The following is a 144,078-nucleotide window of genomic DNA, read 5'->3' as shown; positions in this document are numbered from 1 at the left end:
GATGCAGTTGCTTGCAGCTTTGTTGATCTGATAATAATTGATCTTTTTGGTCATTTGTCTTTTTTTCTGCCCCTTATTTACATTCTCACACTAGATATTCCACAAATGATGGAGGACATTGCCTCTCTTGTTGGAAGAGTAAGTTCCTCATATTTGTATCACTTTATTTTGCTTGTGACCTGAGCAGAGCAAGAGATTTTTATGAAGTTAGGGTTAGGGCTGAATTGGACAATTCAGTTGCTGTTTGTATTTTTAATTGTTCTTCCTTCTCTACCAAGAGTGCAGCAACCACTGTGGAGGCCTCCGTGGAGATATCTGCAAAACAGGTTAGTAACATTTTTTGCAGAATTGTATGTGACTCTGTAAGAGGCAAAAGCAGTCTAATGTGTCTGTGTTTGTCCAGGGCTAATCTCATAAACCAATCGGTGCCAATTGTGCAAACAGGCCAAGAACCATCATAATTTTTCTGTCACATGTGTTTTATATCAGTGGTTCTCAACCTTTTCAGGCTGTGACCCCCAAAATAATCATATTTGAACTGGGGACCCTCCCAATCTGATGCACTAAGAGTTGAGGCATTACATTTTGTACATTTTGTACTATTGTGAAAATAGACAATCTACATGCTAGGCGTTGGGAGCATGTAGATCAACTATTTTCACAATTTCTGCCTCTAATATTTGACAATTTGGCCTATGTTTAATCTGTAATTTTAGAGGTATTAAAAAGACCTTGAATTGTCACTTTAGAAATGTGCAGATATCCTCTATACACTCAAACATTATGTTGGTTTTCTTACTGTTGAGTGAGAAAACAAAGTTGCACATTAAGTTAATCATCTGGGGAACCCCGATTTGGGGACCTCCCTGGGTCCCGACCCACAGGTTGAGAACCACTGTTTTTTATCATAATGGAAATTAATGGCAGTGAAATTGCCACTTTTCTTCTCTTGTAAAAGCCTCAAAATACTGTGGCAGCTGCGGAGCCTCAGGAGAAGAAGCCTGATGAGGATGGTGGAAATGGCAAAGTAAGTCACTGATTGACAGCAGTATGTTTCATGAATGTAAAAACACATGATGATGTGAATTCACACGACCAGGATGGTTTACCAGGCTAAACCATAGGAACCCTAGCATCCCTGTTTGGCCATTGTTGAAAACTGACAAATATTTAGCGGGGGAAAAAAAGAAAAAGAAAAGATCTATAAGCTCTCAATGCACCACGTTGTGAGGTGGGAAGATGTGCCATTTTATAACATTTTTGTCCATATGTTGCCCAGTTATTACCACTGTAAAAGTTGACAGTATATGTCATGTCACTGTTTAATGTCCAGATCCATGGAGAGAAATCTGCAGCTCCAGAGAAACCAGAAGCTCCAGAGATGGTAAGTAAGATGCATTTCCTACACAAAAAAAATCTGGACAGCGGTTACTTTTTTGATATAGGACAGTGATTTGTTACTTTAGTACCTAACCATTCTTGTGCAGTCACAAACAATGTTTGTATTACGGTTATGTTAATTTATAATTAATCGTGATATTCCATGAAATAGATTTGTGAAAGTTGTAGACCTACTAATACATTAGATGTGATGTGTTTTTCAGATTGAGATTGTGAAGGGGTCAGGCGTCCTATGCAACAAAGGGGTGTGGAGGACAGCCCTGCAAGCAAGTTCTCCCTCAGCTATGGTGCGAACCCTCCTCATGGGAATCTTTCCGCTTGAAATCCTGCTTCGCAGCAACCTCAATGGTAAAAAGAAATGTTCAATCTAATCATATTCTGTCATTAATAAAACAAATGTGTTTTGATCCACCTAAAAATGTAACAACTGTCAACTATTTAAAAACCTCCTCACCTACAAAGCTCTTCCGTCTCTCCCCCACCTACCTCTCCGACCTTTAAATGGCCTTCTCGACTGGCCTCCTGACAGCTCCCACCTCAGCCCATAGTGGGTGCCAGGGCTTAGCTGCACTAGTCTGCACCGTCTTATACCACAGTCTGACTCCCTAAACCCCTTTCAAATCCCACCTCAAATCTCACCTGTTCAAACTGACCTACTCACTGTTATTTACTCACATCACCATCTTTTGTCTCCATGCTCCTCCTATTTTTAACTATTTCGATTTTTGATATGTTGACGTGTTCTTTGTCTAGTTTTTAATTGGTGTGTTTAGAATTGGCAACCATGGGTGTTCTGAAAGGTGTCTTCAAGTAGTATTATTTTCTTACTGTTTTCGCTGCTGCAATTGTTGCGAATAATGTTTCTTTTATAATTGTCCCACACTCTAGCCCTGTGGTTTACAAACATAATCATTTCAATGACCCCCATAATTGGAATCAAACATGTTAAAATCTATTTGGAAACCCTGGAACAATGACAAAGTAGCCAGCACACAAGGAATATCCTTTTCACATTACCTCTCTGGAGAGAGGTAAATAAACCATATATGGAGGTAAATGAACGTCATTGTTCCATGTTATTGAGCTGTGCACTGTAAATACTTTATTTAATTTGGAGTGTTGCAGTCACTGCTCTCTTCTATTTGTAAACCCCCCAAGGAACCTTGAGTGTTTCTTTTACCTAACCTCTGCTCTGGCTTAAGTCTATGTGAACATTAGCTTCTGCAAGACAGCAGGATCACCTACCTTTCATTTGCAAATTAATAATTGTGAAATATTGCTTAGGTGGCAAGTCAAAGCGAGGTGATGATGAGGAGCAGAAGGAGGCCCTGGACCCAGAAAAGAAAAATGCCATGATTGGTGAGTAAAAATCAATAAATTGAGAAAGGAAAATAAAAGTTTATAGAGATGCCTTAAGTTAACTACTTTACCCACCCCTGTTTCAATATGTATTAGCGATCAATGAAGACTGCATCATGTACAGTAAGTAAGGTCACACATGGTATCACGGCTTCGCACCAACTGTAGGGTGATCACACCAACTTTTCAGTTGCTCACTTCTTACAGCGCCTCTATCGCATTTTCTTGGCTAGTGTGCTTCCACTGTGGTGGTCCTCTGTGTTATAGATATATAGTAGTTAATAACCCCATGGTCATGACACTTATTGTTCTCCTCAGCACTGTTAAATAACCAGCATCGCACCCCGCCTTCACCCTTAATCAATGATCATGCCCTTTGTATTGGTTTGTAACAATATCATGCCTAAATTAATTGGCTTGATTGCAATGGATAGCTTATTGCTCTTCTGGTAAACAACCTGTGCTGAGTGATAATCTGTGAAGTTCATGTGATTTAAAAAAATTTAAAAAAATAAAAAAACATTGGAAAACCAAAATGTATGCCTAAATCTAACTAATAATTGTAAAACCAATCACTAATGTATTTTAATAAAGGCTTTAGGCTTTATCAGCCAATAAACTCACAGGAAAGCTCATGCACACTAAATCTGCTATATGGCAGCAAATATTAATGTCCTATTCTCTTCTCTTCTCTGTAGAGGCAACACAGAAGAAGTGGCCCCAAGCAACCAGAGGCAATATTGGTACAGCCATCAACGCAAAGCTGACAGAGCTGAGGTGTCGCCTTAAGGCAAAGTGAATTTGCCCACAAGGCCACACACACACAGACACACACACACAGACACACAGACACGCACGCACGCACACACACGCACACACACACACACACACACACACACACACAAAATGTGTGGCCATTACCAGGCCAGTCTGTGTCAGTTGAGTTCTGTTAATAAATGCTAAATAATGACTTCAAGATTGTGTGTTTTATTTTTATTCCTGTAGATGGTACGTGTGTATAATTTAACACATATATGCACTTATATGTGTGCATATATTCCATGTGCATATATTCTACATATATATGTGTACACTGTATACCAGTCAAAGGTTGGACACATATGCTTCTCAAACACACATTGAATAGCAGCTGTGTCCAAACCTTTGACTGGTAGGCTATGTGCATATATCTTGCGACCATATATAATCATATATGTGTGCATACATATATGTACATACATGTTTGAGACATATATGTACATATATGAACATATATGACATATATGAAATATAGGCGGCCATTTTTTTATATGCGGCATATATGTTAGACATATATGCATGCATATATAAAAAAATATATGTACATATATTTTTCTTCCGTGTGGGTGCATTCAGATGAGTCCAACCGGTATGAAAAGAATGCACATGGGTGTAACTTGTTATCAACAGGAGAACGCTGGGAAAGAATAGCTCCAACACCCACCTCAGAGGCGTCAACCTCAACTATGAATTGTAGAGCTGGATCAGGCTGAATCAGGATAGGCGCTGAAGTAAAGCGCCTCTTCATCTCCCGGAAGGACTGCTCAGCAGCTGCCGACCAGTCAAACGGCACATTGATGGAGGTGAGTGCAGACAGGGGGGCGGAGAGGGCGCTGTAGTTCCTTATGAACCGACGATAAAAATTAGCAAAACCCAAAAAACGTTGAATATCCTTCCTGGACTTAGGAGTGGGCCACTCTCTCACCGCCTTGACCTTGGTGTCATCCATCTGGATACTTCCATTCTTGATGATGAACCCCAGAAAGGAGACGGTCTGGCGATGAAATTCACATTTCTCAGCCTTCACAAAAAGCTGATTCTCCAACAGGCGCTGCAGGACCTGACGTACATGCTTAGAATGTTCCTCAAGAGAAGGAGAAAAAATCAGAATGTCATCGAGATACACAAAAACGAACTTATTGATCATGTCTCTCAAAACATCATTGACCATGCCCTGAAACACAGCAGGGGCGTTTGTAAGGCCAAAGGGCATCACCAAATACTCATAATGTCCTCGTGGCGTGTTAAACGCGGTCTTCCATTCATCTCCCTCCTTTATACGGACCAAGTGGTACGCATTGCGTAAATCCAATTTAGTGAATACTGTGGCACCATGCAACAATTCAAAAGCAGAGGCTAAAAGAGGAAGAGGGTACCTGTTCTTAACAGTAATGTCATTCAAACCTCTGTAGTCAATGCAAGGGCGTAAAGTCTTGTCTTTCTTCCCCACGAAGAAGAACCCCGCTCCAGCTGGGGATGATGATGGGCGGATAATGCCAGTAGCCAGAGAGTCATTGATATACTGGTCCATGGCAGCCATCTCAGGGCCGGACAGAGAATATAACTTTCCACGAGGGGGTACAGTACCTGATAACAATTCAATGGCACAATCATAAGGTCTGTGAGGGGGCAGTCTAGTGGCTCGAGATTTACTGAAGACTGGTTTCAGATCTAAATACTCAGGTGGCACCGTGGATAGGTCTGGGAATTCCTCCTGCAGTGGAGGCACAGCCGTTACAGAACACTGAGCATCCCTGAGACAGTGAGAGAGACAAAACTGACTCCAGCCTAGTATTACATCCTTGGTCCAGTCAATGTGAGGGTTATGCTTCTTAAGCCAAGGTCGGCCTAAAACAACTGGGACATTAGGTGAGGAAATAAGATGTAAAGCTATCTCCTCTCTGTGATTGCCAGAGATTAACAGACTCACAGGAGCAGAAATATGGTTTACTGTGGCCAGAAGGCGCCCATCGAGGGCATTGGCTGTGAGAGCAGGTTGCACAGGAAAAGTCTGCAGATTAAGCTGTTCTGCCAGCGAAGAATCAATAAAATTCTCATCTGCCCCTGAATCAATCAACACTGAAATTGGCAATTGTTGATCACCATAACTAAGAGTAGCATGCATTGTGGACCTGGTTAAAATAGGAGGGCCTTTGTATGTCTCACTCACCAGTAACCCTCGTTCTACTGATGAGCTCTCCCTTTTAATGGACAGGAAGCGATGAAGTGACCAGGCTCCCCGCAGTATAGACAGGAACCCGAATCCATCCTCCTCTTGCGTTCGTCTGCAGACAGCTTGGCCCGGTCCACCTGCATGGGCTCTGTGGCATCTTTGACGACAGCTGAAGATGTCGAGACTGCTGCAGATTGGGATTGGGGGAGGATGGGGAGGCGCTGCAGACGAGGACGACTACCCCCCTTCTCCCTCCAGCGGAGTCGCAGCCGGTTATCAAGGCGGATGGCCAAATCCACCAGCTCATCAAAGGTGGCGGGTAGCTCCCGAGATGCCAGCTCATCCTTAACAACACCTTGCAAGCCGCGGCAGAACCCTCTGAACAGAGGTAGCGCCGAAGAAATAAGCTATTTATTTACAAACATGTTTTAAAAAAACAAAGCCCACATGATAACAACACGTAATGGAGTGCTCGGTACAGCATGTATATTCATCCTGCAGAGGTCGGCGATCTTACTTTGGCGACGCGGAGGGGAGATCTCTTCCATTCGTTTACGTGCGGCGAAGCAGGGAAAGGAGCGATAGAGAAGCGGCGCCCGAACGTGATTGAGACCGCGATCCACGAACAGAGACAAAGACCAGCCATGTTGTTTGTCCTTCTTGTCGATTTTCAACAACGTGGAGGGTAGGAGTGGCTCTTGAGCCAACCATCCATCCAGAATGTAAGTCAACGGCGCGGCCTGCTGGAGTATCACACCCACTCCCAGAAAATGATTGAGAGAGGATCTTAACCGTTTCAGATGGCTCCAAAAAGACACAGAGAAGAATGGCCGATCGTTTTTTTTTGGATTATTATCATTTATATCAAAAGTACGGGAAAAGACGACCGGCTGATTGGACCAATTAGGAAGTCCGAGCAAGTACGGCCAGGCTGAGAAGGTGTTAAGACACTCAGAAAGGCCGTTCAGAAACGCATCATATAGGGCATCATAGTTCCAGTTACATGTAGCAGCCAGAGTGCGAAAATCAATGGCAAAATCAGAAACAGTCTTATTACCTTGCCGCATGTGGAGCAGCTCCCTTGCTGCCTCCCTGCCTGTGAATGAACGGTCGAATACTTTCCTCATCTCATTGAAAAACCCGTCGACAGTGTTGCACACAGCAGAATTAGCCTCCCATATAGCAGTACCCCACTCTCTAGCTCTTCCAGCCAGCAGGGTGATGACGTAGGCGATCTTGGAGCGGTCATTGGGAAATGAGGATGGTTGCAGTTGAAAAATCAGAGAGCATTGTGAAAGAAAGGACCGGTAAGAACCTGGATCCCCGGAGTAGGTCTCAGGATTCGGGAGCCTAGGCTCCCTAGCTGGTTGAGCAGGAGGGTCTGGCTGTCCAGGAGCTGGTGCTGCAGGCACATCGGCCTTGGAGGCAGGGGGCTGAACAACAATCCCCTGGACCTGCTGTGACAGGGACCCCACAGTATGGGTTATCTTTTCCAAGTGATCCACAACCAGCTTAAGGTCCTTCTGCTGACTAGCCAGTATAGATCCCTGATTAGCAAGAGCAGTCTTCACCTGTTCGTATTCTGCTGGGTCCATTGTCATGGTCAGTTTGTACTGTCAGAATCTTCAGAATGACCCAAATGCAGAAAACAACAGGCAGGAGGCAGGATGAATGTAACTTAGTCTTTTACTCAGGTTAGCCAAAACCAATAACAAAAGTCAATACCAGAGGTATATCAAAACTAGCAAACAAGGCAGGCAGGGGCTAGGCAAAGGGGTAATCCGTAAACAGGCAGGCAAGGTCTCAATCCAGGAATAATCAGGTAAGGCTCGGGCTGGAACAGGAGAAGGCAGAGGTTAGGACGACAAACTGACAAATGGATAAGCCGAACCTGACAGAGAATATATACCCCCCCAACTAGTAGAGTAACAGACTGCAGGTGAGTAAATCAGGTGAGGAGTAGGTGATAGGCTGATACTGATTCCTAGGAATGCAGGGGAGTGAACAGGTGAGGCAGACCTAGAGAGGATTCCTGACACAAGCGGCTACTACTACCAGTAGGCCTACACAAACAGTGCCAGATCTGCCACTGAAAGACGAACCAGAAGATTACAACCTAGAGGCAAGTAACTGTCTTATATCAGATTGACAAAGACCAAAGTAAAAACATCTCACAATCACATGTAAATGAATACAATAACACTACTGTCTTATCAGATTGACAAAGTCCAAGGTAAAATTGTCCACAAAATCACAGTGAAATGAATAGTACAACAATGATGAATTAGTGTACTTGATCATTTGTAATTCACTGTGTACACTAGAGTAGTGTGTGTATGCATTATGTTGGAAAGGGGGTTGTATGTATAATGTGTCTGGAAGATATGTGATAAGACGGACCATTCTGCTCATTCTGTGAATTTGATTGAGCCTTGGAATGTGTTACATTCCTCGCATGATAAGATGGGCCCTGACTTGATTCTTGTCATCTGATTTTTGAACACAAAATAGTCATGCAGTGTGTTAAAGGAAATTTATCCTAAGGTTGTTATTTTCTTTCTATCCTTTTTTTTCCCGCAGGGAGATGAGCAAACTGTTTCTACCAGTACACAAGCAGTGCCACTGCTAGTAGTGGACGCCCAGCTGCGACCACCACTGAATGACAGAAATGACTATCCAGAGAAATGCAAAGAAAACAATTCCAGCATGCAAGCAAGTGAAGTAAGTAACTAACATGCATTACTTTTACGTCATTTATTGACTAGGCTATGTGTTTATGTGTTTCTCTTAAAGATGAATTGATGTTGGAGAGGGGTTATGTATGTGTCTGGGATATAGTGATCAGACCATTCATTTCTAAACCTGTGAAATTTGAAACCCATGGAATGTGCATTATTCTCATGACGAAATTGATACGGTGAAATGGGAATGTGTCCTAATGTTATTTTTCTCTGTCTTTTTAGCCAGGGATTGTTGAGCCTGATTCTACGACAACAGGAGGGTGCAACCCATTCCCTGACCTATGGACAGATAAGATGTGGCAATCAAAACAGTCTGTTTACCCCTGGCTCGATCACAGAGATGGGAAATTGGGGTGCAATGTCTGCTCGTCCTTTCCGGGTTCATCTGTCCTCAGAGGTGTTTGTGTGTCACCAGAATGGAGTAACTTCATAATCACACACAGTGGCACAACAAAGACAGACATGCTGTCGTCTCTGAGGAAGAAGATAAAGAGTCACATAGACTCACACATGCATAAAAAAGCAGAACAAGTCTCAGCCGAGGCCAAAAAAGAAACTGTTCAGAATTCCTTCGACACTCAGGATTCAGTAGAGCTCCTGAAGGCTACACACAATGTTTTTAAGGCTGTGTACTATATGATCGAGAACAACAAGCCGCTTTCAGACAGTGCTGAGTTATTGGATTTGTTAGATGAGACTGGTTCTGACGTTGGCATCGGCTTGCACTCGAGACAAAGCGCAGCAAATATAACTCAGCATATTGGCACACAAATGCGGAAAGAAATCTGCGAACACATCCAAACCACAGAAGGTAGAATTTCAATTCTGATTGATGAGTCTACCACTCTTGGAGAGAACACTACACTGATTGTGTACCTCAAAGTTGAGGCTGACATGAGCTGTGAGCCAGAGTTCCTATTTCTTGATTTGATTGAACTTCCAAACCAAAGAGCGGACACAATTCTGCAACATCTGTTGAAATGCCTCAGTGGACACGGCTTTAATGATGCATATTTGAAGAAGCACTTGGTTGCTTTTGTAAGTGATGGTGCCAACGTCATGATAGGTCGCAAAGCTGGAATAGCTACAAAAATGTCTGAAATGTATCCCAACATAGTGACTAGCTATTGCTTAAATCACCGCCCGGAACTTGTGGGTGACACAGTTGAGGATATCACTGCTATTAACCATTTCCAGAGTTTTAGCACTGCAGAATGTGAAAGGGGATTCAGTGCCATGAATCTAATTATGATACCGACAGGCACAAAGTTAATGGTTGGACGGGTAGCATCCTTGCTGTTCATTAAGATAAATGGTCCACCTCGAAGGGAATGGAATCCCACGTCTTATGTGAGAACTTGGGTGAGGAAACATCGCCCTGCTGAGAGCAAGTGCACTAAAGTTGCCAAAGTAGAGTCAAGCAAGCCCCGTAAGAGTTGGTGGAAGCTGCCTGGAATGTTTTTGTAAAAAAAAGTTTACATTGGAAAAAAATGTAAGTGGTGTTGAAATGTTGTTCAATCTTTGAAGATGTGTATTTTTTTTTCAAAATAAAGTAGTTCAAATTAAAACAAGTTCTCTTATTTGATTTTAGGTCTACTTTTGTGTTTGTGTCAAATTCATACATATTCTCTAATGGAATTAACTGAAACCAGGAAATAAAAAACTCAAGTAACAATGCAAATGTTAAGACTAGAATTACATTTTAAACGTTTTTGTTTTTCCACCATTCAGTGTGTTGACATCATCATCAAGTTTAGCATAGGCTTACTGAACCTGTAATTATCATATGTGTGGGGGCCCTTGGTATTTATAGCAATACACAGTGGTGCACTGACAGACAAAACAAAAGATCTGGTCTTTCAAACAACCCACACTGGACTCAACCCACTCCTCATTCATGGTAAACAGTAGAACAGGTTGACAGCTTCAAATATATTGAACTCACCCTGGACAATAAACTTAGGTTTGATCAACGCATCTATCCATATACATTTCCTGCAAATACTTCATGTAATTAATACGTTAAGAACACTATCTGTTGCCGCATCTTCTGTTACTACGTTACAAAGCATTATTCAACCTGTTATGTTGTATTGCTCAGCATGTTTCTTCACTATACTGTCCATGCCTAACAGAAACAAACTTTCAGTATTACTCGTAATGCTTCCAAAATCATCTGACTTTCCACACCCACACTTGCTGATGTGAACAATGAGGCCATCACACGCTTAGCACTCTCAATAATAAATGACACTGATCATCCCCTGCATCACTACTTTGACCTCTTACCATTGGGGCGAAGATACAGAACCTTGAAGTGGCACAAGGTTCGGTTTTGCTGGATTTGTGTCCCCTAAGCCATTAACAATCTGCTGAAAATTGCCCCTGTCGCTAAGAGGGTTTTCTGTGCATAGTAGTGGTCCTGATGATCTATCTTTGTGATGTGTTTGTGTTGTGTTATATGGTCAGATTGTGAAGACAAATTTCGCTTCAGGGACAATAAAGATTATTATTATAGAAATAGACAATTACTATGTCATACTTTCACAAGTCTTACAACTTTACATGTAATTAAGTCAAATAGGTGCATAAGTATGGTGTTTCATTGTCATTTCAGACAATGACATTGTTGTGTCTGAAAAGAACAGTAGTGTGAAATGATGATGGGCCATTGAAGGATTGTTCTATAGATAAAAAAAAGTAAAAACATTACAGCAAAACCAATGCAAATCACAACAAATTAGTGCAATTCACATCAAAGCCAGTGCAAAATATATATACCGTAGGACATACAACAAAAATCACAATATCTGTTCTGATGTCCTGGGTGGAGCAAATACAGTTTGCTTCAAACGGTTGCTTGAAAAATACGTTGACTTTCTAGATGATGCAAATATAGCATGTTTCACAAACTGTACAAGACAGCCATTGCCACAAAGTGAACAGGTAAAGGCTGTCTCTTCTGTATGGGTTCTCATATGTGCATTTACGTTACTTGAATGTGTCACGAAACCCTTTGCCACAGACTGTGCAAGTAAAGGGTTTTTCTCCTGTATGGGTCCCCATGTGTCTTTTCACATCACCACTTTGACTGCAGCTTTTGCCACAAACTGTAAAAGAAAACAGCTTGTATGAATCATTATGTGTCAATTCAGTTTGCTTTCACCATTAAAGGTTTGGCCACACTCTGTGTGTTTGTTTGTTTGTTAAAACCAACACACAGACTGATTTATAAAGAATATACAAACATTTTAAGAAAAAACAGCGATATGTGGGTTAGACTAGATACAATGATGAAAAATCATTTAAATAAAATCAATTCTGAACAATTACCCCCCAAATGTTGGAGACCCCCAACCCCCATCTCCACATTAAATAGACGTTGAGTACTCTAAGTACTCTAATCAGATGGCTACTACTTTGCATAACAGGTTTCCAGTGATGAATGTGAGCGTCCTCATCCACTGTATAAACGCAGGACAGCATTTTGGCTTCAGTACTGCTTCTGTGGTGTTCTGTTTGCACGCACAAAGAATGCCTCCTCCACCGAAGAAGAAGAGACTGGTTCAAAGCAAACTTTTTAGTTTGGCTACAGCAACTCCTCCTATACCTCCAGCAGTGGATGCCCAGGTGGGCAAGCTGCCACTCTCAAAGACAGACAATTCCAGCACCAAGGCAAGTGAAGTAAGTAAATTAACGAAACAATGCTTTACTTTTACATCATTTGTCATTGACTAGGCTTCATATTGTGTGCAGTTGTTGTGTTTTTCCCCCTGTATTGCACAGCTTGCTCTCCTTGTTAACTTGTTTTCTTTTGTATTGTTCTTATTGAACATTTAATATGTTATTTATAAACTTTTCCATTACGGAAAAGGATTCCAAATGAGCCTGCCGGCTTCCTTTCCTTGCACAGTATATTTTTTCTTTGTTCTATTTTTGAACAATGTGCCACTAAACCGTTTCTATCTATCAGCAATTATGATTTAATACAAAATGTGAATGATTGACTTTTTCTTGACAGAAATGCAGACAGAATACAACTAAACCATGCAGTGTAATGATAACATGTCCTAATGTTGTCTTTGATGTTTCAGCAGGGAGAACAAGCTGCTACTATTACCAGTAGGCCTACACAAACAGTGCCAGAACTGCCACTGAAAGACGAACCAGAATATTACAACATAGAGGCAAGTAACTGTCTTATATCAGATTGACAAAGTACAAATATCCACAAAATCTCATTGAAATGAATAGTACAACAATGATGAATTAGTGTACTTGATCATTTGTAATGCACTGTGTACACTAGAGTAGTGTGTGTATGCATTATGTTGGAAAGGGGGTTGTATGTATAATGTGTCTGGAAGATAGTGATCAGATGGACCATTCTGCTCATTCTGTGAATTTGATTGAGCCTTGGAATGTGTTACATTCCTCGCATGATAAGATGGGCCCTGACTTGATTCTTGCCATCTGAATTTGAACACAAAATAGTCATGCAGTGTGTTAAAGGTAATTTATCCTAAGGTTGTTTTTTTTTCTTTCTATCCTTTTTTTCAGCAGGGAGATGAGCAAACTGCTTCTACCAGTACACAAGCAGTGCCACTGCTAGTAGTGGACACCCAGCTGCGACCACCACTGAATGACAGACATGGCTATCCAGAGAAATGCAAAGAAAACAATTCCAGCATACAAGCAAGTGAAGTAAGTAACTAACATGCATTACTTTTACATTTATTATCTTAAATATGAATTGATGTTGGAGAGGGGGTTATGTACCGGTATGTGTCTGGGATATAGTGATCAGACCATTCATTTCTAAACCTGTGAAATTTGAAACCCATGGAATGTGCATTATTCTCATGACGAAATGCAATTGATACGGTGAAATGGGAATGTGTCCTAATGTTATTTTTCTCTGTCTTTTTAGCCAGGGATTGTTGAGCCTGATTCTACTACAACAGGAGGGTGCAACCCATTCCCTGACCTATGGACAGATAAGATGTGGCAATCAAAACAGTCTGTTTACCCCTGGCTCGATCACAGAGATGGGAAATTGGGGTGCAACGTCTGCTCATCCTTTCCGGGTTCATCTGTCCTCAGAGGTGTTGTATGTGTGTCACCAGAATGGAGTAACTTCAAAATCACACACAGTGGCACAACAAAGACAGACATGCTGTCGTCTCTGAGGAAGAAGATAAAGAGTCACATAGACTCACACATGCATAAAAAAGCAGAACAAGTCTCAGCCGAGGCCAAAAAAGAAACTGTTCAGAATTCCTTCGACACTCAGGATTCAGTAGAGCTCCTGAAGGCTACACACAATGTTTTTAAGGCTGTGTACTATATGATCGAGAACAACAAGCCGCTTTCAGACAGTGCTGAGTTATTGGATTTGTTAGATGAGACTGGTTCTGACGTTGGCATCGGCTTGCACTCGAGACAAAGCGCAGCAAATATAACTCAGCATATTGGCACACAAATGCGGAAAGAAATCTGCGAACACATCCAAACCACAGAAGGTAGAATTTCAATTCTGATTGATGAGTCTACCACTCTTGGAGAGAACACTACACTGATTGTGTACCTCAAAGTTGAGGCTGACATGAGCTGTGAGCCAGAGTTCCTATTTCTTGATTTGATTGAACTTCCAAACCAAAGAGCGGACACAATTCTGCAACATCTGTTGAAATGCCTCAGTGGACACGGCTTTAATGATGCATATTTGAAGAAGCACTTGGTTGCTTTTGTAAGTGATGGTGCCAACGTCATGATAGGTCGCAAAGCTGGAATAGCTACAAAAATGTCTGAAATGTATCCCAACATAGTGACTAGCTATTGCTTAAATCACCGCCCGGAACTTGTGGGTGACACAGTTGAGGATATCACTGCTATTAACCATTTCCAGAGTTTTAGCACTGCAGAATGTGAAAGGGGATTCAGTGCCATGAATCTAATTATGATACCGACAGGCACAAAGTTAATGGTTGGACGGGTAGCATCCTTGCTGTTCATTAAGATAAATGGTCCACCTCGAAGGGAATGGAATCCCACGTCTTATGTGAGAACTTGGGTGAGGAAACATCGCCCTGCTGAGAGCAAGTGCACTAAAGTTGCCAAAGTAGAGTCAAGCAAGCCCCGTAAGAGTTGGTGGAAGCTGCCTGGAATGTTTTTGTAAAAAAAAGTTTACATTGGAAAAAAATGTAAGTGGTGTTGAAATGTTGTTCAATCTTTGAAGATGTGTATTTTTTTTTTCAAAATAAAGTAGTTCAAATTAAAACAAGTTCTCTTATTTGATTTTAGGTCTACTTTTGTGTTTGTGTCAAATTCATACATATTCTCTAATGGAATTAACTGAAACCAGGAAATAAAAAACTCAAGTAACAATGCAAATGTTAAGACTAGAATTACATTTTAAACGTTTTTGTTTTTCCACCATTCAGTGTGTTGACATCATCATCAAGTTTAGCATAGGCTTACTGAACCTGTAATTATCATATGTGTGGGGGCCCTTGGTATTTATAGCAATACACAGTGGTGCACTGACAGACAAAACAAAAGATCTGGTCTTTCAAACAACCCACACTGGACTCAACCCACTCCTCATTCATGGTAAACAGTAGAACAGGTTGACAGCTTCAAATATATTGAACTCACCCTGGACAATAAACTTAGGTTTGATCAACGCATCTATCCATATACATTTCCTGCAAATACTTCATGTAATTAATACGTTAAGAACACTATCTGTTGCCGCATCTTCTGTTACTACGTTACAAAGCATTATTCAACCTGTTATGTTGTATTGCTCAGCATGTTTCTTCACTATACTGTCCATGCCTAACAGAAACAAACTTTCAGTATTACTCGTAATGCTTCCAAAATCATCTGACTTTCCACACCCACACTTGCTGATGTGAACAATGAGGCCATCACACGCTTAGCACTCTCAATAATAAATGACACTGATCATCCCCTGCATCACTACTTTGACCTCTTACCATTGGGGCGAAGATACAGAACCTTGAAGTGGCACAAGGTTCGGTTTTGCTGGATTTGTGTCCCCTAAGCCATTAACAATCTGCTGAAAATTGCCCCTGTCGCTAAGAGGGTTTTCTGTGCATAGTAGTGGTCCTGATGATCTATCTTTGTGATGTGTTTGTGTTGTGTTATATGGTCAGATTGTGAAGACAAATTTCGCTTCAGGGACAATAAAGATTATTATTATAGAAATAGACAATTACTATGTCATACTTTCACAAGTCTTACAACTTTACATGTAATTAAGTCAAATAGGTGCATAAGTATGGTGTTTCATTGTCATTTCAGACAATGACATTGTTGTGTCTGAAAAGAACAGTAGTGTGAAATGATGATGGGCCATTGAAGGATTGTTCTATAGATAAAAAAAGTAAAAACATTACAGCAAAACCAATGCAAATCACAACAAATTAGTGCAATTCACATCAAAGCCAGTGCAAAATATATATACCGTAGGACATACAACAAAAATCACAATATCTGTTCTGATGTCCTGGGTGGAGCAAATACAGTTTGCTTCAAACGGTTGCTTGAAAAATACGTTGACTTTCTAGATGATGCAAATATAGCATGTTTCACAAACTGTACAAGACAGCCATTGCCACAAAGTGAACAGGTAAAGGCTGTCTCTTCTGTATGGGTTCTCATATGTGCATTTACGTTACTTGAATGTGTCACGAAACCCTTTGCCACAGACTGTGCAAGTAAAGGGTTTTTCTCCTGTATGGGTCCCCATGTGTCTTTTCACATCACCACTTTGACTGCAGCTTTTGCCACAAACTGTAAAAGAAAACAGCTTGTATGAATCATTATGTGTCAATTCAGTTTGCTTTCACCATTAAAGGTTTGGCCACACTCTGTGTGTTTGTTTGTTTGTTAAAACCAACACACAGACTGATTTATAAAGAATATACAAACATTTTAAGAAAAAACAGCGATATGTGGGTTAGACTAGATACAATGATGAAAAATCATTTAAATAAAATCAATTCTGAACAATTACCCCCCAAATGTTGGAGACCCCCAACCCCCATCTCCACATTAAATAGACGTTGAGTACTCTAAGTACTCTAATCAGATGGCTACTACTTTGCATAACAGGTTTCCAGTGATGAATGTGAGCGTCCTCATCCACTGTATAAACGCAGGACAGCATTTTGGCTTCAGTACTGCTTCTGTGGTGTTCTGTTTGCACGCACAAAGAATGCCTCCTCCACCGAAGAAGAAGAGACTGGTTCAAAGCAAACTTTTTAGTTTGGCTACAGCAACTCCTCCTATACCTCCAGCAGTGGATGCCCAGGTGGGCAAGCTGCCACTCTCAAAGACAGACAATTCCAGCACCAAGGCAAGTGAAGTAAGTAAATTAACGAAACAATGCTTTACTTTTACATCATTTGTCATTGACTAGGCTTCATATTGTGTGCAGTTGTTGTGTTTTTCCCCCTGTATTGCACAGCTTGCTCTCCTTGTTAACTTGTTTTCTTTTGTATTGTTCTTATTGAACATTTAATATGTTATTTATAAACTTTTCCATTACGGAAAAGGATTCCAAATGAGCCTGCCGGCTTCCTTTCCTTGCACAGTATATTTTTTCTTTGTTCTATTTTTGAACAATGTGCCACTAAACCGTTTCTATCTATCAGCAATTATGATTTAATACAAAATGTGAATGATTGACTTTTTCTTGACAGAAATGCAGACAGAATACAACTAAACCATGCAGTGTAATGATAACATGTCCTAATGTTGTCTTTGATGTTTCAGCAGGGAGAACAAGCTGCTACTATTACCAGTAGGCCTACACAAACAGTGCCAGAACTGCCACTGAAAGACGAACCAGAATATTACAACATAGAGGCAAGTAACTGTCTTATATCAGATTGACAAAGTACAAATATCCACAAAATCTCATTGAAATGAATAGTACAACAATGATGAATTAGTGTACTTGATCATTTGTAATGCACTGTGTACACTAGAGTAGTGTGTGTATGCATTATGTTGGAAAGGGGGTTGTATGTATAATGTGTCTGGAAGATAGTGATCAGATGGACCATTCTGCTTATTCTGTGAATTTGATTGAGCCTTGGAATGTGTTACATTCCTCGCATGATAAGATGGGCCCTGACTTGATTCTTGCCATCTGAATTTGAACACAAAATAGTCATGCAGTGTGTTAAAGGTAATTTATCCTAAGGTTGTTTTTTTTTCTTTCTATCCTTTTTTTTCAGCAGGGAGATGAGCAAACTGCTTCTACCAGTACACAAGCAGTGCCACTGCTAGTAGTGGACGCCCAGCTGCGACCACCACTGAATGACAGACATGACTATCCAGAGAAATGCAAAGAAAACAATTCCATCATGCAAGCAAGTGAAGTAAGTAACTAACATGCATTACTTTTACATTTATTATCTTAAAGATGAATTGATGTTGGAGAGGGGGTTATGTACCGGTATGTGTCTGGGATATAGTGATCAGACCATTCATTTCTAAACCTGTGAAATTTGAAACCCATGGAATGTGCATTATTCTCATGACGAAATGCAATTGATATGGTGAAATGGGAATGTGTCCTAATGTTATTTTTCTCTGTCTTTTTAGCCAGGGATTGTTGAGCCTGATTCTACTACAACAGGAGGGTGCAACCCATTCCCTGACCTATGGACAGATAAGATGTGGCAATCAAAACAGTCTGTTTACCCCTGGCTCGAGCACAGAGATGGGAAATTGGGGTGCAACGTCTGCTCATCCTTTCCGGGTTCATCTGTCCTCAGAGGTGTTTGTGTGTCACCAGAATGGAGTAACTTCAAAATCACACACAGTGGCACAACAAAGACAGACATGCTGTCATCTCTGAGGAAGAAGATAAAGAGTCACATAGACTCACACATGCATAAAAAAGCAGAACAAGTCTCAGCCGAGGCCAAAAAAGAAACTGTTCAGAATTCCTTCGACACTCAGGATTCAGTAGAGCTCCTGAAGGCTACACACAATGTTTTTTAAGGCTGTGTACTATATGATCGAGAACCACAAGCCGCTTTCAGACAGTGCTGAGTTATTGGATTTGTTAGATGAGACTGGTTCTGACGTTGGCACCGGCTTGCACTCGAGACAAAGCGCAGCAAATATAACTCAGCATATTGGCACACAAATGCGGAAAGAAATCTGCGAACACATCCAAACCACAGAAGGTAGAATTTCAATTCTGATTGATGAGTCTACCACTCTTGGAGAGAACACTACACTGATTGTGTACCTCAAAGTTGAGGCTGACATGAGCTGTGAGCCAGAGTTCCTATTTCTTGATTTGATTGAACTTCCAAACCAAAGAGCGGACACAATTCTGCAACATCTGTTGAAATGCCTCAGTGGACACGGCTTTAATGATGCATATTTGAAGAAGCACTTGGTTGCTTTTGTAAGTGATGGTGCCAACGTCATGATAGGTCGCAAAGCTGGAATAGCTACAAAAATGTCTGAAATGTATCCCAACATAGTGACTAGCTATTGCTTAAATCACCGCCCGGAACTTGTGGGTGACACAGTTGAGGATATCACTGCTATTAACCATTTCCAGAGTTTTAGCACTGCAGAATGTGAAAGGGGATTCAGTGCCATGAATCTAATTATGATACCGACAGGCACAAAGTTAATGGTTGGACGGGTAGCATCCTTGCTGTTCATTAAGATAAATGGTCCACCTCGAAGGGAATGGAATCCCACGTCTTATGTGAGAACTTGGGTGAGGAAACATCGCCCTGCTGAGAGCAAGTGCACTAAAGTTGCCAAAGTAGAGTCAAGCAAGCCCCGTAAGAGTTGGTGGAAGCTGCCTGGAATGTTTTTGTAAAAAAAAGTTTACATTGGAAAAAAATGTAAGTGGTGTTGAAATGTTGTTCAATCTTTGAAGATGTGTATTTTTTTTTCAAAATAAAGTAGTTCAAATTAAAACAAGTTCTCTTATTTGATTTTAGGTCTACTTTTGTGTTTGTGTCAAATTCATACATATTCTCTAATGGAATTAACTGAAACCAGGAAATAAAAAACTCAAGTAACAATGCAAATGTTAAGACTAGAATTACATTTTAAACGTTTTTGTTTTTCCACCATTCAGTGTGTTGACATCATCATCAAGTTTAGCATAGGCTTACTGAACCTGTAATTATCATATGTGTGGGGGCCCTTGGTATTTATAGCAATACACAGTGGTGCACTGACAGACAAAACAAAAGATCTGGTCTTTCAAACAACCCACACTGGACTCAACCCACTCCTCATTCATGGTAAACAGTAGAACAGGTTGACAGCTTCAAATATATTGAACTCACCCTGGACAATAAACTTAGGTTTGATCAACGCATCTATCCATATACATTTCCTGCAAATACTTCATGTAATTAATACGTTAAGAACACTATCTGTTGCCGCATCTTCTGTTACTACGTTACAAAGCATTATTCAACCTGTTATGTTGTATTGCTCAGCATGTTTCTTCACTATACTGTCCATGCCTAACAGAAACAAACTTTCAGTATTACTCGTAATGCTTCCAAAATCATCTGACTTTCCACACCCACACTTGCTGATGTGAACAATGAGGCCATCACACGCTTAGCACTCTCAATAATAAATGACACTGATCATCCCCTGCATCACTACTTTGACCTCTTACCATTGGGGCGAAGATACAGAACCTTGAAGTGGCACAAGGTTCGGTTTTGCTGGATTTGTGTCCCCTAAGCCATTAACAATCTGCTGAAAATTGCCCCTGTCGCTAAGAGGGTTTTCTGTGCATAGTAGTGGTCCTGATGATCTATCTTTGTGATGTGTTTGTGTTGTGTTATATGGTCAGATTGTGAAGACAAATTTCGCTTCAGGGACAATAAAGATTATTATTATAGAAATAGACAATTACTATGTCATACTTTCACAAGTCTTACAACTTTACATGTAATTAAGTCAAATAGGTGCATAAGTATGGTGTTTCATTGTCATTTCAGACAATGACATTGTTGTGTCTGAAAAGAACAGTAGTGTGAAATGATGATGGGCCATTGAAGGATTGTTCTATAGATAAAAAAAGTAAAAACATTACAGCAAAACCAATGCAAATCACAACAAATTAGTGCAATTCACATCAAAGCCATTGCAAAATATATATACCGTAGGACATACAACAAAAATCACAATATCTGTTCTGATGTCCTGGGTGGAGCAAATACAGTTTGCTTCAAACGGTTGCTTGAAAAATACGTTGACTTTCTAGATGATGCAAATATAGCATGTTTCACAAACTGTACAAGACAGCCATTGCCACAAAGTGAACAGGTAAAGGCTGTCTCTTCTGTATGGGTTCTCATATGTGCATTTACGTTACTTGAATGTGTCACGAAACCCTTTGCCACAGACTGTGCAAGTAAAGGGTTTTTCTCCTGTATGGGTCCCCATGTGTCTTTTCACATCACCACTTTGACTGCAGCTTTTGCCACAAACTGTAAAAGAAAACAGCTTGTATGAATCATTATGTGTCAATTCAGTTTGCTTTCACCATTAAAGGTTTGGCCACACTCTGTGTGTTTGTTTGTTTGTTAAAACCAACACACAGACTGATTTATAAAGAATATACAAACATTTTAAGAAAAAACAGCGATATGTGGGTTAGACTAGATACAATGATGAAAAATCATTTAAATAAAATCAATTCTGAACAATTACCCCCCAAATGTTGGAGACCCCCAACCCCCATCTCCACATTAAATAGACGTTGAGTACTCTAAGTACTCTAATCAGATGGCTACTACTTTGCATAACAGGTTTCCAGTGATGAATGTGAGCGTCCTCATCCACTGTATAAACGCAGGACAGCATTTTGGCTTCAGTACTGCTTCTGTGGTGTTCTGTTTGCACGCACAAAGAATGCCTCCTCCACCGAAGAAGAAGAGACTGGTTCAAAGCAAACTTTTTAGTTTGGCTACAGCAACTCCTCCTATACCTCCAGCAGTGGATGCCCAGGTGGGCAAGCTGCCACTCTCAAAGACAGACAATTCCAGCACCAAGGCAAGTGAAGTAAGTAAATTAACGAAACAATGCTTTACTTTTACATCATTTGTCATTGACTAGGCTTCATATGGTGTGCAGTTGTTGTGTTTTTCCCCCTGTATTGCACAGCTTGCTCTCCTTGTTAACTTGTTTTCTTTTGTATTGTTCTTATTGAACATTTAATATGTTATTTATAAACTTTTCCATTACGGAAAAGGATTCCAAATGAGCCTGCCGGCTTCCTTTCCTTGCACAGTATATTTTTTCTTTGTTCTATTTTTGAACAATGTGCCACTAAACCGTTTCTATCTATCAGCAATTATGATTTAATACAAAATGTGAATGATTGACTTTTTCTTGACAGAAATGCAGACAGAATACAACTAAACCATGCAGTGTAATGATAACATGTCCTAATGTTGTCTTTGATGTTTCAGCAGGGAGAACAAGCTGCTACTATTACCAGTAGGCCTACACAAACAGTGCCAGAACTGCCACTGAAAGACGAACCAGAATATTACAACATAGAGGCAAGTAACTGTCTTATATCAGATTGACAAAGTACAAATATCCACAAAATCTCATTGAAATGAATAGTACAACAATGATGAATTAGTGTACTTGATCATTTGTAATGCACTGTGTACACTAGAGTAGTGTGTGTATGCATTATGTTGGAAAGGGGGTTGTATGTATAATGTGTCTGGAAGATAGTGATCAGATGGACCATTCTGCTTATTCTGTGAATTTGATTGAGCCTTGGAATGTGTTACATTCCTCGCATGATAAGATGGGCCCTGACTTGATTCTTGCCATCTGAATTTGAACACAAAATAGTCATGCAGTGTGTTAAAGGTAATTTATCCTAAGGTTGTTTTTTTTTCTTTCTATCCTTTTTTTTCAGCAGGGAGATGAGCAAACTGCTTCTACCAGTACACAAGCAGTGCCACTGCTAGTAGTGGACGCCCAGCTGCGACCACCACTGAATGACAGACATGACTATCCAGAGAAATGCAAAGAAAACAATTCCATCATGCAAGCAAGTGAAGTAAGTAACTAACATGCATTACTTTTACATTTATTATCTTAAAGATGAATTGATGTTGGAGAGGGGGTTATGTACCGGTATGTGTCTGGGATATAGTGATCAGACCATTCATTTCTAAACCTGTGAAATTTGAAACCCATGGAATGTGCATTATTCTCATGACGAAATGCAATTGATATGGTGAAATGGGAATGTGTCCTAATGTTATTTTTCTCTGTCTTTTTAGCCAGGGATTGTTGAGCCTGATTCTACTACAACAGGAGGGTGCAACCCATTCCCTGACCTATGGACAGATAAGATGTGGCAATCAAAACAGTCTGTTTACCCCTGGCTCGAGCACAGAGATGGGAAATTGGGGTGCAACGTCTGCTCATCCTTTCCGGGTTCATCTGTCCTCAGAGGTGTTTGTGTGTCACCAGAATGGAGTAACTTCAAAATCACACACAGTGGCACAACAAAGACAGACATGCTGTCATCTCTGAGGAAGAAGATAAAGAGTCACATAGACTCACACATGCATAAAAAAGCAGAACAAGTCTCAGCCGAGGCCAAAAAAGAAACTGTTCAGAATTCCTTCGACACTCAGGATTCAGTAGAGCTCCTGAAGGCTACACACAATGTTTTTTAAGGCTGTGTACTATATGATCGAGAACCACAAGCCGCTTTCAGACAGTGCTGAGTTATTGGATTTGTTAGATGAGACTGGTTCTGACGTTGGCACCGGCTTGCACTCGAGACAAAGCGCAGCAAATATAACTCAGCATATTGGCACACAAATGCGGAAAGAAATCTGCGAACACATCCAAACCACAGAAGGTAGAATTTCAATTCTGATTGATGAGTCTACCACTCTTGGAGAGAACACTACACTGATTGTGTACCTCAAAGTTGAGGCTGACATGAGCTGTGAGCCAGAGTTCCTATTTCTTGATTTGATTGAACTTCCAAACCAAAGAGCGGACACAATTCTGCAACATCTGTTGAAATGCCTCAGTGGACACGGCTTTAATGATGCATATTTGAAGAAGCACTTGGTTGCTTTTGTAAGTGATGGTGCCAACGTCATGATAGGTCGCAAAGCTGGAATAGCTACAAAAATGTCTGAAATGTATCCCAACATAGTGACTAGCTATTGCTTAAATCACCGCCCGGAACTTGTGGGTGACACAGTTGAGGATATCACTGCTATTAACCATTTCCAGAGTTTTAGCACTGCAGAATGTGAAAGGGGATTCAGTGCCATGAATCTAATTATGATACCGACACGCACAAAGTTAATGGTTGGACGGGTAGCATCCTTGCTGTTCATTAAGATAAATGGTCCACCTCGAAGGGAATGGAATCCCACGTCTTATGTGAGAACTTGGGTGAGGAAACATCGCCCTGCTGAGAGCAAGTGCACTAAAGTTGCCAAAGTAGAGTCAAGCAAGCCCCGTAAAAGTTGGTGGAAGCTGCCTGGAATGTTTTTGTAAAAGAAACATTAATTTGAAAATGTTTTAAGTGATGTTGAAATGTTGTTCAATCGTTGAAGATTTATTTTTCCAAAATAAAGTAGTTCAAATTAAAACAAGTTGTCTGATTATTTCATTTTAGGTCTACTTTTGTGTTATGTCTAAATCATACATATTCTCTAATTGAATTAACTGAAACCAGGAAATTAAAACTCAAGGAACAATGCAAATGACTAGAATCACATTTAAAACATTGTTTTTGTTTTTTCACCATTCAGTGTGTTGACATCCTTTCTATTATAGGCTAAGGCTACACCCTTTTCAGCTCCTATAATCCAAGGCATTCCTTGAGAAGATTTTCAAAATGTTTTCTATTTACACGTTTAAAGTAAAGTTAATATCACACATGAGTTCATTAAGGAGATACTGCTCTCGGAGACAGTGGTTCTCAACCTTTTCAGGCTGTTACTCCCCAAAATAATCATATATGAACTGGGTGACCCCCCACCCCCTGACAAGCATTTGGAATTGTAGGAATTACAGATCGGCTATTTCCATCAATTATTTGACAAATAATTTTACTATCTGGCCAATGAACCGTTTTTTTGATGCGGTAATGCTTCTTTCTTTCTTTCTTTCTTTCTTTCTTTCTTTCTTAAAAAAATGTGGGTCCCGACCCACAGGTTCAGAACCACTGACATATTGTACATGACCTGAGCCATTCAGAAACATTACACAGTTCAAAGAATTTCAGGTGTGATCAACTTAGCATAGGCCTATTGAACCTTTAATTATCATACAGTATGTGTGTAGCCCCTAAATATATATAGCAAGTGTCCCTTTGTGCTAATGGACCTCTAATGGGCTGTTACCCCCCATATTTGAACTGGTGGACCCCCCCACTCTGACAAGCACTTGGAATTGTAGGAATTACATATAGTTTGACTATCTGCTCCAAGCTCACAATGCCTTGCAAATCGGCCCTTTTCATCAATGATTTGACAAATTCTTTTACAATCTGGCAAACATTTTACCTGTTTTTATTGTAGTTTGTTGGTTACTTTTGACGCAGTATGTTTGTCTGTCTGTCTGTCTGTCTGTCTGTCTCTTTCTTTCTTTCTTTCTTTCTTTCTTTCTTTCTTTCTTTCTTTCTTTCTTTTTCTTTCTTTCTTTCTCTTTCTTTCTTAAAAAAAAAAAAAAAAATCACATGGGGGTCCCGACCTAAAGGTTGAGAACCATGACCTGAGCCAGAAACATTACAAAGCGCAAAGTGTTTCAGGTGTCATCAAGTTTAGCATAGGCCTATTGAACCTGTAATTATCATATGTACTGTATGTGTGGAGGCCCTTAATATGTATATCAAGGGCCCTTAATGTGAATAGAAAGGGCCCTTAATATGTATAGCAAGGGTCCCTTTGTGCTAATGGACCTCTAATGGGCCTCTCTAATGGGTCCAGCTGATTAAACAGAATTGTATTGAATTAGACAAATCTCATTTTAATTCAATATCGACCATTCATACACATGTTTTACTGTGTAGTTTTGCTCACACCTTGTGGTTTCATAACATGTCTAATATATTTTAAACATTGACTCAACCAAACTCAGACCACTCTTCTGGGAGCAAGTGCACTAAAGTTGCCAAAGTAGAGTCAAGCAAGCCCCGTTAAATCTACTCATTACAGGTAAAGGCTGTCTCTTCTGTATGGGTTCTCATATGTGCGTTTACGTTACTTGAATGTGTCACTAAACCCTTTGCCACAGACTGTGCAAGTAAAGGGTTTTTCTCCTGTATGGGTCCCCATGTGTCTTTTCACATCACCACTTTGACTGCAGCTTTTGCCACAAACCGTACAAGAAAACGGCTTGTATGAATCATTATGTGTCAATTCAGTTTGCTTTAACTATTAAAGGTTTGGCCACACTCTGTGTGTTTGTTTGTTTGTTTGTTTGTTTGTTTGTTAAAACCCACACACAGACTGATTTATAAAGAATAATATACAAACATTTTAAGAAAAAACAGCGATATGGGTTAGACGAGATACAATGATGAAAAATCAATTCTGAACAATTACCCCCCAAATGTTGGAGACCCCCAACCCCCATCTCCACATTAAATAGACGTTGAGTACTCTAAGTACTCTAATCAGATGGCTACTACTTTGCATAACAGGTTTCCAGTGGTGAATGTGAGCGTCCTCATCCACTGTATAAAAGCAGGACAGCATTTTGGCTTCAGTACTGCTTCTGTGGTGTTCTGTTTGCACGCACAAAGAATGCCTCCTCCACCGAAGAAGAAGAGACTGGTTCAAAGCAAACTTTTTAGTTTGGCTACAGCAGCTCCTCCTATACCTCCAGCAGTGGATGCTCAGGTGGGCAAGCTGCCACTCTCAAAGCAAGACAATTCCAGCACCAAGGCAAGTGAAGTAAGTAAATTAACTAAACAATGCTTTACTTTTACATCATTTGTCATTGACTAGGCTATGTGTTTCTCTTTAAGAAATAATTACATTTCATATTTTGTGCAGTTGTTGTGTTTTTCCCCCTGTATTGCACAGCTTGCTCTCCTTGTTAACTTGTTTTCTTTTGTATTGTTCATTGTATTGAACATTTAATATGTTATTTATAAACTTTTCCATTAAGGAAAATGATTCCAAATAAGCCTGCCGGCTTCCTTTCCTTGCACAGTATATTTTTTCTTTGTTCTATTTTTGAACAATGTGCCACTAAACTGTTTCTATCTATCAGCAATCGTGATTTAATACAAAATGTGAATGATTGACTTTTTCTTGACAGAAATGCAGACAGAATACAACTAAACCATGCAGTGTAATGATAACATGTCCTAATGTTGTCTTTGATGTTTCAGCAGGGAGAACAAGCTGCTACTACTACCAGTAGGCCTACACAAACAGTTCCAGAACTGCCACTGCCACTGAAAGACGAACCAGAAGATTACAACATAAAGGCAAGTAACTGTCTTATATCAGATTGACAAAGTACAAATATCCACAAAATCACATTGAAATGAATAGTACAACAGTGATGAATTAGTGTACTTGATCATTTGTAATTCACTGTGTACACTAGAGTAGTGTGTGTATGCATGATGTTGGAAAGGGGTTGTATGTGTATTATGCCCGGAACATAGTGATCAGACGGACTCTTCTGCTCATTCAGTGAATTTGATTGAACCTTGGAATGTGTTACATTCCTTGCAGATGGCAAGAGATTGATTCTTGCCATCTGAATAACAACAACAAAAATAGTCACGCAGTGTGGTTAATAAGGTAATTTATCCTAAGGTTGTTTTTTCTTTCTATCTTTTTTTTTCAGCAGGGAGATGAGCAAACTGTTTCTACCAGTACACAAGCAGTGCCACTGCTAGTAGTGGACGTCCAGCTGCGACCACCACTGAATGACAGACATGACTATCCAGAGAAATGCAAAGAAAACAATTCCAGCATGCAAGCAAGTGAAGTAAGTAACTAACATGTGTTACTTTTACGTCATTTATTGACAAGGCTATGTGTTTCTCTTAAAGATGAATTGATGTTGGAGAGGGGTTATGTATGTGTCTGGGATATAGTGATCAGTCCATTCATTTCTAAACCTGTGAAATTTGAAACCCATGGAATGTGCATTATTCTCATGACGAAATGCAATTGATACGGTGAAATGGGAATGTGTCCTAATGTTATTTTTCTCTGTATTTTTAGCCAGGGATTGTTGAGCCTGATTCTACTACAACAGGAGGGTGCAACCCATTCCCTGACATATGGACAGATAAGATGTGGCAATCAAAACAGTCTGTTTACCCCTGGCTCGAGCACAGAGATGGGAAATTGGGGTGCAACGTCTGCTCATCCTTTCCGGGTTCATCTGTCCTCAGAGGTGTTTGTGTGTCACCAGAATGGAGTAACTTCAAAATCACACACAGTGGCACAACAAAGACAGACATGCTGTCGTCTCTGAGGAAGAAGATAAAGAGTCACATAGACTCACACATGCATAAAAAAGCAGAACAAGTCTCAGCCGAGGCCAAAAAAGAAACTGTTCAGAATTCCTTCGACACTCAGGATTCAGTAGAGCTCCTGAAGGCTACACACAATGTTTTTAAGGCTGTGTACTATATGATCGAGAACCACAAGCCGCTTTCAGACAGTGCTGAGTTATTGGATTTGTTAGATGAGACTGGTTCTGACGTTGGCACCGGCTTGCACTCGAGACACAGCGCAGTAAATATAACTCAGCATATTGGCACACAAATGCGGAATGAAATCTGCGAACACATCCAAACCATTGAAGGTAGAATTTCAATTCTGATTGATGAGTCTACTACTCTTGGAGAGAACACTACACTGATTGTGTACCTCAAAGTTGAGGCTGACAAGAGCTGTGAGCCAGAGTTCCTATTTCTTGATTTGATTGAACTTCCAAACCAAAGAGCGGACACAATTCTGCAACATCTGTTGAAATGCCTCAGTGAACACGGCTTTAATGATGCGTACTTGAAGAAGCACTTGGTTGCTTTTGTAAGTGATGGTGCCAACGTCATGATTGGTTGCAAAGCTGGAATAGCTACAAAAATGTCTGAAATGTATCCCAACATAGTGACTAGCTATTGCTTAAATCACCGCCCGGAACTTGTGGGTGACACAGTTGAGGATATCACTGCTATTAACCATTTCCAGAGTTTTAGCACTGCAGAATGTGAAAGGGGATTCAGTGCCATGAATCTAATTATGATACCGACACGCACAAAGTTAATGGTTGGACGGGTAGCATCCTTGCTGTTCATTAAGATAAATGGTCCACCTCGAAGGGAATGGAATCCCACGTCTTATGTGAGAACTTGGGTGAGGAAACATCGCCCTGCTGAGAGCAAGTGCACTAAAGTTGCCAAAGTAGAGTCAAGCAAGCCCCGTAAAAGTTGGTGGAAGCTGCCTGGAATGTTTTTGTAAAAGAAACATTAATTTGAAAATGTTTTAAGTGATGTTGAAATGTTGTTCAATCGTTGAAGATTTATTTTTCCAAAATAAAGTAGTTCAAATTAAAACAAGTTGTCTGATTATTTCATTTTAGGTCTACTTTTGTGTTATGTCTAAATCATACATATTCTCTAATTGAATTAACTGAAACCAGGAAATTAAAACTCAAGGAACAATGCAAATGACTAGAATCACATTTAAAACATTGTTTTTGTTTTTTCACCATTCAGTGTGTTGACATCCTTTCTATTATAGGCTAAGGCTACACCCTTTTCAGCTCCTATAATCCAAGGCATTCCTTGAGAAGATTTTCAAAATGTTTTCTATTTACACGTTTAAAGTAAAGTTAATATCACACATGAGTTCATTAAGGAGATACTGCTCTCGGAGACAGTGGTTCTCAACCTTTTCAGGCTGTTACTCCCCAAAATAATCATATATGAACTGGGTGACCCCCCACCCCCTGACAAGCATTTGGAATTGTAGGAATTACAGATCGGCTATTTCCATCAATTATTTGACAAATAATTTTACTATCTGGCCAATGAACCGTTTTTTTGATGCGGTAATGCTTCTTTCTTTCTTTCTTTCTTTCTTTCTTTCTTTCTTAAAAAAATGTGGGTCCCGACCCACAGGTTCAGAACCACTGACATATTGTACATGACCTGAGCCATTCAGAAACATTACACAGTTCAAAGAATTTCAGGTGTGATCAACTTAGCATAGGCCTATTGAACCTTTAATTATCATACAGTATGTGTGTAGCCCCTAAATATATATAGCAAGTGTCCCTTTGTGCTAATGGACCTCTAATGGGCTGTTACCCCCCATATTTGAACTGGTGGACCCCCCCACTCTGACAAGCACTTGGAATTGTAGGAATTACATATAGTTTGACTATCTGCTCCAAGCTCACAATGCCTTGCAAATCGGCCCTTTTCATCAATGATTTGACAAATTATTTTACAATCTGGCAAACATTTTACCTGTTTTTATTGTAGTTTGTTGGTTACTTTTGACGCAGTATGTTTGTCTGTCTGTCTGTCTGTCTGTCTGTCTCTTTCTTTCTTTCTTTCTTTCTTTCTTTCTTTCTTTCTTTCTTTCTTTCTTTCTTTTTCTTTCTTTCTTTCTCTTTCTTTCTTAAAAAAAAAAAAAAAAATCACATGGGGGTCCCGACCTAAAGGTTGAGAACCATGACCTGAGCCAGAAACATTACAAAGCGCAAAGTGTTTCAGGTGTCATCAAGTTTAGCATAGGCCTATTGAACCTGTAATTATCATATGTACTGTATGTGTGGAGGCCCTTAATATGTATATCAAGGGCCCTTAATGTGAATAGAAAGGGCCCTTAATATGTATAGCAAGGGTCCCTTTGTGCTAATGGACCTCTAATGGGCCTCTCTAATGGGTCCAGCTGATTAAACAGAATTGTATTGAATTAGACAAATCTCATTTTAATTCAATATCGACCATTCATACACATGTTTTACTGTGTAGTTTTGCTCACACCTTGTGGTTTCATAACATGTCTAATATATTTTAAACATTGACTCAACCAAACTCAGACCACTCTTCTGGGAGCAAGTGCACTAAAGTTGCCAAAGTAGAGTCAAGCAAGCCCCGTTAAATCTACTCATTACAGGTAAAGGCTGTCTCTTCTGTATGGGTTCTCATATGTGCGTTTACGTTACTTGAATGTGTCACTAAACCCTTTGCCACAGACTGTGCAAGTAAAGGGTTTTTCTCCTGTATGGGTCCCCATGTGTCTTTTCACATCACCACTTTGACTGCAGCTTTTGCCACAAACCGTACAAGAAAACGGCTTGTATGAATCATTATGTGTCAATTCAGTTTGCTTTAACTATTAAAGGTTTGGCCACACTCTGTGTGTTTGTTTGTTTGTTTGTTTGTTTGTTTGTTAAAACCCACACACAGACTGATTTATAAAGAATAATATACAAACATTTTAAGAAAAAACAGCGATATGGGTTAGACGAGATACAATGATGAAAAATCAATTCTGAACAATTACCCCCCAAATGTTGGAGACCCCCAACCCCCATCTCCACATTAAATAGACGTTGAGTACTCTAAGTACTCTAATCAGATGGCTACTACTTTGCATAACAGGTTTCCAGTGGTGAATGTGAGCGTCCTCATCCACTGTATAAAAGCAGGACAGCATTTTGGCTTCAGTACTGCTTCTGTGGTGTTCTGTTTGCACGCACAAAGAATGCCTCCTCCACCGAAGAAGAAGAGACTGGTTCAAAGCAAACTTTTTAGTTTGGCTACAGCAGCTCCTCCTATACCTCCAGCAGTGGATGCTCAGGTGGGCAAGCTGCCACTCTCAAAGCAAGACAATTCCAGCACCAAGGCAAGTGAAGTAAGTAAATTAACTAAACAATGCTTTACTTTTACATCATTTGTCATTGACTAGGCTATGTGTTTCTCTTTAAGAAATAATTACATTTCATATTTTGTGCAGTTGTTGTGTTTTTCCCCCTGTATTGCACAGCTTGCTCTCCTTGTTAACTTGTTTTCTTTTGTATTGTTCATTGTATTGAACATTTAATATGTTATTTATAAACTTTTCCATTAAGGAAAATGATTCCAAATAAGCCTGCCGGCTTCCTTTCCTTGCACAGTATATTTTTTCTTTGTTCTATTTTTGAACAATGTGCCACTAAACTGTTTCTATCTATCAGCAATCGTGATTTAATACAAAATGTGAATGATTGACTTTTTCTTGACAGAAATGCAGACAGAATACAACTAAACCATGCAGTGTAATGATAACATGTCCTAATGTTGTCTTTGATGTTTCAGCAGGGAGAACAAGCTGCTACTACTACCAGTAGGCCTACACAAACAGTTCCAGAACTGCCACTGCCACTGAAAGACGAACCAGAAGATTACAACATAAAGGCAAGTAACTGTCTTATATCAGATTGACAAAGTACAAATATCCACAAAATCACATTGAAATGAATAGTACAACAGTGATGAATTAGTGTACTTGATCATTTGTAATTCACTGTGTACACTAGAGTAGTGTGTGTATGCATGATGTTGGAAAGGGGTTGTATGTGTATTATGCCCGGAACATAGTGATCAGACGGACTCTTCTGCTCATTCAGTGAATTTGATTGAACCTTGGAATGTGTTACATTCCTTGCAGATGGCAAGAGATTGATTCTTGCCATCTGAATAACAACAACAAAAATAGTCACGCAGTGTGGTTAATAAGGTAATTTATCCTAAGGTTGTTTTTTCTTTCTATCTTTTTTTTTCAGCAGGGAGATGAGCAAACTGTTTCTACCAGTACACAAGCAGTGCCACTGCTAGTAGTGGACGTCCAGCTGCGACCACCACTGAATGACAGACATGACTATCCAGAGAAATGCAAAGAAAACAATTCCAGCATGCAAGCAAGTGAAGTAAGTAACTAACATGTGTTACTTTTACGTCATTTATTGACAAGGCTATGTGTTTCTCTTAAAGATGAATTGATGTTGGAGAGGGGTTATGTATGTGTCTGGGATATAGTGATCAGTCCATTCATTTCTAAACCTGTGAAATTTGAAACCCATGGAATGTGCATTATTCTCATGACGAAATGCAATTGATACGGTGAAATGGGAATGTGTCCTAATGTTATTTTTCTCTGTATTTTTAGCCAGGGATTGTTGAGCCTGATTCTACTACAACAGGAGGGTGCAACCCATTCCCTGACATATGGACAGATAAGATGTGGCAATCAAAACAGTCTGTTTACCCCTGGCTCGAGCACAGAGATGGGAAATTGGGGTGCAACGTCTGCTCATCCTTTCCGGGTTCATCTGTCCTCAGAGGTGTTTGTGTGTCACCAGAATGGAGTAACTTCAAAATCACACACAGTGGCACAACAAAGACAGACATGCTGTCGTCTCTGAGGAAGAAGATAAAGAGTCACATAGACTCACACATGCATAAAAAAGCAGAACAAGTCTCAGCCGAGGCCAAAAAAGAAACTGTTCAGAATTCCTTCGACACTCAGGATTCAGTAGAGCTCCTGAAGGCTACACACAATGTTTTTAAGGCTGTGTACTATATGATCGAGAACAACAAGCCGTTTTCAGACAGTGCTGAGTTATTGGATTTGTTAGATGAGACTGGTTCTGACGTTGGCACCGGCTTGCACTCGAGACACAGCGCAGTAAATATAACTCAGCATATTGGCACACAAATGCGGAATGAAATCTGCGAACACATCCAAACCATTGAAGGTAGAATTTCAATTCTGATTGATGAGTCTACTACTCTTGGAGAGAACACTACACTGATTGTGTACCTCAAAGTTGAGGCTGACAAGAGCTGTGAGCCAGAGTTCCTATTTCTTGATTTGATTGAACTTCCAAACCAAAGAGCGGACACAATTCTGCAACATCTGTTGAAATGCCTCAGTGAACACGGCTTTAATGATGCGTACTTGAAGAAGCACTTGGTTGCTTTTGTAAGTGATGGTGCCAACGTCATGATTGGTTGCAAAGCTGGAATAGCTACAAAGATGTCTGAAATGTATCCTAACATAGTGACTAGCCATTGCTTAGATCACCATCTGGAACTTGCTGTGGGTGACACAGTTAATGATATCACTGCTATTGACCATTTCCAGAGTTTTAGCACTGCAGAATGTGAAACGGGATTCAGTGCCATGAATCTAATTATGATACCGACCCGCACAAAGTTAATGGTTGGACGGGTAGCATCCTTGCTGTTCATTAAGATAAATGGTCCACCTCGAAGGGAATGGAATCCCACATCTTATGTGAGAACTTGGGTGAGGAAACATCGCCCAGCTGAGAGCAAGTGCACTAAAGTTGCCAAAGTAGAGTCAAGCAAGCCCCGTAAGAGTTGGTGGAAGCTGCCTGGAATGTTTTTGTAAAATAAAGTTTACATTGGAAAAAAATGTAAGTGATGTTGAAATGTTGTTCAATCTTTGAAGATGTGTATTTTTTTCAAAATAAAGTAGTTCAAATTAAAACAAGTTCTCTTATTTGATTGTAGGTCTACTTTTGTGTTTGTGTCTAATTCATACATATTCTCTAATGGAATTAACTGAAACCAGGAAATAAAAAACTCAAGTAACAATGCAAATGTTAAGACTAGAATTACATTTTAAACGTTTTTGTTTTTCCACCATTCAGTGTGTTGACATCATCATCAAGTTTAGCATAGGCTTACTGAACCTGTAATTATCATATGTGTGGGGGGCCCTTGGTATTTATAGCAATACACAGTGGTGCACTGACAGACAAAACAAAAGATCTGGTCTTTCAAACAACCCACACTGGACTCAACCCACTCCTCATTCATGGTAAACCGTAGAACAGGTTGACAGCTTCAAATATCTTGAACTCACCCTGGACAATAAACTTAGGTTTGATCAACGCATCTATCCATATACATTTCCTGCAAATACTTCATGTAATTAATGCGTTATGATCACTATCTGTTGCCCCATCTTCTGTTACTATGTTACAAAGCATTATTCAACCAGTTGTGTTGTAATCTTCATAACCGCCATCATCAACAGTTCTGTAACCTCAGGCTGTGTCCCAGCTGCCTTCAAGGCAGCCAGAGTATCTCCACTCCTCAAAAAACCAACTCTTGACCCCTCGGACGTCAAGAACTACAGACCGGTATCACTCCTCTCATTTCTTTCAAAAACCCTTGAACGTGTGGTCTCTAACCAGCTTTCTCTCCATCTCTCACAGAACAACCTGCTGGATCCCAACCAGTCAGGTTTTAAACCGGCCCATTCTACAGAAACGGCACTCCTAACAGTCACAGAAGCACTCCATGTTGCCCAGGCTGCCTCCCACTCTGCAGTCCTGATTCTTCTGGATCTATCAGCGGCATTCGACACAGTGAACCACCAGCTGCTCCTGGACACCCTTGCTGACCTAGGCATCACCGGGACGGCACTAAAGTGGTTCTCCTCCTACCTGTCGGACCGGACCTACCAGGTCTCATGGAAAGGTTTGCTTTCATCCCCCCGAACCCTCCAAACGGGAGTCCCCCAGGGATCCGTACTTGGCCCTCTGCTTTTCTCCCTGTACACCAAATCCCTTAGTGCTGTAATCTCTGCTCACAATCTATCCTATCACTGCTATGCTGATGACACTCAACTGTTTTTGTCCTTCCCCCCTTCTGCCACCCAGGTGGAAGAACGCATTGCTGCATGTCTGGCCGACATCTCACAGTGGATGTCAGCCCACCACCTTAAGCTGAACCCGGACAAGACGGAGCTACTCTTCTTCCCAGCTAAGTCTTGCCCCATGCAAGATCTCACTATTTCCATAGATAATGCATTGGTGACTTCAGTTCCTAATGCTAGAAACCTTGGTGTGGTCCTGGACAGCCAGCTATCATTCAAGGCACACACTGCATCAGTCACCCGGTCCTGTAGGTTCACACTCTATAACATCCGTAAAATCAGACCCTTCCTCACCCAAGAGGCAGCCCAGCTCCTCATTCAGACATCTGTCATATCAAAGCTTGACTATTGTAACTCTCTCCTCACTGGTCTCCCGGCATGTGCACTTAAACCTCTCCAACTGATCCAAAATGCCGCGGCACAACTGGTCTTCAACCAGCCTAAGTTCTCACATGTCTCTCCCCGCAGCCTCCACTGGCTCCCGGTTGCGGCCCGCACTGAATACAAAACACTGATGCTGACCTTCAAAGCAGCCAAAGGTATGGCTCCTCCGTACCTCCAAAACCTGATCAACCCCTACCACCCGTTCACTTAGATCAGCCAACACAGGGATGCTGACAGAACCCTCGCTAAAAACTCCAGGGCAAAAATCCACTCGTCCGAGACAGTTTGCCCTCCTGGCCCCCAAGTTGTGGAATAAACTCCCTGTCGCACTTAGAACAACGGATTCACTCGCTAGCTTTCGCCGTGGACGGAAGACTCACCTTTTCAGACTCCACCTAAACCCTTAGCACTACAGAAAAAATCAATGACCACAAATGAAGCTAGTTAGCATTTTTTTTGTCTTTTTTTTTTTAGGTTTTTAGAACTTTGATTATATTGTGTTTTTTCTAGATATATAATCCATTTGCATTTGTTATATTGTTGATGATGTACTGACATATTATCTTGTTTATTATTGTGATGTTATCTGCTTATTGTAAGTCGCTTTGGATTAAAAGCATCTGCTAAATGCCTAAACTGTAAACTGTATTGCTCAGCATGTTTCTTCACTATACTGTCCATGCCTAACAGAAACAAACTTTCAGTATTACCCGTAATGCTTCCAAAATCATCTGACTTTCCACACCCACACTTGCTGATGTGAACAATGAGGCCATCACACGCTTAGCACTCTCAATAATAAATGACACTGATCATCCCCTGCATCACTACTTTGACCTCTTACCATTGGGGCGAAGATACAGAACCTTGAAGTGGCACAAGGTTCGGTTTTGCTGGATTTGTGTCCCCTAAGCCATAATTGCTGCACCAAACAATCTGCTGAAAAATTGCCCCTGTCGCTAAGAGGGTTTTCTGTGCATAGTAGTGGTCCTGATGATCTATCTTTGAGATGTGTTTGTGTTGTGTTATATGGTCAGACTTGTGAAGACACATTTCGCTTCAGGGACAAAAAGATTATTATTATAGAAATAGACAATTACTATGCCATACTTTCACAAGTCTTACAACTTTACAAGTTAGCCTGATTCATTGGCGGGTGGGTGTGACACTTTTTCATTGATTGATCTAAAGGTTTTACATTAACATGTAATTAAGTCAAATAGGTGCATAAGTATGGTGTTTCATTGTCATTTCAGACATTGACATTGGTGTGTCTGAAAAGAACAGTAGTGTGAAATGATGATGGGCCATTGGTCAAGGATTGTTCTATAGATGTTACATTCTTTGAGAGAGGATCATTCAATATCACTGTTTTGTCACTATAATGAGTTTTGACCATTGGCATGTAAGTAATATGTATACTAATGTGGCACTAAATCCCTGTCTGCATCTCAATGCACCAGGTGTTGAATTGTAATACTACTTCTCTACACTGGAATCTACTAATTTGTAATTGTACGGTCTTTAAAAATCTCAACAAAAACTGATGCTGGGTTTCTGTGCCATTTTAGCCTCACACCCCACTCAACCATTTGGCTTACAGGGTCCAGCACTCAACCTGTAGTTTCATTTACACAAAAGTACCCTTCTCAAATCCACAGGCATGCAAAGCAGACTACAGATATTGACACTCCTTTGTAATGTAAGTTATGCATGGAGGTCATTGAGTCTTGCCTAACACAGTAGTGACCAACTATGCTCTAGGCTACACAAAAAAGTAAAAACATTACAGCAAAACCAATGCAAATCACAACAAATTAGTGCATTTCACATCAAATCCAGTGCAAAATATATACCGTAGGACATAGAACAAAAATCACAATATCTGTTCTGAAGTCCTGGGTGGAGCAAATACAGTTTGCTTCAAACGGTTGCTTGAAAAATACGTTGACTTTCTAGATGATGCAAATATAGCATGTGTCACAAACTGTACAAGACAGCCATTGCCACAAAGTGTACAGGTAAAGGCTGTCTCTTCTGTATGGGTTCTCATATGTGCATTTACGTTACTTGAATGTGTCACTAAACCCTTTGCCACAGACTGTGCAAGTAAAGGGTTTTTCTCCTGTATGGGTCCCCATGTGTCTTTTCACATCACCACTTTGACTGCAGCTTTTGCCACAAACTGTAAAAGAAAACAGCTTGTATGAATCATTATGTGTCAATTCAGTTTGCTTTCACCATTAAAGGTTTGGCCACACTCTGTATGTTTGTTAAAACCAACACACAGACTGATTTATAAAGAATATACAAACATTTTAAGAAAAAAACGCACCCGTGCGAAGTGAGCGGTGCAAAGGCGATTTTCATTATGCATGTGATCCTTAACCCTCTAAGGCCCACTGTTGTAATATTACAACGTTTGTATTTTATCCAAAAAAAGGTTTAAATCATTTTATTTTAGCTCCCCCTACCACCTAAACATCACCATTGGATTCTATTGTTTAGTATTACAATGCCATTGGCCACAATATTTGCATATAAATACCCCCCACAGGGGCTGACATTCACACCCGCCACACCCGCTGACATTCCAGAGTTTTGACGAACAACATCTCACTTTTTCATGGAAGCTATTCCTCACTAAAACATAAGTAAAATGCCTGTACTATTTTTTTTGGTGATCATTAGAATGTCTAGAACATGTACATATGTTATTATTGTGAAAAATATCCCCCATATGTAAATTAGAGCATGATTTATGATTTATGATTTATGGCTATAAAACCTTACAAAAACATTTTTTTGAAAAAAAAAACATTACATTTTCCTCTTATTAGGACTCCTACAACACCATCTGATTTTTTTCAATTTTTTATTTCAAGTATTTCTATATTTGGGCCTTAGAGGGTTAATAGCGTAACGAAAAAAGAAATATAGATTTTCATAATATGTATGACCATTGTACGTTCTTTAGCTCGTTCTTTTGTACCTTGTTTTGATGTCTGTAAACTGATGAGGGGTCGCGTGGGTGTGTACCGTTAACACATCTCCCGTAAAAGTGCTCTCAAAAACGCACTGGATGTTAGCATCAATGGAGAAACAAAACGCTTCCTTGTTATTTTCTCTGAGTCTATTGCTCTACCAGCTCTACTTGTTGCAATGAAGATTTGCGCATGCTGTTTTACCTCCATATTTATTACTATGACATATATCACTATAACGTCAGAGATCACTCAATGGATTATAGTCAAGGGTTGCTAAAGGCAGTCCATTCCTTTGCCTTAGTTTCCTCTTGTTCACATCTAAAATCATGTTTGAGACAGACTCACAAACAGATGTATCGAATTTGTTGTATTTAATGTCCAAAGCAGTGATGCCAAGGTTAAAATGGTTAAAATAAGGTACGGATTGCAGCTTCAATATAAACACAATCTTGAACCATTGCCCAAGTCTTACATAATTGAGTGCTCTGCTCACTTCACCATATTACTGTAACACAGACCTCCATGTATGGATCCTAAAATGTATTCTATATCATAATATAAACCAATTATACTCAGTCATGAAAGTGTTATCATTATGACATCACATTATGTATTATATAATATAGCTTCTTCTACACAAAATCAGTAAGTATAATAGTATTGTTATTGTCTGAGTAATTGTAAATTTGAATTTATAATTGTAAATTGTAAAGGTGACTTTGAGAAAATCTGAGTATCTCTAGATAGAGATAGAGATAGAGTATCTCTAGGGAAACAGAGGGAAAACAGACAGGAGGGCAACCCAGCACTTCTTGTTATGACCAACCTCAAACTGGCAGATTGAACAGCACACAGGATTCGAAACAGTAATCATAGACTACAGGGTTTAATGTAGCGTGGTTGCTGTTTCGAATCCTGTGTGATGTTCAATCTGTTAGTTTAAGGTTTATGAGACAGAGGGAAAACAGACAGGAGGGCAACCCAGCACTTCTTGGCATGATCAACCTTAAACTGGCAGATTGAACAGCACACAGGATTCGAAACAGTAATCATAGCCTACAAGGGTAATGTAGCGTGGTTGCTGTTTCGAATCCTGTGTGATGTTCAATCTGTTAGTTTAAGGTTTAGGAGAGGTCCAGGATATGAAACAACCTGGCCATTACACTTGCACTTGAGACCGGTTTAAAATTCATGAAAGGTCCAGGTCATGAAAGGTCCAAGACAGATCTAAATTAACATGAACAACACATCATTTGATTGGTCTGTTCTGTTTGGCTAACACATGTCGTCATGAGTATAACAGTTTCTGATTGGTTGATTTTTATGTTTAATTACTCAACTAGCCAATCGATGAAGAATGAAAGAGTCGCCCCGTGCTAATATGTTTTAACTAGATAAACCGAAAGTGAAATATAGGAGCGGTTTGCACCGCTCAAAAACAGCGATATGTGGGTTAGACTAGATACAATGATGAAAAATCATTTAAATAAAATCAATTCTGAACAATTACCCCCCAAATGTTGGAGACCCCCTGTAATGAGCTCCGAGTTACTGAATACCCCTTCACCTCTTGGGATAATCCCCGACGCCGTCCAGAACCCTCCTCAGGTCCTAAGCCCAAGAAGTTACCAGATCTTTTTTAACAAAACACTATCACTAACACTACACTATACCTTTAAGTTAACACAAACAGGTGTTATAACCTTTCTCATTTGTATAAACCTACTATTACTGTATATGCACCTATTACTGTACAAATACACCTTTCTCTGAATAAAGACTGAACTATCAATGAGACCCTCTTTAACTGGTGAATATTATTACTTTCTACAGCAACTTTATTTTATAGACCAAGAATATTGCACCTTTCTTGAGAAATGTAGACCATAGGTCTGGATGGAGAATGCAAAACCACAAAGACAATGAAAAGTATGAGTCTGTTATCCTTGTAGCTATCTCACCAAGGGCTGTTTTATGGAGAGAAGCAGCTTGACTTATTTAATACAAAGAGCCCACTGCGGACAAACTGTCCGTCCGGTTAGGGTTGGGAATTTGTATTTTATTGTCTGCCAAGCATACCCAACTGACACCTGCCCGCGCAGTGTCAGTCTCTGAGAAGGTGAAAAGACTTTTAAATTAAGAAAATATACTTGTTGATTCTTACCAAAAGTCTAACTCAGCTCCACAGCCAGAAGTTACTTTGAGTGCCTGAAGGTGTTCAAAACCTTCCTCCCATGAGTGCAGCCTTCCCCGTAGGGAAGGAGAGAAAGTCAAACCTTTAAAAAGTAAACTCTTGAAAAATGACTTCAGACAGACACCAGATAAAAGTGAATGAAAAAAGGCTTTAGTGGATAAAAACAGTTACAAAATATAAAACCACCAATACAGTAATTGGCAATGAAAATAATAAAGAGAAGTACAAATATAAGTACTTAACTAAAACAGCGTCAAAATCTCTCTAAGTATTAGAACAAGAAGTGGTGCAAAGTCCAAAAATTGCACTAAGTACAAAAGGGTAGGCTTCCTTCCAGCCCCCGAAGGGGCCGGAGATACCTGCAACACTCCTCACACTCTTCAAAACCTCAAGAACAACTCACAACTAACACAGGAGACACGGAGCAGTCTCCTTTATACAGAAGTCCGTCGCGTCACGGTGACGTGATTTACACACACAGAACATATTTTAGCACACACACGTTTGCACGCTCTCACGCACTTCTGCATGCACTAACACGCACATCCTTTCATAATCGAGACGGTGAAGGTCAGGCTAGACTCCCCCATCCATGCCAGGTTGGGGAGTCGTCCGTTCTCACATCAGAAGCTTCTGGGAAACACCTCTCTCCCAGGATGTCATATCTCATGTTGACGTGATAAGAAATAACAGCACGGCCCGAACGTTAGGGAGGGACGGGCACCTGTCTCACTCACGCTCAGTCCAAGGTTGGTTTCCCAGACAGAGAAAAGATAACAGCTCGTTAGCGTGGCCAGCTGCATTTGATGAGTCATCTCCAGTCCAAGGCCATCTTGGAGCTGGATGCCTCTCTCTCTCTCTATTCAGTAGATACAGTGGTTTCAAAGGACAGGGTGCCATATACTTGGGGTCACAGGCGGGACCCCTAACACCCCCTCTGGCAGCCTGGATCCTCTCGTCCGCAGCCACCACGGAGTCAGGTGGGTAGAGTGAAGTGTCTCGGGCGATCTTCCGAATCCCAAGTTGGGGCTCCTCCAACTTCCCTCAGATCATCCGGGGTCCTAAGACAGCCCCCAGACAGCCAAAACGGTTCTGGCCAGCCGCCTGTGTCTCGACGGTGGCCCACACCATGCCGTGCTGGGAACGCACCTGTTCCTCCGTGACTTTAAAGATGGACACACAGGCGGGGTTGATGGAGCGCCAGTTGTCTCCGACCAGGCATGTGAGGATCACAGATGTCTTGATGGAAGCGGCTTTCATCACCCAGTAGTCATCCCAGGGGGGCATCATGAACGGCTCCCTCCGGGGCAGGTGTCCTCTTCTGATGCCCGCGATCTGCTCCCAAACTTGAGGAACCTTCAGGGCATCGTCGTGGATTTTATTGCCTTTGATGCCATATAGCTACATCCTGGGCATCTCGGAGTCTTCATCGTCAGTGAGGTTCCCCAGGAGTGAGGGAAACACCACCTTCCAGACGGCACCCACAATGGGCACAGAAGGCTCCGCTGATCGATCCATTGAAGCCGGGGTGGAGGCACCACTCCGATCTTCCTCTGGGAGATATCCAGAGATCTGGTTCTCCGGGTGTTTGCTATTATGCAAATCAATAATGTGCTCATCTGGACAGGCTGGGCAGCCGCCTGGACAGCCTGGACAGCCTGTATCTCCAGAGTTATTAGCAAGAAGATTGTCATCATCCATGTCGTCCAGGCAAATGGAGATGATCTGCTCTTGTCCTTCGCTGGCCATGTCTAGGTCGTCGTCAGGTTCCAATTCTCCACAAAGAATAGAAAGGTTTGAGAAGTGTCCCATATGATGGTCAGCAGACGTTTGTGACGAGAGCTTGCCTGAGGAGCTCCTTATATACAGAGCCTCAGGCCACAGCTCCTCCCTAGGGAGGGGGTGCCCCTCCCTCCGGGTTCCTCCTCTCTCTTCCCACGGGAAATATATCTCCCGTTGAGAGATAAGAGATAAGAGCTCATTAGTGCCGGCCAGCTGTGTTGAGGTGTCACCCTAGTTCAAGGCCACCTTGTCTAGCTGGATGCACGAACACAGAGCAGCTTTGTCAGCAGTGTGCAAAAGCATGTATTTCTCTCTCTATGCAGTACATACAGTGCATATGGATTAAAAGGACAGGGGGCCATATTCTTGGGGTCACAGTCAGGACCCCTAACACCCCCTCTGGCATTTGCATTCGGCCAGGGCAATGCCCAACCATGAGCAAGAACATCTGACCACAGCTTCAGCGGTCATAACAGGATAGGCTGCCAGGACGATGCACAGTCCATACAGGACGTAGCACCGCGGGCAAACCAATGCTCAACATCCCCTGGGCCCCTCCTTGGGCCCAAAGGTAAAGGCCTCGCCACCAGGGCGAAGGAGAGGCTTGCGTGAAGCCTTCCCTGGCCAACTTCACCACACCATCGGATACGCCTAACCGGCGCTGGCACTCTTTCCAACTCCACTGTCCCCAGGTGGCGGGGACCGTCCTGACGCTACACAGATCAACACTTCATGTCTGGCACACTCCAAGGCAAAGGGCATCTCCTTACGAGAAACAACAGTTACCTGCCCCATGCCTGGCGCAACCTCTCCATTCCTAACTAGGGGTTTACAACCCGAAGCTTCGGCCATTTCTCAGTGCTCACCTGGTCTTGCGAACTTGGTCAATATGTACTATTACCGAGTTCTCCAACCTAAGCTGAGCCGATGTGGGCTCGCCCTGCCGACCGCTCCCGAGGTAGCATTATCTGCGAGGTAGTTATTGAGGTAGTTATTGAGGTAGTTATCTGCGGCGGTGGGATTGGCGGAGTCCATGCCCAAATAACTTAGGTTGGTCGCAAAGTCGTTATAATATTATTAGATGTTCTCAACTGCTATTTTATCAGTTCCTGATGGAGTTGTTTTTACCAACTGGCCGTCTGCAGCGCTTACAGACCTCCACTTCACTCTGTTCAAAATCTCCGACGCTCTGGGGAGTTTTGTGAATAAAAAACACTTAAGCCTTGATAATATTAACTATCCTTTACTTCTGTAGTAAATAACTATATTCCAAGGGTCTCTCGGCTATTCTTTATGTGGCAGTGGACACGAATTTAATTAATCAATTACTAATCAATAATCAATAATCAATCAATATCCACCCAGGGACGCCATGTAATGAGCTCCGAGTTACTGAATACCCCTTCACCTCTTGGGATAATCCCCGACGCCGTCCAGAACCCTCCTCAGGTCCTAAGCCCAAGAAGTTACCAGATCTTTTTTAACAAAACACTATCACTAACACTACACTATACCTTTAAGTTAACACAAACAGGTGTTATAACCTTTCTCATTTGTATAAACCTACTATTACTGTATATGCACCTATTACTGTACAAATACACCTTTCTCTGAATAAAGACTGAACTATCAATGAGACCCTCTTTAACTGGTGAATATTATTACTTTCTACAGCAACTTTATTTTATAGACCAAGAATATTGCACCTTTCTTGAGAAATGTAGACCATAGGTCTGGATGGAGAATGCAAAACCACAAAGACAATGAAAAGTATGAGTCTGTTATCCTTGTAGCTATCTCACCAAGGGCTGTTTTATGGAGAGAAGCAGCTTGACTTATTTAATACAAAGAGCCCACTGCGGACAAACTGTCCGTCCGGTTAGGGTTGGGAATTTGTATTTTATTGTCTGCCAAGCATACCCAACTGACACCTGCCCGCGCAGTGTCAGTCTCTGAGAAGGTGAAAAGACTTTTAAATTAAGAAAATATACTTGTTGATTCTTACCAAAAGTCTAACTCAGCTCCACAGCCAGAAGTTACTTTGAGTGCCTGAAGGTGTTCAAAACCTTCCTCCCATGAGTGCAGCCTTCCCCGTAGGGAAGGAGAGAAAGTCAAACCTTTAAAAAGTAAACTCTTGAAAAATGACTTCAGACAGACACCAGATAAAAGTGAATGAAAAAAGGCTTTAGTGGATAAAAACAGTTACAAAATATAAAACCACCAATACAGTAATTGGCAATGAAAATAATAAAGAGAAGTACAAATATAAGTACTTAACTAAAACAGCGTCAAAATCTCTCTAAGTATTAGAACAAGAAGTGGTGCAAAGTCCAAAAATTGCACTAAGTACAAAAGGGTAGGCTTCCTTCCAGCCCCCGAAGGGGCCGGAGATACCTGCAACACTCCTCACACTCTTCAAAACCTCAAGAACAACTCACAACTAACACAGGAGACACGGAGCAGTCTCCTTTATACAGAAGTCCGTCGCGTCACGGTGACGTGATTTACACACACAGAACATATTTTAGCACACACACGTTTGCACGCTCTCACGCACTTCTGCATGCACTAACACACACATCCTTTCATAATCGAGACGGTGAAGGTCAGGCTAGACTCCCCCATCCATGCCAGGTTGGGGAGTCGTCCGTTCTCACATCAGAAGCTTCTGGGAAACACCTCTCTCCCAGGATGTCATATCTCATGTTGACGTGATAAGAGATAACAGCACGGCCCGAACGTTAGGGAGGGACGGGCACCTGTCTCACTCACGCTCAGTCCAAGGTTGGTTTCCCAGACAGAGAAAAGATAACAGCTCGTTAGCGTGGCCAGCTGCATTTGATGAGTCATCTCCAGTCCAAGGCCATCTTGGAGCTGGATGCCTCTCTCTCTCTCTATTCAGTAGATACAGTGGTTTCAAAGGACAGGGTGCCATATACTTGGGGTCACAGGCGGGACCCCTAACACCCCCAACCCCCATCTCCACATTAAATAGACGTTGAGTACTCTAAGTACTCTAATCAGATGGCTACTACTTTGCATAACAGGTTTCCAGTGATGAATGTGAGCGTCCTCATCCACTGTATAAAAGCAGGACAGCATTTTGGCTTCAGTACTGCTTCTGTGGTGTTCTGTTTGCACGCACAAAGAATGCCTCCTCCACCGAAGAAGAAGAGACTGGTTCAAAGCAAACTTTTTAGTTTGGCTACAGCAACTCCTCCTATACCTCCAGCAGTGGCTGCTCAGGTGGGCAAGCTGCCACTCTCAAAGCAAGACAATTCCAGCACCAAGGCAAGTGAAGTAAGTACATTAACTAAACAATGCTTTACTTTTACATCATTTGTCATTGACTAGGCTTCATATTGTGTGCAGTTGTTGTGTTTTTCCCCCTGTATTGCACAGCTTGCTCTCCTTGTTAACTTGTTTTCTTTTGTATTGTTCTTATTGAACATTTAATATGTTATTTATAAACTTTTCCATTAAGGAAAAGGATTCCAAAAAAGCCTGCCGGCTTCCTTTCCTTGCACAGTATATTTTTTCTTTGTTCTATTTTTGAACAATGTGCCACTAAACTGTTTCTATCTATCAGCAATTATGATTTAATTAATACAAAATGTGAACGATTGACTTTTTCTTGACAGAAATGCAGACAGAATACAACTAAACCATGCAGTGTAATGATAACATGTCCTAATGTTGTCTTTGATGTTTCAGCAGGGAGAACAAGCTGCTACTACTACCAGTAGGCCTACACAAACAGTTCCAGAACTGCCACTGCCACTGAAAGACGAACCAGAAGATTACAACATAGAGGCAAGTAACTGTCTTATATCAAATTGACAAAGTACAAATATCCACAAAATCTCATTGAAATGAATAGTACAACAATGATGAATTAGTGTACTTGATCATTATTTGTAATGCACTGTGTACACTAGAGTAGTGTGTGTATGCATTATGTTGGAAAGGGTTGTATGTATAATGTGTCTGGAAGATAGTGATAAGACGGACCATTCTGCTCATTCTGTGAATTTGATTGAGCCTTGGAATGTGTTACATTCCTCGCATGATAAGATGGGCCCTGACTTGATTCTTGCCATCTGATTTTTGAACACAACATAGTCATGCAGTGTGTTAAAGGCAATTTATCATAAGGTTGTTTTTTTCTTTCTATCTTTGTTTTTTCAGCAGGGAGATGAGCAAACTGTTTCTACCAGTACACAAGCAGTGCCACTGCTAGTAGTGGACGCCCAGCTGCGACCACCACTGAATGACAGAAATGACTATCCAGAGAAATGCAAAGAAAACAATTCCAGCGTGCAAGCAAGTGAAGTAAGTAACTAACATGCGTTACTTTTACGTCATTTATTGACTAGGCTATGTGTTTCTCTTAAAGATGAATTGATGTTGGAGAGGGGTTATGTATGTGTCTGGGATATAGTGATCAGACCATTCAGCTCTAAACCTGTGAAATTTGAAAGCCATGGAATGTGCATTATTCTCATGACAAGAGGCAATTGATAAGGTGAAATGGGAATGTGTCCTAATGTTATTTTTCTCTGTCTTTTTAGCCAGGGATTGTTGAGCCTGATTCCACTACAACAGGAGGATGCAACCCATTCCCTGACCTATGGACAGATAAGATGTGGCAATCAAAACAGTCTGTTTACCCCTGGCTCGATCACAGAGATGGGAAATTGGGGTGCAACGTCTGCTCATCCTTTCTGGGTTCATCTGTCCTCAGAGGTGTTTGTGTGTCACCAGAATGGAGTAACTTCAAGATCACACACAGTGGCACAACAAAGACAGACATGCTGTCGTCTCTGAGGAAGAAGATAAAGAGTCACATAGACGCACACATGCATAAAAAAGCAGAACAAGTCTCAGCCGAGGCCAAAAAAGAAACTGTTCAGAATTCCTTCGACACTCAGTATTCAGTAGAGCTCCTGAAGGCTACACACAATGTTTTTAAGGCTGTGTACTATATGATCGAGAACAACAAGCCGTTTTCAGACAGTGCTGAGTTATTGGATTTTTTAGATGAGACTGGTTCTGACGTTGGCACCGGCTTGCACTCGAGACACAGCGCAGCAAATATAACTCAGCATATTGGCACACAAATGCGGAAAGAAATCTGCAAACACATCCAAACCACAGAAGGTAGAATTTCAATTCTGATTCATGAGTCTACCACTCTTGGAGAGAACACTACACTGATTGTGTACCTCAAAGTTGAGGCTGACAAGAGCTGTGAGCCAGAGTTCCTATTTCTTGATTTGATTGAACTTCCAAACCAAAGAGCGGACACAATTCTGCAGCATCTGTTGAAATGCCTCAGTGAACACGGCTTTAATGATGCGTACTTGAAGAAGCACTTGGTTGCTTTTGTAAGTGATGGTGCCAACGTCATGATTGGTTGCAAAGCTGGAATAGCTACAAAGATGTCTGAAATGTATCCGAACATAGTGACTAGCCATTGCTTAGATCACCATCTGGAACTTGCTGTGGGTGACACAGTTAATGATATCACTGCTATTGACCATTTCCAGAGTTTTAGCACTGCAGAATGTGAAACGGGATTCAGTACCATGAATCTAATTATGATTCCGACCCGCACAAACTTACTGGCTGAATGTGTAGCATCCTTGCTGTTCATTAAGATAAATGGTCCACCTCGAAGGGAATGGAATCCCACATCTTATGTGAGAACTTGGGTGAGGAAACATCGCCCAGCTGAGAGCAAGACACTAAAGTTGCCAAAGTAGAGTCAAGCAAGCCCCGTAAGAGTTGGTGGAAGCTGCCTGGAATGTTTTTGTAAAAGAAACATTAATTTGTGATGTTGAAATGTTGTTCAATCTTTGAAGATGTATTTTTCCAAAATAAAGTAGTTCAAATTAAAACAAGTTGTCTGACTATTTCATTTTAGGTCTACTTTTGTGTTTGTGTCTAAATCATACATATTCTCTAATTGAATTAACTGAAACCAGGAATTAAAAACTCAAGGAACAATGCAAATGACTAGAATCACATTTAAAACATTGTTTTTTCCCCCCACCATTATCTGATGAAAGCTTCTATTTTAGAAGCTTTCATCAGATAATCATTGGAACCATTCTGTAAATCTCTTATATTTTACACATAGATTGATTGATTTATTGATTGAGTGACTATCAGTTGTTAACAATACAGGTAGTACAGTCAAAACTTAACACAAAAAGCCCCCCCCCCCCCACACACACACACTCTGACAAGCACTTGGAATTGTAGGAATTACATATAGTTTGACTCTGCTCCAAGCTACAATGCCTCGCAAATCAGCCTTTTTCATCAATGATTTGACAAATTATTTTACAATCTGGCCAACGTTTGACCCGTTTTTATTGTAGTTTGTTGGTTACTTTTGACACAGTATGTTTGTTTGTTTGTTTGTCTGTTTCTTTCTTTCTTTCTTTCTTTCCTTTTTTCTTTCTTTCTTTCTTTCTTTCTTTCTTTCTTTCTTTCTTTCTTTCTTTCTTTCTTAAAAAAATTAAATAAATCACATGGGGGTCCCAACCCAAAGGTTGAGAACCATGACCTGAGCCAGAAACATTACAAAGCGCAACGTGTTTCAGGCGTCATCAAGTTTATTATAGGCCTATTGAACCTGTAATTATCATATGTACTGTATGTGTGGAGGCCCTTAATATGTATATCAAGGGTCCCTTTGTGCTAATCTCATTCGCACAAATATTAATTCAATATCGACCATTCATACACGTTTTACTGTGTAGTTTTGCTCACACCTTGTGGTTTCATAACATGTCTAATATATTTTAAACATTGACTCAACCAAACTCAGACCACTCTTCTGAGAGCAAGTGCACTAAAGTTGCCAAAGTAGAGTCAATCAAGCAAGCCCCGTTAAGAGTTGGAATCTACTCATTTGTAATTGTATGGTCTTCAAGAATCTCAACAAAAACGGATGCTGGGTTTCGGAAAAGGGCTCGACAGGAAACACACTTTATTTATAAATCGTGTTTGTCTTTTCGTTGTATTTATTTTACATCCTGCACAGATACACAGCTACACATTGCCTTACACAGATGCACAGGTCATACACCTGAAAATAAAGGGAAATACATTCTCACAATATCTGAATGTCTGAAAGAAAATGATGTCGCTCTGCTCTGCACTATACTCTATACTATATACTTCACTATTGAGAGACCTCAACTGAATAAAGATCATTGTTTATTCTTTATTTTAGAAGCTTTCATCAGATAATCATTGGAACCATTCTGTAAATCTCTTATATTTTACACATAGATTGATTGATTTATTGATTGAGTGACTATCAGTTGTTAACAATACAGGTAGTACAGTCAAAACTTAACACAAAAAGCCCCAGTGGCTTCTTTCCATTGTATTAAATTCATCAATAAGACACATACATTGCAAGTATGTTCAATGTCAAATTAGAGGCTGTGAGAGAAATACAAAGATGAATTCAACATATTGTAACTAAGATTTCTGAATTAATGTTGTGAGAGAGAGAATAACTCTTACTTTACAATTAAAATCAGTGAAAATAATACAGCTGTAGTTCTCTTGGTGGGTGTGGTCTGCTGCAGGAAACAGGAAGCTGTCAGAGGGATTGACAGCTGGCTGGGTGTGGCTGGATCCAGTGAAGGTTAGGTGGAAGGACCCTCCTGGATGGAGCTGCTGATGGTGAAGTTGGAACCATCAAACACCTGCAGCCCCTGTTGCTGGCTCTAAGCGCGCGCGCACACACACACACACACACACACACACACACACACACACACACACACACACACACACACACACACACACACACACACACACACACACACACCATTTGTAAAATTGTCAATCTGTCAACAGACAGACGGACAGATAGATAGTGCTACATGGATTGATAACCCCATAGGTTAAGTTTGTGACGCATCACCATCACAGACGCATAGCCTACACAGATCTAAAAGGCACCTCCGCTTCCATTACATACTTGGGCACATGAACATTGAGGATTGTACGAGAGATCTGCGCGGGACTGATTTATTAATCCCATTACCGCCCGCTCCCACTTGATTTCTGACCACTCCTGCCCGCCGCCGCAATTATTTCATTTTTGACCACCTGCACGGCCCCGCAGACAATTCCTGTCCGCCCGCTCCCGCCCGCAATAAACAAATTATGTGTGTCCAACAGCCTCCCTCCCAAGAAGGCACATTGAGGTCCAAAATCATTACCAAACAGAATAAGTGTGTGCCATGAGTGGCGCATTTGTGAGGGGTTGCACACACATTTGGGAAACAGTTTATATTGCGATGGGAGGTATATACAGTATATAAATAGTTATATATTAAATAATGAGTGACAATGCCGCCGCGACAAGCTGCTCACGGTAGAGTGAGAATAAATGAGAGAAAGAGAGGGAGAGGGCAAGGGACGGTGCCACAGAGGGAGAGAGCGAGAGAGAGAGAAAGAGACAGAGAGAAAGAGAGGCACGTTGACGTTTGTATCTTATCCATTGAGATCCAAAACCACTACCAAACAGGATTACTGTGCGCGAGAGAGGAGCATTTGTGAGGGGTTGCTAAAAGAGGGAAAGTGTTTATATTGCGATGGGGCTGTATTATAATAAATAGTTGTTATTTAAATAGTGAGTGACAATGCCACTGCAACCATCTGCGCACCGGGTAGTGCAGACAGCAGCGCACATTGTAAACAACATTTTAGAGGTTAGGTTCATGGGTTCGGGCTGGAGTTATTATGAACACATATTCTTTTAGAGGAGAGAGTTCACTTTGCCAGGTTCCGAGCTGACAATGAAATGCAAATGATCCCATTAACTCCATGGACCATACAAGTTGTCGGTATCAAAAAGGTGGCAAAGGTTACCATGCATTTATGAAAAGCTCTATATCTGTAGATTATATTTTGGTATGATAACCCTTTCTTAGACACAGCTAAATTGTTGTTATCAGCAGCTAGAGTTGGTGTCCCATTAACTTTACATTACAGGAAAAAAGTAGCATAAGAGGGGTCAAACTAGGGGGTTTTCATGATGCTGAATCCATTGCAAGCATCTGTTTTGCACAAAAAACATTCCTGGGGCTAAAACAGCCCCCACAAAAGTGTGAAAGGTCATCACTTTTCATCACTAAACCATAGTCTTGTGGGACAGTTTTTAGCCCAAGGAATGTTTTTTTTTTGTTGTTGTGCAAAACAGATGCTTGCAATGGATTCAGCATCATGAAAACCCCCTAGTTTGATCCCTCATATTATGCTACTTAAAGCAGATTCATTTTTTGCTTTTTTTTCCCTGTAATGTAAAGTTAATGGGACAACAAATCTAGCAGCTGATAACACCAATTTAGCTGTGTCTAAGAAAGGGTTATCATACCAAAATATAATCTACAGATATAGAGCTTTTATAAAATGCATGGTAACCTTTGCCACCTTTTTGATACCGACAACTCGTATGGCCCATGGACTAAACAATGACACGTCTCCAGTTGGTCTGGAGGTGTGAAGACCTTCTGCAGGAGGAGGGGTGAGAGCGGTCAATTTTGCCGAAAAATAGCGTCAGGGATGAGAGCTTTATGAGCAAAGATAATGTACTTACAAAAAAATCGGTCAGGCTTAGGCTACTGCTTAGACATGCAAGTGATATGAAAGATAAAAACATATATACAAATAATAATACTGTCATTGTGTAGCATATAACACTCCACTGTATCCTACTACAGTGTCAAAGTAATTATATAAATGAAAGGGATTATGTTCACAATGATACGATGATTGTATTATTGTGAAAATAATTCCTCTTCACGCTGTATTAGCCAGCGTGGGTTCTTGTAATGACGTAATGTTTCAGTTGTTTCACATATCAATTCACAGTAATAAAGGGAATGTCCAGATATGATTTTAAAATTATCTCATATAAACTTATTTATTGAAAAATCATAAATGGTTTGCACAACATATTTAAGCAAAACTTGCTGTCATGCCGGGAGAAAATAGGGTAACGTCATAGAATCGTTTTAGTCTACCTACAAATATGTAAATGCACTACAACGATTCTCTGGAGTCAAGCTAATTTAAGCGACTATACCGTGGTGTATTGACCACGTGATAGATAATAAGATCGGTCAGTCAGACCTCTCTATAATATGCTTTTAGGTGAAAGTATATTAGATCTCAGACTACAGACGTTGCTCTATATCAAACCGAGTGAGATAAGATCAAAACTTTATTGATTATATCATAGATAGTCACAAGAAAAGATTGGCGAGGATCGCGTGTCCTGGCATGGATATGTTCACAACTATGGCTCAGCGATTAGCCTATAGTGATTTATATCTCAAACATAGATGCGATCATGAGTCGCATGGCTTGTTTGACATATAATTAATATCCATGGGAAAGAGACCCGGTCCTCGTTAAGACAAAAGGATAGGAAAACGTTGTAAAACTGTTAGAGACAGATTAACTAAATGCTTCGCAGGGAAGGCTTCTATTTTAACATGAACGCTCTCGTTCCGTACATTTAGGAGTTAATTAGTGTGTTTCCTCTGCCTAATAAGATTTAAAATGAACAAATAAAAGAGATAATACTGATTGATTACGTTCAGACTTGATGCTCTTAGCATAGAAAAATAAAAGAAAGGAAGGAAAAGAGAAGTAGAGTTACTGTATTACTTTGCTAAGTCAATTCAATAACTGTACATCAGGTTTGTCCCATATAGATGAGTGAATTCCCTGTGGAGGTAAGCTATCAATAAACGCATCGTGCGACTTCATTACAAGGCATTTTATACCAAAGCTTACCTCTGATCAGGGAAATATCAAATAAAAATAAAAATAAAAGGAAAAGTTGCTGAAAATGAATGCTATTACAGTGTGTTTACAAAAAGGTGTAAAATGCTCGTGTGAATAGTCTCGTTATTCAAAAATGAGACGGCTGCATGCTGTTGTCCGTTGGCTTCAAAAACGGACGCATGAGATCAGACAGTTAACAGTAGGCCTACAATACACAGGTCTCATCTGTCCGTACTGCGGGCTGGATGGTGCGTCGCTGTTGTCGTCGAGAAGCCGACGTGTTTTCGAGAACACGGGGCATATAAGGAAAACACATTTCTTTTCAGACAAAGGAAAAAGGCGTCGCTCTTTACTTCTAATTCACGCCATCAGATAATGATGTCTGTGCGTGTTTTCTGCGTGTGACATTTTGTCAATGTTTCACTGAGTTGAATAGTTCACTGGGGGGGGGGGGGGGGGGGGGGGGGGTCCTTCCTCCGCCGTGTTGTGGGTCACGCTACAACGCAAAATCGTTTGAAGTGAAAGTGGTGAACTCAGCCATTTGGCTGCGCTGGTCAAAGGTGAAGGCTATTGTTTATCCGTAGACCGGAGGGAGGGTATTTCAGCAAAACGTCTTCATCCTTCCTCCTCCTCCTCACATACCAAATCTATGTAAGACCTGGTATGGTACCGACACTAATTTCCATCGGAATGTGTGTATGTCGACACCTTTCCAACAGAGAGCTTCCCCCACTTTCGTCAGGGGTTTAGCACAGGCATTCCAGCCTTGTTGTTACAATTGTTAAAGTCATTGTTTGTTACCTGAGCAGATCAGCTCCAGTCTGTCCCACGAATAACCAGACTTAGTTGTACTACACTCTTGCAGGGAAGATTCAGATCCAACGCAGGGAGATGTAATCCACCATACAGGTTGACGTGTAGAACCAGAAGTAAATTCTATTGAAACAAAAGAGCCACAATCCAGCTGTCTACACACTACAGATGATGACCCTTGGTTCCAGTCTGACATCAAATCAGCCACTGGTCTCCATTCTTCCTGGTGTTTCATCTCCAGTATACCAATACAGTGACTGATTCCTCCCACCAACCTGACATTTCCAGAATCTGAACAGAGACAATAGAATAAGCAGTAAACATGTGATATGACTTTGGAATAAAACATCTCTAGCTGTACAGCAGGTTGGTTTAGCTCTTGAAATGCATAGATGATGTCCTTTCATTCTCTTGTTGCTGCTATTCATTTAAGTGCAATGGTTTGATTTAAACAAACAGGTTTGTTGTCATGGTGATTTGGTACACCATACACAGAGTTAATGGCCTCTGTAGGCTATATACATGTTTTCATGTCACTTTTAGCGGGGCAGATAAATGCATTTTTGCACTAAAATACTTCACAAGTGGAAAGAAACCTAAAACTTTTCACAAGTACTCCTTAGGGGTTGTTCCTATGATAAAACACGTTAGACACTGAAAAATCAAAATGGCTGCCATGTTTCCAAGATGGCTGCCTCTGAACAGTACGCCAGCCAGTTAATGTCTGATTTTCATAATATTAGAGTTGTTTTGTAGGTTTTAAAACATCCTGAGTTCATTTATTACACTTTTAAAGCAGCCAGAATAACCTTTCTGACTTTTGGTTGGGGTCTTTCCTCACTTGGGACCCCCCAAACAGACCCCTGAGCCTATCTCAGTAATCGCTTTGCTCCTGCTCCAGAACAATATTAAATTAGATCATAACTGAAGCATCAAAGTTGCTGTAACTGGGCTCTGAAAGCAAAAATGAGTAGTAGCAAATACCCAGGGGTCTTCCACAGGGGGTCCGGGACCCCTAGGGGGTCCTCAGAGCTACTACAGGTGGCCTGCCGAATCTAGATAGGGACGTTTTTCTTCTTTATTTTTTACATTTGAAACTGTTTTTATTAGTATCTCAGTATTATTTATAACATTTTTGTGTTAGACAGACAGGTTCACAGGTGTTACTGCAGGGATTGCAAGAATTAAGGTATTGCAACTTCTCACTTTGGGCGCGCAGACTAAAGGCCCATTCCCACTGGGCCAGATAAAACAAATATTTGCCACAGATAAAAGTATCGGTGGCAAATATCTGTGGTAGATATTATTTTTATCTGTATCTACCATCCACTTTGAATGGAAAAATATCTGGAGAAAGAGATTTTTTTTATCTGTTTATCTGGCCCAGTGGGAATGGGCCTTTACATGTCCATTTATTGCACTGCACTCACACTGACAACACAACACACACACACCTCTTTGTTATTGTCACCCCAAAACCTGCACCCTATCCTCTTAACAGTTTGGCTGCTTTCGGTAGCCAAACACGTTCACAGACGAGATAAGGTTTCCATGGTAACCCGCATCTCAGACAATTGCTACGGGTGCTGGTGAAAGAAAAAACTGCATACGTCATGACGCAACGCAGCCAGAAGCAACCGAGAGCGGCCATTATCCATTGACTCCTATTCTATACTGAAACATAAAAACGGCTTTATCTCGAAATAAGGTGCAAATAACGCCGAGGAGGCCGAGATCAGCTTGTCTTCACGGCGACACTATGCCGTGATGGTCGGCCCCGGTTAGGATTTTAGTTTTCGCGACCGTTTGTAAACAAACAGACGTCCATCTTGGATCGTCAGTGTACACCCACGTGCACACGCACGGAGCTTCCGGGGCTCTTCAAAATAAAGCGTAAGTGAATGGTGGCGTCCTGAGTGTTAAGAGCTCACGGTCAATTGTACCCAAAGAAATTCACTACTATACATGTCCTCCCTAATAATGTTGACAGTTTCCACTATAGCATACATGGGCAACTGGCGGCCCAGGGGCCACATGCGGCCCCCACCGTCACTTAATGCGGCCAACAGGTTAATACCGGAATACTAATATATTATTGATTTCAGCTGTTACAATTCCAAACATGACCTGCTTTAATTCCATCAGTTTATCTTAGTAGCTTAATGACAGTATAGTAGTATTACAATTTTATCAAAATGTTAGATTTCAGGATTCCAATTTAAAAATAAAAAATAAAATATTCAGGATTCTAATTCAAAAGAAGCAAAAATAGCCGATTTACAAGCTCAAAACGCATCGCATCGCGATGCGTTTTGAGCTTGTAGATCTGCTATTTTAGCTTCTTTTGTATAAGATACTAGAATGACAAAGTAGAACGTAGCAATATGCAATGTGGCCCTCTGGAGTAGTGGCCCTCGCCATCATCAAAGTTGCCCACCCCTGCACTATAGCATTTGCAGGGAGGAGTGCAAGGCAGGTTATTGTTTGAGCAGCTGCACCCTCCCTTGTAACCTGCTTTGCAGCCACATTTGATGAGCTCAAGTACTGCCTTTGGAGCAGGGAGGGCAAGAAACCTGACTGGAACATACCCTCCACTCTCTGAATTCCATCTATTTCTTTCAATTGATGGAAGCTCAGGGAAATTTGTCAGGTATGACAAAGTAGGCATCATAATACGATACCTTCATCAAGGGACATGATTTTGAGCAAGTGCAAACACATGAAGAGGCTGATACCCCGATTCCTTATCAAGTCCTTGCCTCCGGTACAAAAAAAAGGAAATGTATATATTCGAGTGAGTTCAAGTTATTGGATGGTACAAATGTCAAGAGTTCCTTTGCGTACATAGTTTTTCAGGTGCTGACTGGGGAAGAACATTTGTTGGAATCACCAAAAAGACATGGGTCAATGCCTTGAGTGGGTCATGACTTGATGATGATGATGATGACCAAGCCATCAAGGACCTTGGCAAGGCCATTCCTCCTGAGCTTATAAATGGTGAGCTTCCATCAACATTGAAGTCGGAACATTTTGCATGCCATGTTTACAGTTCAAAAGGTCCAACAACCCTGGGATTACTCAGATGGGAACAATTTCTGTCAAAGAACTTGGAGGGTGAGATGCTACCTCCAACTCGTGCTGCACTGCTACCACATTACCTCCGTGCCAACTCCGTCACAATGCAGGATAAATCATACCTGACAAATTGCCCTGTAGAGGGTAAATTCCAGTTAGGTTTCTTGCTCTCCCTGCTCCAAAGGCAGTACTTGAGCTCATCAAATGTGTCTGCAAAGCAGGTTGTGGACGGTGCAGCTGCTCAATTAACCTGCCTTTCACTCTATGCTATGGTGGAGACTGTGTCAACACTATTAGGTTGGAGGACAAATATATCCTGCATGTCTGAAATGACTGTATTGTAGTGAATCTCTTTGGGCGTAATTGACCATGGGCTCTATAAGAGGATAAGGTGAGGGTTTTGGGGTGACGATAACAGAGGTGTGTGTGTGTGTGTGTGTGTGTGTGTGTGTGTGTGTGTGTGTGTGTGTGTGTGTGTGTGTGTGTGTGTGTGTGTGTGTCTGTGTCTGTGTCTGTGTCTGTGTCTCTGTCTGTGTCTCTGTCTCTGTCTGTGTGTTGTCAGTGTGAGTGCAGTGCAATAAATGGAAATGTTGTTCTGCCCCCAAAAGTGAAAAGTTGCAATACCTTCATTATTGCAATCCCTGCAGTAACAGCTGTCAACCATGTAAGGGATAAATACTGGCTCCGCGGGGGTTGTTCATATATAACATCCCGACGGACTGATAACTCCCCGAGGCTACTAAATCAAATTAATAATTTGACTCAAAACTAAAAACAAAACAAAGTATTTCCTTGTTTACAGACGGCTGGACGTGTTCCACAAGTGTTGCGCTGGGCGTCCTCCCAGCGCGACACGGTCGCCTTGGAAAACAAGGAAGTGCTGATTAGATAAGGTCCATTTTCTGACACTACGTCGTCTATTTCTCGCTTAAAATATTTTTAAAAACATTCTTCAGAGCAACGTTTAGTTGTAAATGTCGCTGTGTGTTTGTTTTCATGGCTGACATGTTGGATACAGCACAAGATTCACGCAGTGCAGTTTGACTGCAGCAGGTGCTCTGAGTCTTTGATTAGGCAGCGGTCTGTTATTGAGCCGAGCGGTCTGCTATCCAGAAATAACAGACCTCTGATTTCAGCGCTCGACCAATCAGAATCAAGCATTGAAACAGGCCGGGTAATAAAACTGTTTAACACAAAAAAACATATAAATAATACTGAGAATACTAATAAACCATCAAAGTACAATACATAAAACCAGGATACATAAAAACATTCGAAGTTTCAAATGTAAAATTTGGCAGGCCCCCTGTAGTAGCTCTGAGGACCCCACCCAGGGGTCCCGGACCCCCCGTGGAAGACCTCTGTTATTTGCTACTAGTCCTTTTTTGATTTCAGAGCATATTTCAGATCTAATTTAACATTGTTCTGGAGCAGGAGCAGAGCGATTACTGAAATAGGCTCAGGGGTCTGTCTGGGGGGTCCCAGGTGAGGAAAGACCCCAACCAAAAGTCAGAAAGATTATTCTGGCTGCTTTAAAAGTGTAATAAATGAACTCAGGATGTTTTAAAACCTACGAAACAACGCTAATATTATGAAAATTCGATATTAACTGGCTGGCGTACTGTAAAACATATCCGAAAAGGCGGCCATCTTTAAAACTGGTGGCCATTTTGAAAATTAAGTGTCTAATGTGATTTTTCTAAAGAATGACCCAAGAGGTACACTCTGTCAAATTTTGGTGCTTCTTTCCAGAACTGAAGTATTGTTCTCCTTAACTGCCCCGCTATTTCACATTTGACTGTTTGACTGAGTTTATTACTGTGTCATGATGAACATTTTTATTCAGGTTACCTGTGACAGTGAGAGAGATTAACTCACTCCCAGAGGAGAAGTTATGATTGAAAACACTGATGTGAAAAACGCAGCTGTAGTTCCCTTGGTGGGTGTGGTCTGCTGCAGGAAACAGGAAGTTGGCAGAGTGACTGACAGCTGGCTGGGTGTGGTTGTGTGTTGCATTGGATCCAGTGAAGGTGAGGTGGAAGGAGCCTCCTGGGTACTGTGGCTGGATGGAGCAGCTGATGGTGAAGTTTGAACCCTCCACCACAAGCTGCTGCTGCTGCTGCTGCTGCTGCTGCTGCTGCTGGCTCTCAGAAATCCCATTTATGGAGCGGAAGAGGGTGATGTTTGGTTTAAACAGCAGATCTGTAACAAGATGTGATGTGTAATTATAGTAGACAATCGTTTAGAGATCAAATATATAGAAAATAATTAAACAAGAAATAGTGTACATAATTGTTGTACTGTTTGAACCACCAGCTTTGAAATGCACATCAAAGCCAGGTACTACTAAGAAGGGAATATCTTCAGAATTAGTGTCATATCCTGGAATAAATTCCTTACCAAAATATTTATTCACCAACGTGTTTGTATAGGTGTCTAGTAACACATCCCACAAAATTCAGTTTCCCTAGGAGAATCAGTTACAGCTGATGAAAGTTGGAGTCCAATTAAATTAACTATACAGGATAAAACACACCAAAATAAATATGCTTTAAGTAGCATGTGAGGGGTCATTCATGATTTTGAATCCATTGCAAGCATTTGTTTTGCACGGAAAACATTCCTTGGGGTCAAGGCGGCTCCCACAAAACTTTGAAAAGTGATGACTCATCACTAAACAATAATTGTATGGGGGCTGTTTCTACCCCAAGGAATGTTTTTTGTGCAAAACAAATGCTTGCAATGGATTCAGAATCATTAAAAAACCCTAGTTTGACCACTCACATGCTACTTAAAGCATATTAGTCCGGAAGCCGCGGGGGTGAACGTGGATTCGCCTGTAAAAGTTTTTTTCTCAACTGATTCTTGTAGCTTGGGGTCACCTCTTAAGGATTCAAGATGATGACCAGTGATATCCATTGAGCATTTTGTATTATTAACCCCTTAATGCCTGAAACAAAAGAAATCCACCCAGGAGGAAAATACCCAGAAAAATATGTTTTTTCTGGGTATTTAAGGAGGATCTGAGGGGTCTAACTAGGGGTTATGATAGAAATTAATTAATGTTCCACAAGGATGAAGGATTTGAAGAGTTGACAAAGATTTATTCCAAAGAGGCAAATAGTTGAACATAGTGTCAGCATTCACAGGATCAGGGGAGAAGGCCTCCTGGCCTCTCCTGTCAGCCCCTCTGGGCACAAGCCTCTCTTAGTACCATTACCATACAGCTCTTATAGTCCAAGATGCTATTCTAACATGTTAACATGGTCTTATAAGGTTATGTTCTAAAGATAAAGCAACATAGACATAGTTACACACAGTACAGATTATGCTGACGGAGTGAAGTAGCCTAAGCATAGATGAGGGAGAGAACTCAGCTGTTAGATTGACAGCTGCAGGTACATCTAAATGTAAATGAGTAGCCTTGTGAGAGATTTAGACTACATACACATATTTAGTACACTATAAATATTTCTACCACAGGGTTTGTCATGATGCTGAATCCATTGCAGGCATTTGTTTTGCACAAAAAACATTCTGTGGGCTAGAAATGGCCTCAGAAAACAATACACATATGGGTGAGTATTCATGTTAGTCGGAGGCCTTAGGGTTTTTTTTCTCGTGCTAATCAGTCTAAAAGTGCAAAATTTTGCACAGATGTAGCTCAGGGCATGCTCTAATGATTTAGCTAGGGCGCCCGAGTCTGCGACATTCGGGGTCGCCACAGCGGCCAAATCAAGTTGGGCTCCCATCGACTTTAGTGATGAAAAGTGATGAGTCAGAGTTTTGAGGGTGCTGTGGTGACCCCGAAGGTCGCCGACTCGGGCGCCCTAGCTAAATCATTAGAGCATGCCCTGAGCTACATCTGTGCAAACTTTGCACTTTTAGACTGATTAGCACGAGAACAAAAACCCTAAGTCCTCCGACTAACATGAATACTCACCCATACGTGTATTGTTTTCTGAGGCCATTTCTAGCCCACGGAATGTTTTTTGTGCAAAACAAATGCCTGCAATGGATTCAGCATCATGACAAACCCCTAGTTAGACCCCTCAGATCCTCCTTAAATACCCAGAAAAAAAATCTTTTTCTGGGTATTTTCCTCCTGGGTGGATTTCTTTTGTTTCAGGCATTAAGGGGTTAATAATGAATAATGCTCAATGGATATCACTGGTCATCATCTTGAATCCTTAACCCTTAAGTTCTGTTCAGATTCACTACACCTTCGTTCTGTTCGGGTCATTTTGACCCGGGGGATATTTGGTTTAAAAAAAAAACACTAATATAAATTTTTACTTAACAAATCATCATGATACATTGACTTTGACTCAATACCAATCAATTCATATGATATATATGGTAAATATTTGCATTTCTGCTTTGCTATATCACATTAAACACTGAAAGAGCTAGGCATTTTTAATGATTTCGCTGAAATTCATGTAAAAAACTACTTTATTTAATACTGGGCAATATTGCTCATGCTTATAGGACAAAATGAAAATCAGACAATATTTTTATGAACTTTTTTTTTCCCAACATGCCCATTAATTGAATACTTGTGGTTCAAGAACAGGACATCATTCTCACATAGAGCTGAACACACATGTGAACACACATGAACGTCACATATGAATATACACTTGAACGTATACACTAGGACAGGTTTTCAAACACTTTGGTCTCAGGGCACCCCTGTAAACAACATTTTCATCCACAGCAACCCTGAATTACAGTGTTACTTTACAGCACCTTATGTTTATGTAAAATAATGTAAAATTTCCCCTAGATACAGTACCGTCACAAGGAAAACTTCAGATACGTGAGGGGTGAGGGTGAGGGGTGAGGAGGTGAGGGGTGAGGAGGAGAGGGGGTGAAGGGTGTGGGGGGGGTGAGGGCGATAGGAGGGGGGAGGGGGGGAAGGAGGTGACTGTGTCTGTGTTATAATACAGTATACATGCTTTCTTTTATTTATGTGCATCTGGGGTGGCGGGGGAGGGGGGGTGGGACAGTATACATGCTTTCTTTTATTTCTGTGCATCTGGGGTGGCGGGGGAGGGGGGGTGGGAGGGAGGTGGGGGGGGTTCGGTTGGGGGGTTTGGAGGGGAGGGGGTAAGGTGAGGTGAGGGGGGTTGGAGGGGGGAGGGGTGGAAGGGGTTAGGGGGTGATTGTGTATCTGTGTTTGTACATGGTAAATGGTAAATGGTAAATGGTGCATTCATATAGCGCTTTTATCCAAAGCGCTTTACAATGTGCATTACATTCACCCATTCACACACACATTCATACACCAGTGGCGGTAGAAACCATGCAAGGCACCAACCAGCTCACCGGAGGCAACTTGGGGTTCAGTGTCTTGCCGAAGGACACTTCGACATGTAGACAGGAGAAGCTGGGATTTGAACCACTGACCCATGGAGCATTGGCCAACCCACTCTACCTCCTGAGCTACAGCCGCCCCAACATGATTCCTTGCATTTCTGTGCATCGGGGGGGGGGGTGCAGAAGGGGGGGGAGGGTGCGGAATGGGGCTTCGGAAGGGGGGTGTTAGAAGTGGGGGTGACTGAGTGTCTGTGTTTTGGCATAATACTGTGTATTTCTGTGCATCTGTGCTCCCGGGTCAAAATGACCCGAACAGCACTTAAGGTTCAAAAAATATGAGGGGGGTGTAGCATGGGTGTAGTGCAAAAATATTTTTTTTACATGTTCATCTCAGAAGAATCTTTAAGGCCAGTGAGTTTCAGGTGGAAACAATTTAAACTTCTACCTTTTTTTTCCAAATGAAAATGTAAAACGGGTCAAAATGACCCGAACAGCACTTAAGGGTTAAGAGGTCCCCCCAAGAATCAGTTGAGAAAAAAACTTTTACAGGCGAATCCACGTTCAGCCAAAAATCACCATTTGGCTCCCGGACTATATTTATTTTGGTGTGTTTTATCCTCTATAGTTAATTTAATGGATCTCCAACTTTCATCAGCTGTAACTGATTCTCCTAGGGAAACTGAATTTCAGGCTTTGTGGGATGTGTTACTAGACATCTTTACAAACACATTGATGAAAAAATGTTTTGGTAAGGAATTTATTCCAGGACTTTTTAAGATATTCCCTTCTTATACATTTCTGAAATGCCTTCTGTCTCCTCAGTCTATATCGGGCTCTATTGTATTTGAGTTGTGCTTCATTACAAGCTGCTACTTAACATCCTAATTCCTATGTTTATAAGGGGCAGATCTACGTATCTTCTCTGTCAGTTTAACTCAATTTAGTAGAGATGCGACGTTCGCGAACAAATCGAATCTTTTGAACGTTTCTTTGAAGTGAACGATGGGATCCGGTTCACGGAGTAGGGAGACGTTCATTTGGCTGAATTGGCTCGCGACGCGGTGCGGCGCCACCGGCGCCGCAATGCGCGGTGCGGCGCGGCAATGTGCAGCTATCTAGGAAGCAAATTAAGACACTACAGTTTGATTTGATCATAGCTTAGACAATTCTATAATTAAAACGTCTCCATATTGCTTGGGAAGTCCACTTCCATGACAAATGACTGTATTATGTCCCTGTGGCTGTAAATATTTAAATGTTTGCTATTTCAAAATAGCCGATGTACAAGCTCACATTGTGCCAGGCCTAGCCAGTTGGTAAATCCTGGCTATACGCCACTAGGGAGGGAAGAGCGAGTTCATTGTTGCCTGCTTGTTTTTTTTTTAAGGTGTTGCATGAATAACATTAGTCAAGGTAGCTTAATTTACACACAGATGTTTTATAAAAAGGGTAAATACAAAATTGTGATCTCAACTGTCAGCAGAGGAATGTGGTGCCAGACCGTGCCACCTTGTGGATTCATGTTTCAACAAAAATATATAAATATGCAATGTGCCAAAAGAGCCAAATGAGCCAGTCTTTTGAACGGCTCTTTCAAGTCTGGCTCACTTCAAAGAGCCATAAATTGCATCTCTACAATTTAGTCTTGAAAAGAAAATATGGATCGCTACGCTAGAAAAACATTTTTTTTATACTTCCAGGGTGAGAGACCCCATGAGCAACACATTGTCAGGTGCTAGTGTGCATCTGCCATCCAGCCCAGAAGATGGTGTGCCTTAAAATCCACCAGGGTGAGGCACGTGTTGAATCTGAAGGAGCAGCGAGTGGAGTTATGCAGCCTACAGGAGAACAGACAGGTGCAAGGATGACCTCTACAAGGGATCAATATGGCAGAATGCACCCAAGGCAGTGAAAGGCAGAGTGGGGAGGCATAGAAGCTACTGATTGGCATCATCACAGTGTCATTCCAGGGAAACCCTGGCCTCAACAGTCATTGTTGCGTAATCCCCAAACAAAGATGCTGGCTCTGATGACAGAACAAAAACTTCTGATGGAAGGCAGCCCGCAGTCACTGATCAGACAGAGAGGTCATGTTGGAGAAGTATTGTGTTGAAAAAGAGGAACTATACTAATTGTACGTGCAGCCTTTTTAGAGTGCAGACTTGGCAACACCTACTAATCGCTGACCTCTACACAGTCCTATCTAGCATTAGGGTATTGAGCCCTGCAGTACTGTTAGCTCCAGAACCACGCCGCAGTAAGTCATTGGGTAAATATTATAAGTAACGTTTATTTATCATGTACTCAATGAATATGCAACACCAATTCTAGCACAGTTGGCGTTATTTTTTTTATTTTTAGAAATACTACTACTACTACTACTACTACTATATTGATTCACTGCTTGGATAGTCTAAGCTAACGCGGACATTCTATGCTGCCCGGCAGATCTCGCCGGGTCCTCTGCAGTGGCGTAGACAGAATTGAACCACCGGCTAGGCCTGCGCCCATCTGGGTGGGCACTATCGCGCGGTGCACGAAAAATAATCCATGTTTTTCGGGTTGGATCGGGCATCCTGGTGCGATTTGGGTTGGGTTTCTTTGCATGATTAAATAATCAATTAATGTGTGGCGTCCACTAGTGATGCGCAGGTCAGGGTTTTTTATGGACCGCCTGCCCCCGCAAATTTCATTTTCTGACCCAGCCCAGCCTGCCCCGCAAGACGAGTATCAATTTTCACAGCCCAGCTCAGCCCAGCGTCATTAAATACATGTCAAATAAGTCTTTGAATGTGGATTTATTCCATCCATCACAGAAAGCTAATTCCAACCGTGCAAAAACAGAATGGCATATTAGAGAAGAAGCCGTTAACATGACGGCATGAGATGCTTATTTTAATTGACAACACTGACACACAGGACTATACACAGTACACACGGAGCACAACGCTAATGTATCAACAGAGAGATATTGCAGACCCAGTAGCCTAGTCACTGGTGCAAGACAAAATAAACAACTATGAAGAGAAAAGACCGAAATGTTTAAGTGCACGTCAACTTTTTATCAGAGCTCTGTAGCTACTGACGCTTCTCCCACAACAACAACAGCCAAACCAGCAGAAGGTAATTAACCAGTCCACTCACCCATTGCTGCTTTCAAACGCTGTGCATTGTTTTAAGTCCCAGGAGCATGGTTTTCATATCATAAATATGAACTTTAGTTTAGATTAGTCAAACGCTTGTGTCAGTATAATCCACGTGATTCCTGTATACATCTTGTAGGCTGCAACAACTCTAACAAGTAGCCAATAACAACACGCTGAAGCATTTCCTGTAACGGTGGATTTCAAAATAAGACCCTGCCGTAATATGATTATATAGGCAATTGGTTTTATTGTTAAAGGGATATTCCACTTTCAAAAAAACCTTTGGTCATTTTATAGTCTAATCAGGCTTTTATGAACACCCTGGATAGTTTTTAATTTACTTAATTCAATATTTAGATATTTGATGTAAATGTTACTAGGCCCTCCAGGCCAACTTCCTCTCCACATACACATCCATTGTAACTTCAAACTCCATTTTAACCGGGCGGCCCAGCGTCTAGTCGGCGACCTGGCCAACTCGGAACAATGTAAATAGGGAATGAATGCCCCGCCCTTTAATGCAAACCCCATTATACCTGTTTTCATAGGACCCGTTTTGACCATCTGTCTGCCTGTGTCCATTTATGCCCATATATGGAGATATCTGTATCTGTCTGTCTGTCTGTCGGCGTCCATTTTATGTCCATATATGGAGATCACTGCAGTTATAGTTCTGGGTCCATTTTATGCCCATATATGGAGATATCTGTCTATCTGCGTCCATTTTATGCCCATATATGGAGTATCTGTCTGTGCCTCCAACTGTGTTGCAGACACAGTGCCGGTTCCCCCTTTAATGCAAACCTCATTATACCTGTTGTCATAGGACCCGTTTTGAACATCTGTTTGCCTGTGTCCATTTATGCCCATATATGGAGATATATGTATCTGTCTGTCTGCGGCCATTTTATGCTCATATATGGAGATCTTTGACCATCTGTTTGCCTCTGTCCATTTATGTCCATATATGGAGATATCTGTATCTGTCTGTCTGCAATCCATTTTATGCCCATATATGGGGGCATTCATTTTATGCCCATATATGGAGAACGCGCGTGCCCGTGGGACGAACGGTTCTCGAGATACGCGGATTACATACATACATACACAATCACAGAGATTTTTTGTTGACTCATGTGGCGTACGTGATGTCAGAGCCTTTTATGAAGTGATGTCACAATGAGTCAGAGCTTTCGCCGATTTCCTCCGGAACAGCCTGATGTCAACAATCAACCCCGCATAAGGAGATTCCGAACGTTTCGCGCCGGTTCGGGAAAACCGGGGAACGCGCGTGCCGAATCTGAAGCCGGTGGGACGAACGGTTCTCGAGATACGCGGGTTACATACACGCAGACAGACAGACACGCAGAGATTTGTCGCATTTATAGATAGATGATAGATTCATTAAAAACACCCATTATTTTTTCTGGTGACTCATACTACCCTCCTAATGCATGAGCAGGCCGTTTTTTTGATAACTTTTTCTATTTATTTTTAATAATTAATTTTTGTATTAAATATTTTTCATTTTCCCAAAGAATTATTACAAATAAATGAAAAAAGTTCACGTATTAGCTCACGTATTAGGGTGGTACTATGAGTCACCAGAAAAAAATAATGGGTGTTTTTAATGAATCTATCATGGTTGAAATGGAGTTTGAAGTTACAATGCGTGTGTGTGGGGAGCAGCTCTGGATCAAGCCTCCTGATAACATTTACATCAAATATCTAAATATTGAACGAAGCAAATTAAAAACTGTTCAGGGTGTTCATAAAAGCCTGATTAGATGATAAAATGACAAAACGATTTTTTTAAAGTGAAATATCCCTTTAAGTCTACTTACAGGAAGTAAATGGACTAAATTAGAATTACATGACACTCCCCACTGAGACATGCTTAGCTGCGAGCAGGGAAGGACGCTTGGTGCACATTATATATTATATATCACTATAGCGTCCACATGATGATGTTATGTTATTTTAGTTGTTGTAAGGATGCGACTATTATCAAAATGACTTAATATATTAAAATAAAAAGAATATAAAATATATATATATATATCCCACATAGCAGAGGGGTCTGGGCCAAATGTGGCTGCAATCCGGCATGTCTGGCCTACCTCTGGCTTCGGCAAGTGGTATGTGAACCGGATGTGGGCCAGGTCTGGCAATGACGGCACTGTTTATGTTATGGCACGCCACATGTGGGCCAATTGTGGTTTGGTTTATTTGGCCCAGATTCGCCATATAGTTAACTGGCCCATATATGTTTTGGATCATTTGGCCCAGATTAGACATATAGTTAACTGGCCCATGTGTGTTTTGGTTCATTTGGCCCAGATTAGCCATATAGTTAACTGGCCCATGTGTGTTTTGGTTCATTTGGCCCAGATTAGCCATATAGTTAACTGGCCCATGTGTGTTTTGGGTTTATTTGGCCCAGATTAGCTTTATATTAACTGGCACATACATGTTTTTGTTTAATTTGGCCCATATTAGCCTTATGTTTAACTGGTCCACGTATGCTTTGGGTTTACTTGGCACATATTATCCATATATTAACTGACCCACATATCTTTTGGTTAATCAAAAGACAAGTTGACTTGCAAAAAGTCATTAATGCCCTATATTATTAGTTTTTCCTGTCATTCTCAGTGTACAGCCTTGCTTTTTCCTCATGTGCTTTAAATTATGCCAATAATATGTGTGTCATAATTCCTAGTTTGGGTAGTTTTAGTTAATCATGTTTTGGTAGGGGGCCTAATCAACCCTAAATACAGGCCTGTCTACACACCATTACATCACTATATCACCACAAGATTGTAGATTGGCTATTTTGGAAGCTATTAAAAGGTCTGTTCTGGCCTGGGTCAAGTACGTTTGATACTATGTGTACTTTTACAAGGCGGCAGTGGCTTAGGGGTAGAGAAACCGGCATTAGAACACAGAGGATTTCCAGAGGGTTCAAACTCAGGCTCCCCAGAGTTAGTGTTGAAGAGTCATTGAGACTCTGAACCCCTGTTACTCCTGGTGAGCAGATTGGTGCCTTGCATGGTTTTCCATTGTGTCTCTGCTGTGTGTGTGTGTGTGTTGTGTGTGTGTGTGTGTGTGTGTGTGTGTGTGTGTGTGTGTGTGTGTGTGTGTGTGTGTGTGTGTGTGTGTGTGTGTGTGTGTGTGTGTGTGTGTGAAACTGTCTCTGTCTCCCTTTGTTTATTCAGATGAACTTTTAAAAATCTTATCTGTATACACTAGCCACACCTAGTGTAACACACACACACACACACACACACACACACACACACACACACACACACACACACACACACACACACACACACACACACACACACACTCACAGTAGACCAATGAGGTGTTAGAATGTCATTACCATGTGAATACAGGCAGCCCCTACTGTCCTGTCTAACCAGTGGCGGTTGGTATGTATATTGCGCCCTAGGCGAGGTAGTATAGCGCCGCCCTATGGCCGCGCGAAGCGCGGCCGGTTATTTGCAGGCAAATTATGCATTTTTTCAAGTTATTAGCTGGCAAATTATGCATTTTTTCAAGTTAAAAGCGGTTCGGTTCTACACGGCGGCAGAACCATTTTGGGCTTAATATAATAGGGTTTATAAAAGCATGATCTGACTGTCTTAGTCTTACCTTGGGCTGGTCAGGAGAAATGGTTCTTTCACAGTCACGCACATTGAGACAAAGTCCTGGCTGATAGAGCCTGAGGTGACGTCTGTGTTTTGTAGAGGAAGTCAGGTACAAAATGATCCTCTCCATGTGATGTTTCAGGGCAAGCAGCTATATTATAATATCTACCGGTAGTCACGTCCATAGTAGTGAAGAGCTCGAACTCCATGCTTTATTTTTAACAGATGTTGTTTTCAATTTCAATACTGGCGCGTGGATATGACATCACATCAGGAGGGGAGGGGGGGGGGGGCTGCCTGGAGCTGCCAGCCTCTATCACTACCACCAGGGGGTGTTGTTGTATTCGGTCTGAGTGGACTGTTGATCTTATGTCTGCTCTGCAGGGCCGTCACTTTACTTTTTTTTTCCTTTTTCTTCTTCTGGCGCCCCCGCAAAGTGGCGCCCTGTGCAATGGCCCCGCTAGCCCCCCCTGCCGGCCGCCCCTGTGTCTAACCAATCACTGTGCTTCCCACCATTTTTTTTAAATCTAAACTGGTCTTTAACCGTTTCATTTGGAGCAGGGAGTTGGAGTAGACACATCTACTATTGTGGCTCTTCCTATTTAGTTTACCACACGGATGGAACTTAAATTCAATATGGTAAGTGGCCTCTTTAGCTACTCTATATTCTAAAATCTTCTCAAACTAGCCTAGGAGCAATTTTAACTTTTGGTTTGTTGTTTCTGTGAACTTAACTGAGGACATTATACTGTACATGTTTGGTACCTATAATCTAGAGCCTATTGTATTTTCTGATATCACATATTAACTAATTATTTCAAACCATGGATTTAGGCAGGCCAAGACTGTTATATATTACATGTTTTAGATCAGAGGTCTTCAGGGGGTCCGGGACCCCTATAGGGTCAGAGTTACTCCAAGTCTTTGTGTGATAGAAACATTTTTCTCATTTGTTTTATATCAACCATCTGAACCCTAGCATCCATATTCCAAGATCTTTAGCCAAATAGCCGATCTACAAGCTCACAATGCCTCGCACTGCAAGGCATTGTGAGCTTGTAGATCGGCTATTTTCGGCAAAGAGGTTTGTTTTGTGTAGAGGGGAAAAAGAGCAGACCAAGTACAAATAATGTGTACTCATTGCTCAACATAAGTAATATTTGTGATTTTGTTGGGATATTGAGCTTGGCTAACTAGTGGAAGGTACAGATTGATTAAGATACCACTGTTTGCAGTTATATGTTTATTCTACATCTCAACATTCAAAACAAGTTTGCCAACAGTAGTTGAAACCTTTGAGTGCTGTAACTTAAGGCTCAGAGAACAAAGACCACCACATTTTCTAAGAAAATGGGCTTGTATTTGTTAATGAGAGGGGGAGGGGGAGCCAGTGTAAGTGTGTTTAAAGATAGAATGCCTACTTTACATTTATATCTTGTGGCTTTTCTTTTCTTTTACTTTTACCATAAATTCAGGAATTGCCATGTTGGAGATAGCGCTTCACTGGATGACTACCAGACAACCTTTTTGGACATCAGGGTTCATTGAGGACGAGGACCTGCGCCTTTATGATGTTGTCTAGGTAAATTTGAATTGCTCAGTGTAACTTTTCCAATCTTTCTTATTTTAAATGTTGTAATATAGTAAAACATTTAATGGATAACAGTAGAAGGCCAAACACAGCATATATGTATAGCTATGGACACAGGACACAATAAATCTTCAAAATATTTTAACTGATGTATGTCACTCAGGTTTCATAATGCTATCATCATAACAGTTTGCTTCTTGTCATTTATTTCAGGGCGACTAAAGAACAATGCTGCCCCACATGGATGCAGAAAGACGTGGAGTTAGAGGTCAGACAGCTTCCTCAACTGGATGATCTGGAGAAGCGCTAGCATGGTCGCTGGAAGTGGCGTCTCAAGTCCCAGCGCCCCTTTGCCACACAGGCCCAGGCACTGTTCCCTACAACACCAGCCGGCACCACCATGGCTTCCTGGGTGAAGGCAAGATGGACAGACCAGTGGAAGGCAGCAGAACCACCCAGGATTCCACAGATCTTCCTGGCCAGCACCTCCCCCGTAAGGAGTGGACAACCTCAATTGACGTTTCAGTGCAGCAATGCACAGGTGGGTCTCAAAGACAGTGCCCAATGCGAATGTGAGGATCCATCTCAGACTGTGATGACCAGCTGGCCTATATATCGGCCACCGAATGGTGATCTTTGTTTAATTTACCTATAGAAATGACACACTGGATTGGCTTGCTGCAACAGAGCTGAATGTCTAAGGACATACAACAGAATGCACCATCCCAGTAGACAAACTGACTCTTTCTCTGGTGGACGTCTGCGTCTATCAAACCCTCTTTTGTGCTTTTTTTTTTTTTTTTTTTTTTTTTGCTGTTTGTATTTATTGGGGTGCCTTTGCCCCCTCTTTGGTTGGTAATTGGTTTGTTTTTTGTAATTTGCTGTGTTTTTTTTATAATTTGCTGTGTTTTGTTTTATAATTTGCTGCGTTTTAAAATTTGCTGTGTTAATTTATTTATTTTTGCAATTTGTGTTTTTAATGGAGTGCCGCTATACTATACTCCCAGCACTGGTATCGCGTAGCCCATCAACTCTGTTCTATTTTTATTGAAATGTCACTGCAAATGTATTCAGTTTTATTGATCATGTAAGTGAGATTTGTAAATAAACCTTTTGTACTTTTGCTAAATAACTGTTTCTGCCTTTTATTAATTACTACCTTAACAAAAGTGTGTGGAGTTATGATGTGTATTCAGGTGGTTCATCAATGGTATGGGGCTGTTAAGTATGACATCATTTTGTAGGCAGAGGAGAATTTCTGCCCCCAGTTTCCGTGAATCTTTTTACTATTTCTACTATTTACACATTTTTCTTCTCTTTGTTGTTGAAAGGAAAGTGTTAGAATTATACTTTAGTCGTTATTTTTGTCTCGGATCTGTTGAAATAGCGAGGGACAGAAAATACTCTGGGGGCAGAGTTCTCCTCTGCCTACAAAATGATGTCACGTCTTAAAAGCCCCATTAGATTATCCAAACTATTTTGGAGGTGCAATGGTGTGGCTGGATATGGCATAATTAAGGTATAAAGCCCATATCTGGCTTGCCAGAGCTGGCCCAGAACTGGGTCAGAACAGTGTCCACAGCTCTGGCAAGCCATACCGGGGCCATTTCTGGGCCGTCATTCCTTGCGGTATGTGAGCCGACTGTAAGTAGATTATGTGGGCCATAACTGGTCCAGACCAGTTTTGCCGGAACTGGGCCTCTTCTGGGCCAGGCCTGGGTCAAATGGTGCGTCCACTCCACAGCTGACCCGGAGCCGGCAAGCCATGATGGGGCCATCTCTGGGCCGTCATTCCTTGCGGTATGTGAGCCGACTGTAAGTAGATTATGTGGGCCATAACTGGCCCAGAACATTTCTTCCGGAACTGGGCCACCTCTGAGCCAGAACTGGGCCAGATCTATTTTTCCGGAACTGGGCCACTTCTGGGCCGGGCCTGGGTCAGAATGGTGCGTCCACAGCTGGCCCAGAGCCGGCCCATGAGTTGGCCAGCTCCGGCAAGCCACGATGGGGCCATCTCTGGGCCGTCATTCCTTGCGGTATGTGGGCCAACTGTAAGTGGTTTATGTGGGCCATAACTGGCCCAGACCTATTTTGCTATGTGGGATATATGTATATATTTTTTTAGATTATTTTTTGGGTGGGCACAAAAACAAAATGGGTGGGCCTAGGCCTAGTCAGGCCCACCCATGGCTACGCCCCTGGTCCTCCGACATCTCAAAATGACACGAAGGTGGACATGACTCCTGCTGCTATCCACTTTGATTAAATGAGGAAGTGATCCACGGTGGAAAACGAGTGATACATCATAGCGATTTTATAATTATAATGGGTACACCTAAACAAAACAGTTCACATGCACAATACTGATGTAAAATAAGATATCTGAATGGCTACATTTATTTTATATAATTACAATGTCATGAACCAGCACAGGAGGGCTTGCCCAGGCTCTATTTGTCTTCTGATTATTTCTTTACTACTTGGATGACCATTGCAATTCTTTACTTGTTGATTTCAGTGCTGACATTTGGGTGAATATTTGACAGACAGACAGACTGACAGACAGACAGACAGACAGACAGACAGACAGACAGACAGACAGACAGACAGACAGACAGACAGACAGATAGACAGATAGATAGATAGATAGATAGATAGATAGATACTTCAATGTAGAACTAGTGTTTGTTACCTGAACAGATCACCTCCAGTCTGTCCCATGAACTACGAGATTTAATTGTTCCACACTCCTTCAGGGAAGATTCTGATCCAACACAGGTAGATGTAATCCACCATACAGGTTGACGTCCTGAACCAGAACTCCATGTTGTTGAAACCGCAGAGCCACAATCCAGCTGTCTACACACTACAGATGATAGCTTCAGGTTCCAGACTGATGTGAAATCTGCCACTGGTCTCCATTCTCTCTGATGTTTCATCTCCAGCATACCAGTACAGCGACTGGTTCCTCCCACCAACCTGACATGAGACTCTGTTAAGAGCAGTAAATAGTCAAATGACTTTGATTAGAAGAAAACAGTGTATTTGTTCAACTTTGTTGATCTGTTTTGTGGTGTGTTGGATTCAATTTGGGGAGCTGAGTAGAAACATGGATCCTCTCTATTAGTACAGCAGGTTGGTTTATGTGTTGAAATACAAGATATTATGTTTCTCCTGTTTGTTGCTATTTATTTTACATTCACAGGGTGGTCATTTAAAATAGTAAGTGCATGATATCTATGAGAGCACACATTCTAATGGAAAGCTATGGTTTGGTGACATTGTGACCTTCATCACCAAGGGTGAAGAACACAGAGGTCATTGTTGGAGTAATTATTTGTTACCTGAACAGATCACTTCCAGTCTGTAGGAGGAACTGGCAGACTTAATTGTTCCACACTCCTTCAGTGAAGATTCGGATCCAACACAGGAAGCTCCAATCTCCCATATACGTTGACGTGTGGAACCAGAACTCCATTCTATTGAAAAAGCAGAGCCACAGTCCAGCTGTCTACACACTACAGATGATGACCCCTGGTTCCAGTCATAAGGATGCACTAATCTCCACTCTCCCTGGTGTTTCATCTCCAGTCTACCAGTGCAGTGGCTGGTTCCTCCCACCAACCTGACATCACCAGGTTCTGTACAGAGACAACAGAATGAACAGTGAAAATAATAAAATAAAATAAAATAAAATAAAATAAAACACATGGGTAACACTAATACTTTATTTAAATGTGTGGGATGTGCGATTTAAAGTGATTAACATATTTGTTTTGACATTATCAAACATGAATATCAAACATGTCACACATTTTGCATTTTCTAAAGGTAAATGCATGTACAGTGGATACGATACTGTATAGTTTCTGTCATTGTGGGAATCCTTGTTTGTTACCTGAACAGATCACCTCCAGTCTGTCCCCAGAACTATGAGATATAATTTCTCCACACTCCATCAATGAGGACTCAAATCCAACACAGGAAGACCTAATCCACCATGCAAGCTGATGTATGGAACCAGAGCTCCATGTTGTTGAGACAGCTGGGCCACAGTCCAGCAATCTACACACTACAGATGATGACTTCAGGTTCCAGTTAGACCAGCCATCAAATAATCTCCACTCTTCCTGGTGTTTCATCTCCAGTATACCAGCACAGTGACTGGTTCCTCCTACCAACCTGACAGCATCAGCCTCTGTACAGACGCAATAGAGGAAGCAGTGAAAACTGATTTCAGTAAGTTTCAGTGCAAGGATCTTCTCTAGAAGTACAGCAGGTTTGTTTATCTGTTGATATATAGGAGATTATGCCCATAAGGGTGTAGCTACCATTTAGGAGAACGAGGTCATGACCTCTATATATACACATGTCTTCATGTCACTTTCATGTGTCAAAATAGTCAAAACAGGTTTGCCTGTTTGACTGAGTTTCATGATGTGACTTGAAAGGTTTCATTCAGGTTACCTGTGACAGTGAGAGAGAGGAACTCGCTCTTAGAGGAGAAGTTATGATTGAAAACATTGATGTGATAAACACAGCTGTAGTTCCCTTGGTGGGTGTGGTCTGATGCAGGAAACAGGAAGTCGACAGAGTGATTGACAGCTAGCTGGGCGTGGTTGTGTGTTGTGTTGGATCCAGTGAAGGTGAGGTGGAAGGAGCCTCCTGGGTACTGTGGTGGGATGGAGCAGCTGATGGTGAAGTTGGCACCCCAAGAAACCCACATCCCCTGCAGCTGGTCATCAAAAACCCCATTCATTGATGGGAGGGTGATGAGGTTGATGCTTGGCTTAAACAGCATTTCTGTAACAAGAAAGATGTGATTCGCTGAAACAGCAGATATGTAAATATAGTAGACAATGTTAACAAGATCAAACTGACTTGGGAATGCCTCTCTATACTCCTGGAGAGAGTGGAGGAAGTTGCTCAGGATAGGGAACTCTGGAAATCTCAGTTGGAACTGTTACCCCCACGACTCGATTCCGGATAAGCGGTCAAAGATGGATGGATGGATGGAAGTCAGCGAGATTAAACATATTGTAATCTAGAAAGTGGTGATCCTCTGAGTACAGATCTTCACCAGGCTGGGCGGCCTAGCCAGGGGTTTGTCAGTCCCGTCCACAAATAATTGAAGCCAATTAAAGGCAAACTGTAAAAAAACTAGTTTGAGGGTAATTGTCACATAACTCACAAGACCATTTGTACTTAATGTAGTGCAGAAAACAGTGACAGTTGTAACGATTGTTCTGCCCCCATATGTGCTAGCTTTTGGCACACCATTAACTTTGGGGCAGATTGTATGCTGCTGCCTTCCTGATTTGTTGCGAATTTTGTAAGCCAATCGGAATCTTTTTTTCTTTTCCTTTCAGCTTTTCCCCTTCAGTGTTCACCACAGCGATTTATCTGCCTCCATCTCACCCTGTTTCCCTGATCACATTAGCTGTAGTTTTCCAGTCATCTGGGAGTGCCTCTTGACCACCCAGAGCCTGCCTCAACTCCTCCCTGAAAACAATACAACACTCCTCCTTTTTCAGCTTCCACCACTTGGTCCTCTGCTCTGCTTTTGTCCTCTTCATCTTCCTCATCGCCATGGTCATCCTACACAACACCATTCTAGTCCATTTGATGTTTCTATCTGTTCAATATTTAACGTAGAAATCTTCTTTCCAAATACTTTGTTGTTATTGATTTACATTCATATGGGGACCTTGAACAATTTTAGCTCCTTGGTTGCTCAAGTGGCAACTTAAGGCAACTCTTGATTTGCATAATCCAAGACGGCCACTCAACACCATAGTGGGGCGGTTAACCAAACCAATTGGGCATTTTATGATAGAAGCATGAAACTTTCTACAGTGTTTCTATATACTATGAAGTTTGTTTTCAGACGTGGAACCACTTCTGAATTGACCTCTGCGGGCCCCGAAATCCAAGATGTCTGTCCAAAAAAGTGTTTTTACCTTTATAACTCCAAATGCATTGATTTTAAGACCCATAAATATATTAAAGTTGAATATAAAATCAGGCATTGCGGACATTTTGGTACCAGGTACGTGTCTGTATCCATTTCAGTTCTTGAGATACAGCATATAGGTACACCTGAGTCTGTAAAAGTACCTCTATGTTGTATCTCAAAAATAATAATAGATACAGACACATACTTGGTACCAAAATATCCGCAATGCCCAACTTTATATTCAACTATAATATGTTTATGGTCTTAAAACCAATGCTTTTGGAGTTATAAAGGAAAAAACACTTTTTTGGACAGACATCTTGGATTTTGGGGGCCGCCATCTTTGTTTTTCACGTGGCTCGGCTTCTTAAATCAAAGAGTGGCCTCCAAAGATGATGTGTACCAATTTTCACGCTTGTATCACCGAGTGAACGATTGCTCTTATTATTTCCTGTACTATGAGGCAAGACTCCTGATCAAGATCTAATTCTTCATTGTCAGTTTCTTCATTGTCAAATTAGTTTTTGTAACAAGCTGCACAGGAACATCCATATGCTCCACTTCAGTAAAGCCCTCTTTTATGACAGAGACAATGCCCTATACTGCACTGGTTTACACTTGCCTGTAAGTGGAAACCACAAACCAGTGCACAAACTGTTCCAATCATCTGGCCTGAAGGGTTCTTAAAGCTGGGGGACCAACCTGCCTTCTACCATGTGCCAGCCACAATTCATTGGTGAGGGCTTTGGATACCTTTGTTGATAGTGGGTCCTCATGATGTGCATCACTTGTTGGCGGCATTGTATCAATATTGGCTTTCAGTTTTCAAAACAGGCCACAGAAACTGCATGAATTGATTTGGGGTCATAGAGTGTGCATACAAACTGCCAATGAGATAGTAATAATCTATCTATAAATGCGAGAAGTCTCTGCGTGTGTGTCTGTCTGTCTGTCTGTGTGTGTGTCTGTAATCCGCGTATCTCGAGAACCGTTCGTCCCACCGGCTTCAGATTCGGCACGCGCGTTCCCCGCCGCGGCACGGAGTGCAGTGCCGGGTCTCGACCCGACGCGCGGTTTTCCCGAACCGGCGCAAAACGTTCGGAATCTCCTTATGCGGGGTTGATTGTTGACATCAGGCTGTTCCGGAGGAAATCGGCGAAAGCTCTGACTCATTGTGACATCACTTCATAAAAGGCTCTGACATCACATACGCCACATGAGTCAACAAAAAATCTCTGTGATTGTGTATGTATGTATGTAATCCGCGTATCTCGAGAACCGTTCGTCCCACGGGCACGCGCGTTCTCCATATATGGGCATAAAATGAATGCCCCCATATATGGGCATAAAATGGATTGCAGACAGACAGATACAGATATCTCCATATATGGACATAAATGGACAGAGGCAAACAGATGGTCAAAGATCTCCATATATGGGCATAAAATGGACGCAGACAGACAGATACAGATATCTCCATATATGGGCATAAATGGACACAGGCAAACAGATGTTCAAAACGGGTCCTATGACAACAGGTATAATGAGGTTTGCATTAAAGGGGGAACCGGCACTGTGTCTGCAACACAGTTGGAGGCACAGACAGATACTCCATATATGGGCATAAAATGGACGCAGATAGACAGATATCTCCATATATGGGCATAAAATGGACCCAGAACTATAACTGCAGTGATCTCCATATATGGACATAAAATGGACGCCGACAGACAGACAGACAGATACAGATATCTCCATATATGGGCATAAATGGACACAGGCAGACAGATGGTCAAAACGGGTCCTATGAAAACAGGTATAATGGGGTTTGCATTAAAGGGCGGGGCATTCATTCCCTATTTACATTGTTCCGAGTTGGCCAGGTCGCCAACTAGACGCTGGGCCGCCCGAAAGCTTCTAGTAATAATAATAATAAGATTAAGATAGTAGCTGTACTTGGTACTTCATCCTCACCAAAGTTATGGAGAAGTTGAGGGCTGGAACAATTTCCAGGCTCTCTTTTTTCCTATAGTGAACTGGCAGTGAGCACTCTGCACTGTAGAGGCTTGAGGATGTTTTTGAAGAGGCTGTCGTGGAAGTCTTTTGTGGAAGTCTTTATTCTTTGTGACCAGTTGGTTCCCAACAAATTAAGTGATAACTTTCTTGCCAGACTGCAGCATTTCCAAGGTCCTTCAGTGTATCTTCTGAATCAACATCCCCAGTTGTCAGAGACACTAGATCATAAACATTCTCCTATTGGAAGATGTGATATCTTTTGATTCTTGGTGTCTTCATCATCATGTGTCAGTCCAAAACATGATCTGGTATCCTCTGCCAAGGTTGCACAAACACCTTCATTGTAGGTGATGGACCAACGGTTTATAACTGTCTCATGTCTGTGATCATAAGCAGCAAACCAGGGCATCATGCTCTTGAAATAATATTCACCATTACTCTTGCCAGCATCAACTAATATTAGCTTTGCTACCTGCATTTTCATTACATTACCACATTAGCAGTACATTTACATATTATGCAACTTTGCTCAACATTATTGCAGCAAATTTAAAATAAATGGTCAGTACTGATTTGTGAGAATACAACCAGGAGGTGTTATCTTAGGTCAAGTCAATATCAGCTTTGGCCCCCTGACAACCAGGTATGACTGCACACACAGAATCAGCCATATCCTCCATCACACCCAAAGACAATTATATTCATTATGACTTTTGCCAGCATCAACTAATATTTGCTTTGCTACTTGCAATTTCATTTCACTACCACATTAGCAGTAATACGTTTGGAAATTCACTCAACATTATAGCAGCAAAATCTGATTTGACCACTTTTAAGTATACAGTGAGGATCCACTATCAACAAGGGTATCCAAAGCCCTCACCAATGAATTGTGGCTGGCACATGGTAGAAGGCAGGTTGGTCCCCCAGCTTTAAACTTAAGAACCTCTTCAGGCCAGATGCTTGGAACAGTTTGTGCACTGGTTTGTGGTTTCCACTTACAGGCAAGTGTAAACCAGTGCAGTATAGGGCATTGTCTCTGTCATAAAAGAGGGCTTTACTGAAGTGGAGCATAATATGGATGTGCCTGTGCAGCTTGGTACAAAAACGAATTTGACAATGAAGAAACTGGCAATGAAGAATTAGATCTTGATCAGGAGTCTTGCCTCATAGTACAGGAAATACTAAGAGCAATCGTTCACTCGGTGATACAAGCGTGAAAATTGGTACACATCATCTTTGGAGGCCACGTTTTGATTTAAGAAGCCGAGCCACATGAAAATCAAAGATGACGGCCCCCGAAATCCAAGATGTCCGTCCAAAAAAGTGTTTTTTCCTTTATAACTCCAAAAGCATTGGTTTTAAGACCCATAAACATATTATAGTTGAATATAAAGTTGGGCATTGCGGATATTTTGGTAACAAGTATGTGTATCTATTACAGTTTTTGAGATACAACATATAGGTACTTTTACAGACTCAGGTGTACCTATATACTGTATCTCAAGAACTGAAATGGATACAGACACGTACCTGGTACCAAACTGTCCGCAATGCCTGATTTTATATTCAACTTTAATGTATTTATGGGTCTTAAAATCAATGCATTTGAAGTTATAAAGGTAAAAACACTTTTTTGGACGGACATCTTGGATTTTGGGGGCCGCAGAGGTCAATTCAGAAGTGGTTCCACGTCTGAAAACAAACTTCATAGTATATAGAAACACTGTAGAAAGTTTCATGCTTCTATCATAAAATGCACAATACCTTCCATAATGAGCTTAACAGCCCCACTACCATGGCTAACATTTGACATACGGTATGTCTCCTGTCCAAAGTATGTGTCATCAGCTGACTTGTTAAGTGGAGCTTGGTCTCTGCCCGCACAACATCACTTGATGAACCTTTAACACGTATATATCAAGCATACTGCAAATGGCCAGCAAGGAAGAAGTACTTCATGTATATCCATGAGAGGGAATGTGACAAGTTAATGTCACCTCCGTGTCTCTGCATATTCAAACCCGTGTATGAGAAGTGTATGGAGAATGAAGGAGTCTGCCCACTGTCAGCCAGTAGGATGGAGATGACTAGGTTCTGGTGTGTGTCTTCATCCCAATTGGCAGAAACCACTTCAAGAGTGCTGCTGATACACCCTGAAAGGGCCCTCATGACTTTAACTCAGGGCACCATTTGAGTTTTCCAGTCAGCGTCACCATATGCTGCAACCACATAACCAGTGCTGATCCCTGCATCAGTTTTGCAATTCAGCTGAGGAACGACCGGGATGCACAATTAGATTAAAGATCTGCACCGATTAGTTCCAGAATACCTGCTTGATTACATGTCGATGGTGAAGTGAATCCAAATTATTCTCAAGTCAACAAGTGCCCATGCATGTCTGCTTGGATGAGCAAGTGCAAGATAGACCTTGACCTGACCTTTAACACGTGAAATTGACCTGCAATTAAAAATAGAATTGTACACAGATGAAACCCCCAAAAGAGAGGTATTACGACTCATTCCAGGACAAACAGTTTCGAAAATAACATTTAGAACACGTTAAGTATTGAACAGAAACGTCATGTACTAATTCGCCTGCTTGCCAGATTGAGAGTTGAGATTCACCTGCAATTTAAAATAGAACATCAGAAATGAATGGCACACGAAACCCCTAAAAAAGAGAGATAATACACATACTACTAGGACGTGTGGTTCAAGTCTTAAATTTTCGCCATTGGCGCTCAGTGGCCATCTTTGATTATGCAAATTGCCCGAATGGCATCTTTCAAATCGACTAGTAGGTTGAGAAATTATTGTTTACCTGAACAAATCACCTCCAGTCTGATGGTGGAATTATAAGCATATGCCGAGGTCGTGCCTCTACACTCCTTCAGTGTGGATTCAGATCCAACACAGAAAGAGGTTATCGACCATACAGGTTGATCTTTATAACCGTCAATCCTTTCTGTTGAAACAGCATAGCCACAGTCCAGCTGTCTACACACTAAAGATGATGACATCAGGTTCCAGCCGTCATTGGCTTCTTCCATGTCATATACAAACAATGGTCTCCACTCTCCCTGGCGTTTCAACTCCAATACACCAGTACAGTGGCTGGCTTGTCCCACCAATCTGACATCATCAAACGCTGCACAGAGTCAATAGAATAAGCATTAAAAGCTTGATTATGAAACAATAACTGAACTTAAGTCTGTATTTTACCTGAACAGGTAAGTCTAACAGTCTTTTCAGGTGAGCAGGTTTTTCTAGTTGAGTCTGAGCTTCTACAGTCCAGGAGAACAGACTCATTGCCTTCACACTGGAACTCTTTGGTCCACATTGGAGCTTTCACTTCTCCATAGAGCGGCAGCTGGAGGACTGAAGGAGCCCCACAGCCAAGCTGCCTACAGACCACCTCTGCATCCTGCTGGTCAAAGTCTCCTTCACACACTGAGACCCATGACTGATTAGACTTCACCTCCACTCTGCCTGAACACCAACTAGGACCATTCACCAACCTCACAGATTCTGGAGGGAGAGTGTGGGGGGGGGGGGGGGGGACAATCAACAGACAATCAACATAGCTCAGAAGGAAATGCATCTATGTAATTACGTTTAACAACAAGCATGGATGAACATAGATAGATAGATGTCATTGTTGAAGTCATTGTTTGTTACCTGAACAGATCACCTCCAGTCTGTCCCAGTTAGACTCATTCTCTACTGGTCCACACTCTCTCAGTGAAGATTCAGATCCAACACAGGAAGATGTCATCCATACAGGTTGATCTGTAGAATTCGAACTCCTTTCTGTGTTAACAGCAGAACCACAGTCCAGCTGTTTACACACTATAGATGCTGACATCAAGTTCCAGTAAAAACTGCCCACTGGTCTCCACTCTCCTTGGTGTAGCAACTCCAGTACACCAGTACATTGACTGGTTCCTCCCACCAACCTGACAAAATCTAACTCTGTACAGAGACAATAGAACAAACGTTAAAAGGTTTATTATGAAATAATAACTGAACTTAAATTGTAAGTTGTCTTTCTTTCTTTTTTACCTGAGCAGGTGAGTCCAACAGTCTTGTCAGGTGAGCAGGTGTTTCTAGTTGAGTCTGAGGTTCTGCAGTCCATGAGAAAAGACTCACTACCTTCACATTGGAACTCTTTGGTCCACATTGCAGCCTTCATTTCTCCGTAGAGCGCCCCCTGGAGAACTGAAGGAGGCCCACAGCCAAGCTGCCTACAGACCACCTCTGCATCCTGCTGGTCAAAGTCACCTTCACACACTGAGACCCACGACTGATCAGACTTCACCTCCACTCTGCCTGAACACCGACTTGGCCCATTCACCAACCTCACAGACTCTGGAGAGAAAGTGTTTAACAATAGCGAAACAAAATGAAAAATCTGTCCTTTAATGCAGTCCGGTGTCTAATCCACCTCTTCACGTCCTATGTGTTCTTTGCCTATTGTAGAAAATACACTTTTGAAACACACAGAAGTCAAACAGGCTCATGGATAAATAAAACAGCACATCAGAGGGTCAACATTTCTCAAAGGGAAATTGAATTGAGTTTGACCACAAGACAGACAGACAGACAGACAGACAGACAGACAGACAGACAGACAGACAGACAGACTATACGAGTCTGTATAGTTTAGTACTGGCATTGTTTGTTACCTGAACAGATCAATTTCAGTATGCCCGGCGAGCCAACATCCTCCATTGTTCCACACTCCCTCAGTGAAGATTCGGATCCAACACAGGAAGATGTAATCTTCCATACACGTGGATCATTATCTGTAGTAGAACTCATTTCTATGTGAGCAGCAGATCCACAGTCCAGCTGTTTACACACTAATTCTGATGCTGACCTCATGTTCCAATCAGAATTATAACCAGTCACTGGTCTCCATTCTCCATGGTGTAACAACTCCAGTACACCAGTACATGTACTGGTTCCTCCCACCAACCTTACTTCATCGTATTCTGTACAGAGACAATTTGAATAAACATGAAGAACCCTAGCATCCATATTCAAGGGCTAACATCCAACCAAAAAATGCTTATCTATAAGCTCACAATGCTAGCCTGTACTGTAGATCTAAGAATGGCTGTAGAGTAGAGATGGGGTAGCCTGGTATCCCGTCTGCTTGCTACGTACAGTTTGTTCTGTGGAGGGTGGGGACCAGTGTTGTCCAATTTAAAACTCAAGTCACTTCCTGACTTGTCTACGTAATGGAAATACGAGTCAAATGGACACTGGCCAGACTGAGAAGTGAAGTGAGAAAAAAGATGTAGCAAATCAGTCTGGATTCCAGGCTAAAAATAAGGTGTGCCTAGTATAGAGCCCTTGGGAATACAGTCAACTAAGAATAGGGTTCACAGCATGTGGCAAAACATAATCACACCTAGTGTGCAGTGAGCGGTGCTATTTATGACTTAATTTCATCAACCGTCCCGCTAGCCAATTACAGAGCATCCTGCGAAGCTTGGCCCTGGCACCCTGGGCGTACCACAAACTTTGAGACGTTTTTGCAAAGATGTAGGCAATATCTAGGCCAGATGTAAGGCGACTCTTCAGAATACTTAAGCCCTGGACATTTTTGAACATGTTCCTCTTATCAATTTTGACCAGACAAAGCGAGATGTTGGAGCTTAGCCCCTGTTCCAGGAGCACCACTCAAAAAGTAATATACCTATACCTGTAACCTATCCACATAAGGACTTTAATAATCAATGATATTTAGATTATAAAATAATAACCAAACCTAAAGTGTAGTTTGTCCTTTACCTGAGCAGTTTAGTCCAACAGTCTTGTCAGGTGAGCAGGTGTTTCTAGTTGAGTCTGAGGTTCTACAGTCCATGAGAACAGACTCGTTGCCTTTACACTGGAACTCTTTGGTCCACATCGGAGGCTTCCCTTCTCCATAGAGCGCCCCCTGGAGGACTGAAGGAGCCCCACAACCAAGCTCCCTACAAACCACATCTGCATCCTGCTGGTCAAAGTCACCTTCACACACTGAGACCCAGGACTGGTGAGACTTCACCTCCACTCTGCCTGAACACCGACTAGGCCCATTCACCAACCTCACAGACTCTGGAGAGAGAGAAAGAGAAAACACTAACCTATAGTGTGAAGTGAGCGGTCCTATTTATGAGTTAATTTCAACAAGTGTCCCACTAGCCAATCACAGTGCATCCTGCAAAGCTTGGCCAATGGGACCATGGGCGTACAACACACTTTGAGCCATTTATGCCAAGATGTAGGCCATATCTAGGTCATATGTAGAGTAAATAAAATTAGTCTGCTGACCAGTCTGATAACACTGCATGAACTGGAATAAGAAGTGTTATGACTTATTTATTAAGCATTTTAGACAAATTAATTGTATCATGCAAATTAGTCACATAAGCAATGATGATGCGCCTGCACCAGAATTTCACTCACCTTACTTGTAACGTGACAAGTGACAATAAAGACACACACACACACACACACACACACACACACACACACACACACACACACACACACACACACCGATAAAATACTGTAGTTGTTTGAAATAAGTGTTTGTTATAATTGTTAGTTACCTGAACAGAACACCTCCAGTCTTTCGCGGGAAAAATGATTTGACACTATTGATCCACAGTCCCTCAGTGACGATTCAGATCCAACGCAGGTAGATTCCATCCACCATATACTTTCTGTTGTTGTATAGGTCCTTTCTGTGTGAACAGCAGAGCCACAGTCCAGCTGTCTACACACTGCGGAAGATGACTTAATTTCTTTCCCATAATCCACTGCTTTCCACTCTCCCTGGTCTTTAACCTCTAGCTTACCAGTACAGCGACTGGTTCCTCCCACCAACCTGATAATATTAGGCTCTGTAAAGAGACGAGAATAAAAATTAAGAACCATCTAAGGCAAACATTCTGCATGCTTGCAGATCTGCTATTTACAGGAGTGGGCCTAGCATAGAGCCCTTGGGAATACGGTCCAGTTACTTTTACCTGAGCAGGTAAGTTTAACAGTCTTATCAGTTGAGCAGGTGTTTTTCGTTGAGGCTGAGGTTCTACAGTCCAGGAGAACAGACTCAGTGCCTTCACATTGGAACTCTTTGATCCACATTGGAGCTGATACTTGTCCATAGAGCACCCCCTGGAGGAATGAAGGTGCACCACAGCCAAGCTCCCTACAGACTACCTCTGCATCCTGCTGGTCAAAGCAACCTTCATACACTGGGACCCACGACTGATCAGACTTCACCTCCACTCTGCCTGAACACAAACTTCTCCCACTCACCAACCTCACAGACTCTGGGGAGAGAGAGAGAGAGAGAGAGAGAGAGAGAGAGAGAGAGAGAGAGAGAGAGAGAGAGAGAGAGAGAGAGAGACGCATTCTTATCCACTATTTAAAAAATCACACCCATCACCCTAGAGAATACCATTTCTGAAGAATTGTGTCTTACCTATATCTATATTGTATATTGTGATGTCACGTGAAGCGTGTGTGCTGGTAGCCAGACACTACTACTCTATTTGATGTGTGTGTGCGCCAGTGTTCAGACGGTACTACTCTATTTGATGAGTGTGTGCTAGTATTCAGACGGTACTACTTTATTTCATGAGTGTGTGCTAGTATTCACACAGTATTACTTTATTTTATGAGTGTGTGCTATAGTATTCAGACGGTATTACTTTATTTTATGAGTGTGTGCTGGTATTCATACTTTATGGCTGCTGTTATTCCAGACAGTACTATGTGTGAGTGTGTGCATGTGTGCATGTGTGTGTGTGTGTGTGTGTGTGTGTGTGTGTGTGTGTGTGTGTGTGTGTGTGTGTGCGTGCGTGCGTGCGTGCGTGCGTGCGTGCGTGTGTGTGTGTGTGTGTGTGCGTGTGTGTGTGTGTGTGTGTGTGTGTTGTGTTTGTGGCGGCCTAGACCATTGTGAATATCTTGTCAAACACGCGCAAAGCAGTCAATTAGTTAAATTGAACATTGGAGGAAAAACATACATACTCCATGCGCACGCACACACACACACACACACACACACACACACACACACACACACACACACACACACACACACACACACACACACACACACACACACACACACACACACACACAGAGAGAGACAGAGAGACATACAAGATAAGAGACTGTATAGGTTACTGTCATTGTTGAAGTCATTGTTTGTTACCTGAGCAGAACACTTCCAGTGTGGAGGAGGAAGTATCAGACTCCATTTCTACACAATGTATTGATGATCCAGCATGACAGGAAGATACAAACGACCATACAGGTTGAGCTGTGGAACCATAGCTATTTTCTGATGAAACAGGAGAGCCACAGTCGAGCTTTCTGCACACAGTAGATAATAACCTCTGGTTCCAGAAAGCCCTATATCCATTCACTGGTTTCCATTCTCCCTGGTGTTTAACCTCCAGCCTACCAACGCAGCGGCTGGTTCCTCCCACCAACCTGATATTATGTTCTGTACAGAGCCAATAGAATAAACATACGCTATAAATACAAATATATTATTGTTATTATATATAACTTGATTAGAAGAAAACATTTTAGGCTACATTACCTGTTATGTCATGTGTTAGTCGAACCTGGAGAACTAAAGAGAAACATAATGAATTGGGGGTAAAAATGGCAGAGCAGATGTGATGAGTTGAGGTGCAAAGTGATGAACTATCATTGGATAGAGCAGCCCTGGGTTCTCAAACGTTTTTATTTCACAACCTCATGCTACATTTGTGTACTCTTTTGCGACCCCACTAGAATGTTGAAGTTCTAGGGCTAATGACTGAGCTGCAAAATGTGACGCACTAAGAGTGAGACTTGGGGTGTTCCTGTGTTAACTCTTTTAGTGCTAAAACAGAACAATTTTGGTTCTTTTTTTCAATCCAATACAATATTTTCTTTTGCTATTTTACTTACCCTGAGCTGCTAGTAGCGACGTGGGTGGTCCTGGCTCGTCCATCGCTTTCCAACGAGCCATGCTACATGTTGCGACGATTTTTTTCCATTGAAAATGGTTTAGAATAAAGTTTAGAGCCCCCCCCCAAAAAAAAACTATTTTTGCGCGACGTATCTGAGGTACCAAAACCGAACAATTTCGGTTTCTTTAATAAAATGAATTAAATAATTGGAGGCCTCGACGAAGCCTGACTAAATTTTTTCATCCAAGCCGCCTACCAAGCTCTCTTTCCACGGGCCCGTAATCGGGTAACGCTGCTGCACCGCGCCGCCGAATCCAATACATTGTCACATCTTTAGAGCTCATTTTCACTGAACTGTGTTCCTAGGGCAGCGGAAAATTTTTTTTTGCAGCTGAATAGCTTCAGATCGGTCTTCTAAAAAATAAAACAGTCGATAGCTAACTGTTAGCTCACTCCCTCCGGTTCACTCTCATAACACTCATTGCAGTGAAAAGCAAAGCCAGTTCTGGCTGGATACCCGGATGTGATAGTGAAGGCTTATGGGAGAATGTCTGGCACTCTAGTGGCACCTTGTGGCCTCTGGCAGTTATCCAGTTAACTTTGATTTTTCCATGGGAGCTGAACAAAATCAATAAAATGGCCTCAACACTGCAATGTTTACAATGTCTATGAACTCAAAAACACAACGGAACAAATATGAACTACTCTTATACTCTAGGCTTAGTAAGCTATGACACTAACATGTCACTAGAGGACATAACCTGTTATAAACTAATATACTCTACAATACCAGAGGTTAACAGTTCACTTGAGGACACATAGATAAACTCTGATCACATGTCACACACCAGTGGTAGAAAAAGTAGGCCACTCACATGTTTTATTTAAGTAAATTATCAATACTCCAAGGTAGTTATGTTCTGTTACACGTACAATTCCAGTGTTCAAAATGCACTTGAGTAAAAGTAAAAAAAGTATTGGCAAAACATACTTAAAAGTACCAAAAGTAAAAGTACTCACTGTCCAGAATGTCCCATTTCTAAAGTTCAGAATGTATAAAAAGCATTATGTAAAGTAAAAGTAAAAAGGTGCAAACATTCCATTGCAATGATAGTGCTTTTACCTTTTGTTACTTTTAACCACAACATATCCCTTACCAGGGGTCTTCAACTAAGGGGTCCTCAGAGTTACTACAGGGGGTCCTCCAAATCTTTGTGTGACTTTGTTATGTTAACCACTTGAACTCTAGCGTCCATATTCTGAGAACTGTAGCCAGAAATAGCAGATCTACAAGCTCACAACGCCTCGCGCTGCAAGGCATTGTGAGCTTGAAAGGTCAAGTTTATTAAGTATTGACGGTTCAAGTGGTTAAATATCTGAAAACACAAATTGACATTAATCCAAAATACACTGACGATTGTGCTGTCAAACAATGAAACTATATGGAATCTATGATAAGGAAGTGGGGTTCCCTGCTTCATCCCTCTCTCAACTAAGGGGTCCTTCCTTGGCCTGAAAACGTTGAAGACCCCTGCCCTATACCATTAAGTAATATATGACAACTTCCCAACAAACTGTGCACAGGAACACTGCGCACACCAGGTTCTTGTAGTGGTGCTGGCTCACGGCAGAATAATCTCAAAAGTAGTCTTAAAAAAATATGGGAAAAAATTGAAAAAAAGAAAATGCAGTGCACACGCAGTAGCCAAAGTGCCAATATTTATTTTTAGTCCATGGGCCATACGAGATGTCGGTATCGGAAAGGTGGCAACGGTTATCATGCATTTTTGAAAAGCTCTATATCTGTAGATTATAATTTGGTATGATAACCCTTTCTGAGACTCAGCTAAATTGGTGTTATCAGCCGCTAGAGTTGGTGTCCCATTAACTTTACATTACAGGGAAAAAAAGCAAAAAATGTATCTGCTTTAAGTAACATAATATATGAGGGTTCAAACTAGGGGTTTTTCATAAAAAAACACATTCATTGGGCTAAAACGGACCCCACAAAAGCACATCATCACTAAACCATAGTCTTGTGGGGCCGTTGTTTAGCCCAAGGAATGTTTTTTGTGCAAAACAGATGCTTGCAATGGATTCAGAATCATGAAAAACCCCTAGTTTGCCCCTCATATGTTACTTACAGCAGATTCATATTTTGCTTTTTTCCCTGTAAAGTTAAAGGTGTATTTAGTGATAATGAAGTGGCCGGGGGTCATCTTGTCCCTTACTGGCCTTACAGCGTGGAAATGTTTAGTTTTTATAGATTTTTTCACCATTGTAATGTTCTTGTTTTGATCATTAGACCCAATCACTGAATATCGGTAGGCCTACGTCTCCAGCTTCAGGATATGTATGATACTGATTTACTACGAGACTGTGGCATTTTATGAGTTCAGTAGTTTATAATCTAGGCATTTAGCAGACGTTCTTAATTCAGAGTGACTGTGGTTCTCAAAACATTTATTTTGACCATCATAACTAAACATCATAACATAACTACGGCCATACTCTACACTGATTGGTCGAGGACTGGCTGGCCACCTCTGAAAAACAAATCTAGCTATGCACGCAACACAGGCCATGGTGGAAGTCCTTATATGGTCAGCACACATTCTAGTGAGGAGAATGAATGGAAAAGGTACCAATTATATTTGTATTTGAATGAAAACAATCACTGAATATACCTTTAATGGGACACCAACTCTAGCGGCTGATAACACCAATTTAGCTGTGTCTCAGAAAGGGTTATCATACCAAATTATAATCTACAGATATAGAGCTTTTCAAAAATGCATGATAACCTTTGCCACCTTTCCGATACCGACATCTCCTATGGCCCATGGACTATTTAGGACGCAGAGCACATAATAAACAATGTTTCGGCAGCCGACTGCCTTCTTCAGGGTATGCTGAACACATTACAAGTCACACATAAATATGGATACAACACAATCACATGGGTCTAAAAGAACACAGGTTCCAATGAGACCTGTCCCTGATGAGAGCTATCAGGTGTTGTCTCACATTCCTAGGTGATTATGAGGGGTTATACCTCATGAATAACCATAATGAGAGATAATCTGGAAAGTTAATTCCTTGTCATCACTAAAATATATCTGAAGTTTTGCAAATGCATTTATGAAATATGATTCAGAAATATAACCACACAGTGAGATTTGTATACAACACACATAATTCAATAGAAGTTAAATATGATCAATAATATAATATAATATATGAAATAAACGTAATGTCCTGAATTTTAATCCTAGAATAATCATCTAACTTCCCAACGCAGCCAGAGCCAGCCATAACAGCCAAACAGCCAACGGCATCCAGTCTATTTTATTTTTTATTTATTTTTTGTATTTGTTTGAATACAAACCAGGTTTGAGGCAGGTTGTTGTGGACCCCTATAGCAAATGCTCTAGGGGGAAATCTCGCTTTTGCGAATGCCCATCATTTCGACCGGAGGGTTAGTGACTCACTCCACGGAGGTTAAGGTTAGGGCGAGGGTTAGAGTTGGGTGTCGAAAAGATGAACGTAGTAACAGCGACACGCGCCCATGCTCTAGGTTGGGGTCCACTGAAGGGACCTAGGTATTGCATAGGGGAGCGCTGGTCCCCAAAGAAGAAGAAGATAAACCATGACTCTCCCAAACTGTGTGCGCAGATCATTCCTGGTCACAGGGCTTGAGTCACTAGACTATGTCATCATGGTGAGATCACTCGTTCTCACATCAGCAGCTAGTGGATCAGATCTACTTACATGGATCTGGCTCCATGGAGTCCATGGTTAGAGAGGGAAGCAGCAGAGAGGCCACACTCAGCCACAGAACCGTCTTCATCCTGCTGTCTGCTCCTGTGTCTGCTGAATACCTCCACAAATATACCTTCACTCTCCCACTGCATTTATACTGTTCTCTGACACTGTGTACTGAGACACTCCCTCCATAGCATGGCCAAACGCACTCACCCACACACGCACTCAGTGTTACACAGAACCTGTTTACTTTTGATAAGAACTCAATATAAAAGAGTCCTTTGAGGTCAGTGGATGTTCTCTGTAACCCCTTTCTGTAAGTTCCAGGGCTGCAAACCGTCCTGAATCCAGCAGGAGTGTCCTGAATTTCGACCCCATATCCTGCGGTGCTCCTGAATTGATTTCTTCTCAATTTATCCTGGTTCATTTAGTACATATAGCGTTTATTTTCTTACTTTAGACCAGGGGTCTTCAACGTTTTCAGGCCAAGGACCCCTTAGTTGAGAGAGATGAAGCAGGGACCCCCCCCTTCATTTAACCACTTGAACCGTCAATACTTTATAAGCCTGATCTTTCACTCTGTACTTAGTCTGTTCTTTTTCCCCTATACACCAAACCTCTTTGCCGAAATAGCAGCTCTACAAGCTCACAACGCCTTGCGTCGTTGTCAGCTTGTAGATCTGCTATTTTTGGCTAAAGTTCCCAGAATATGGACGCTAGGGTTCAAGTGGTTAATATAGAAAAGGAGAAAAACTTTTCTATCACACAAAGATTTGGAGGACCCCCTGTAGTAACTCTGAGGACCCCCTGGGGGTCCCAGACCCCCTGTTGAAGACCCTTGCTTTAGACACATTTTCACATTAGAGCAATAACCCACCTATCCCAGACTCCCTCCCCAGCCAGAGTTAGGAGTTAATTGTGTGCAGGATGAATCATGGCACTTTAAGGCAGTGTTGTATAAAGTACTGGAAACCCATACTTAAGTAAAAGTACAGATATTCCACTTGAAAGTTAATCAAGTAAAAGTAAAAGTCACCGATAATATTATTACTTAAGTAAAAGTATGAAAGTAGCTCTCAAAAAATGTACTTAAGTATCAAAAGTACATAGTGTTAAAATGTACTTAAGTATAAAAGTAAAAGTAAAAAGTACAAGTACAAGTACAAGTAAAAGTACACAAAATATTTTCACAGACATGCAAACAGCCCCGCGAATTTTTGACCATTGTTTTACTAAATTTGCACGTTTCTAACTCGGTTAAACAGTGACTTACTCATACATATCATACATATGCAGCAAAATTGGACTTGTTGCCTAGTACCACCAATTGTTCTAGATATAATAAAGAAAATTAAATCTACAATAATATAGCCTACAGATATACCGGTAGTTATAGGAATATCCTAATATTTAGGGACTTGTCTTTAATAAACAGGCATAGACAGTGACAATGTGCACTGTGAGCTTGTAGATCGGCTATTTTAACTACTTCTTAAATAGGCTTATTTGTTTTCTAAGATCATTTCTTATATCATTTTGTATTTTATTTATTCATGAAATTAGAAAAGTAATTTACTTATTTTAATCATGAAATGTTTAGCTTTTTTGGGGAGGGAATGTTTTTTGTAAATGTTTTGAAATAATTAAAAACGAAATGTAGGAAACCAAAAATGAAGGGACCCATATAAATGTGTCCACGACCCACACATGGGTCCCGACCCAGTGTTTGGGAACCAGTTGTAAATCACAGATGATTCATTTAGTGGATTCTCCTGGCTGACTTTTTGCAATCTAGCTAGTAAAGCCATCATCGTCAAAGAAAAGCTTGATCCTTTTCACTTGTAACTCGAGCTCAGTTAGTCCGTTCTTAAGTTGAGAGACCAGACTTTTTGTAACTTGTCTCAGCATCCTCCTTCCTTCTGTAGGAAGAAGTCACGGTGACTAGCGTTAGCATGTGGCTAAGCTAGCGAATCATCGTAATATCAACAAGGCCATAACCAATAATATCACATCACGCATCGATGCAGAATAGCGCACGACCGCGATGCAAGCGAATCAAACAGCCAACAGTCCACAGTAACACCAAAACTACAGCAACTTTGCGAGCTTTGAGACTGTGACCGCTCTGCTCTGTACAGTGGTGGCTCGCAGTGCATCGCGCCCGGCTCCGTCCAGAGGCTCCGTCTACTCCCGTGGGCCGTGTTACACACAAGATGGTGACCTTACATTTATTTGTGACAGTATTTGCGTCAAAAACAAACAATGATCACCGTGTTCGGAGAGTGACCCCTGGAGTCACCGCACACGATGGGTCACCAGTTTCCATGTAGTGCCGCACCGCAGCGCCGAGAGATGATACAGTATGAGACAGACTGTTATGATATTAAGATTTTCGATTTGTAGCGAGTAACGAGGTGTCAATTTTAATGTAGTGGAGTAAAAGTACGATTTTTTCCTTTTAAATGTAACAGATTAAAAGTAAAAGTTCAGGGTTGAAAAAATAGTAAAGTAAAGTACAAATTCTCAAATGTTGTACTTAAGTACAGTAACGAAGTACTTGTACTTCGTTACTTTACAACACTGCTTTAAGGGAATAACCCGCAAGTTATTCCTAGGGTTTCCACCCGTCCTGTAAATTACGGATTCGTCCCATATTTGAGAATGAAATGCTGCGTTCGGTATTTCCCAAATTCCCCATAAAAGGTCACACAAACACTGAATTTAATAATTATTTTTAAATGATGATTTCCTATGTAAAGTACTGTGTTATATCCGTCTGTCTTTCAATGTTATATGAGATACATAAAGTGGTCCTGTGTACTTTTCCCAATGCAACCTTCTAATAAATTCTTCAATCAATCAACAATAACAAACTAATAAAACACAGGAAATATTAAAGACAGCTAAAATGGTCTGGCAGGACTCGCGGGAGGCAAGCAGGATCTCCTTCGAGCGTACACATCCCGGCTGCGTCTGGTCACGGTCTGCCATGCAGTCTGTGTCCAGTCCACTCACACGCAGCTAGCCCGGCCCCTGCGCTGCCTGTCATATACGCTGCATGTGCTGCGCTGAGCACAGCACATTTACCCCACAGCCGCTCTACAAGCTTGAGTGTTTCATTATTTAATAACAAGTCAACACTCTAATAGTTCACAGAAGAAATGTGTAAATGCAATAGGAAACGTTTAAAAAACACAAAAAGCGCGACACACCAAACATTCTCAGGTTGGTGGGAGGAACCAGCAACCACCAGCAACCCCTCAACCAGGTCAAGATAAGATACAATAAGGTGACATGAGATGAGATAAACCTCTATTGATCCCGGGAGAGAAATTCAGCTGTCATTCAGGTAAGCTCATGTCGCAATGTGACACATTGTGAACTTGAAGATCTACCATTTAAAAAATGTCTTGAAAAAGATTCCTCTTAGCCACAGATCACAGCTGAGGCCTGGTCTGTTTGGAGGCAGTCCAGACTTTTAAACATGCTGCAGAAATGCATAACTTGCAAGTATTGGGAGATATTTATGAAACATTTTAACAACACAATATCCTGGCACAAACTATTTTCAGAGGTCTTTGTGACTTTATAAACATTATAAACATTTGATATTTACTATTTGAGTACATACAGTTGCCTGCATTTCTCAATACATTGAGTACAAAGGTCCCCAATGCAAACAAGCCATAGTGCTTTCTTGGGTTTAAATCCTATTAGTAGACCTTGTATTTGGTGTGTGTCTGGTGCTTTTCCTGTGCAAACTGCTAATAAAGTATTCAATCAAAAATCAATAATCGGTGGAACACGGTTATGGACTCAAATTGTACATTTTGGAATGAAGTAAAATTAAATTAGCTCGAAATATGCCGCCTTTTATCATTTAAGATTTTTGGGGAGTGCTTTTGTTTTCCTTTGAGGAATGTGTGGGCTGGATTAAGATGGTCCAGGGGGCCGGGTCTGGCCCCCAGGCCTTATGTTGCCTATGTGTGTTCTAGACTGTGTGTGTTTCATCCAGATGTGAAGGATTTAACCGCCACAAGGTGGGGCTAGAGTACTGCTACAATTCACATATTGTTAACAACTAGAATTTCGCCCGCCTTCGGCAGGCTCATCCTAGTGCTCACATGCACACACGCACAGCTGCTCCAAGCCATGTTGCCCACAAAAAGCACAGTAATGCTTCTCTCTCTGTGTGCGTGCTTCTGCACTGACTGTGCCTGTGAGGGGCACGTGCCTCTCTCTCTCTCTCTCTCTCTCTCTCTCTCTCTCTCTCTCTCTCTCCACGCGCGCTTCTGCACTGATAGTCTCTCGGAGGGGCTGCGCTCTCTAGGGGCTGTGTGTGTGTGTGTGTGAGTGTGTGTGTGTGTGTGTGTGTGTGTGTGTGTGTGTGTGTGTGTGTGTGTGTGTGTGTGTGTGTGTGGCTACGCCCCCCTCGGTTGAAATAGGATCCGCCGGTCCCATAGCTGGGAATGAGCCAATGGAGGGCGGTCACCATGGCGACGGGGGGCGAATCAGCGGACGGCATAGAGTTAGGGGCAGTATTCCTTACGTCCTAGACGACTACCTATGAGTTGAAGTCGATGTAAAGGGGGCGTGAATGGGCTTGGAAGTGGGATGCGGCAATAGGAGGAATGTATATATAAGATGGTCAGACAGTAATGCTCAACATAATATAGAATATATTCTATTCTGTGGACTTTTAAACATTATAAAGTTCTTATTTTGATCATAAGACCAAATTATTGGATGTCGAGTCTCCAGGTTTTCTTCAGAATATGTATGACACTGATTTACTATGACACTATGGCACATTATAGTATAGTATAGTCCACCTATAGTACTAGTGGTTCATAAATGCTTTATTTGCTTAACTCTGAGAGAGTACAAATGGAACCAAATGGACTTGTAATGTGTACACTCTCAGAGTTACAGACCTGTAAGGGTCCATTTGGTTCCATTTGTACACTCTCAGAGTTACAGACCTGTAAAGCCTCGATCAGAGTCGGCTCCGCGGTGGAGTGCGGTGTAGTCTTTTTGAGTCATAAAACTACAACGTTAACGCTCAAAAAGACTACACCGCACTACACCGCGGTGGATAGCTTACCACCGCGGTACCGACTCTGATAAAGGCTTTAGGGTCCATTTGGTTCCATTTGTACACTCTCAGAGGTACAGACCTGTAAGGGTCCATTTGGTTCCATTTGTACACTCTCAGAGTTACAGACCTGTAAGGGTCCATTTGGTTCCATTTGTACAATCTCAGAGTTACAGACCTGTAAGGGTCCATTTGGTTCCATTTGTACACTCTCAGAGTTACAGACCTGTAACTTAAGGGTCCATTTGGAACCGTCTCAAGGAACCCTGAGACAGTGGTTCTCAAAACTTTCATGTCAAGAACCCCAAATTAATGTATTTACAGTACCGGTATATAAAATGCATATTTATAAAAATGTCTTTGGCCACAAACCACCTGTGAAAATGTTTCCAGACCCTGGAGATTTTTTTTCTTCTTTTATTTTTCCAAAAATAGCAGATGTACAAGCTCAAGTGACATGCTGTGAGATTGTACCTCTGACGTTTTTTAAATAGTGAACATCCAACATAAGTGGTGAAAATGATTGATGCTGTATTAACCAATTTTTCTAGGGACCCCCTCCAAGGACCCCTGGGGTCCTTTGAACCACTGATGTACATAAAAATAATGGTAATAATAATGTTACATGATGTTAATGATTGATTGAACACTTGGAAACGGTAAAACCTTTATTTGACCTCAGTGTTGATTTAACAATAATCCATGTTTCAGTGTTGATTTAACAATGATATTAATCCATGTTTGAGTGTTGATTTAACAATGATATTAATCCATGTTTGAGTGTTGATTTAACAATGATATTAATCCATGTTTCAGTGTTGATTTAACAATGACATTAATCCATGTTTCAGTGTTGATTTAACTGATATTAATCCATGTTTGAGTGTTGATTTAACAATGACATTAATCCATGTTTCAGTGTTGATTTAACAATGACATTAATCCATGTTTCAGTGTTGATTTAACAATGATATTAATCCATGTTTGAGTGTTGATTTAACAATGACATTAATCCATGTTTCAGTGTTGATTTAACAATGACATTAACCCTGCAAGGCCCAGCGTTGCTTTTTGGCAACGTTTTTTAAATCATTTTTTAAAAAATGTTATAATTAGTTTTCCTGTTCTTTTTTTTCACATTAACATCACCATTAAATCCTATTGTATAGTATTACAATGTAATTGGCCACGATATTTGCATATAAATACCCCCCACAGAGACTGACATTCACACTTCCCAGAGAAGTTGAAATTCCAGCGTCTGGACGAACATCTCACTTTTTAACTGAAGCTATTCCTCACTAAAAAATAAGTAAAATGCCTGTAATATTTTGTTTCGTGATCATTAGAATGTCTAAAACACGTGCAGTTAATATTGTGAAAAATATCCCCAAAATGCAAATTAGAGCATGATTTATGATTTATGGCTATAAAACCTTACAAAAACATTATACATTTTTTAACATTACATTTTCCTGTGATTAGGACTCCTACAACACCATCTGATTTTTTTTTTATTATTTTTTTTGTCCATTAGAAATTAATTCGGGCCTTGCAGGGTTAATCCATGTTTCAGTGTTGATTTAACAATGATATTAATCCATGTTTTCAGTACAGATCAGTACAGATCGTTCACACATCCAACGGTAAGAGGCAGAGCATGAATTGTCACCCCATCCTCTATCAGACCCTCCAGTATAATAGTAAACACAGTCCTGGCCTCCAATGTCATTAGGCTGACCAGGATACCAGAACCTGTAGAAATAAAGAGTATGTCATTTATTACAATACATTTACAATGATTTATATTATCTAAATGTTTAGTTTAACCCCTTAAACCTGGAGTCTCTATTTGGGTCATGTTACTATACAACTTACTGCATTAACCGTCTGTCTGTCTGTCTGTCTGTCTGTCTGTCTGTCTGTCTGTCTGTCTGTCTGTCTGTCTGTCTGTCTGTCTGTCTGCACTAACCATGTCTGTCATCTAGTTGTCTGTGTACATGAACTGTTTCTGTAACTTACTGTCTGTACACCAGCTGTCTGTCTGCACGCACCAACTGTGTGTGTGTGTGTGTGTGTGTGTGTGTGTGTGTGTGTGTGTGTGTGTGTGTGTGTGTGTGTGTGTGTGTGTGTGTGTGTGCCTTACTGTCTGTGTAACACTATTATGATTATTATTAATGAAGGTAAACTTACGTTGGTGAGGTCAGAGGTGTTCCATCAACCCATGTAAAGGACCCTTCTATGTCTCTGTCAGTCAAACCAATCCACACATGGGTTCTGCTGAGAGCAACTCTGACAAGAAGGTCCTGAAAGAAAAACTTCTGGTTACTTAAAGCTACAATCAATACGTTCCATGTCTTCTCCAGACAGAGGTATCCACTAGAACACAGGATTTGAACCCAGGTCTGCTGTGTGGGTAACCAAACCTTAGCAGATCAACCAAGAGGGAATCTTCCCTTTAGGAGGAGAGATACTGAACTGAAGAGCTTCAGACGGTACTACATGTCAACCAGTAGGTTGAGTAGGTACTAGTGTAGTGAGACCTCCAACCACTGTACATGTACTGTAACATACTGTACCATACATATTACTGTACATGTACTGTAACATACTGTATATACCGATTACTGTACATGTACTGTAACATAATGTACCATACCGATTACTGTACATGTTGTGGGGTCTCGCTCCAGTCCCACCGGTCAGGTGAGTCTGTCAGTGAGAGCCAGGGTGAGAGGCCCAGAGTGCAGCACCTCAAACAGTCCCGTTGCCTAGGGCAACTAGTGGAGGGGCGGTACATGCCACTCTTCCTCCTCAATCAGTGGGAAGTGAGGGCACCTTGGTGATTAGCAAACCAGAGACACCTGGGCAGAGGTGATATAAGGTGCTCACTCTTTGCCACTCTGTCTGACTCTCCCTGGGGAAACACCGTCCGGTGGTAAGCGATACACTCCACTCATTTCAAGCTTCTCCTGTTTTAGACTTGAATCAGACCCTCATGTTGTGTTTCTTTTGTATTTTAGGCAACTTACGACGACGAATGAAGGCTGCTTCCCTTTACCTCTGAGCTACAAACCCCCGACTAGGGGAAGAATTTGAGTTATAGTTTTATGCATGATATGCAGCCAAGCCCCCCATGAACTTTTGTTGCCTTAATCCCTAATAAATGGCGTTTGAGCATTGAACTGTCTCTGTAATCTCTGCTGGGTTTGGCTCAGACGCCACATCTTGGTGGAGAATACGGGTAGTCTGGACCCCAAACTCAAAAAAAAAAAAAAAAAAAAAAAAAAAGAATAGTCTGGCCCCCAAACTCGGAAAAATAGTCTGGACCCCAAACTCAGGAAAATAGTCTGGACCCCAAACTCCAAAAAATAGTCTGGACTCCAAACTCAGAAAATAGTCTGGCCCCCAAATTCCGAAAATGGGTGAACACGCACAGGCAATTGAAGCTTTGCTAAGAAGCCAAACAGACTTACAGAATGCTATGCAAGAATTGCTTAAGAAGATGGATAAAGATGCTTCAACTCCTCGCGCCCCCAGTAACGTGCTGACCAAATTAGGACCCGAGGATGACATTGAGGCCTACCTCGAGCTGTTTGAACGTACTGCTACTCGCGAGCAGTGGCAAGTGGTAGACTGGGCTAGCATTCTTGCCCCGTTCCTAACAGGGGAAGCCCAGCATGCCTGCCGCGACTTGTCAATTGCAGATGCCCGTGATTACAACAAACTAAAAGCAGCAATACTTTCCAGCCACGGCTACAGCCTGCCTGCCAGGGCTCAGCGTTTCCATAACTGGAACTACCAGTCCGCCCAACCCCCACGTCCACAGATCGCGGCGCTTGTGCGACTCACTCACAGCTGGCTCACCAGTGGTACTGGGCCCCCGTTGATTGACAGACTTGTAATTGACCGTTGTGTTCGTTCGTTGCCACTGGATGCTCGTAAGTACGCGTCCCAAGTTAGTCCTGCCTCAGTCAATGACCTCATGGCGCTGCTTGAGAATTATCAAGTTAGCCTAGAAATGCTCAGGTCTACAAGGATGGAGACGCAGAGACCTTCCCCAGAGGAGAGACCCAACCGAGACCGTCGGAGAGGAACTCCGACTGCACAACCACCGCCGCTGCAGAGGTCGGCCATGCCGCCTGAGAGAGCGCCTCGGGCGCCCCAGACACAGCGGAGGTGCTATGTATGTGGACAGCAGGACCATATATCCTGGGCCTGCCCAGAGCGAGACAGAGATGTGTCTATGCCGTCAGCAGCGAGCTCGGAAGCTCCACGTCCCTGTCTCCATTCCGGAAGCGTTGGCCGACAACACGCCACCCTGCCGGTGAAGGTGGATGGCGTCGACACCCACGCTCTCCTCGATTCGGGGAGTGTTGTCACCCTGCTCCGAGCTGACCTGGCGGGGCCCGTCAGTGACACCACCGTACCTGTCACCTGCGTGCATGGAGACATGCGACACTATCCAGTGAGCAGCGTCCGTGTCCAGACTCCCAGAGGTGATGCTGTCGTTCCAGTCGGTGTCGTCCCGAACCTCCCGGTACCTCTACTTATCGGGACTGACTGCGTCATCTTCGAGCGGTACTGGTCGCCTGGCCTGCGTACAGCTCCACCTCGACGAGGACGTCGCCGAAGTCGCCGCCCAACGCCCAGGACCGTACTGCCCGCTTGCCCTACCTTCCGCCCCACGCCTGCCGTGCCAGCGAGCGGGAGCTCTGAGGATGATCGCGGTGCCAGTGGGGGAGACGAGGAGAGGTACACCACACCAGACGAGGGTGATCCGTTTGCAGGCTTACCAGTAGACGAGGCCGCGGGCCCCGGCCGAAAGGGTGAATTCGCCACGGCGCAGTGGTCCGACCCCAACTTGGAGGCTGCACGTCAGACGGTGTCGGCCATAGACGGCCAGCTATGCGAGGGGGTGAGTGATCTCAACACACCTTATTTTTGTGTTAAAAATGGCTTACTGTATAGGGGGATGGAAGCTAAGGGGGGGGACCCAGTAGAACAGTTGCTAGTGCCAAGGGCTTACGTTTCTAGAGTCCTCTATCTAGCACACACTCATCAGTTGGGTGCACACCTGGGGGTCCAAAAGACCTATGACCGTGTCTTGGCTCGCTTCTATTGGCCAGGGGTCAAACGAGCCGTTGAAGACTTCTGCAAAGCGTGCCCCGAGTGCCAGAAGTCGGCACCACGGCCTAACCAACGTAACCCGCTAGTTCCCCTACCCATCATTGGCACCCCCTTTGCTCGCCTGGCCATGGACATTGTCGGCCCCTTACCAAAATCTGGTCGTGGACACCGGTTTATTCTGGTCATCCTTGATTACGCCACCCGTTACCCAGAGGCCATACCTTTACGCTCCGCCACAGCTAAAGCGGTTGCGAGGGAACTGTTTTTACTGTTTAGCCGGGTTGGAATAGCTGAGGAGGTGTTAACTGACCAGGGGACGTGTTTTATGTCAAGAGTAATGACAACGTTGTACAAGTGGTTGAACGTTAAACGTATATGCACCTCTGTGTACCACCCCCAGACTGACGGCTTAGTTGAGAGGTTTAACAAGACCCTCAAACAAATGTTGCGGAAATTGGTAGACGCTGATGGCAAGAATTGGGACCAACTGCTGCCCTACATTCTGTTCGCCATCCGGGAGGTGCCCCAGGCCTCCACTGGCTTCTCCCCCTTTGAATTACTGTACGGCCGCAACCCCCGGGGCCTACTCGATCTGGCCAAAGAGGCATGGGAGAACCAGCCCTCGCCCCACCGTAGCGGCATAGAACAGATTGACGTCCTACAGGAGAGAGCAAGGCGAGTTTGGCCCATCGTCCGAGAACACATGAAGAAGGCACAGGAGGCCCAGTGCCGCCTCTACAACCGGGGGGCCAGCCTCCGAGAATTCCAGGTGGGGGAGAAGGTCCTTGTTTTAGTGCCCAGCAGTGAGTGTAAGTTCCTCGCCAAGTGGCAGGGACCCTATGACATCATCGAGAAGGTGGGGCCTGTCAACTACAGGGTAAGCCAGCCGGGCCGGCGAAAAGGCCAGCAGTTGTACCATGTGAACATTCTCAAAAAATGGACCCCGGCTGGTCCTCTGCCCTCCTCGGCCCTGTTAACGTCCCTCTCTCCCCAGGCCCCACCCCCAGTCGTCATAGGGGAAGACCTCGCCCCGGCACAGCTCCAGGACATCAAGGAGGTCGTGAGTCGGAGCCATGATGTTTTCTCCGACCTCCCTGGCCGGACCAGTGTCATAGAGCATGATATCCAAACCCCGTCGGGGAAAGTGGTAAGACAACGCCCCTACCGCATCCCGGAGGCTCGTAGAGAATCCACCAGGGAGGAGGTCAAGAAGATGCTCCAGCTAGGGGTCATCGAGGAGTCTTACAGCCCATGGTCAAGCCCTATAGTCATTGTGCCGAAACCAGACGGCTCACTAAGGTTCTGTAATGACTTTCGCAAACTCAATGAGATATCCCTCTTCGACGCCTACCCCATGCCCCGGGTTGACGAGTTAATCGAGCGGCTGGGTCCCGCCCGGTTCGTCAGCACCTTGGACCTGACCAAAGGTTACTGGCAGGTGCCCCTGACCGAAAGGTCTAAAGCCAAAACAGCCTTCGCCACCCCAGATGGCCTGTTCCAATACACAGTCCTTCCCTTTGGTGTCCACGGAGCCCCTGCGACTTTCCAGCGCCTGATGGACAGAGTGCTCCGTCCCCACCGGGCCTACGCCGCGGCTTATCTTGATGACATTGTCATACACAGCCTACCTGGACGGATCATCTGCTACACTTGGAAGCCGTCTTGGGTGCCTTAAGACGGGCGGGGCTGACGGCCAATGCAAAAAAGTGCCGGTTGGGCTTGTCGGAAACGGACTACCTGGGGTATACCATAGGGCGAGGCTGTGTGAAACCACAAGTGAGGAAGATTGAAAGGATCCGGAGCTGGCCTCGCCCTGTCACCAAAAAACAGGTGAAATCGTTCATTGGCTTAATGTCCTACTATCAGAAATTTATTAACCACTTTGCTACTGTTGCAGCCCCACTTCATGACTTAACCCGGAAAAGCTTGCCACACCATGTGAAGTGGACGGAGGAAAGCGAGCAGGCTTTCCAGACCCTAAAGAGGGCTCTTTGTGAGGAGCCGGTGCTCGTGGCACCTGACTTCAAGAAGCCATTCGTTCTCCATACGGATGCGTCAGGGACAGGTCTGGGGGCCATCCTGTCCCAAGTTATCGATGGGGACGAACACCCCATCACATACATCAGCAGGAAGCTACTAAAGCATGAAAAGAATTACTCAACGGTCGAGAAAGAGGGCCTTGCTGTGAAATGGGCCATCCACCATCTGCGCTACTACCTCTGGGGCAGAGAATTCACCCTTGTCACTGACCACGCCCCGCTCAAGTGGATGGCCATTAACAAAGACCGCAACGATCGTGTCACCCGCTGGTTCCTGGAACTACAGAACTACCGGTTTAAAGTGGAGCATCGGCCCGGGAAAGACATACCACACGCCGACGCCATGTCGCGCCTCTATGAGGAAGAAGGACCTGAAGCCCCCGGCACGAGCCGTGAGCTTAGGGGGGGGATGTGTGGGGTCTCGCTCCAGTCCCACCGGTCAGGTGAGTCTGTCAGTGAGAGCCAGGGTGAGAGGCCCAGAGTGCAGCACCTCAAACAGTCCCGTTGCCTAGGGCAACTAGTGGAGGGGCGGTACATGCCACTCTTCCTCCTCAATCAGTGGGAAGTGAGGGCACCTTGGTGATTAGCAAACCAGAGACACCTGGGCAGAGGTGATATAAGGTGCTCACTCTTTGCCACTCTGTCTGACTCTCCCTGGGGAAACACCGTCCGGTGGTAAGCGATACACTCCACTCATTTCAAGCTTCTCCTGTTTTAGACTTGAATCAGACCCTCATGTTGTGTTTCTTTTGTATTTTAGGCAACTTACGACGACGAATGAAGGCTGCTTCCCTTTACCTCTGAGCTACAAACCCCCGACTAGGGGAAGAATTTGAGTTATAGTTTTATGCATGATATGCAGCCAAGCCCCCCATGAACTTTTGTTGCCTTAATCCCTAATAAATGGCGTTTGAGCATTGAACTGTCTCTGTAATCTCTGCTGGGTTTGGCTCAGACGCCACAATGTTCTGTAACATACCGGTACTGTACCATACCGATTACTGTACATGTACTGTAACATACTGTACCATACAGATTTGATAGTTGGATTGATTCTTCCATACAGATATGGAACAAGATTTTACCCATAACATTTTTCCTATGACATTTTGCCAAATGTCCAACTGCCTTTTTTCATTGACAAAAACTAAATTACTAGCTCACTGCATGTTGTGAGCTTGTAGATCGGCCATTTTCAGCTCTTAACCAAGGGTAGAATCTGCCATTATATAACACCAAGGCCCTAAAACTAAATGGAATTTTACTTAGGTTGCTGTAAAAAATCAACACCACACCACACGCACACACACACACCCACACCCACGCGCGCGCACACACACACACACACACACACACACACACACACACACACACACACACACACACACACACACACACACACACACACACACACACACACACACACCTGTTTCTCTTGGCTGTTGATGATGATCAGGTCAGCTTGTCTGGCTGTACAGAATCGTCCACTTTCAGCCCAGGTTTTCCTCTCAGCAGAGATGTAGTAACACACTCCACCATCCCACGTGAAACCATCAGACTCTAAGAACAAAAAGAATAAAGTTAAAGTTAGTGATGTCAGCGTTTTCTTCTCTCCGTTTGCTCAGATTAATGATAAATGATTAACATGATGTAACAGAGAATAAAACACTGATGTCTCACTGACCACAACACTTCCTCTTTCGCTCTTCTGGGTTGATAACCAGCTGTTGATAACTGGACTGGCACTGGTCAAACTGGGTCTGAAGCTGATGGTAACTGGACTCCAAGGAACCATAGCGTGCAGTCAGGTTGGCCAGGTCGTCTTTCACCAATTCACAATCTGTAAGAAGGAGAACCAAACCATCCAGCAATACACTGGGTTTTGACCATATTATATTCACATTATAAACTCTATAACTACAACCAGTTGGCCATGGTCAGTACACCAGTTACCCCTTAAGTTCTGTTCAGATTCACTACACCTTCGTTCTGTTCGGGTCATTTTGACCCGGGGGACATTTGGTTTAAAAAAAACAACACTAATATAAATTTTAACTTAACAAATCATCATGATACATTGACTTTGACTCAATACCAAACAATTCATATGATATATATGGTAAATTTTTGCATTTCTGCTTTGCTATATCACATTAAACACTGAACGAGCTAGGCGTTTTTACTGATTTAGCTGGAATTCATGTAAAAAAACGACTTTATTTAATACTGGGCCATATTGCTCATGCTTATAGGAAAAAATGTAAATCAGACAGGGGGGCTTCGGAAGGGGGGTGTTAGAAGGGGGGGGGGGCTGTGTGTCTGTGTTTTGGCACAATACTGTGTATTTCTGTGCATAATTATGTGCTTCCGGGTCAAAATGACCCGAACAGCACTTAAGGTTCAAAAAATATGAGGGGGGTGTAGCATGGGTGTAGTGCAAAAATATTTTTTTTACACGTTCATCTCAGAAGAATCTTTAAGGCCAGTGAGTTTCAGCTGGAAAGAATTTAAACTTCTACCTTTTTTTTTCAAATGAAAATGTAAAACGGGTCAGAATGACCCGAACAGAACTTAAGGGTTAATAGTAATTTTGGCTCTGTGGGCAGGTGCCAAGTGCTTCTGGCTTAAAGGAAATCATCATCTCCATAGAGCTTGTCAACCTATGGAAGCACAAAGTGCTCTAAAACCACATAGATGGATGTGTTGACTCTGAATTTGTTAAAACAGTGTGCATTGCGACCGAAGGTCGCATATACTCTGAAGAACCGTGTCGCTTGAGTGACCTTCCTTCCGTAACCTCTGTGATGTCAGTGTGATGTCAGCGAGTTGTGACATCACTTCCTGTACAGGGCGGCTACACGAAATGTGGATAACACTATATATGGAGATAGTCCAGTCCATCATGTCATATGGGACTACCGTCATAGAAAGTAGCCAATGGCTGTCTGTCTGACTGTCTGTACAGGAAGTGATGTCACATGACATACTTTTTATATGTAAATATGGGGGCATCTGTGTTAAGAACGTTTCGTTGTCAAGCTCAACGTTGGGCATTTGGACCTATACATGGAGAAATGGAGCGAATCTGTTTGGCCTAAACATGGAGATGTGGATAACATCTGATGGAGATAGTCTAGTCCAATATGTCATATGGGACTACCGTCAATGACAGTAGCCATTGTTAATCCGGAGTCAATGGCTGACTGTCTGTACAGGAAGTGATGTCACATGACCAGTGTTGGGAAGAACGCCGTTACTTGTAACGGCGTTACGTAACAAAACTACTTTCCTCGGTAACTAATAACGTAACTCGTTACCTTTCCCATTTCAATAACGCCGTTCTAGTTACTGTGGTATCAAGTGGCTAGTTACTTTCAGTGGTCCAATCTCCGCAGCGGAGAGACTGAGAACGGCAGCGGAACGACGTAACGAAGACGAGACGAACATCTGGTCTATCTGACGTTAAACATGCATGAAAAGCTGCAATATATTATAGTAGTTGTTTCAATGGAGGAGTAATGGCCAATCATATGGAACGTTCTAGGACGGATATAACAACAGGCTCTGTGATTGGCCGGAATGTCGGCATGATTACACACGTGTTGTTTGTTGTTGTCAACTTTTCAGAAGTTAGTTGCACACATTACTGCTGGAAATGCTATTACATTTCTATTGGGATATGAAAGCTAATAATCTGATTGAGGAAAGACCTACTGTAGGTCTGCCTCATGCAGCAGCGCCGTCAACATTAATTAATAGATTCGATCGTCAGAAAAGAAGACACGATATGGATCTATTTTACAATCCAGGAAATAATGCAGGCTTACTTACGATGGAGCGTGGCTGCTATTCCAATCCGGTAAGCTGACAGTCCTTTTAACAAAATGATAGTCCTTATCCTTTGCCTTGCTGAGAAGTCGATTTGCTTATTGACAAGTTGACAACTGGACCCATCCGTGGTCGCTTTCCTACTAATACTATCGCAATGTTTTCCATAACATCTGGTGCTAAGCTTCAGGCTAATGTTGGCTTTTAAGCAAACGTAAATTAATTGGATTGTTTGTTGCAAACTGTTGATGCGACTTTGTTTTCGCTGGATCATGATGGATGCGGAGGTGGTCGCTGACTGTATGCGGAGCTATTATTCCCAAAGGCTACGTTAGGGACGTAGTGGTTGTTTGTTTCCGGTTAGCGGCCGCCGACGATGCTTATGATCGTGGCGTCACTTGTAAATCCTTGGAACTCGGGGGCTACTCTGTAGTGTGAAAGTGCAAGTGGCCAGTTCAGTGATGAACCATACCAAAAAAGATGCATACTGTATTCTTATATTATATTATTATTATATTAACTCCTGTGTGAACTGTGAATATTTAAAATAGGATGGGGCAGGTGTAATAGTGTGCACAGCACAAAGTTCACAACTTGGTTTGAAAAAGGCTACAATGATTATATTCCTGTCAACATTTCTAAACATATCTTTAGCTTTATTGTTCCACTGCATTTCTATGCATAATAATTGCTACAATGACAGGGAGTTGTCTTTTTTCTTTATAAGGTCATTATTGAAGCCCCCTTGCTTTTTGGCAACGTTTTTTAAATAATTTTTTTAAAATGTTATAATTAGTTTTCCTGTTCTTTTTTCACATTAACATCACCATTAAATCCTATTGTTTAGTATTACAATGCCATTGGCCACGATATTTGCATATAAATACCCCCCACAGAGAATGACATTCACACCTCCCAGAGAAGTTGAAATTCCAGCTTCTTTTAATTCCTCGCTAAAACATAAGTAAAATGCCTGTAATATTTTTTTTCGCGATCCTTAGAATGTCTAGAACATGTACATATTTTTATTATTGTGAAAAATATCCCCAAAATGCAAATTAGAACATGATTTATGATTTATGGCTATAAAACCTTACAAAAACATTTTTATTTTTTTTTAAATTTCCTGTGATTAGGACTCCTACAACACCATCTGATTTTTTTATCAGCCTTGCAGGGCTAAAAAAAGAAAAAGAAAAAAAAAAGTGTAACTGACTTTTTTCAAAATGCTTTGTTTTGATTATATATATATTTTTTAAAGTAAAGTCAGGTAACTAGTAACTTGTTACTTTTATAATTTAGTAACTAGTAATGTAACAAGTTACTTTTTCAAAGCAGTAACTAGTAAAGTAATAAGTTACTTTTTTAAAGTAACTTTCCCAACACTGCACATGACATACTTTTTATGCCCATATATGAGTACTAACATGGAGATGTGGATAACACTATATATGGAGATAGTCTAGTCCAATATGTCATATGGGACTACCGTCATAGACAGTAGCCATTGTTAGGTCGGAGTCAATGGCTGTCTGTTTGACTGTCTGTACAGGAAGTGATGTCACATGACATACTTTTTATGCCCATATATGAGTCCTTCTGTACCACATCTCCATGTTTAGGCAAACTCCACACAGAAAGGCCCTATCGCCAACCCAACCTAGGGTGTGAGCGATAGGGCCTTTCTGTGTGGAGTTTGCATGTTCTCCCCGTGTCTCCTAGGGTTGATACCCTCACAAAAACATGAACAAACTCCCCCCAGAATGACAACAACTAGAATCGTCAGAGAAACGCTGTGGTTGGCCAGATGGTCAAGAATTGGCGCGAGTTGCATGTCACCCTGAGGTCGCATTCCACCCTCAGGTGTCTTACTATTTGTATTGGTGGTTTTGGTCCACTGGCCTGACCTGGACCCCACAGAGAATCTGTGTTGTATTGTCAAGAGGAAGATGAGAGACACCAGGCTCAACCACACAGATGAGCTTAAAGGTGTTATGACATCCAAAAATCTTTGTTTTTAAACTGTTACTTGTTTCCTGACCTCAATTACACAAAAAAAAACTGAACTCTCAACATACAGTGTTTTTTCTGTTGTCTGTGGTTTTGTGCATAATGAGGCTCTGAAGAGTGAGTTCATTGGCTCCCCGACCATATTGTCACTGCACAGCCCGCCCCTCTCCTCCACTGCTCCCTGCCTCTGTTTCTCCTAGGGGCTTATAATGATCACAAGGATATATATATACGTGTATATATATATATATATGTGTGTGTATATATTCTTTTTGTTGCACGTGTGTGTGTGTGCATGCGTGCGTGCGTGTGTGTGTGCGCGTGTGTGTGTGTGTAAATACTAACCCTCATTTTGTCTGGCCAGTCCACTTGCGACACCACTCTCCAAGCGCGTCAGCCTCTGTTTGATTGATTGAAGAGTAGCAGTTTGCAATGGAAAAAAAAACACTTCATGTATCTCATATAACATTGAAAGTCAGAAGGATAGAACATAGTACTTAGGCAGTGTTCCATTGACTTCCACCATCTGTTCCCTCCCCACCAAGTAAGAGTGCATCCATCTACTGCTGTGCTGTCAAGACTGATAGCTTTAAGTTTATCAATCAGAATAGAGTGATCTGTGTCAAATGCCTTCTGGAGGTCCAGCATGACCATGCCGCAATGTTTGCCATCGTGAATCGTACATTTGATGTAATCATTCAAATAGATGAGGCATGTGTCTGTGGAATGGGACTCTCTGAAGCCAGATTGGTACTCGTAAATCAAAATGTTCTCTTCAAGATATCTAGCCACCTGTTCGTACCTTACCTGTTCCATGATGGGGACCCTCTCTCTCTCTCCATGAGCCCCACATTCACACAAACACAACAGGAAGAGCAGCAACTCTCCACACTTCTTCATGATCACTGGAGACAGCTGAGACCAAAGACAACTCTGAGCAGTTTTCCTGATATGCTCTCCTGTTTTCATTGCATGGTGGGAGGTGCATGTGTGTGTGTGTGTGTGTGTGTGTGTGTGTGTGTGTGTGTGTGTGTGTGTGTGTGTGTGTGTGTGTGTGTGTGTGTGTGTGCATGCGTGTATGTGTATGTGTGTGTGTGTGTGTGTGTGTGTGTGTGTGTGTGTGTGTGTGTGTGTGTGTGTGTGTGTGTGTGTGTGTGTGGTGGCAGCATGTTTTAATTGGCCTCAGATTCTGGTATGCTCCAGTACACTCTGGTTGAGAGAGAGAGAGAGAGAGAGAGAGAGAGAGAGAGAGAGAGAGAGAGAGAGCCAAGCTTGTTCTTACACTTTACTTATTTTCTCTCAATATTCACAGTAATAATAAAGAAGGCATTTTACCCAAAAATTAAACCAAAACATAAAATGTCATCCTCGACTGAACAGATAACATAACACCACTGTTGCACAAACATTTCCAGATGCTTCATCACTTTGTAAAATCTAAAGTCTATCCATACTCTTGCCAAAGAGATAAACACACTGATTTAAACCTGGGTCACTTCCATTTCTATTGTGTTCCTTCGTGTCAAAAATATAGCCATTTTTGCTTCACCTAAATGGAAATGTAGCAGTTGCCACTTATTTGCATTGTTTCTCCTGTAGCATGCAGCTCCAAATATGAAAACACTTTAGACCATTTTTCTTCAAAATAAGGCATCAATCCTATCACATTCTACAAAACAATGAGCAATGCTCTCCATCCTTCCACAAAACGGACACTCATTTGAAACAGTTGAATTAATTTTTGACACAATGACATTAACAGCCACCGCCCCGCGAAGAATCCTCCACTGCAAGTCTCCAGTCTGTCTCTTTGAGCGCAGTTTGTACAAGACTCTCCACCCTGGTTTGTTTTCATCAAATACTTTCTCCACACTGTGTCATCTTTCCCATTTAGTTTCTCTCTATTAAGAGCTTTAACACAGCACACCCTTACCATTTGCAGTAAACAAATCAACACTTTGACCCTCTTTTTTTGTCTAGCAAAGGTCCTGAGTAGCTCTTCAGATCAGGATAAAGTTATATCTCCTCATCAGGGGTTTCCTCCCCCTCACTGCAGATCTTTAAGAGATCAAAATTATCCTCAGCCCATCTCCCCAGGATGTGTTCCACATAGCGGAATGATCTCAACCCCAGCCGGTCAGCTACAGCGTGTGCATTCTCCAACCTTGGCCCAGCTACGTCCACTCATTTCCTCAGGGCCAAACACAGCCCTACAAAAAGGCAGACCGTTCTGTCACTTTAGAAACATTAGCATTCATTACAAACAAGTGAGCATCCAACCCCAGTCCATCCACTCTCCTCAGGATAGTGCTCACCACGTCTTTCCAGATGAGGTATTCATGTCCTGTTGTGAGATATTTCTCTATGAACTGCAAACAAAACGTTGCAACTCTACTTTCAATATGTATCAGTCCCCCCCCCCCCCCCTCTTCCTTAGGCAAGAATAAAACAGCTTGAGGTATCCAATGCATTCTGTCCCAAAAGAAGTCAACTGTTAAAGCTTGATTATTGATTATTGATCAATTATTGATAATTAGTGTTCTGCTCCTAAAGGAAATTTTTGGCAACAACCACTTCCATTTGTTCAATTTTCCTTTCAGTTTTTCTTCTACATTTTCCCTTTTTTTCTGGCATGTTAATTGTTGTTGTAGATCCAAATAAAAGTATTCAAATATGGTGGGTGCATGTTTGTGATCAAACCATATAAGGAGAGAGAGATTCAACTAGATTGTCATAATGAGACTGTTTATGTGCTTAAACTAATTGGTTAGCATGAGTTACATGGTCATGGTAGCATAGTGGTGGGTCTACTATAAAGTCTGCTATAAGAGCCTGAATTGTAAATTGTGAGGCGGAGGAGCTCGCCTTTAAGAGAACAGGGGTTTCTTTGGAATGCTTTCATGCTGATAAAACTGACTGACAAACAAGCAAAAGCAAATACTTGATTGAACACACGTGCACGCACGCACACATACAAGCACACACAGTACTGTGGTGTAATTTTACTTTGATGCTAATTGAGGGAATAATATAACCCATATATTCACCGCAACATCACTAATCTAATTTCAGATTTCTGTGTCTGAATGTGCATGCATGTGTGCGTGCGTGTGTGCGTGCGTGTGTGTGTGTGTGTGTGTGTTGGGGGGTGGCTAGCTGGACAGAGACAAGCACACAGCCTGCCTTGCAAGTACAAAGCCATTCAACAATCACATTATTAATCATCATCATAAACAGAATGATATTTTAATCTTAAACTTTAATCTGATACCATGTGACCCCATTATTGTGCACCTTACATGTTTTTAATGTTGAGCAATGAAATGCATCCAACACAGAACAACTAGCTAGCAGTGACTAGAAGGTCAACAAAACAGCACCATATAAATCAATAGAGTTCAGCAATTTATCAGTTAGAAGCTTTCATCTGATAATCATTGGAAACATTCTGTAAATCTCTTGTATTTGATTTGTTTTATTACAGTAAACAAAACAAAGAAGAAGAACAAGAAGAACAAGAAGAAGAAGAAGAAGAAGAAGAAGAAGAAGAAAAAGAAAACGATGTACACAATGATGTACAGTACTCCATTTGAAAAACGAAATCATTTATCAAGTGTTGACATTTTTAATAAGACTCTTTCTTTTCCACATAATATATTCTTTAATGTTCATTCATTGATTGCTTGCTTGCTTGGTTTGTTAACATTACAGGTAGTACAGACATTATTATGCCAATATGTTTATAACGATAAACATAAAAAAGCGCCAGTGGCTTCCTTCCATTGTACTCAATTCATCAATACATACATTGCATGCTATGTAGCCTATGCTTATGTTAAATGACAAATGAGAGGTGAAATATAAGCAGAAGAATAATAAAAACAAAGAAAGTGATAAACACAGCTGTAGTTCTATTGGTGGCTGTGATCTGCTGCAGAGAACAGGAAGCTGGTAAAGTGATTGACAGCTGGCTGGATGTGTTTGGATCCATTGAAGGTTGGGTGGACGGACCCTCCTGGATTCTGTGGCTGGATGGAGCAGCTGCTTCTGGATAGAGAGGCTGAAGTTGGAACCATCAAACACCTGCAGCCCCTGTTGCTGGTCCTAAGCGCACACACACACACACACACACACACACACACACACACACACACACACACACACACACACACACACACACACACACACACACACACACACACACACACTTGTTTAAATTGTCAACCAGTCAACAGATAGACAGACAAGCACGCACACATGCACGCACACACGTGCACGTACAAGTGTGTGAAGACCTTCTGCCCATGGGAGAAAGGGTGAGAATGGTCCATTTTGCTGAAAAATAACATCAAGGTATACTGGTGCCTAATTTCATCTTCAGGAGACTTTTTAGATTAAAAAAAGGAATCAAAAATAATCTAGCTTCAATATTTGGGAAAGGTTATGAAAGGAGAGACTTCTGAGAGCTTCATAAGCAAAGCTGACTGCTTAGACAAGTCATTGTTTGTTACCTGAGCAGATCAGCTCCAGTCTGTCCCAGGAATTACCAGACTTAATTGTTCTACATTCTGTCAGTGAAGATTCAGATCCAACACAGGGAGATGTAATCCACCATACAGGTTGACGTGTAGAACCAGATCTATATTCTTTTGAAACAAAATAGCCACACTCTAGCTGTCTACACACTACAGATGACGACCCTTGGTTCCAGTCTGAATTCAAATCAGCCACTGGTCTCCATTCTCCCTGGTGTTTCATCACCAGTTTACCAGAACAGCGACTGGTTCCTCCCACCAACCTGACAGCACCAGCATCTGAACAGAGACAATAGAATAAGTAGAAAAATGTGATGTTACTTTGGAATAAAACATCTCTAGCAGTACAGCAGGTTTACCTGTTGAAATACATAAATGAAGTCCTTTGATTCTCCTGTTTGCTGCAATTCATTTGACATTCACAGGTGTGAATTAATGCCTTTAGTATCAGAACACACAAAAGCCAAGCAATGGTTTGATTTAAACAAACGGGTTGGTTGTCATGGTGATTTGGTGACGCTCACTGTCACCACTAAGGATTTAGCTATCATTTCAGACAGACAGGTAAGGACATCTGTAAGCTATAGGCTATACATGTTTTCATGCCACTTTAAAATGTTTATTAATTTGACATGTTCATTCAGGTTACCTGTGACAGTGAGAGAGATTAATTCACTCCCAGAGGAAAAGTTATGATTGAAAACATTGATGTGATAAACACAGCTGTAGTTCCCTTGGTGGGTGTGGTCTGCTGCAGGAAACAGGAAGTTGGCAGAGTGACTGACAGCTGGCTGGGTGTGGTTGTGTGTTGTGTTGGATCCAGTGAAGGTGAGGTGGAAGGAGCCTCCTGGGTACTGTGGCTGGATGGAGCAGCTGATGGTGAAGTGTGAACCCTTCACCACCAGCAGCTGCTGATGCTGGCCCTCAGAGATCCCATTTATGGAGGGGAAGAGGTTGATGTTTGGCTTAAACAGCAGATCTGTAACAAGACAGAAGTGATTATGGTGGACACATCTTTGAGAGATCAAATATATTGAAAATAATTACTTCAAATACTGTACATTTGATCAAATGTGAGCAATGGGGGATTATTGAACTGTTACAGCTTTGGAATGGAGAGTATTCTGTGACACAATTTTGTCCCCAGGTAACCTTTCACATCAAAGCCAGGTACAACATTTCTGACATGCTTTCTTGAGTCTACGGTATATCTGTTTCTATTGTATTTGAGTTGATGCAATGCTAATATGCAGGCAGCCTCTTAGACTCGTCACATTCATCTGGACTCTAGCTGGTCCCATGAGCAGCAAACCGTTAGGAGAATCATTTATATGAATTTATAGTATGTATAGTGTAGTATGCATGATGTATCTGTATTATTACCCGGCTTGTTTGGATGCTTGATTCTGATTGGTCGAGCGCTGAAATCAGAGGTCTGATATCCCACGATAACAGACCACTCTGCTCTATAACAGACCGCTGCCTAATCAACGGCTCAGAGCAGCTGCTGCATTCAGGCTGCACTGCGTGGATTTAGTGCTGTATCCAACATGTCTACCATGTAAACAAACACACAGCGACATTTACAACTAAACATTGCTGTGAAGAATGTCTTTAAAAACATTTGAGGCGAGAAATAGACGACGCAGTAACAGAAAATGGATTCTATTTGACCAGCACTTCTTTGTTTTCCAAGGCGACCGTGTCACGGTGGGGGGGACGCACTTTAAGCCGTCTGTAAAAAAGGAAATACTTTGTTTTGTTTTTAGTTTTGAGTCAAATTATTATTTTTATTTAGTAGCCGGGTAATAAGCGGGATAACATCTCGCTCAGCAGTCATTATCGAGTGATAGGAGCCCTTCAGGTTTCACGTCGGTGGCATATCAACCTGTCGGGCTCCTATCACTTGATAATGACTGCTGAGCGAGAAGTTATCCCTTACGTATACGTATGTATGTGTGTACGGCCAGCCAGCCATGTGCTGTGTGGCGCCCTCTCTTTGATAAAGAGGGCAGGGGAAGGAAGTCACTGAGGTAGTTAAACAACTCCACAGTGACAAAGCCCCGGGGGTTGATGAGATTCGTCCAGAAATGCTGAAGGCTCTGGGTGTTGAGGGGCTGTCGTGGCTGATACGTCTGTTCAACATCGCATGGAAGTCTGGACAGTGCCGAGGGAGTGGCAGACCGGGGTGGTGGTTCCACTTTTCAAAAAGGGGGACCAGAGGGTGTGTGCCAATTACAGAGGTATCACATTGCTCAGCCTCCCCGGGAACGTTTACGCCAAGGTACTGGAAAGGAGGGTCCGGCCGATAGTCGAACCTCAGATACAAGAGGAACAATGTGGATTCCGTCCTGGGCGTGGAACAGCTGACCAGCTTTTCACTCTGACAGGGATCCTGGAGAAGGCCTGGGAGTATGACAATCCGGTCTACATGTGTTTTGTAGATTTGGAGAAGGCATATGACCGGGTACCCCGGGAGGTGGTGCGGGAATATGGAGTGAGGGGGTCCTTGTTGAGGGCCATCCAATCTCTGTACGCCCAAAGCGAGAGCTGTGTCCGTGTGTTCGGTAATAAGTAGGATTCCTTTCCGGTGGGGGTTGGCCTCCGCCAGGGCTGCGCCTTGTCACCTATCCTGTTTGTGGTATTCATGGACAGGATCTCGAGGCGAAGTGGTGGTGGAGAAGGTGTAAGGCTCGGTGAGCTAAGGGTTGCTTCACTGCTTTTTGCGGATGACGTGGTCCTGATGGCACCATCGGTCCGAGACCTTCAGCTCTCACTGGACCGGTTTGCAGCCGAGTGTACAGCGGCCGGAATGAGGATCAGCATCTCTAAATCTGAGGCCATGGTTTTCAGCAGGAAACCGATGGATTGTGCAGTCCAAGTAGGGAATGAGGCTTTACTCCAGGTGAAGGAGTTTAAGTATCTCGGGGTCTTGTTCATGAATGAGAGAAAGGGGAAGAGGGAGAAGGAGATCAGCCGGAGAATCGGAGCAGCAGGAGCGGTTTTGCAGTCGCTAAATCGCACTGTGGTGAAGAAAACAATTGTTGAGCCGGAAGGCAAAGCTCTCTGTCTACCGAGCAATCTTCGTTCCTACTCTCACATATGGTCATGAAGTGTGGGTCATGACCGAAAGTATAAGATCGCGGGTGCAAGCGGCCGAAGTGGGTTTCCTCAGACGGGTATCCCTTAGGGATAGGGTAAGAAGGTCAGTCACCCGAGAGAGACTTGGAGTAGAACCGATGCTCCTACACTTGGAAAGGAGTCAGCTTAGGTGGTTCGGGCATCTAGTACGGATGCCCCCCGAGCGCCTTCGTAGGAAGGTCCTCGATGCGCGTCCCACTGGGAGGAGACCCCGTGGCAGACCAAAGACCAGATGGAGGGATCATATCTCCAAACTGGCTTGGGAACGCCTCGGTATACTCTCTGAGGGAGTGGAGGAAGTTGCTCAGGATAAGGAAATCTGGAGGTCTCAGTTGGAACTGTTACCCCTGCAACCCGATTCCGGATAAGCGGTTGAAGATGGATGGATGGATGGATGGATGGGGTAGTACCAATCTCATGCTCGCCCTGCTGCGGCAGAGTGAGTCCCCCAGTGTTCCAAACCAGGCAGCAGACGCAGTCACGCAGTAACAAACAGATTATTTTTTTATAATATACTTTTTATTTTGACCCACATAGTAGGCAACTGGGTGAGATACTACCAATAGAGGGGGTGCCGAAATGGATTTATTTTTGTTTGTTTGTTTTTATTTAAAAAAAGCAAAACCTGTCGACAGACAGACAGACAGACAGACAGACAGACAGACAGACACTAGACAGACAGAAAAACAGATACTGTATATTACTGTTAATGTAGAAATTATTCTTTGTTACCTGAACAGATCACCTCCAGTCTGTCCCATGAACTACTATGAGATGTAATTGTTCCACACTCCGTCAGTGAAGATTCAGAACCAACACAAGTAGATCTAATCCACCATACACGTTGACGTGTAGAACCAGAACTCCATGTTGTTGAAACAGCAGAGCCACAGTCCATCTGTCGACACACTAAAGATGATGACTTCAGGTTCCAGACTGATGTAAAATCTGCTACTGGTCTCCATTCCCTCTGGTGTTTCATCTCCAGTATACCAGTACAGCGACTGGTTCCTCCCACCAACCTGACATCAGACTCTGTAAAGAGACAATGGAATAAGCATTAAAAAGATATATTACTTTGATCAGAAGAAAACCTTTTTAGTCTAATATTATATTTAGCTTGTTTGGTAATCTGTGTTTGTCTGTTTGTGGTGGTTTGGTGGAACTTGCAGAGCTGAATATAAATGTTTTCACGTCACTTTTCAGTTTCGTATTTTTGAAGCGGTGAAAGCCGCTTCCAAGGAGTAGCTTTGTGTGTCCCGTGCGTCCAGGATTGAGGATTGGTCAAGCTTCACATGACAATTTGGCCCTCCAGATAAAATCATTCATTCATTCAGAATTCATAAAACATAGAACTGAAGCACATAGAAAGTATAGATCTCGAACGTAGAATGTATAGATCTAGAACACAGATTGCATAGCTCTAGAACACATAGAATGAAAATTCACCGCTTCACTTCGAACCGAGGTTTGATTTTTTTAAGTTACCTGTGACAGTGAGATAGAGGAACTCGCTTTCCGAGAAGAAGGTATGATTGAAAACATTGATGTGATAAACACAGCTGTAGTTCCCTTGATGGATTTGGTCCGCTTCAGAAAACAGGAAGTTGGCAGAGTGGTTTACAGCTAGCTTGGTGTGGGTGTGTGTTGTGTTGGATCCAGTGAAGGTCAGGTGGAAGGAGCCTCCTGGGTACTGTGGCTGGATGGAGCAGCTGATGGTGAAGCTGGAAAGCTCAAAAACCTGTAGCCTTTGCTGCTGGTCCCCAAAAATCACGTTAATGGATGGGAAGGTGATGAGGTTGATGCTTGGTTTCAACAAAATATCTGTAACAAGAAAGATGTGATTGTCTGAAACAGCACATGGTAAGTATAGTAGACAGTGGTTCTGATTCATTAAACTGGCTGTAAATAATGTGTAAATAAATCTGGTGTATATTCTTAATAATATAAAACTGGAATTCAGGACACCCAGGAAACACAAAATTACGTCATCCAGAAATCCCCCTGTGCGTCTGTCTCTATTGTAAATGGTTAAGAAGTCATGGGAAGTGCAGTAGTGAACTAAAGACCTACAATGACGGTAGTGACCAGAAGAGAAATTCACCGGTAAGGCTTTAAGTTAAGTATCTGAGTACTTTATCCACCGTTGAACACACAGGAGTATCACATTGACAAGTGGGTAGATAGATTACTGTTTACCTGAACAAATCACTTCCAGTCTGATGGTGGAATTATGATAAGGATATGCCATTCCTTTACACTCCCTCAGCAAAGAGTCAGATCCATCACACCCATGTGATGTAATCACCCATGTAGGTTGATCTGTAGAGCTTTTAATCCTTACTGTTGAAACAGCAGAGCCACAGTCCAGCTGTTTACACACTAAAGATGATGACATCATGGTCCAGTCCGGCCCCCATGCACCACCTACAAACACTGGTCTCCACTCTCCCTGGCGTTTCATCTCCAGTACACCAGTACAGTGGCTGGCTCGTCCCACCAACCTGACATCATCAAACTCTGCACAGAGTCAATAGAATAAGCATTAAATGCTTGATTATGAAATACATTTTTACGATTTTGTTTAACACACAAAAATTAAATAAAAACAGCAAAATTTGCACAATCTTAACTTCATGTAGGCCTACCTATCGCTTGATCCGATTTGGCACTAACTTTTCTGCATTAGACTCTGATTTTCCTTCTTTACACACTGATGTCAATTACACATCACCTTGTTGTTGAAACACTACACACAATGTTCAGTTGTTGCGCACACTTCTCACGTAACATCTCAAAGTATCAACCTACATCATGCAAATATTCAAATCTCACACATTCAGGTTTGAAGTCAATTACACATCACCTTGTTGTCTACACTACACACAACGTTCAGTTGTGACAACTGAACATTGAGACAGGAACCGGAGGCAGAGATGGACACAAAACACACACACACACACACACATACACACACACACACACACACACACACACACACACACACACACACACACACACACACACACACACATAAAATACAAAGATAGAAATAACAGGATATTGTCACCAGGATAGTATCTTGGTGACAGTGATAGTATCTTGGTGACAGTAACCTGGTCAGTATTAGACCAACAAGTACTGAACATTTTTTCAAAATACTTTTTTTTGTTTTTTGTATTTTGTGCCCATCTCTGACAGGAGGCATGAGGCTGTAAATTGGATGCATATGTGTGTGCTGTTATATGATGTGTTCCATTTTTTTACGGTTGTTTTCAATTTTGCACTTCAGTGTGCTGTAAATGCTTGGTAGAGTGCAGCAAATGCTTAGTTGTGTGTACTCAATGAATGGTGTGTGTGTGTGTGTGTGTGTGTGTGTGTGTGTGTTATGTGTGTTATGGCTGTGTTGTGTGTGGGTCAGTGACGTGACGCCCCAAAAAATGTGTTTTTAAAAAAACTTTAAATTGCAGGCATAAAAGTTATTTACTTTTGTTCTACTCACTCTCAACCTTATGGAAATACATTTTGTTTTTAGATATTTTATTGGAATCAGACTTTATTCAGCAGTTTGTTGTACTTGTGCCTAAAATCGTCATATGGTGTGACATGAAAATAATTGTTCATAAAATGAAAATGGAGTACATTTTTCTTAAGTTACTCACTTTATCAAAGTCCTTTATCATAACTAACCAGTGATCCACTATAGTTTTTTGAAAATTAATTATATCTGTATATTTTTTTCATAATCGACACTCTGTGTGAGGCCCATGTTCATGATCTTACAACATATTTTAAATGTATTCTGTCAAAACTTTCTCTAAAATTACACAAATATTTGTGACTCTTCCTGATAATATACTCTATGTAATCCATAAACATTTTTTTGGTTTAATCATTAATAAAGGTATGATTTTTCACTATTTGGAATGTCACACCAAATGATTTAGTGTCACACCGTATGATCATATCTTCATGTGTGAAAGCAAACTTTGTTTTAACCTACCTATAGTGAGTACTGAACTTTACTGATTGATTAAACAATTACCCAGGATAACATGGCCTTAATATTTCTGAACAGGATATTATTGTAGGGCTTTAACATGGGATAAGAAAGAATTGTAGTAGTAGATGGATGATGAGGATGTGCACAGGAATGCTACGCACACCTAAGTCTTCTGCCGGCCCACGGCAGAAGGATCCTAAAGAGACAATAAGGCGCATAGCCACACTTGGAGCCAAGGCAACATTTTATTAACACCAATTAGTGGAAACAGAACTCAGCATTCAGGTAAATTGCTTTTTTCCGAAGTCTCCTGATCTTGAACACAGCATTTTGTGTTGAACAAATGTAATTAGGAATCATGACATTACACCACATCTCCACTAGCTAAAGAGTGCTGGGTTGCGCAACTCTGAAAATAGCTGATCTACAAGCTCTCGCAGCACAACGTGTTGAGAGCTTGTAGATCAGCTATTTTCGCTAGTTTTGTCTCGGGTCCTACCTTAACACTGTCCACTGTCCAGTCCAGTGAGTGAAAGTACAAAAGTATTAGATCAGATAAGATTATACATTTAGACTGTATTGTACATCAGCCAGTCGTATTTGGTGAGGGTAGCAAACCGGCTGCCTTGTTGCGGTTCTGCTATGCCACAGACAACCTCCTGCTCTTCGTAGAAAATGCAGTCTCGCCCCTTTGGCTCCTCTCTCCTTGCTGGGTCATTGTTTAGTTTCTCCCTGTACTTTCTCGTTCTCTCAGCACTTGTCATTTTCCAGCTGACAAAAGAAAATGGAATGTATAGTTTAAGACAAAGAGAAAATATTGTTTAGATTGAAACAATATGTTAAGGTTTCTGTGAAGGGGTTTCTGCTCTGTCCGATGAATTTGAAGTATCACTGAATGAAGCTAAATTACATTTTATGTAAAAATGTTTAAAACAAATGTTTAAATGTACAAAAGAAACATGGAACTTTGTTATTTATTGTTATATCTGTAGTTAAATACAGTATAAATCATATGGTGTGACAATCAAGTCATATGGCGTGACAAGCAGACTTGTCACACCATTATGATTAAGTGTCACACCATATTACGTTTTCTGCATTTAGGTTTACCTTGAGGCTACTATGTACACATTAGCATGCTAACAGTATGCTAGCTATAACAAAGCAACCTAGATCTACATGGAAATATGACCAAAACTTCAAATAACTTAAGCTTTTTTTAATGAAAAGGTGTCACACCAACAGACATCCAAAGTGGTGAGTTTGTCAAAGTTTCAACAAGATGGCATTTCATGAAAATGTTAAAATCATAACTCACCTCAGACACCTGTCTTGCAGTTGTGCTGGTAGTGCTGAATAGCCTTACAGAAGAAGGACCTCTCTAGCCAATAGGTGTCCAAATAATTGCCTGTTTAATTTGTCCAAACTAGTGTCACACCAAATTATTTTGGTTTGGGGGACAAAATGTTTTTGATCAGAAATGACTGAAAACATTATGCTTTGACTTTGAATAAGATATAGGCTCACAAATAGACATTTTTTTTAGCCTAAATTCATTTTCAAATGATTTTTAGCAATTATTTTTCTTAGTTTTATTCAAGTTCCCACTTTGAGAAACAAGGTCAGGACGGTCACACCATATGAGTTTTGCCATGTTTGGTTGAAAATTCTGAAGAAATGAGGAATGAAATGTTTTAATCTTGAGTAAGTTCACATAAAGCTTAATGTCCTGCACAATATTCAGAAGGTTTTTGACAAATATATTTTTTATTTATACATGTTTGACACCGAGGACAGCGAAAACGTTACGTCACGTCACCCACCCGTGTACCAAATGAAAACACAAGTTCCATTTTGTGAACACAATTACAGTAACTGATTTGATGGCAAAGAGTATCTTGGACCGTCAGGTTCAGCATTTTGTGTGTTAAGTTTTCAGTTTTGTGTGTGCAGTTTTGAGAAAGCTGTAATTTTATTGAGAAATGTGTGTTAACAATCGTGAAAACTGTAACTGAACCTAAAGTCTGTCTTTTACCTGAACAGGTGAGTCTAACAGTCTTTTCAGGTGAGCAAGTGTTTCTAGTTGAGTCTGATGTTCTACAGTCCAGGAGAACAGACTCATTGCCTTCACACTGGAACTCTTTGGTCCACATTGGATCTTCTCCATAGCGCACCCCCTGGAGGACTGAAGGAGCCCCACAGCCAAGCTCCCTACAGACCACCTCTGCATCCTGCTGGTCAAAGTCACCTTCACACACTGAGACCCACGACTGATCAGACTTCACCTCCACTCTGCCTGAACACAAACTAGTTCCATTCACCAACCTCACAGACTCTGGAGAGAGAGAGAGAGAGAGAGAGAGAGAGAGAGAGAGAGAGAGAGAGAGAGAGAGAGAGAGAAAGAGAGAGAGAGAGAGAGAGAGAGAGAGAGAGAGAGAGAGAGAGAGAGATAGAGAGAGATCAGAGTGAATTTTGAAAGCAAATGATTGCATTTAGCATTTTTAAATTACCTTCATGGTTAATGTACAATATGACATCAAAATGTTACATTATGACATTATCAAACATAGACAGACAGACAGACAGACAGTATAGATTTACTGGCATTGTTGAAGTCATTGTCTCATACCTGAACAGATCACCTCCAGTCTCCCCGGGTAATGTAAAGACAGCACTGTTCCACATTCCCTCAGAGAGGATTCAGATCCAACACAGGAAGATGTAATTACCCATACAGGTTGAGGTTGTTGGTTAGAATTAACATCCAATTCTGTGTTAACAGCAGAACCACAGCCCAGCTGTTTACACACTATAGATGCTGTCTTCAGGTTCCAGTAATAACTGGCCACTGGTCTCCACTCTCCTTGGTGTATCAACTCCAGTACACCAGTACATTGACTGGTTCCTCCCACCAACCTGACCTCGACCTCATCAATCTCTGTACAGAGAGGATAGAACAAGCATTAAAAGGTGTATTGATAGCTAAACCTAAATTGTAGTTTGTTCTTTTTTACCTGAACAGGTGAGTTCAATAGTCTTGTCAGGTGAGCAGGTGTTTCTGGTTGAGTCTGAGGTTCTACAGTCCTGGAGAACAGACTCGTTGCCTTTACAATGGAACTCTTTGGTCCACATTGGAGCCTGCCCTTCCCCATAGAGCGCCCCCTGGAGGACTGTCGGACCCCCACAGCCAAGCTGCCTACAGACCACCTCTGCATCCTGCTGGTCAAAGTCACCTTCACACACTGAGACCCACGACTGATCAGACTTCACCTCCACTCTGCCTGAACACAAACTAGTTCCATTCACCAACCTCACAGACTCTGTAGAGAGAGAGAGAGAGAGAGAGAGAGAGAGAGAGAGAGAGAGAGAGAGAGAGAGAGAGAGATGGGGGGGGGGGGGGGGGGGGGTCAGAGGGTGTTTTCAAAGCAAATGATTGCATTTAGCATTTTAAAATTACCTTCATGGTTAATGTAAAATCAAATGTAAAATCAAATTGTTGATTGTTACATCAAATTGTTAAATTATGACATTATCAAACATAGATAGATAGACAGATACATAGACAGACAGATAAATAGATAGACAGACAGACAGACAGACAGACAGACAGACAGACAGACAGACAGACACTATAAATAACTGGCATTGCTGAAGCCATTGGCCGGGTTTCCGAAAGCGATTTAGCCCATCGTAATCCCATCGTGGCTCACGCATGGACGTAGAGACCAAGCCCGATCGTCATGTTCCCGTGTTTGCATGGGTTTGGGCAGAGCGACTTATTTCGCTTCCTACAACTACACCAACATACAGATTTCACAAAGTGCTTAATAAAGTATCACACCTGTCTAAATACGGTACGGCATTCTATAATTACCCAGATCCTCCGTGTTCTTTAATAAGAAGCCTTTTTATCCGATCATTGTCTGTTTATCTCAATGGGGTTGGTGCGCATGAGGAACGCCAGGAAATACATGGGAAAACAAAACGCGATCGTATAAATGGCTTCTTATTAAAGAACACGGAGGATACGAGTAATTATAAAATGCCGTGCCGTATTTAAACATGAGTGAGACTTTAGTAAGCGCTTTGTGAAATGTGAAACGGTGGGGTTGGGTTGGGGGTTTGGAGGGGAGGAGGGGGTAAGGGTGAGGTGAGGGGGTTGGAGGGGTGGAAGTGGTTAGGGGGTGATTGTGTATCTGTGTTTGTACATGATTCCTTGTATTTCTGTGCATCAGGGGAGGGGGGGTTAGGTGTGTGTGTGTGGGGGTTCGGAAAGGGGCTTCGGAAGGGGGGTGTTAGAAGTGGGGGTGACTGTGTGTCTGTGTTTTGGCATAATACTGTGTATTTCTGTGCATCTGTGCTTCCCGGGTCAAAATGACCCGAACAGCACTTAAGGTTCAAAAAATATGAGGGGGGTGTAGCATGGGTGTAGTGATAAAATATATTTTTTACATGTTCATCTCAGAAGAATCTTTAAGGCCATTTTCAGGAGGAAAACATTTAAACTTCTACCTTTTTTTCCACATGAAAATGTAAAACGGGTCAAAATGACCTGAACAGAACTTAAGGGTTAAATAAGTTGCTCTGCCCGAACCCATGTAAACACGGGAACATGACGGTCGGGGCTTGGTCTCTATGTCCATCCGTGAGCCACGATGGGCTTATGATGGGCTAAATCGCTTTGGGAAACCCGGACATTGTTTCTTACCTAAACAGATAAGAGACAGTATCTCCAGTCTCCCCGAGTAACTTAAAGACTGCACTGTTCCACACTCCCTCAGTGAGGATTCAGATCCAACACAGGAAGATGTAATTCCCCATAAAGGTTGTTTGGCATGATTAGCATCCAATTCTGTGTTAACAGCAGAACCACAGTCCAGCTGTTTACACACCATAGATGCTGACATTTGGTTCCAGTTATACCTGGCCACTGGTCTCCACTCTCCTCGGTGTATCAACTCCAGTACACCAGTACATTGACTGGTTCCTCCCACCAACCTGACAGAATCAAACTCTGTACAGAGACAATATAACAAAAATTACTTAACCTAAATTGTTTATATATATATATATATATATATATATATATATATATATATATATATATATATATTTTTTTTTTTTTTTTTTTTTTTTTTTTACCTGAACAGGTGAGTTCAATAGTCTTGTCAGGTGAGGAGGTGTTTCTGGTTGAGTCTGAGGTTCTACAGTCCAGGAGAACAGACTCATTGCCTTCACACTGGAACGCTTTGGTCCATATTGGAGCCTGCTCTTCTCCATAGAGCGCCCCCTGGAGGACTGAAGGAGCCCCACAGCCAAGCTGCCTACAGACCACCACTGCATCCTGCTGGTCAAAGTCACCTTCACACACTGAGACCCACGACTGATCAGATTTCACCTCCACTCTGCCTGAACACCGACTAGGCCCATTCAGCAACCTCACATTCCCTGGAGAGAGAGAGAGAGAGAGAGAGAGAGAGAGAGAGAGAGAGAGAAAGAGAGAGAGAGAGAGGGGGGGGGGGGCAGAGGGAATTTTCAAAGCAAATTATTGCATTTTTCATTTTAAAATGACAATCATGGTTAATTTAATGTACAATCATAAAATCATATTGTTAAAATATTACATTATCAAAGAGACTGACATTGCTGAAGTCATTGTCTGTTACCTGAACAGATCACCTCCAGTCTCTCCGTGGAACTTTCAGACTTCACTGTTGTTCCACACTCCCTCAGTGAGGATTCAGATCCAACACAGGAAGATGTATTTTTCCATACAGGTTGTTCTGTATAATTAGCATACATTTCTGTATTAACAGCAGAACCACAGTCCAGCTGTTTACAAACTACAGATGCTGACTTCAGGTTCCAGACATCACCGGCCATTGGTCTCCACTCTCCTTGGTGTAGCAGCTCCAGTACACCAGTACATTGACTGGTTCCTCCCACCAACCTGACATCATCAAACTCTGTACAGAGGAAATGGAACAAGCATTAAAAGGTTTATTATGCAATAATAACTGAACCTAATTGTGTGTGTGTGTGTGTGTGTGTGTGTGTGTGTGTGTGTGTGTGTGTGTGTGTGTGTGTGTGTTTATGTATATATATATATATATATATATATATATATATATATATATATATATTTTTTTTTTTATATACCTGAACAGGTGAGTTCAATATTCTTGTCAGGTGAGCAGGTCTTACTGGTTGAGTCTGAGGTTCTACAGTCCAGGAGAACAGACTCATTGCCTTCACACTGGAACTCTTTGGTCCACATTTGATCCTTCACTTCTCTATACAGCGCCCCCTGGAGGACTGAAGGAGCCCCACAGCCAAGCTCCCTACAGACCACCTCTGCATCCTGCCGGTCAAAGTCACCTTCACACACTGAGACCCACGACTGATTAGACTTCACCTCCACTCTGCCTGAACACAAACTGGTCCCATTCACCAACCTTACAGACTCTGGAGAGACACAACCATGTCGATCTGTGATTCTCAAAGTCCAGGCATCCTCTACTTCATATTCACACACGTGATCCCTACGTTATGCTTTGGCCATTTGGAAATAAGTGTTGTGAGCCTGTCAATCTTCTATTTTGGAACACAACACTTCAGTTCACCTAACTCTTAACACTTTTGCTGCCTCTTACTTTGAAGGGATGCATTCTCCAAGCTGCCACGCCGCTTCCTCGATTTGAAGGGCCGGGCGGGAATTTGCGCAGATTTTGGGCACTTTACTTTTCTCAACTTTGCCCCCATCTAGACCTGAACGTGTGTTGAGGAGAGGGTGTCATGTCGGCTGCCATGCAAGTGCATTTTTAGCATGAAACATGCCAGCCTTGGGATCAAAATGTATTTTTTCAAGTAAATGAAGTCTCTTTATTGCAAGATCAATGGATTTCTATGGAGGATTAGCACTTTCAATGCACGTCAACGTCATATGTAAACAACCCACCGCCATTAGCGATCACCACTGGACAGCCCAGACGTACAGTAAGTCATAACAGTTTTACTGTTATGACACCATGTAGTTAACCCTTTCAATGACGAGCTGATAGCCTTACATTAAGACAGAGACTTCTGCATTGTGACGTTGGGGCGACGGCAGAAGGGTCTTACCGTCTTTGTGATACACTCCTGCTGCATGCACAAATTAAAAATATAAGACGCCGTAGGAGTTCTCCAAATGCTTACCGACTCTAACTGTAACTTTGCACAATGTATTTGTCCCTTGTTTTCAATAAAAAATAGTTTTTACCAAGTGGCAATGCTTTTCCCCGTTTGCCACAATGTTGGTTGCAACAGCGCCTCTCGGTGGCTGAGAAACATCATTGTGCTCTCTTCCGCATATACGTCATGTCCTGGTATGAGCGAATGGGGGAAGGGATGAATGTCACGTGATAAGTGTGGCCATGTTTAACCAAATGAGTGACACGTCGGAGTGTCACTCGTTTGGTACACTAAGGTAAAAACTATTTTTATTGAAAACAACAGACTAATACATTGTGCAAAGTTACCGTTAGAGTCGGTAAGCTTCGGAGTTTGGAGAACTCCTACGGCGTCTTATATTTTTCATTTGTGGATGTGTCGAGTCGCTAGAGACGATTTGACGAGCATGCAGAAGGAGTGTATCACAAACTTGGTAAGACCCTCCTGCTGTCACCCCAACGTCACAATGCAGAAGTCTCGGCAGGAGGTTCTTAATGTAAGGCTAACGAGTTGACATGTCAATGGCAGCAAGAGTGTTAATAACTTAAATTAAGAAGATGGATTATTACTTTATACACACACATGCACACACACACACACACACACACACACACACACACACGCATGCACGCACGCACGCACGCACACACAAACACAAACACACAGACAGACAAACAAACAGATGAGATAGGAGCCAGTATAGGTTACTGTCATTGTTGAAGTCATTGTTTGTTACCTGAGCAGAATACCTCCAATGTGGAGGAGGAGGTATCAGACTGCATTGTTACACAAGATTCTGATGATCCAGCATCACAAGAAGATCTAATCGACCATACAGTTTGAGCTGTGGGGCCATAGCTCCTTTCTGATGAAACAGGAGAGCCACAGTCGAGCTGTCTGCACACAGTAGATAATAACTTCTGGTTCCAGAAAGACTGATATCCAGTCGCTGGTTTCCATTCTCCCAGGTGTTTAACCTCCAGCCTACCAGTACAGTGGCTGGTTCCTCCCACCAACCTGATATTATGTTCTGTACAGAGCCAATAGGACACACACACACACACACACACACACACACACACACACACACACACACACACACACACACACACACACACACACACACATATATACACACACATATATATATATATATATATATATATATATATATATATAAGAAACATTTTAGACTACAGTCTACAATATTTAGTTAATTGTCCATGTTTGTTTACCTGTTATGTGATGTTGAACCGGGAGAGCTGAAAAGAAGAAGAATAACATAATATAGTGTGAGTGTGATTTGCTGCCATTTGTTCGACATTTGCAGGGTGGGTTTGAGTAACTGGATGAATTATCAGAAAACACTAGTGATGTAGTACTCGATTCAATGATTTGTCTCGAATTTGCATTGACTCTGTCTTGCCTTGGTCTCGCCCATGATTTTACTCGGTCTTGGACCAAGGGACCAATGCACACTCACGCGGGCACGCACACACACACACACACACACACACACACACACACACACACACACACACACACACACACACACACACACACACACACACACACAGATAGACAGATGAAATAAGAGACCAATAGGTCACTGTCATTGTTGAAGTCATTGTTTGTTACCTGAGCAGAATACCTCCAATGTGGAGGAGGAAGTATCATACTGCATTGTTACACAAGATTCTGATGATCCAACATCACAGAAAGGTATAATCGACCATACAGTTTGAACTGTGGAACCATAGCTCTTTTCTGATGAAACAGGAGAGCCACAGTCGAGCTGTCTGCACACAATAGATACTAATTTCTGGTTCCAGGAAGACCGATATCCATTTGCTGGTTTCCATTCTCCCCGGTGTTTAACCTCCAGCCTACCAGCACAGTGGCTGGTTCCTCCCACCAACCTGATATTTTGTTCTGTACAGAGCCAATAGAATAAACATAAGAAATAAAGAGTTAGGATATATATATATATATATATATATATATATATATATATATATATATATATATATATATACTTTGATCAAAAGAAAACATTTTAGGCTACAATATTTAGTTGTTTGACCATGTTTGTTTACCTGTTATGTGATGTTGAACGTGGCGAACTGAAAACGAAAAGAATAACATAGTAGTTCATTTTGCTGGCTTTTAGGGTCTGTGTGTGAGTGTGTAGGCTCACACATTATTATAATTGTCATTAAGTGACTCTATCTATCTATCTATCTGTCTGTCTGTCTGTCTGTCTGTCTGTCTGTCTGTCTGTCTGTCTGTCTGTCTGTCTGTCTGTCTGTCTGTCTGTCTGTCTGTCTGTCTGTCTGTCTGTCTATCTATTTATTTATACTTCACCTTTAGTCCAGAAGAGAGTTCAGCCTCAGGAACTTGCACACATGGAACTGTGTCATGACTGTCATGGAGCTAAACCAAGCTATGTTAAATACTCACAATGACTCTGATGGACCAATCAGGGTGGTGGCGGGGGGAGGGATCAACAATAGACAGAAACTGGATAATGCTTTATTAACTGTCCCACCTAAGTCCCTGCTAGTCTGAACAAACATCACCTTCCCTCTCATAACACTACTACTACTGCTACATTTATATAAAGCTGCTCTTGCATTTGAATTCAAGTCTGACACAAGTTATGGTTAACTTAGGTAGTAGTTCATTTTGCTGGCTTTTAGGGACTTGAGTGTGTAGGCCCACACATTATTATAATTGTCATTAAGTGACTATATCTATCTATCTATCTATCTATCTATCTATCTATCTATCTATCTATCTGTCTGTCTGTCTGTCTGTCTGTCTGTCTGTCTGTCTGTCTGTCTGTCTGTCTGTCTGTCTGTCTATTTATTTATACTTCACCTTTAGTCCAGAAGAGAGTTCAGCCTCAGGAACTTGCACACATGGAACTGTGTCATGACTGTGCCATGGAGCTAAACCGAGCTATGTTAAATACTCACAATGACTCTGATGGACCAATCAGGGTGGTGGTGGTGGTGGGGGGAGGGATCAACAATAGACAGAAACTGGATAATGCTTTGTTAACTGTCCCACCTAAGTCCCTGCTAGTCTGAACAAACATCACCTTCCCTCTCATAACACTACTACTACTACATTTATATAAAGCTGCTCTTGCATTTGAATTCAAGTCTGACACAAGTTAAGGTTAACTTAGGTAGTAGTTCATTTTGCTGGCTTTTAGGGACTGTGTGTGAGTGTGTAGGCCCACAAATTATTATAATTGCCATTAAGTGACTCAAAGGGAGACATCTAATGGGTGTTTATTATTTTAATATGAACTGTGGGGAGATTACATATTTTTTATTTTGCACTTACAGTGTTGTGATATTATTCCTGAAGGAAGAGGGGTATTTTCACAGTCCAGGCTTTGAACCTAAATGCTGTTTACATTTTCTATAAATATTTATTTCTATATAAAACTCAGTTGTGTGGAGTTATTGTGTGCCTTTTCTTGTAGCTAAAGAGTCCATTTGTTCACTAGACATTAAGCCAAGGTTACTATTTTGAGTTGAAGCTAAGTGTTTTATTACTTTGTGGTTTAACATTATTTAATAGGCAAATTCATTGTTATGGTTACTTTAGAAGACTGCTTTTGCATTCATGAGTTAAAAAGAGAGCCAAGCTAATGCATTCTCCAAGCTGCCACGCCGCTTCCTCGATTTGAAGGGCCGGGCGGGAATTTGCGCAGATTTTGGGCACTTTACTTTTCTCAACTTTGCCCCCATCTAGACCTGAACGTGTGTTGAGGAGAGGGTGTCATGTCGGCTGCCATGCAAGTGCATTTTTAGCATGAAACATGCCAGCCTTGGGATCAAAATGTATTTTTTCAAGTAAATGAAGTCTCTTTATTGCAAGATCAATGGATTTCTATGGAGGATTAGCACTTTCAGTGCACGTCAACGTCATATGTAAACAACCCACCGCCATTAGCGATCACCACTGGACAGCCCAGACGTACAGTAAGTCATAACAGTTTTACTGTTATGACACCATGTAGTTAACCCTTTCAATGACGAGCTGATAGCCTTACATTAAGACAGAGACTTCTGCATTGTGACGTTGGGGCGACGGCAGAAGGGTCTTACCGTCTTTGTGATACACTCCTGCTGCATGCACAAATTAAAAATATAAGACGCCGTAGGAGTTCTCCAAATGCTTACCGACTCTAACTGTAACTTTGCACAATGTATTTGTCCCTTGTTTTCAATAAAAAATAGTTTTTACCAAGTGGCAATGCTTTTCCCCGTTTGCCACAATGTTGGTTGCAACAGCGCCTCTCGGTGGCTGAGAAACATCATTGTGCTCTCTTCCGCACATACGTCATGTCCTGGTATGAGCGAATGGGGGAAGGGATGAATGTCACGTGATAAGTGTGGCCATGTTTAACCAAATGAGTGACACGTCGGAGTGTCACTCGTTTGGTACACTAAGGTAAAAACTATTTTTATTGAAAACAACAGACTAATACATTGTGCAAAGTTACCGTTAGAGTCGGTAAGCTTCGGAGTTTGGAGAACTCCTACGGCGTCTTATATTTTTCATTTGTGGATGTGTCGAGTCGCTAGAGACGATTTGACGAGCATGCAGAAGGAGTGTATCACAAACTCGGTAAGACCCTCCTGCTGTCACCCCAACGTCACAATGCAGAAGTCTCGGCAGGAGGTTCTTAATGTAAGGCTAAAGAGTTGACATGTCAACGGCAGCAAGAGTGTTAATAACTTAAATTAAGAAGATGGATTATTACTTTATACACACACATGCACACACACGCATACGCATGCACGCACGCACGCACGCACGCACGCACACACAAACACAAACACACAGACAGACAAACAAACAGATGAGATAGGAGCCAGTATAGGTTACTGTCATTGTTGAAGTCATTGTTTGTTACCTGAGCAGAATACCTCCAATGTGGAGGAGGAGGTATCAGACTGCATTGTTACACAAGATTCTGATGATCCAGCATCACAAGAAGATCTAATCGACCATACAGTTTGATCTGTGGAGCCATAGCTCCTTCCTGATGAAACAGGAGAGCCACAGTCGAGCTGTCTGCACACAGTAGATAATAACTTCTGGTTCCCGAAAGACTGATATCCAGTCACTGGTTTCCATTCTCCCAGGTGTTTAACCTCCAGCCTACCAGTACAGTGGCTGGTTCCTCCCACCAACCTGATATTATGTTCTGTACAGAGCCAATAGGACACACACACACACACACACACACACACACACACACACACACACACACACACACACACACACACACACACACACACACACACACATATATACACACACATATATATATATATATATATATATATATATATATATATAAGAAACATTTTAGACTACAGTCTACAATATTTAGTTAATTGTCCATGTTTGTTTACCTGTTATGTGATGTTGAACCGGGAGAGCTGAAAAGAAGAAGAATAACATAATATAGTGTGAGTGTGATTTGCTGCCATTTGTTCGACATTTGCAGGGTGGGTTTGAGTAACTGGATGAATTATCAGAAAACACTAGTGATGTAGTACTCGATTCAATGATTTGTCTCGAATTTGCATTAGCTAAACCGAGCTATGTTAAATACTCACAATGACTCTGATGGACCAATCAGGGTGGTGGTGGTGGGGGGAGGGATCAACAATAGACAGAAACTGGATAATGCTTTGTTAACTGTCTCACCTAAGTCCCTGCTAGTCTGAACAAACATCACCTTCCCTCTCATAACACTACTACTACTACATTTATATAAAGCTGCTCTTGCATTTGAATTCAAGTCTGACACAAGTTAAGGTTAACTTAGGTAGTAGTTCATTTTGCTGGCTTTTAGGGACTGTGTGTGAGTGTGTAGGCCCACAAATTATTATAATTGTCATTAAGTGACTCAAAGGGAGACATCTAATGGGTGTTTATTATTTTAATATGAACTGTGGGGAGATTACATATTTTTTATTTTGCACTTACAGTGTTGTGATATTATTCCTGAAGGAAGAGGGGTATTTTCACAGTCCAGGCTTTGAACCTAAATGCTGTTTACATTTTCTATAAATATTTATTTCTATATAAAACTCAGTTGTGTGGAGTTATTGTGTGCCTTTTCTTGTAGCTAAAGAGTCCATTTGTTCACTAGACATTAAGCCAAGGTTACTATTTTGAGTTGAAGCTAAGTGTTTTATTACTTTGTGGTTTAACATTATTTAATAGGCAAATTCATTGTTATGGTTACTTTAGAAGACTGCTTTTGCATTCATGAGTTAAAAAGAGAGCCAAGCTAATTCAAAGAGTTAAGTTAAAGGAACACAAAACATGACCTAACTCACAGCTGCCATTGGACAGACAGTTACAACATACTCTTATCTTTCACAGAACAGACAATTGTCATTTATTTTATCTATTTGAGACTATGTAGCTGCTCTAGGGGAAATAGAGCATTAATTTGGGGTGATACATTTATCAGCCTATTCAATTGATAATGACCAATGGGTTCCAGTTTCTAAGTAGTTAAGCATATTAACATAACAATATATGTGGCCTAGACATGGATATTGCCCACTCAACTCGTAATCTACAGAAATGTCCACCAAATCACACAGTATAAAAACTTGGTTCTCCCCATATAAAGGCATGTAGGTATCAGTAACATGATATTATGTCATGAATGATAAAAGTAATGTTTAAACACTTTGATGTGTGTGAGTTACTTAAATGCTGATCAATGTGTGAATCTGGCTCTTATCAGGTGGGTGTTTTCTCTCCCTGTCCTGTGCTGTCCTCAGTTAAACCAAGACAGTGCTGTTGTGACCAATGTTGAAAAAGCTTCAGCTCAATTTATTATCTCAAAGTAGACCAGAAAATACACACCGGAGCCATTCAGCTGTGAACAATGTGGGAAGTATTTTGCTCGGTCTGGACAATTAAAAGATCATAAGCGTTCACATACTGGAGAGAAACCTTATTGTTGTGACCAGTGTGGGAAAGGATTTGTTCAAAAGGGGATATTAAAAGAACACCAGAGAATTCACACTAGAGAGAAGCCCTATTGCTGTGACCAGTGTGGGAAAAGCTTTATTCGATTGTCTTATCTCAAAATACATTAACAAGTTCACACAGGAGAGAAACCATACGGCTGTGTCCAATGTGGGGAAAAGTTCAGTTTAATGGCTGCTCTGAAAGTACACCAGAGATTTCACACTTGAGAGAAGCCCTATTGCTGTGACCAGTGTGGGAAAAGGTTCAGTGATATGCATCATCTCAGAGCACACCAGAAAAATCACACTGGAAAGAAACCTTATTGCTGTGACCAGTGTGGAAAGAGCTTTCCTAGACTGGAACATATCAAAATACACCAACAAATTCACACCGGAGAGAAAACTTATATCTGTAACCAATGTGGGGAAAGGTTTACTCATTCCAGTACTCTCAAAACACACCAGAGAATGCACACTGAAGAGAAACCCTACTGCTGTGAACAATGTGGGAAAAGCTTCAGACAAAGGACTCACCTTGTGACACACAAGAGAATTCACATCGGAGAGAAACCTTACTGTTGTGACCAATGTGGGAAAAAGTTTGACGACAATCGTCATCTCAAAGAAGACCAGAGAATTCACACCGGAGAGAAACCTTACATCTGTGAACAGTGTGGGAAAAGGTTCAGTACATCGTCTAGTCTCAAAGACCACTATAGAATTCACACCAGAGAGAAACCTTACTGCTGTGACGAGTGTGGGAAAAAAATAATGTCTGACCGTTAACGACAATTAAACTCCATAATTATGCACTTAAATCACATTTGCATGTAAAAGCTTTAGAACAATCAATGACAAAGTTACCCGTGAAATTACGGACATAGCAATTGTGCATGTGATTTGTTTTATATTCACGCCAGAGAGAAACTTAATTACTTAATTGCTATTATTGATTAGTCTTCTTTTTTGTTATTTGTGTATTATGGCCTTCATGTTAACACCAGAAAATGTGTTGAAAATGTGATAGATCTTTACACATCTGACCCATAACATTATTAGCAATTCACATGGTTACTATAATAGGTGAGTCTTCTACCTTTTTAAAAATGTAATATTTCATTAATTCTTTCTCTTACTAAGTGGAAAATCCCACTTCTTAATTGTATATTATTTGGAAAGGGTTGAGTAGCAAAATGTTTGCCTTAAATTCAATGCTGAGATGCATTTGTTTTCATACATTTTCCCCTTCAATTTATTATTACAACGTATTTGCTATGTCTTACTTTGTATTTAGACATTATTATATTGATCAACATTAACACATAGTGTGTGTTAGGTTAGGTTAGTTGCAAAGTGCCCACAACTGTCCAGAATACACTGTACATAATTTCAAGACTCCAGACTTCAAGTGAAGATGAAATCTCTAGACGGCACCAGCGGCAATTCTGATGAACAGGTGGAACCCAAAGACCATCAAGATCTCTGTAAGTCACAGACTGAGTAAGTCTCCAGATAAACTCACACACATCATTCTAGCCTAGATGTGATTGTACATTTGTGCTGTTTACATTTTTGTCTCATAAATTATTATACTTGAACTTTGAACCAAACTAACCTGACATGATTTAACATAGGTAAATCCACTAAGCCTAATAGGTTTTATACTGTGTGATGTGGTGGACATTTCTGTAGATTACGAGTTGAGTGGGCAATATCCATGTCTAGGCCACATATATTGTTACGTTAATATGATTAACTACTTAGAAACTGGCACCCATTGGTCATTATCAATTGAATAGGCTGATAAATATATCACCCCAAATTAATGCTCTATTTCCCCTAGAGCAGCTACATAGTCTCAAATAGATAAAATAAATGATAAGTGTCTGTTCTGTGAAAGATAAGAGTATGTTGTAACTGTCTGTCCAATGGCAGCTGTGAGTTAGGTCATGTTTTGTGTTCCTTTAACTTAACTCTTTGAATTAGCTTGGCTCTCTTTTTAACTCATGAATGCAAAAGCAGTCTTCTAAAGTAACCATAACAATGAATTTGACTATTAAATAATGTTAAACCACAAAGTAATAAAACACTTAGCTTCAACTCAAAATAGTAACCTTGGCTTAATGTCTAGTGAACAAATGGACTCTTTAGCTACAAGAAAAGGCACACAATAACTCCACACAACTGAGTTTTATATAGAAATAAATATTTATAGAAAATGTAAACAGCATTTAGGTTCAAAGCCTGGACTGTGAAAATACCCCTCTTCCTTCAGGAATAATATCACAACACTGTAAGTGCAAAATAAAAAATATATAATCTTCCCACAGTTCATATTAAAATAATGGTAACACTTTACTATAAGGTACAAAGTAATACACTTAGTTAATGCTTAACTAACACTTTATTCCTGATTAACTAATACATCAGTTCATGATTAACTGATGTATTAGTTAATTTTTCACCATGAAAAATCATCAAGTAATGTTGTTATATCTATTACTTAACTAACTTAATCTATCAGTAGTTAAAACTATGTTAGTTAATAGTTAGTTAACATCAACCATATTACAGATGGTTTGTAGATCTGTTTTTTTCTGGAAGTTTTAGACCAACCAGTACCACCGGGTCAACGCACTAATCCTACTCGCCTATGAAGCACTCATTCTGGGCATAAAATTGACCAAAAAAAAAACACATCTACAAACCATCCATAATATGGTTGATGTTAACTAACTATTAACTAACATAGTCTTAACTACTGATAGATTAAGTTAGTTAAGTTTGTTTTTTAGATGGATAGGGTACAATTGGCAATTATAAAATACCAATTGATGCAGGTTAGAGTTGTCCTATGCAAAAAAGAAGGTCATATTTGAATTCTCCATAAAAAAATACATACAATAGACACCCAATTTGTTATTTTTTTCGCGGCCTTTTTTTCTCGGCCTCGTCCATGGACGCGTCCACGGCCGGCCGTTTGCATCCACGGCCGCGGCCTCGTCCACGGCCGCGTCCACGGCCGCGTCCATGGACGTGGACGCGGCGGCCAGTGGCTGTCTCTCACCTCCCCCTATAACAGTGATTTGGATAAGGGCAGGCACATGCACACATAGGCATCAAAGGGGGCTTGAACCCCTGCCTTTTTATCCGTCTGTAAAAAGTGCCCTCTCCAGACCATGAATGCAGTTTTTACTATGGTGAAAGAAATTCAAATGCCCACTTTCCAAGCCATACCTGAAGGCAGTATTCAAGAGAACTGCCTTATCAAAATTCTCCTGAACTTGAACGGAACATTTTATGCTGAAAGAATTGCCCTCTCTGTGTAGGAATCCATGCCATACACTAGGGTGGTATCAAGCACCGAAAATAGAAAATAGCCAACCTCAACCTCGGCTATTTTCGGTCAGCTTGGAGGTTTCAATATTTTCACCAAAAGGCCTTTTTAGAAATGTCAAGGCAAACGTCTAATCTCTCTTTTTGGTCTCGATCTGAAAGGTTTGGGAACCACTGCTGTACATAGCAGTAGCATCCTTGAAAGGTAAAAAAACAAAACAAAAGGGGTTATCGTCCTAAATGGGATAAGATAAACCTATACAGCATGCAGTGTCTGTCCCAAACTGAGTGCAGATCATTCCTGGTCACCACACAGGGCTTACGTCACTCTAAAACATGTCATCATGGTGAGATCACTCAGTCATGGTATCAGGAGCTGGTGGATCAGATCTACTTACATGGATGTGGCTCCATGGAGTCCATGGTTAGAGAGGGAAGCAGCAGAGAGGCTACACTCAGCCATAGAAGCGTCTTCATCCTGCTGTCTGCTCCTGTGTCTGCTGAAAACCTCCACAAATATACCTTCACTCTCCCACTGTACTTATACTGTACTCTGACACTGTGTACTGACACACAAAGTTCTCAGTATAACGGTTTACTGCAGAAAGTGGAGAATAGAGGGATAAAGGGAAGGAGATGTAGGAAGGGGAGACACATGGATAAAGAAGAAGGAGAGGGTGAGAGGGGGGATGGCATTGAGGGTTGCTTCGTTTTGTCAAGGTTTTATAGGGAATGTTCAAGGTGAACTGGTTCTCGTGCATGTGACGTGCATGTTTGAGACCATGTTCTTGTAAGATGGGAGATAATCCATGTGTGAACTGGTTATCTGTCACAGACTGGCTATGTATAGATGCTGTGTGCGTCCAGGGCTGATAATGTGGGGTTGAACATGAGTTTGTTTACCCTCTGTACTTATCTGCATGCACATGGCCTTGTTATGAACATACCGGGCCATGTGCTGGCTTAGTGTGTGCTTCTTGAACTTGAACCTGTGATGAACAGATGAGGCATAATATAAGGTATGTATACCAGTGAAACGCCTAAGGGCGACAAGCTACCTCGTACTAATTAGTTTTATATTGCATTTGATACAGTACATCTGTTTCTCTCATTGATCATTCTACATAGGCTATGCAATTCTATCAATCATAATGACTAGTGCAGGGGTCTTCAACAGGGGGTCTGGGACCCCTAGGGGGTCCTCAGAGTTACTCCAGGGGGTCCTCCAAATCTTTGTGTGATAGAAAATCTTTTTTTTTATATTAACCACTTGAACCCTAGCATCCTTATTCTGAGAACTTTAGCCAAAAATAGCCGTTCTACAAGCTCACAACGCCTCGCACTGCGAGGCGTTGTGAGCTTGTAGATCGGCTACTTTTGGCAAAGAGCTTTGGAGGGGGAAAAGAGCAGATTAAGTACAGTGAAAAGTCAAGTTTATTACATATTGACGGTTAAATATCTGAAAAACCATATTAACATGAATCCAAAATATACTGATGATCGGGCTGCCAAACAATGAAACTACGGTATATGGAATCTATGATAAGGTTGTGGGGGTCCCTGCTTCATCTCTCTCTCAACTAAGGGGTCCTTGGCCTGAAAACGTTGAAGACCCCTGGACTAGAGAATAGAGCCTTTAATGGCCTTATAATGGATTATACATACAATAAACACCAGTGGGTGAGGAGGACGAGAAAACCTTAAACAGAACCCTTCTAGAACTAGTTAAGGGATATCATTGAAAGTATATATGTCACGGTTTGATAGAGAAACAGTACGGTCGAGAAACGGAGCACTCGTCGTGCGGCACGGGGCGGAACAAGCGGTCGCTTTGAACCACAACAACGTCCTCCAGGCGGAGCCGTTCGATTGTCCACGACATTGCAAGCGGCGCGAAGGCCAGCGGACCTTGGTCCTGCTCTTCGCCCCCGAGCGTCGCAGGCGCGAGTGGCCGCGAAGAGCGGGCGCGCGAGTTACGAAGCCGTGGTGAATGCAATCGTTATATTTATGGCAAGCCCACGATAAACGCCCTGTCCAAGTGACTACAATGGAGCGCTCCCTAGCTCATAGTAAGCTAATGGCTAAACACTGCCGAGCTAGGCTAGTAAATAAAGAAAGAGAGTCGCAAACGAGTGACGTCAGCGCCTTCACTAGTGAATGGCTGTCGTCGCCATCTGGTGGTGATTGGTGTGTGGTGAACGACAAAACAAGCGCTCTTACAATGAACGTACTGAGTTACCCAAACGTACTGTAACATATATACTAGTAAGAAGCCTAAGGGCGACAACCGACTTCGCCCTAAAGGGCAAGGTCGCACCATGTCTTGGTCGTCTGGCCAGTGATGCATATCGGACCAGTTAGCCATATATGGAGAACCCTGGTACCCATACTATATAATGGAGATCCATGTACTGTATATGGAGACATGCAGTGGGACCCCAAACATGCTAACTCAGTTATTTGTTATGTGAACCACACATCTGATATCATACATACAAACCCTTGTATGCCCACATATGGTGATCCCTGTCTGTAGAACCAGCCACACAGATATGAGCTGTCTTCCACCATTTATGGGCATCTCCATATGATGTCCTGTTAGATATGGGCTTAGTGCTGATGACATCAGGGATCTCCATATATGGGCATAAAGGGATTATGTTAGTGTGGTTCCCCTGACATCACAGTCATGTCAGAGTGTGATGTTAGAGCGGAAAACCCATAGACCCCAAAAAAACGTACACCACTGAATATTCTGTACATGCCTTTAAAACAGACGGCCAGACAGACGGCCGGACGGACGGGACGTGCCCCTAGTACCCATATATATGGAGTTCAATGTAATATATTATGGAGATATGCAGTGAACTTCCCAAACATGCTTACTCAGTTATTTGTTATGTGAAAGTCCTATGACGTCTATCACATCTGACATCATACATACAATCCCGTTTATGCCCATATATGGAGATCCCTGTCTGTAGAACCGGCCATGACCTGTTAGATATTGGCTTATGACAAAGTTCTCAGTAGTTTATTGCATAAAGTGGAGAATAGAGGGATTAAGGGAAGGAGATGTAGGAAGGGAGCAGGGTTGCTTTGTTTCGTCAGGGTTTTATAGGGAATGTTCAGGGTGAACTGGTTCTCGTGCATGTGACGTGCATGTTTGAGACCATGTTTGTGTAGGATGGGAGAGAATCCATGTGTGAACTGGTTATCTGTCACAGACTGGCTATGTATAGATGATGTGTGCGTCCAGGGCTGATAATGTGGGGTTGAGCATGAGTTTGATTACCCTCATTACTTATCTGCATGTATCTGGCCTTGTTATGAACATACCGGGCCATGTGCTGGCAAAGTGTGTGCTTCTTGAACTTGAACCTGTAATGAACAGATGAGGCATAATATAAAGTATATCTAAAGTGTATGTGTGTTACAAATATACAAGACTGGCCTTTGGGGAAACAGGGGTTTCTTTGGAATGCTTTGATTTCTGATAAAACTGACTGACAAACAAACTGACAGCAAAAGCAAATAGATTGAACGCACACACACGCACGCACGCACGCACGCACACACACACACACACACACACACACACACACACACACACACACACACACACACACACACACACACACACACACACACACACACACCCAGACACACACTTTTTACTTTGATGTTAATCGAGGCAATATTATAACCCATTTATTCAGCGCACCATCACTAATCTAATTTAACATTTATGAGAAATGGTCTCTGAATGTCAGGGTTGCATGGACTTAACATTTGTTTTACAGTTTGACTTTCCACTTTGACAGTGCTGTTCTTGTGTGCTCAGTGCTGACAGCTGTGTGGACTTAGAATGTGTGTGTGCGTGCGGGTCAAAATGTGACTGGGGTCGAGCGAGTGGTGCGTGCGTGCGTGCGTGTGTGGGTGCGTGCGTGCGTGCATGTGCACATACTGTATATGCAATCGTGCTTTTAGAATCGTTCAGGGAGCAAAAACAAAAGCTTAACCGATAACCGTTGTTAACCGAAATGTGTTCAAAATGTTGCTTTTTTACCCAATTAAAAAAGGGAAAATACATCTGTTTTTTTTTCCCTTAATAAAGCTCGCTATTTGCACAGTAAAAACAACAATACAACAAGGAATAAGAAGAAGAATATGATACAAATGTTTTCTATAAGAAATGTGTTTTTGCAGTAAGGTAGGATTGACATAATCATGTAATGTCTGTAACGCGTCGCAGCTGCAACAGCAACAGTCAGACAACTAGGCGGACGCGACTAGTTTTGAGTTTGCAGATCGGATATAAACCTGTCATCATCAACACCACCTAACCCTAGTAAGTTGGTTTTAATCTCTTCTTTTCTCTTTAAAACGGGATCGATGGGTGACGGGTCTGTTTTGGAAAATCCAATTGTTTCCTGAAGAACAAGCTTGTGTCTCGGTCAGGAAGGACAACAACACCATGCATATTACACCGACATTGGTGTTGGGGGCTTGAGACAGAAATGGGTGATCGCATCGCATAGTTGCATGGGTGATGATGTTACTCAGACATTGGGCTTTATCTGTCACAGCATGCTGCCTTTTCTTTTTTTAATTATCGGTGACCATTCTGATGGCTTCATGCTTGCTCGTTGTTGTCGGCTTGTTGTTAATGACTGTTAACATGTGTGTGAGGAGGAGGTGACACTATCATGCTGGACTGGACCGCTTATCCGGAATCGGGTTGCGGGGGTAACAGTTCCAACTGAGACCTCCAGATTTCTTTATCAGGAGCAACTTCCTCCACTCCCTCAGGGAGTATACTGAGGCGTTCCCAAGCCAGTTTGGAGATATAATCCCTCCATCTGGTCTTTGGCCTGCCACGGGGCCTCCTCCCAGTGGGACGCAACTGCGAAGAGAAAAGCCTGGTTACGACCATAGGCTGAAACGGCATGAAACGGTGCTACTTCCGCCGGGAGAATTTCA

At 41.9% G+C, this 144,078-nt stretch overlaps 1 protein-coding gene across 2 annotated transcripts; it reads right to left on the bottom strand.

The window, feature by feature from the left end:
• Nucleotides 1-52,619: 52,619 nt before the first annotated feature.
• LOC308305918 (scavenger receptor cysteine-rich type 1 protein M130-like) lies at nt 52,620-91,875 on the bottom strand. 2 transcript variants are annotated; one of them, XM_080750814.1, is made up of 17 exons: nt 91,748-91,875; nt 87,619-87,651; nt 87,226-87,519; nt 86,033-86,338; nt 85,613-85,906; nt 84,810-85,115; nt 83,696-84,004; nt 83,073-83,378; nt 82,689-82,982; nt 82,233-82,538; nt 81,832-82,158; nt 75,503-75,838; nt 74,934-75,233; nt 74,380-74,676; nt 73,728-74,027; nt 59,172-59,522; nt 52,620-54,536 (listed from the first exon to the last, which is right to left on the bottom strand). In XM_080750814.1, the coding sequence occupies exons 1-17, from the start codon at nt 91,824-91,826 to the stop codon at nt 54,220-54,222; spliced, it is 4,755 nt and encodes a 1,584-aa protein (XP_080606940.1). In that variant the 5' UTR covers nt 91,827-91,875; the 3' UTR covers nt 52,620-54,219. The 2 variants fall into 2 exon arrangements, with proteins under 2 accessions (XP_080606940.1, XP_080606941.1); XM_080750815.1 differs by lacking the exons at nt 82,689-82,982; nt 83,073-83,378.
• Between the last annotated feature and the right edge of the window lie 52,203 nt (nt 91,876-144,078).

This window comes from Nannobrachium achirus (genome assembly GCF_963921795.1).
Source record: "Nannobrachium achirus genome assembly, chromosome: 2".
Taxonomy (NCBI): domain Eukaryota; kingdom Metazoa; phylum Chordata; class Actinopteri; order Myctophiformes; family Myctophidae; genus Nannobrachium; species Nannobrachium achirus.
This window is presented reverse-complemented; position numbering and strand designations above follow the sequence as displayed.

Excerpts from the sequence above, each read along its gene's own strand:
- LOC308305918 (XM_080750814.1), bottom strand. The coding sequence starts at position 91,826 with ATGAAGACGGTTCTGTGGCTGAGTGTGGCCTCTCTGCTGCTTCCCTCT. Across the intron at positions 85,116-85,612 it reads ACTGGAGGTGTTCTGTTCAG|AGTCTGTGAGGTTGGTGAAT; the intron begins GTAACTAACAAT and ends CTCTCTCTCCAG. Across the intron at positions 59,523-73,727 it reads ACTGGAGGTGATCTGTTCAG|ATCTGCTGTTTAAACCAAAC; the intron begins GTAACAAACACT and ends ATCTTGTTACAG.